General features: G+C 38.8%; 4 protein-coding genes across 13 annotated transcripts; all 4 read left to right on the forward strand.

Moving 5' to 3' along the window:
• Window positions 1-25,669: 25,669 nt before the first annotated feature.
• Window positions 25,670-60,267, forward strand: igfn1.1 (immunoglobulin like and fibronectin type III domain containing 1, tandem duplicate 1). 5 transcript variants are annotated; one of them, XM_062546375.1, is made up of 27 exons: window positions 25,670-25,825; window positions 32,940-33,029; window positions 34,961-34,999; window positions 37,285-37,404; window positions 38,457-38,596; window positions 39,145-39,244; window positions 39,376-39,417; window positions 39,559-39,610; window positions 40,285-40,465; window positions 40,635-40,748; window positions 40,887-41,055; window positions 41,262-41,534; window positions 41,655-42,242; window positions 44,968-45,072; window positions 47,039-47,260; window positions 49,783-49,907; window positions 50,530-50,674; window positions 50,926-51,222; window positions 52,228-52,524; window positions 53,376-53,555; window positions 53,694-53,822; window positions 54,215-54,523; window positions 54,647-54,732; window positions 54,831-55,023; window positions 56,056-56,352; window positions 59,145-59,471; window positions 59,663-60,267. In XM_062546375.1, exons 2-27 carry the CDS (start codon window positions 32,978-32,980, stop codon window positions 59,665-59,667), a joined length of 4,587 nt encoding a protein of 1,528 aa, XP_062402359.1. In that variant the 5' UTR covers window positions 25,670-25,825; window positions 32,940-32,977; the 3' UTR covers window positions 59,668-60,267. The 5 variants fall into 5 exon arrangements, with proteins under 5 accessions (XP_062402359.1, XP_062402360.1, XP_062402362.1 ...); XM_062546376.1 differs by having other exon boundaries at window positions 34,964-34,999; XM_062546378.1 differs by lacking the exon at window positions 47,039-47,260.
• Window positions 60,268-66,275: 6,008 nt separating this feature from the next.
• On the forward strand, window positions 66,276-76,384 carry LOC134092204 (immunoglobulin-like and fibronectin type III domain-containing protein 1). The gene is made up of 21 exons (XM_062544994.1): window positions 66,276-66,324; window positions 66,638-66,760; window positions 66,881-67,020; window positions 67,343-67,442; window positions 67,558-67,599; window positions 68,475-68,514; window positions 68,599-68,782; window positions 68,957-69,070; window positions 69,192-69,354; window positions 69,766-70,038; window positions 70,680-71,216; window positions 71,603-71,727; window positions 71,905-72,049; window positions 72,254-72,547; window positions 72,646-72,942; window positions 73,704-73,883; window positions 74,063-74,191; window positions 74,708-74,793; window positions 75,047-75,239; window positions 75,567-75,863; window positions 76,044-76,384. Exons 1-21 carry the CDS (start codon window positions 66,276-66,278, stop codon window positions 76,382-76,384), a joined length of 3,852 nt encoding a protein of 1,283 aa, XP_062400978.1.
• Window positions 76,385-80,505: 4,121 nt separating this feature from the next.
• LOC134093082 (immunoglobulin-like and fibronectin type III domain-containing protein 1) lies at window positions 80,506-111,430 on the forward strand. 6 transcript variants are annotated; one of them, XM_062546381.1, is made up of 27 exons: window positions 80,506-80,556; window positions 83,498-83,583; window positions 86,988-87,020; window positions 88,146-88,274; window positions 88,472-88,611; window positions 88,702-88,801; window positions 88,962-89,012; window positions 89,136-89,166; window positions 91,225-91,414; window positions 91,519-91,632; window positions 92,598-92,766; window positions 93,280-93,552; window positions 93,660-93,941; window positions 94,167-94,220; window positions 96,820-96,867; window positions 101,426-101,509; window positions 103,095-103,222; window positions 103,887-104,028; window positions 104,419-104,712; window positions 104,826-105,125; window positions 105,429-105,608; window positions 106,275-106,403; window positions 106,533-106,612; window positions 109,033-109,225; window positions 109,332-109,625; window positions 109,990-110,310; window positions 111,271-111,430. In XM_062546381.1, exons 2-27 carry the CDS (start codon window positions 83,535-83,537, stop codon window positions 111,273-111,275), a joined length of 3,813 nt encoding a protein of 1,270 aa, XP_062402365.1. In that variant the 5' UTR covers window positions 80,506-80,556; window positions 83,498-83,534; the 3' UTR covers window positions 111,276-111,430. The 6 variants fall into 6 exon arrangements, with proteins under 6 accessions (XP_062402365.1, XP_062402367.1, XP_062402366.1 ...); XM_062546382.1 differs by lacking the exon at window positions 101,426-101,509 and adding an exon at window positions 97,661-97,714 and having other exon boundaries at window positions 80,518-80,556; XM_062546383.1 differs by lacking the exon at window positions 86,988-87,020 and having other exon boundaries at window positions 80,511-80,556.
• Window positions 111,431-126,725: 15,295 nt separating this feature from the next.
• On the forward strand, window positions 126,726-134,758 carry LOC134092205 (immunoglobulin-like and fibronectin type III domain-containing protein 1). Its single transcript, XM_062544995.1, has 16 exons — window positions 126,726-126,794; window positions 126,993-127,106; window positions 127,835-127,997; window positions 128,112-128,384; window positions 128,708-128,947; window positions 129,464-129,585; window positions 129,702-129,843; window positions 130,000-130,293; window positions 130,400-130,699; window positions 131,005-131,184; window positions 132,241-132,369; window positions 132,755-132,834; window positions 133,136-133,328; window positions 133,486-133,779; window positions 134,103-134,423; window positions 134,697-134,758. Exons 1-16 carry the CDS (start codon window positions 126,741-126,743, stop codon window positions 134,699-134,701), a joined length of 2,904 nt encoding a protein of 967 aa, XP_062400979.1. The 5' UTR covers window positions 126,726-126,740; the 3' UTR covers window positions 134,702-134,758.
• The last annotated feature ends 9,421 nt before the right edge of the window (window positions 134,759-144,179 follow it).

Below are 144,179 nucleotides of genomic sequence, written 5' to 3' on the forward strand. Positions count from 1 at the left end.
AATTACTGTGGAATGGATAAGTGGTTTCCTATTGAAAATGAAGGCAATTACTATGACTTTCTCTTCTGATATCCTGTTTATTTGAACATTATACATATCAAATCTCTTTTAATTTCACTCTTTACTGAGCACACATAATTACTCCATTAAATATGCAATGTAACTGTAGGTCCTCCTTGGCAGGTGTAATGAAATGCCTTGTCCCAGTGAATCATCAAACCCCTATAGAACTTCAATGTGACACAATATATCCTACTTTTGTTTATGTAAAGCACATTTAATGACCCCATGTGTTTGAAATATGCTATATAAATCAAGTTGGCTTGATTTGCCAAGAAAGTGACACTCTGTTCAGATTTATTCATTTGAGATTGAATCTGAACATACATTTTAATATGGGTAAGAGTGCACACAGAATGGAATGACGTGAGTTGTTTTTCGAGAGAGAAAAAAAAGCATGAACCATGCCAGCATGTGGTCTCTCTACTTCTCAGTGCTTAAAACTGTGGGGCCATAAAACATTCTTCCTGCTGTAAAAAGATGACTCCTTGATAACGCTCACCTCTTTTAATAATACACCACTTGCACACATTCTGTTTTTCCACTTTGACCAGTTCTACTGTGGAGGCCAATTCATTTCCAGAAGGTTCAAGCAAGCAGTCAGTTCACAGCATTTTCGATATGGCCCATCCCCCAGGTCTCCAGGGGATTCAAGTCACCCCTCTCTCTTATTCCCTCTCTTCACAGCTTCACATCAATTATCTATGGCATTTGTAATATGGTAATTGTAATATGGTATGATATTTTTACATTTCTGGGAATTCATAGATCGATACTAGTACCTGCCTGAATCCATGGTAATCACTTGTTATAACCTACAAATGTGTGACAAATTAATGTTTTCCTAATTGTATTTAAATAATGATCAATTATCTATTATCAGAGTTCACAACATAACAATAATCGAAGTAGTACTCATTTACGTGATTGTTTATTATCAAGGAATATATCCACAATTGCTGAAGCATTATGGGGGTTATAAAAGAGAATAAAACAGTAACACAGTCACTGGAGGAGCACAGTGCTGTTAATAATGAAATGCATTAATCATCACAACTCAAGAAAAAAAAACTACTCCAAGGAAATTACATGGTAGAAGGGCTATAAATGCAAAACTGACTTTCTCACTGCTATGGCTATATGAACAACAACACATTACATTTATATAGCCTTTTCTAGACACTCAAAGTGCTTCACAGTGAAGGGGGAACCTCACTACTAGTCAGCGTTATGACTAGCCTACAGTATGTGAAATAGGATGGAAGACCAAGAAGACTATACCTTGGGACATTGTTGTTATGGTTTGAGGCGATATCTACGCCTACTTACTACTAGTCAGTAAAATTATACAAAATCATTACCGCATCGTCTCTAGAAAACGGGCATTTCACCTTTCGCTGGGTACGGTGGCCTTTCTAGCCCAATAGACCTTACTTACACCTACAATTACTTTAGTCTTTTCCTACCCCACTGTCTCAGTGTAATACCCTGCTATTAGAACACAACAGAAAGCTAACACCTGCAGCACATAATAACTACCCTAATCTTTCCAGTGAGCAGGAGGCAAACAGAGTGTACATATTTCTTATGTTGCTAGGAAACACTTGCTGCTCAAAAAAGCATTCCACTGTGATTATATAAAACAAGGCTGTGAACATCCTGACAGTTAAATGCCTGGTTAAAAGCAAATGTGTGGGGAGTTAATGTAAGCCTGACAGAGGCACCATGCCCCGCTCAAATGACATGAACGGCATACCAAACATCGAAATTGCTAAATGTGTAAAATGCAAGATAATTTCCAAGCACTCAATGACCCACACCCCACCCCCCTTCCCCTGCAAATTTTGTCTCCAAATTACAAAAATGGGGAAGCAAACTAATGTTCATAAAAGCGAACACTGGCTAAATGTATGATGAATAACATAAACAAATCACACTTTTTGTGGATTGCCAGGGAGAACCGAGAATGAGAAGCACATCAAAGCAACACAGAGAGGAGAAATCAGTCGCTACTGTACGTCGTGGAGCGCAAATATGTGAATGTGCTGAAATGAAATCAAAGATTATGCTACACCTGCTTTTTCCTGCTGGATGCAGCCAGCTGTAATTGAGCCCCATGGAGTTTGGAGTGGAGTCGGGCATGTGCTTAGAGAGGCATAGGTTAAAGGCAACGGCTGCTAGAGAACTTTCCCTTGGGGCAAAATATGAAAAGAGGAACTGAAGGGTGGGTGAAGGGTTTAGCACAAAAGTAGGCCAACATTGCACACACTCTGGCTGAAGCCCACCGAACATCACACACAGTTAAAGCGAATCCTCTTAGTTCTGAACTGCTGGAGGTAGGGTACATTGTTGCTCCAGCTTGCAAATGGAGCGGCTAATTTGTGTATGTCTACTCTCTGGTGCTAACTAGGGCTTACTGAGCAGCAGCCTATTAGCACCCTGCTCCTCAAGACACCTCATAACAACAGTAACCTCTTATCTTGCTTGGCTATCAACAATTGTCCACTGATGCCCCACACAGGGGTATTATTTAGCCAATTGCAAAATATACAGCATAAATAGAATTGCATGCAACAGATATCATGTGTGTGGATACAGATCAATATACTGTCATGTTGTACAGACATAACACATTCCAAATAATAATAATAAAAAAAAATCCCAATCTCAAGACAATAATAAAAAGTTACTTTCACAATGTATGTCGCGCCGGCGCAGTGAGAACGGAGGCCTAGAGCGTTTGGTTGGGAAACGAGTTGTCTTTGGACCAGGGCATTGAAGGACGCACCCCAGCCTGATGGATCACATGCAGGATTCAGACGAGCCAACAGCTATTAGACAATTTGCTTGAACAAACATCAATTTGAATAACGTGTCTCCAGTCTCCAGGGGCGCTGTCAGATGAAGGAGCACAGGAGATGCAGAGCCGCTGGCCTCAAGCGCTGCTCCAACTAGGTGGGGCGCTGCAGCGAAACAATGACAGGCAAAGAGGAGGATCTGATCGCTGCTATACTGTAGAAATGAAACTCTACGGGATATCTACTGGAGTGTATGAGGTGAATATATACATATATTACACACACACACACACACACACACACACATACATATACAGGATATGTGTATCATATATATATATATACACACACACACACTGTATACACACACTCAAGAGTACACACACACACACACACACACACACACACACTGCTACTGAAGCAGCTACCTGATCATTTTTGAAGTTGCTTGTTTAACTAGACAAACTGCAGTTGCAGCATCCTTATACAGCCCCATGCTATTGAATTCATTTCATTTCTCATCTCAACCAAAGATTTTGTAGATTTCAGGAGCATTCAGTACGCTGGGTCGGTGGTTGGAGAATTATTGAGCGAAGAAATAATAATAATAATCACAGAGAAAGACTTGTTTCCATTTCCTGCATCCCAAGTCCATCCCAAGGCTTACAACTGTAATGGAATTCACATGCAGCAACATTTTTTGTCATGGCTAATGTCGACAAATCCTGTGAGATACTCTGTATATCTCAGTATGCCCTGGGTCTCATTTCCAAACAGAGCATTTCTGCTCTGAAGCATTTGCCAACTATTTCTCTGCATTGCATGTTAACAGTGGAGGACTCGTTAAAGAGCTCGGAGGTTGAGCTCCATCCCCTCTCTGTGGTAGTGGGTGGGAACTACTACATTTAGCGCCTGCACATGATGAAATCAAAAGGAAAAGCAAGAGCAACTGACTTCCTTGATGCATTTGGTTAAGTGCATGTCATATCGTGAAAAATAAAACATATTTGGAAATATTTGGAAAGTATAGATTCAGATATGGCAGGGTGGTTACAATATTACCATTTCTTGACTATCTGTGGTGTCATTACAAGAGGCAGACTACAATGGATGCAAATCATGACTTTAACATCCAGAAATACAGAATATTTGTAAATATTACAAATTATACAACATTTATTGTATAGACATAATATAAGTGGATAAGTGGGTATGAAAGGTGCAATTGCACTGTATGTGGCCCCCACCTTTATTTCCACCCATGTACGCTAATGGGAGCTTGTAAGCGTAAGAAACACATACTGTAACATTACCTCTGTGTGGGGTTAATTGCTAGTTTCTGCCTGTGCCACTAACAGATGGTTCCCCACCGTTTGGTGAGCGCTGTTGCTGTTCAGCTCTTTCCTAATCTCCTCACCCCGGCGCTGGCATCCGTCACAAGAGTCAGGATTCAAGATCTCTTTTGGCAACAACAGACACATCCACCCCAACTGGCCCGTGGTTGGCCTGCACGCACATAGATGTGGTCTGCAAATGATATCCAAATTTCATGTGAAACCGGCATCGAGAGGTTTCTAAATGAAGCCTCCCAGGCAAACTGCCAGCCATCCCAGAATATCAGCGAGGCTTGTGTGATATTCTGTGTGTGTAATTGGGTGATATTAATGGCGATCAGATCTCCACATCGATGTAAACCCTTTTGCTCTGTGTTTCAGAGTATTTTGTGTGCATTCTTGCTGTAGATTCCACATACTCACACATATGTTCAGCACATTTAATATTTAGACAGTTTTGTAAGGGATTCAGATAAAGCAATGCACGTGTACACAGTACAGTACAGTATACATAGACTAATAACTTTTAACTATGGTCTTATTTTTGTTTAATCTATGTTTAAATTTGATCCAAGTCGCTCTAATCACCAACTTTAACAGATAGCACTTCCTATATGAATAAAGTTTAATATCCAGTTGTTCTGAATGGTAGACTGAATAATAATGCAAAGAGAAATATTTTGAGCATCTAAAGCTGCCATTTTTAGATTTTAGAGGTTCACACAGAAGAAAACATTCGCCATCTTATTTATCATGCTGCACCCAGCCTGTCTGTGTACAACAGTCACTGTTGACATTGTGACTGCTGCTGGGATCTGCAACTTCTGTAATTAAGACTGGGTTCCCTGGCAGTAAATATGTAATTTAAGTCTCAGTGAAGTTCATTAAATCACATCTTTTTCTATTCCTGGCCGCCCCTATCCGCCTTGATGCCATAAACATACGTCAACATTCTCCACTGGGGGTTGAAAGTTCGCTGCTCTTTCCTCAGGTATCTGAAATATTTGCATGGCTGTGACAGAAAATGTATTTATGAAGAACCAGTGCCCATTCACCTAAGAAATTACAGCTACACACAATATCAATGCACATTTAGTTGAAAATATGGGCCATTGATGCAATCATTCATGACTAAAATACTGAATCTTGTCATATACTATAGATTCATTATTTTGTATTGGTGACAAGAGGCACTGCATACTTTTACCAACAACAACAATGATGGAAATTGGTGTACCGAATAAGATATTCTTTAGAGCATGCCTTGTGCTAGGATTACAATATTTTCATACGGTAAAATGTACATTAGCTGTGTGATTATTACATATGTGCTCAAACATCATATATGTAAATTCCAAGGTAGCCTACCAAACAAGAAAATGTGCCAAAAACAGGCTGCTAGTGGTTAAAAGTATGCTCCCCGGTAATATAATTAAAGTTGATTAAACATTGATTTTCCCTCCCCAGTAATATGTATGTCACATAAGAGCAATTTATGTGTTGGAGCAGAACCACATCGATTATAATCAGATTTTCCATCTGCACCCATCCCCCGCCCCCACCTCCCCACATTCAATTGTATCAATATGTCGACAATGCACGGCTCACCTTTCAGGAGCGCATAGATGTTAAAGCTTCCTAGGCATTACATCACCCTCTGTCTTAGTTTAAGTATAAGGGGGCTCTGGCCTGAACTTCAGTGGAGGCTAATCAGGGTGGACACATAACTGACAAGTTGTGATATCCACAGTGGCATTATGAACAGAGACCTCATGACCCTCTTCATGACACTTCAACACTGCCAAATTGGCACAAACTCACATGAATATGTATTATGTATTGTAATAAGAATATCTTAATACTATTTCCCCATTGCAAATTGATCAAAGATCTACAAATTTGTCACCATCTGATGAAAACAAGGGGCACCACAAATGAAACTTTTACTTTGACACACATTATTAGCTGAGTGAGCTAATTAGCAGTTATTTTATATTATAATTAATAATATTAGTAGTTGCCCTGCTTCATGGATTGGATAAAAATACACCAGTGTAAAAGGGAGTGAATGCACTTTTGCTAGAGGGGGTTTAAAATGAGTCTGATATAAAAGCTCACTCACTGTGACAGGAAAAAGGGTCCTGAAAGATTACTTTTTCATTTGTGTCAGTATAGTAACCTAATACTCCATAGCCCTCCTAGATCCTACTCCTGACTCCTTGTGCCTGTCTGTACTACACGTCTTTTATATAGAAAACCTGGGGCAACAAATATTCCCTGCCCTGTACATTGTTTGCTGGCCATTAACGGAACAGTCAAGCTAAACTCTAAATGTTTTTAAAGCTCTAATATATCTATACTGTATTCTAAATATAACCACTCCTTCAAAAACAACTCACTCTGAGCATCTATTATTTATAATATTGGCACAAATATAAGCATGCGTGACATCTGCTGACTGCAGCGGCTACAAAAATATTGCGCAGATCTATAACTGCACTTACAATATTGGATGTTAGTACTTGCTGTATTTTGTTATCTGCCTATTTAACAGCCCATAAGGATGAATAGCCACACCTCAATCAATGTTTTATGTTTACATGGCATGAAAATCAGAGCTATACAATCAATACACAGCCACTTAGTCTTGAAAACATGACGACGAACATTTATCATGGCAAGCTATGCAGTTTCAATAATCAAAAGGAGACAACAACAAAACAACTTTTCTCCCACAACTTTCAACTGAAGTTGGTACTAAAAATAAATGGAATCCCTTGAGCTCTCTCCAGCACTCGAGCATCCCTGGCCTCACCAGGAACGGGTCATGAGACAGACGCTCTTTGAGTCTGTCCTCCGCCCTCCCTCCTCTGATTGCCACTGCCCTTTAGCCATGCTGACTGACAGCCGCTCGACCGGGGAGGCGCTGTCTAGAAAGACCATTTACATGGGGCTTGCCACCAGGCTTATCAGCCCACAGGGATTTATAACCTTCGACGAGGTTCGAGTCAAGCCAAGGATGGCACTCTCACACATTACTCAGAATGATGACTGTCATTATCTTCTGTCAAGGGGATATGGTCTTAAAGTGGGAAAGGCCCTGATGTATGGCCCTATAATAGACTGTGACAAACAAGGTATTATCGATATGCAGACGCTGCTTCTTTGCCTCACCAAAAAGTAATATTGAAGAGATATGACTCGGTAACCAGACAATTCTACTGGTGAAAGATGTACCTGAAGGAATAGTTCAGTTAATGATACGGTGTGTTTTTGAATTGATTGATGTGAAAGTGCAGAATGAATGTCAATAATATCAAGAAACATTCATATGCAAATCCATACGTGCCAATCTGGTGGTGTGTCAGTAGAGTGAGTGGCCAAGCCAACTTCAGTATCCTCACAGCACCTTGGCGTGGTGGTGAGAAAATCTGTCAGAGCTAATGGAGAAATTCCTATTAAAGAAGTGTGATTTGTTGGGAATATATTTTCACAAGAGGGGCTCGTCCGTCATAAGTGCATTGCATAGTGCCATTATTATCACAGAGTTATGGGGCCGCCTTCACTGGTAACAGTGCGGTGCCCAGACAGGTACTATAAAGAAGACCTATGGCGCCCCGACAGTATGATGTATAACGAGCCTGCCTCACATGACAAATTACGGCCCAGACTGTGCTTATTCGCCTAATATATAACACGCAGCGGCAGGCCGATTTAAGTGTGTTTGAGTCACTCAATCAAAGAGTCTGACAGTCGGAAGAAGGAAATGGGGTCCAGCTAAGGCGGAGAGAATGGCGGTGTGGATTGGGGAATTTGGCAAAATTAACTTGAATGATACGACAGTTGTGAGAAAGTAATTTCTCGGTATGAAATTGTTTTGACTTACAGGAAGCAATAAAACCTTTCATTCAGCTTCTGGATTACCTGAATAGTTAGCCCTTTCAACTTCACTGGGCAGTCAAGATGTATTCAAAGTTAAACATATATTGTCTTATCAGGACAAAATGCAAAAGATTCAAATGTATAAATGGATATATCATATGATATATGCTTTGGACAAAGGCGTCTGCTAAATAACAATAACCATAACCATAACCATAACCATAACCATAAGATGAGATGCAAAATCAATGATTTCATCAAGATTTCATTTGCCATGTAAGTTAGTATGACTTCAAAATGAATGCATTTTACATGTAAGGTAAAATAACTGAATTGTGTTCATGCAACTCTTCATTCTATGAGTTAGTATCTACTCACTGGCATCAATTTTTGAAGTTTTTGTTGACATTTATGGTAAATGAAGGATCACACTCCTGCATGGTCAAATTAGACAATGCCTGGTATTACAGCATGCCGTGGCAACAAAGATCCTTGATTACTAACCTCCACTTTAACCCTCTCTGATGGCAATATCAGAAGCTCCATTCTCCCCATTTTAAGTAAGTGTAACATTAAAAAAAAAAAAAAAAAAAAGTTTGAAGCCATTATAATAAACAACATAGTGTTTCTTTGGTCACACTTCACTTATTCAGCCCACGGACTCTCTAAGGAAGCTCAGATTATCAGCAAACTACATCTGTTGTTAACTGCAGTTAAGGTTATCTTTAAGGTTTGGATTTGGCTAAGGTGATGATGTTCATCGATTGTTCAACGGTCTAATATGCCATACAATGGCTCTGAATAACCCTGACCCTGGCTACATTTTTGAATGCAAAGAACCACTGCATTCACATCTCTCTCTCTCTCTCTCAGGAAGTGTGAGTCAAAGTGATCATTTTCCATAACTTGATCGTCAGACCTTTAAATGTCCCATGCCTAATATCTCAAATATAACTTTGCAATGTGACCATGGGTTTAGCTGCTACAAATTACCCTGTCAAATCTGTATGTGGATCTGCAAACGAATACATCATCGACCAAATGCTTATGCAGGGACATCAGAGTAGTCCAGCAGCCGACTGTCACGGCAGCCCACAGCAGGGGGTGGAACAGCTGCACTGCACGTGGCATTTGGCACTCTTCACACACAGAGATGGTTGTGGTGCATCAAGTACCACAACACGGGCTTCAGAATTCTCTCTAATAACTAATAACGGAAGACAAGTACAAAACCTTATAGGCTATGCTTACTGGAACTCGGACTCGACTTTACCAAAAAGGACTCGACTTGAATAGTGATTCGGACTCGGACTTGACTCGGATGACTTGTGGACTCGACTTGGAATTTTTTTTCAATGACTTGAACTTGACTCGGACTAGGACACTGGAGACTCGAACCTGGACTCGGACTCGAGGCATAGTGACTTGACTACAACACTGCTCTTCACACACAGAGATGGTTGTGGTGCATCAAGTACCACAACACGGGCTTCAGCATTCTCTCTAATAACTAATAACGGAAGACAAGTAACTGCAGAGAGCAATTCAATAGCGAATCACAGATGTATTCTCTGTGACACCAACACAACAGTTCACGTTGGTCACCCCTTACATTCATTAATTTACAGAAGTCCTGTCAGTTCACTTCTTCTCGTCTTTCATTTCAACTCTTGCTTTAACATCACCTTAAGCTCACCCAAAACAGTACAGGCCATTTTTTTTACAATAGGTGCTCTCAACTAAATCCCTTCAACCTCCACCATAGGCATGCAAAGATCTTAATAAATATGTTTTATGGGGCCACAGTCCCATGTGAAATTGAGTAAAATATTCTTACATTTACCACTGGTATCAAGTACACTTCACATTCTCACAGCACAATAGAGGGAGACACAGCGTGCATTGCCTGCAAATGTCATGAGATAATCATATCTCGTACATTTGGTGAAATACTGTCAAGGCAGTGTTTTGCAATAGGCTATAAAATAATAACTTGAGGAATTGAATTTCCAGCATTGTGATGGATTAGTAGGTGTAGGGGTCTTTTGATAAGCAACGGCATATAAAACATAAAGCATATACTGTAAGGCTGTTGACAGTTACTCAAATAATCCAATCCAAACACATGCCTGAACTTTCTAGTATACATGATTTATTTATTATCTAGCAGAAGTAGCATTACATTTAGTCTGCAGTAGTAGTGTAACATTTTTTGTAAATTACTTTTTGGCACAATTCTTTATGTAGCATCCACTTTCTTTTGTCTCTGTGTGTGTGTGTGTGTGTGTGTGTGTGAGACCTGATATTGTTGTCATTGATGAGAGAAATAAGAGAGTATTCATACTGGAAGTAGGCTGTTGTTTTGTCTTATGTCTAGAGGAAGCCTATTTAACAAAGCTAGTGAAATACCAATGTCAATCTGTAGTCTTGGTTATAAATGCCAATTTGTGCTCATATCTGGAAGTTTGGGCCGCGTACATAGGCACTAGAGGACTCAGGATTGCTGGATTTACAAAAATGAAAGCAAAACAACTGGCTAAATACTGTTCAATCTCATCCATTATTGGAAGTCACCATATTTGGAGAAGGAGGTGTTGTGTATATCCTTAACACTGTTGTACTGAGCTTGGTTGTTGTCAGCAGAAGCACATGACTGAATCTTGTCTGAGTAATTATTGTACCTGTCTAATTTGTGTCCTTCTGTAATATTTTTATTCTTTATTCTTGTGGATACAAATAAAGAAGTAAACTGTGTGAGTGTGTGTGTGTGTGTGTGTGTGTGTGTGTGTGTGTGTTGGTGTTTATGTGTAACCATAACCACAAATGCAAAAATGCAATACTGACCACAATACATAATATTCAAAGCCCAAATTTGTCATATACCTCACAGGCAAAGAATGTCTATGAAAGCACTCGATGCAATCTACACACTCTGAATGCATATCACTGCATGCATGACCCTCTGCAATGCCCAGGGCATGAATGACTCACTTCACACAGTGCCTTCATACCACATCAGCGATACACAGGCAAAGGCCTTAGACACTTTTCCACGTTCTCATGCCAAATGTTCCCTCTCTGCTCTTTGACACAACATTATATTGCCACCTTGTGGTTAAAGATGTAAAGGTCCAGAAACTCTCAGCATGATAGCGTAATAATTCCCTTCTATCATCAAAATGAATGCAAAGTCGAAATAGAAATTTTGATGACCAGAGCATTATCTAAAGTATTATTTTTCTTTATGTCAAATGATATACCACATGTTTCCAGTGCAACTTGACCAGGGCTTGTTCCAGTGAGGTTAGGGATTGATGATCAATTTTTTTACAGTATCTATTTTAAAAGTGACCCCACAGTGACTCTGAAGCAGATGTCTCCAGCGGGGCATATTGTACCCAAGGGCACACACTGGCAACATGGCATGTGCACCCTCCTTGTGTTGGAAGGAGAGGTGCAAACGCACACCAAAGTCGAGGTGCAGGCAACTACAGTAGAGTTAAAGTTTAGTTAGAGAGAGAGAGAGAGAGAGAGAGAGAGAGAGAGAGAGAGAGAGAGAGAAGAGAGAGAGAGAGAGAGATGCCGCACACTCCAAGTTATAAGTCAGGTTTTTTTGTTTTTTTAAATAAAGCGATAACGTTTTAGCCTTTATGGCCTTCTTCAGATCGCATACAAAACCAGATTCAACTCTTAGTCTAATAGAAACCAGTCAGGCCTACTTTATACACCTGATATCAATCCAATCAGCTCCCAATCAAGCAGATATGGGGACGTTAACAGACATCAAGCGTCGAGGTGCAATCTTCATCTAAAAACATCTTATTGTCCTAAAGGTCTCTTGTTTTCCCTAAACATTCCAAAATACAAGTCACACATGACAAACATTCATAGATCAAACTTATATCTAATCATACTGTATACTGTACATTGGCAAACAACATTAAAACATCAGTTTAACTGACTTATAACTCGGAGTGTGCGGTATCTCTCTCTCTCTAACCACCCTCCTTGGGTTGTCAATGTCTCCTGCATCATGACATAAACATTGTAAAAGTGCAGATCCGTTCTCACCTTGCAAATGTATTTCACTTAGTGGCTGTCTTGCCACTTTTTCTAGCAGTCAACATGGCTGTGTTTGCAATTTTGCAGTCTAGACTCTACTCAAACTAAATGCAAATAGCTTAGAGAGTAACCTAACCCTGTTATGGTAATGCATTGGCATCACATAGATTGCGAGAATTCCACACAAAAATCCTGATTGCCTTGCCAGCATACTTTTAATGCAGGAAAGTCAGCAAAACTTTGTATTGCAAATACTCCCTTATACTTTGAACATTAATCTTGTCCTACAGGCAAGACTGCATTTTCCCAAAAGCAGCAGTGAGGCTGTCAGTCATGTGGTAAAACAAGTTTTATTAAGACATCTCTGTTGTAAATACAGCAAATAATAGCAAAGTAAATCAACTTTGCCTCTAAAACTTCCCCTTGTACCGTTTGTTATAAACACATGACAGTTGATGTTAACTACTCTCTATTCATACATCTCATCTATTTACCTATTAGATAAGTTATTCATACAGTAAAAAAAGACAAACTAATGTTCTTGGTTAATATACTTTTAACAAGTTTAAGTATGAGTATGTTTTTTTGAGTGTGACTATATGGACGGAAATGAGAGAAAGTTCAAGGCAAGTAATGAAGCATTTTATTTAAATTAATAACACCACAATGATGAAATTTGATCATATACCATTTGAACATCAAAGCATATAAAACTACTCTAGTGCACAAAAGTAGCATTTCCACAGACACTTTTCAGGAAGTAAAAAACATTGATTCAAATGTTATTGTTATTATTATTATTATTATACGAGTTTCTGAAGCTTTAGTCTCAAGACTAAAGGGGACAGTGCAGTTGTTGTCAGGGCTCCAAGGCTTTGGAATGATCTACTTGAGGAAATCAGGTTAGTCAAGTCAGTGTCATCTTTTAAGCCCCTTCTTCACATGAGTGTAGCACACTCTGCTTTCGATATTTAATTAGACAACATTAGTTTCCAACACAACTCTGCATACCACCGCCGGACCCTTTTGCCACTGCCTTGTAGATTACGATTAGATTATGATAATTACATGGCACCCCATTAACTCCATTCGTTGTCAAATGAACATTTTGGCGCTGGTATACGATGGGCAAGGGACAGAAAGTGCCGTTGCCTATGTGCAGCAGCTTTAAGACTGGGTGGGGTGTGGGGATGCTGGCAAAGGCCCTGCGCTGTGAAAAAACATTCTCAGCATTCTGTTTTCACAGAATATTAAAAGATCTTAGGCTGCTTCCTTAACCTGCACAAACAACCTGATGAGGCCCATCATCAGTCAGGGCTCATGACGTGATGAAGAGACACAAGAAACTTCCAGTCCTTGCTATTTTTAACGCTCCTACCCACCCACTTGCAGACAGAGGGCCAAGGACACAAAATGGCTAACAGAATACGGAGTCGACGTCATCATCACAGTCACTCCAGTCCTGCGCCTGACTGCCGTGACACGATGAACAGGATCTTGTGCACCAGTACAGGGGGTCAGGTTCCTGATGGGTCAAGCAGCTTGCCCTCGACTGACATCTATCACCATGGCAGCTCCGGTGCGAGACCCTGCTGACAAGGAGCTTCTAGCAACCCTGAGAAATGAAGTGTCCCGACTCCTGGTGCTGCGTTCTGTTGTTGTTTTGCCTGGCCCGAGTCGTGGCTTGAGTCATTATAGTTTATGACAGGGTCATGTAGTGCCTGTAAGCGAGTACTTTGGGGAGCGGCACGCAGATATTCATGTTTCATTTCTCAGCAGGGCCTTCCCGAAAACTATTTTTTCATTTATTTTAGTTTGTAGTGAAATTACAAAGAATATCAAATCAGCTTCAGGTGCCAAGAACGGCTGTAACTTACTTTATTGATCCTGTGAGAATTTTGTGTTGGGTTCACACATTTTTTTGTCGAGTGACTAAATCTAAAGGTTGAGCTTTACAATGAATCAAAACAAAATACTCAGCTCGTGGAGTGTATGTTGGAGTCGCAGTATGCCATGTTCATGGGTGCTATCCAGGGAATGCCGCCCCACTGCAAGCCTTCTCCAAAGAGCTTAGTTAATTTTACGACCCAATACTATGAGCCAAAGTTAAAGTGTTGGATCATGCCACTGTAATGACACAAACAAGAACGTGAATAGTTTTCCTGATATATTGCAGATATATTTTCTCACAATGTGTCAACAAGCACCCAGTGAGTCTGCCAAAAGTCTAGCCAATGTCGGAGTTTTCCCATCGAGACACATTTGTATTTGTAGTATCTGCTATGCCTGGCTTTCAATTACAGTAACATGGCAGCGATCTACACACAGTAATACATGTAATCACTGGAGTGTGCCCAAAGGAAACAGTGACCATTACTCAAAATAACACTACCACCACATCACTATCAAGCTGGCACAACTACAGTATGTACTATAGCTAGCACTAGTATTCAAAAAACACAAATTGAAAATTACAGGTACTTTATTATTTTTTTAGTTATGTAAAAATGAGCTGTCTTTTTATTCTCATTGCCTGTAAAGGGACAGCAACCCATCATTAGTCGGGGGCTTAATATACAATAGTATATATATATTGTCCTATTCTGATTTAACATATTAAATCATTAAACTGTTATGAAGCATGCTGAATAATAATTTACATGTCTCTCTTTTTTTAATCCAATAGCCCACCAACTTGAGTTATTCATCTTAATGATTTTCAATCATTCAATCAGTGATGATTATATAGTCCTATAATAGGATTTGGAATCATTAATTGTGTTTGCCCTTTGAGTTTTCCATGGTCACTGCAGTGCCAGCAAACCAGTGGGGTTCCCTATGCTCTATGCTACTGCAAACTGCATTCACAGCTGTGTGATGGATTGCCTGTATGCTGGAACAGGATGATTCACAGTAGCCTGCCTGGTTGTCTGGTTTAATTTCTTGTTTTTATTTGTCAGCAGATTCCACAGGGTGTCTGCAGGTTTTAACAAGTGCAATTTTAGACTTTTTTAGACCTTTTTTTAGACCATCATGGGTTAAATTTAAGACCTTCACGAAGTATTAAAAAAAAAAAATAACAAGCCAGATTGCGGTCAATTGACATCCTGTCATCATCCTGCATCCTGTGACGACAGTACATTTCCGTTTCAAATCTGTAGTTTTATTTTTACGTTCCACTAACAGCAACATGTCATGTAGAACTACACGGACCATAACTGCCACCATAACAGAAAAAGAAAAAAACAGAACTGCGTGGAAAAGGACGTAAAACAAAACAAAAAAACAATCCTTTGTCGATATTTTGCATTGAAACGTAGGTCTTAAATTACTCAAACTCAATTTTAGACTTACAGTGCAAAATATCTCTATATTTTAGACTTTTTTAGGCCTAAAATTGAAAATGTGTAATTTTAGACTTTTTAAGACCCCGCGGACACCCTGATTCCACCTGTGTAATGTTGACCTCTGGAGCACATTACTGTATGTAGCAGTTTTGGCTGTTACTCCCAAAACATAGGAGTTTGTGGTAAATGGTTTAATGCTTTCATTAGAGCTAAAAACAAGTTTGTTTGTTTTTCTCACTGACAGTTATAAGCAATACCTGTTTATGAAAGCATACATCACTATACTCTTACAGAGTTTATGCTTTTTTGTTAAAACTTTTTTCATTTTTTATATTTTAAACTTTATTTGATACTTTTATTTCCAAATGTAGTGTTCATACTGTATATGTGATGTCTTTTGCCCACAAAGGTTATTTTTTGTGATCTTGTTTTTGACGGTAAATAGGCTTAGCTGCTGACTCGCATCACCAGCTGAATCAATAGCTGAAAAAATAAAATAACTCTTTTGAGCAATAGAGTCAGCCAAATAACACCACCGTAACCATAATCGTGTGAACATACATACACAATGTCACCTATTCGAAGCTGTGAGCTAATCTGGTTTGTGAAATCACTTTGCTCTTGTGTTGTGTCTTACTCAAACAGGCAGCCAGATCGCATCACCAGCTGAATCAATGGCTTTAGGAATTATTCAGACCATGCCAGTCGACTGAGTTACTCCCGACTGAGTATCTCCCGATGACATATCCCAAAGTCCCAAAACGCGCTTGGAGTCTCGTACTGTTCACACCTGCTGAAAATAACACAACACTGGAGCCCGCTAATTGAGAGTCGAGACAAGAAGGTTTCATGTAGTTCTTTATTTCCTACCTCACGATTTCGCACTGTCCTCCTCACATTCTTCCCTGTCACCAGTCACCACCCAATGGGTGGCCTCCCCTGGTGTTTGTTGACAATGGGCCAGAGTTATAGTGACTGCTGACCTGATTTTTGTGTTTCTTGTAGATGTGTTTTGGTCGTTGTTTTTAAGGAAACACAAAAACAATATTAGGTCAAACTAAGATACACAACAAACACAAAGGAAAAAAGATCTGCTCTGCAATGCGTACAAGCCAGTTACTGTATTTGGTTACTTTAGTCTTCTGGAGGATAACTTGAAAAAAAAATGAAGGAACTAGATACACAATTGAAAGTGTATAACTGTTGAAATGTGATAATGGTCACGGTGCAAAAGAAAGGCTTATTTACCAGTGTCAGGGCAAGCATCGTATTAAGTGTCTGAGATATCCCTGGTGTCTCTTCCATCGCAAGATAGTGTTGATCCCCTCCTGTCAGGCGGCCAAGTCATGTCCAAAAGATGTTTCACCTTTTCCAATCTAATTATTCCCATATTAGCGAGGGATTGAGTGGCCTCAAGTTGGACACGTAACTGGTAGGGGTGCACCTCAAAGGTCAAGTCAACATGGGGGTGCCATGTTTGCAGGATTCCGGCTAAAGAGCTGAGGGATTTACAGGCGACAGGTGGTTACTTTATGGGCACCCCCCGGGCTATGGTGGCAGCAAACTTTGTCACTCTGGTCAAGGAGAGAGAGGAAGAGTGAGAGAGGAAGGGAAAAACAGGAGAGAAAAAAAAGGGGGGGGGGGGGTGAAGGAGAGAGAGCAAGGGAGGGGGGGGGGGGGGTAGCATAGAGATTAAATTTCAGACAAGCAGACACCAAGTTGTGAACACAGAACTGCAAGGAAGGGTGCAATCCAGAGGGGGCAGGGCTCTTGCATTTTTTTTAAAAAAACAAAAAATATTAACACTTGAGATCTAAACGAAGAGCAAGTCAACTGGGTGTAAGCCTCACCTTGCTGTATCCATGAGGGAGGGTGTAATGAATCGACCCTAGCTGTAAATAGAGACATCTCACCTATCCTGGCTCCTGCCTGCCAGCCCCACACCACATGATGCACAGAAAATACCACCGAGGCCATCCCCCACAACACCCTCCTCCTCCCTGCCCTGCCCGCAGGCACCTCCTCTGATGGCTCCTCCATCTGGAGCCAAAAGAATCCAGACTCCGTCACGACTAGAGTACACGAGACTTAACATGAGCCACGGGGAACTAAACCAGGAAAGCCACCCCCTATGAGGCTGCAGAGTAAAAATGTGTTGCCACATGTCTGCACGACATTACCACACGGAAAGTGAAGCATTATCCCCAAAGCACATTAAGGGGTGTCACATACTATAGCCCACCATCTAAATTCTGAGTTCTAAATTCTAAATTCTGAGTTCGATGACTCTCACCAGTGCTGACCTGACTGGCACTTTATCTGTATTTTGAGGAACAGAGAGGTTATCATGTTGGTGAGACAAAGTGCTAATACTATTTTTAATGGTTGATTTCAAATTGAAAATGATTTGTTCAAGTGGAATCACTGTGTGTTTATTGTTTTCACATTCAATGACCACTAGTTGGTATTAATAGTACCAGTCAAGGAATAAGTTGCACACTTAAGGTTAAAACTTTGTGTACTGTATGTTGACAGAAAGCTCAGTGGACATTATAACATGCATTACAAAAAAGAAAATCAAGGAATAAGACTTGACAGTAGATACTGTATAACAACATATCCAATTAAAAATATTGGAATAGAAATCATTTCAATAGCTGTATACTGTGTTTATAATTAACATGGCAGGGAATGTGACCCCTAAACTAATTAAGCCTGACTCATCAGTCCATTTTTAGGTTCGATTTGATTGTACTTATGGCCGAATTATAGTCGTGGCGATATCCTTTACCATCCCCACTCCAACTCGTGTCAAATTGCTTAAGTATTTGACGAACAACTGTTTCAAGACAACATAGCAAAGTATTGACATGATATTCATTATGTTAACGTTCTCAGGGAAAATACTGTGAATAAAATCTACATTAAAACTGGTCATGAATCATGTTAAGATTTATTTTCAACATGCCATGCTATGACTATTTTTTTTTATTATTATTATTATTTTATTTAAAGGAAGGGGTACGACAGCAGTCAATAAGGAATGTGACGGCCAAAATCAATTCAATGCTCAGCATCAAAGCGACAAGCAGATGCTGGAGGAAGTGGCGGGCACCATCTGTAATGGCAAACACTCAGATCATTGTTCTAGCTTCAGACACATCAAAGAAAGCGGTCATGACAGACCAGACTATTCTTGGCCACGAGCTCATGGAAGAGGGCCCAATGAAATGGCTTACTTCCCCATACTTTTCACCACAATGTTGAGTGTGATCTGAGTCCTCAGATGCTCAGAGACGGCCTACTATGTTCCCTGTAGGACAATTACACTTAAGCCATTAATATAATTAGATTACTTTTTGTGGTTGAGGATATGATAAACCTTTATCACCTCTCAGTAATGTCTCCACAGCCGGCCTCTCTGGCAAAAATAACCTCTGATTTATGCCCCGTCCTGGGTTGGGTTCTATGCGAGCTCTTTCTGCATAGCTGCTCTGACACGCCTATAAATCAGAGAATTGGTAACGGTGGAAGGGGAAGACTAGGGGTGACAGTCAGTCAATAAAACTGGCTATGCCACTTGCCAATGCCCCCCCTGCCCAATCCCTCAATGCCATCTTACTATTAAACTACAGTGGTCCTCAAGAGCATATGAAAAGCTGGGCATCAAAAGCATTAACACACTCCTCAATCTTGCTTTATGGCATGGTCCTGCTTTATAATATGAAAACAATATGGAGGACATAAAATGGATTGGGCACTGGACAGCTACCCTTCCCTATCCTGAGTAAAATCTGTTTATAATCGACTGCCCATCAAAATGTTTGGTGTCCATTTCGTTTGTGTGTTGTTTGTACCCCTATCCTGAATTATGATATATCACATGGTTATCAGATGCGTAGAGGTGTAAAGTTCTATAATCTTAACAGAATTCCCAATGTTGCCACCTTTAATTCGGAAAATTATTTTTTCTATTTCTGAATGGTGAACAGATGTGGGCTTATATTACACTTCATTATATACAAAGGGTTTCTAACACACACACACACACACACCTGATGGCATAGCGTCGGTTTAAGGGGCAAAGTGAATCATTAAAGAATGGAGTGTTGAAGGAAAATGAAGACAGAGGGTGTCAACTCCCTGCCAGAAGAGGAGGAGTGTAAATTATTAGGTCAAGTCAGTGAAACGGATGGAACATGTTATAAGGCAAACAGTTGTGGCCCTTGAGGAAAACAGACATGCCTTCATGGAGATGTCACACTGAATACAATTCAGGAGATTCGACCTTGCTGATGACTTTAAGTGGCATGCTTAAATAGATCAAAATGGAAACTAGAGGGAAAGAAACGGTAGAAGATACTGTAGCTGTGTGGACCCACAGAAGAGACAGGGATATGGAATAACATGTCATGATGTCTGGTTTGGGAAGGGACTTCAAAGGGTGTGAAAGAGGAATTTAGATTGGATGTGAAACTTGACTCTTACTCCAGCAGCCACACGAGAGCATCCCATCTATTGAAATAGGTGAGACCTGGCAGAAGAATTTCTGATGACTAACATCTAAAAACAAAAATCTTGATTAAAAAAGAGCTTAGGTGAGCCAATTGTTGGATGAATTGGATAAAAGGCCTTAAACAAAAATTAATTTGAACAAAAAAATAATGAAGATGGATAATATCACAATGTTCAGCTGGCTGAATAGTTGAGTTGGATGTACAGAATGTTATATTTCAATTAAGACATTGAGACATACAATACAATTACAGTATCAGCAACGAGGATTGAGTCTGATTAACATTTGGTATTAGTGCACGTGTCATTCAAGGATTTCTTAGAGCTATGGGCTCTGTGCATTAGCTTACTTGAAGCCGGCAAACCAGTTTCCAGTTCACTGACATGGCTGTCACCAAGCAGATAAAGATGAGTGTTTTAGTGGTACCAAAACATAAGAAATACAATGTTAAAGGGATAGTTCGGGTTTTAAGACACGAAGTTATATGGGTTCCCCGTCAGCAACGTTGTGCATCAGCACTGACTTACCCCGCAACAGCGTCCTGTGAGCCGAGATCCAGCCGGTTTTTGATGCTGAAGAAAGTAGTCCGGCAAGTTTCTGGGGTCACGAAAGTAAAGTGTTTTTCTTCTCAAAACCATATGCGTTCAAAAGAGTGATATATTTGCACCACAAAAACGTTGTCCAGGAAAAATTCAAACCTCGTTATCACTTACTTATTTTTCGCGATTCCTATCACTGCGCGCTACTGACAGCTGGACAACGTTTTTGTGGTGCAAATATATCACTCTGTTGAACGCATATGGTTTTGAGAAGAAAAACACTTTACTTTCGTGACCCCAGAAACTTGCTGAAGAAAATAGTCCGGCATCAAAAACGATCAAAAACCGGCTGGATCTCGGCTCACAGGACGCTGTCGGGGGGTAAGTCAGTGCTTATGCACAACGTTGCTGACAGGGAACCCATATAACTTCGTGTCTTAAAATCCGAACTATCCCTTTAAGGAGTCTTAATGTCTGCGGGCGGCTCTAAGGAGCACTACTCTGTGCCACTCTGCTTGGTTTCAAGTTGTTATAAAGCAATTTTCCTTCTTACCTTTTTCCTAAAATTGCCAGCATACAGTACGTGCAGTGACTGCACAAAATAAGGAGGGAAGGATTTTGGGTGAGCACACGTTTTGGTACAACTGAAGCACTCCTTTTAGGAAACTGGTTTGCCGACTTTACCAGAGTCCATAGATAAACTGTATATATACTGTATTTTAAGTTAGTACACTGAAACCAAAATTGAGAGAAGCAAAATTGCTTACAATATATGCATTTATATATATCAACATGTCAGAGCTTAAGTGATAAGTCAACCTGAATGCTCTAATATTCCAACTCATCACAATAAATCAAATTAAAATCGATGACAACTTATATTATACTATTGTATTATTAGTGACAAGAGCATCACTAATAACATGTTATCACCACATTACTGTAGGTACAGTATGTATATGTTTTTCTCTTTTCCATTAAAATTAAATTAAAATCATTTCATTATGTTTTGATACTTTACATACCTGTTGGTCTATTAATATTAAAATCACTTTTCTAAATGCCACAGAATGAATACGTACATGTGTTTATATCCTGAAGGTCTGGAGGTTAAATTACACTATATGTTGTGTCTGACGCATTTTGCCTCCCTATCGTCTGCCTCGGGGTGCATTAATGCCAGCCCGAATATATACTCCACCCATACAATTTGAGAAATTCAGTCTGGAGCCGCTCCATTGAGAAGTCTGCCTGAGAAGGGAGGTGTTCGGCCAGTCAAAATGTTTGGGCAAGTTTTACAATGGACAGATGAGCAACAGTTCCTAGTCATCTATGTCATTTAAGCTTATGTTGATTTTGTTTACAAGAAAAAGGTTTCCGCTGGAAGATCAATATGTTTAAAAAAAAAAAAAAAAAAATGATGAAGACATTTGTCGAGAAGAAGGATGATTTTGGCTGTTCTCCTTAGGATTCACATTATCTATAGCTCTGATTGGTTAGGTTTATCTAATTGCGTGCAGTTCCCTGCATTCATTGAAGTTTTTAACAACACAGTGAGTCAAGAGATGACAACTCCTTTCATTCAGGAGATTTCACAGAAGATGGATAGCATTCATGTTAAGAACAAAAATAAGAATTGTCTTGCATTAATTGGCAATGTGCAAGGTATACCCTGTGATGAGGTACAAGGGGTATGTTCCTCATGGGATACATGACACCAGAACCAGAATCATACAGTGCAGGGTTACCGTGAATGTCAAATTGGCCAGGACTGAAAGGAGTACAAAATTACAAGGGACATGAACATGATATTAGTTGAGTATGCAAGTATTCATATGCAGCCCTGTACAGCTAAATCATTAGCAAGCATTTGCATTTGTGCCTTGCTATAGCTATCCACACCAAACTAGCATAGTCTTGCTAAATTTAATAATCAAAGTGTTTTATATTTGATTGGTCTGCAAGTCCTGCATTATCTGACTATGCCACTAATAGTGGCGGAAAAAAAAAAAAAAAAAAAAGAAGCTGTTGGCAGTTCGTAGCTCAGCTGATGTTCAGCTTACATTTGAGATGTGTAAATGTGCCACATGTCCTGTATGTGAATGTACAGATAATTCAGAATAATAAATGTTAATTTTGCTACAACTGTCCATGACTCAAATAAAATATTTGGACATTTCATGACGTTTATGAACGTTTATCAGTTTCAGAATATTTTAGAATCAAATGAGTTGTCTGCATAATGTACGGCCTAATTAACTTGACCCTAATGCTATGCAAAGTAAAAGTTTGATTATGCATGTGTTTATGTAGGCCTGTGTTCATCTATGATTTCATACACAAATCAGTATCCCATCCTGACTTTCATAGTGTGAGACCTTTTGGTCACAGTTTGCCCTATTCTTCCCCTACTTTAAAAATATCTCTTGTACCCCATGCTTTGTCATGTCAGAGGTCTTTTTTCCAGCACATACAGTACTTTAAAGGAATTTTGTAACAAATTAACAATTTCGACAGCATGACATGTAAATATAGGTTATTTCAGTCTGTTGCTTTGTTTTGGGGTTCTTTAAAAAGTCAAACAATAAAATTATATGAATTATATATAAACTATGGTATAATATTATAATATAATAATATAAACTATAGCATCAACTACTTTTGATTCTGAATACTTAATACATGTACAGTATGTCAGAATTTTTTTTACCTTTACCCTTTCCTCCATTTCACAATATATTAATTTAAAATACCTCCACTTCACCAGGTCACACACGATAACTTCTACTTTTTGAAATCGCCTTACAAAAATAGAGAAAACATGTAAAGCTATGGTCAGTATGTTCAACATTTATTTACAGACTGAATTTACCTTGCAGCACTCTGATCCCCGCTCTAAGATCCTACCGTGTCCTAACCTTTTGTATCCTTGTGTGCTCTAATCAATCTTACATAGTTTCTTGACAAGACTATAAATCTGCCTGCATATCTCATTTACTACAGTACTTTATTTGCCCGCATGCTCTCTACCAATATAGGCCCATTGTATCGCCCTCCCCATCCCTATCCTCTGCCTTACTCCCCTTATTGCTCAACTTGTCTCCTGAGATGAACTCATTTTTGCTCACACACACACACACACACACACACACATACACACGCACACACACACACACACACACACACACACACATTACTGTAAATTGATATAAAGTCAAAGTTGAACTAGGTTTTGCATGTGTGTGTCCACTACTCTAGTAAAGCGTTTGTCTACAACCATGACATAGATCACTGTTTACTGTTCTACAGTATAAAGCCTTTTGCATCTTGATCCTGGCCATTTTATTTTCGTAGCAACAGAATTTCTTTCTATCCTATCCTGTCCTCCTATGATATAACCTCTTTGGCAATATTATGCACTGAACTTGAGAAGGTAGTAGTCATGAGCATGGCCACTCCATGTCAGTGTAAGAATACTCCTGGCCTAGTGACATGTTGTCATACATGACCCTGGAAGGATTAGTTATTTTTTCACGCCATCTTTACCATGACACCAGGTCAGTGGTCACATGGTGAGCACAGATTTTTGTCATACCCCCAAAATATCTCCCAGCTGAGCTCAGTCTTACAGACACAACTTACATCACCACGGCAAACTAAAAGCCATGACGACAGAAGCAAGTCCATCAAGCCACTAAGCAATACAAACTAAAAACCTAAAACTTGATTGGCCATTGCAAATGGCACAGTTCCACATAAAGCCTTACACATGTTTAGTTGTTCAGCAATTTCTCTTATTTTTCATTACCAAAACACAAATGATAACTGTGTATCTACACATCTACACACTGCATATATTGATAAATAGTATTACAATATCTAATGAAAGATAAGTAAGCTTGATTAGACTTCACTTGACCATGGAATACTTAAACACTGCTTCTTTTTATACAGGTGGATAGATGATCTGACATTGGAATCCCAGTGAATTCACACTTCTTTATGTCAAACTGTGTGTTTATGTATGTTCAGCTATATGACACCGGTGAGAGTGAGAGTGCCTAAGGCTGAATCACGGCTGTGGCGATGTCATTATCAACCTCACAAACACTCGTGTCATACTGCTTTAATACAACAGTTCTACACCCAACTAGTTGAGTTTGAAGACACCTGGTTGTGTTTTCTTTAATTCACTTCATTAGTATGAATAATGAGTTTTCTCAAGATGCCTCAACTCTGCAGTCAAATTTACTGTAGATAGTTGGGGGGCACTTTGTGCACAATGATTTGCACACACAACTTTGCATTTCACATTGCCCAGCCAGATCCCATTTGATTCCTTTCCTCACTTGGAAACACAAATGGAACCTTTTTGGAATTGTTGTCATTCTGCTCCCGTGTGTTGAATGAATGGAATGCTGATGTCATACAATTTATTAAATGTGCATGTTAAAGTGGAGTGATTACTGGAAGTAACTTTTTTTTTTGCAGACACTTTTTTTTTCGGATATACTGAATTGAATCTCTCTTGTACAGTCAGAAATGAATGACTTGTACAAAATTAAACATTTTTATTGTGTGTTTTTGTGTTTGTTTTTAATACTTTTTGCTAAAACTACAGGACAAAAGCAATAGAACACTTCGGAAATGCCCATGTTCAGTACCACAGCACTCCCTCTCTTGAGATTAGGCTTAATTATGCCACAACCAGGGCCGATTATTATTTCAACTGGCTGGTAGGTATTTTTTTGTGTGGTGATCAGTTAAAACAATTCTAGTGATGTTTAAAAAAATAATGTATGTCAAAAAAAAAAAACATTCAAACTAAAGAACATTTAGACACAGGCAAAAAGACAGATGTATTCAGTTTTTCAGTGTGAACACTGCAAACATTCAGGGAATCTTTGCCATGTCCTTTTGTTGTGCTAAGGTGGGCCAGACAGGGTCAAGTGTCATTTCGTATAATAAGGTGGCAATGCAAAAGAGGTGCAGAAGAACCCCTCTGACCTACTCCTGCTAGACATCACCACTCAACACTCAAGGTCCCCTCCATACATATTCAACTGCCTCTTCCTGAGGCTCCTCCATCCAAAGACTAACAGAGGAGAACTCCTTTTGGCATCAGCAGAGTAGAGGGTGCTGAGGGAACTTGCCACAGAAGCATATGTTGCTCTAGCTCCAAAGGATTTATTACCTTGCAGAACTTAGAGGCAGCACTCAAATATCAGGGTGGCAAGAGAGCTGCTTGCGAGGAGTTGATATTGTGAGCACTGAGGACTGTGAACAGGTAGGTTGTTCTTACCTCCTCTCTGGGCGAACAGTACACAAAAGTAGAGAAAAAAAATGGAGTATACATCTTTAAAATGCCAGCATTCGGTCCAGTAGTCGAAGGAACCGTAAGAACCGTGTGTATTCATTGTGACGGAGCTGGACTGTACGAGAAGGGAGTACAGTGTTGTCTGTAGTGTGCTAAAGGCTGCTAACGTAAATGCATGAGGATGTAAAGTCATTAATATATTTTTTTGTCTCTCCTTACCAAGAATTTCTGTGGCGTTATTACTTTTGGCATCGTAACAAGTGTGGTCAGTTTAAGTTGCCCTTTCAGAGCACAATGAAAACACTGAGTTATAAAACGTTATGATGTAGTTTGTGTAGTGGCCCATAATGGTTTTTATGTGTTCTAATCTAATTTTAGCTTTCCATCATTAAGTACCCTATAAAGTTGTTCTGGCCATGCATGGTATATACTCTATGACAGGATTCTATTACAGTTGTGCACTGCGAGTTTGGCGTCCATGCATAAAATCATTTAGTTGGACATGCAGGTCTACAGTATTAGTTTCAGGGATTGGAATCTGCGGAGCTGGATGGTTGCTTGTGGTCAGGTGGTGTGAAGTCATTGCAGTGAGGTTGCAGGGTGATAGCTAACTATAGATGAGGGTGTGAGATCAAAATGTGCCCTGAGATTCCTGTATGGGTGGGGACACAACCATAAAGAGGAAACAGAGCTCTAACTGTATATATTTTTCTAACTGTATATGTTTTTTTTAGAAAGAAATGGCTGCTCAAGGGTATCGCATTTTCTTTGAAGTACAACTGAACGAATTACAAAATAACTTTGCGCAGCAAAATTACTTTTGGGTTTTTAGCATGTTTTAGCACTTATTTCTTTCAGATTCGAAAGTTATCAAAGAACTTACTAAACAATTTCACTATTTGTCCTTACTCCTAAACAGAAGTATAGCTGCTACAATGTTAATGTATTAAATAATGCAACTATTTTATTGCCAGCATGAAACATGACCTGCTGAACTGTTTCAGCGTTCTATAATCTATCTGTTTGTCCGGGTATGAGGCCCATTACATCATTTGCCAACTAAAGTTGAAAGCTTAGCAGTCATTTAACACCCAGGGGTATTTGTCGTCAATGACTGTTTTGCCTGAGTTATACCTCAGTCTGGATGAGACACTTTGCATCCTGGTGAGTGTACCGAACGTGTTAAGCATCGGCTGAGTTGATATACGAGAAGTCTTGAGAAGTTGGCCATGGATGCCGCCTCAGCTGTGAAGGAATCTTGGTGGACTGTAATCCTTCAAGTAGCACGTTCTAAGCGTGTCCCGACAGAAAGTGTGTACTTGACTGCGGCTTTTGGTAAAATGGATTGCACTCGACTGGGTGCCCCTAAGAACGGCGTCAATGTTGCATAAATTAAGCACTGACAGGCTATCTGATTCATATGGCAGCCATCTCTCCACCTAGAACAAATGGCTATGCTAGTGTGCTATGCTAACTGAACACCAGAGGTAACTGCCAGCATTTCAGGATTGGCAATAAAGGAATCTTAGAAACAATTAGTCACTTGGTTGCATTAAAATGCAAACACCATTACTTGTTTCAATTTACAACCTTACATTAAACTAGAAATTATGTTTAACAGTGCTAATTAAACTGTTATATGCAAAAGAGGACATAGGAAATGTTTTGGAGAGACTCTCTGCCAATAAATTGTGTAAATATATTGCACAGAGGGCAGTATGCATCTTTAATCACATATATTTAACTTTTTCAGTTAAGAAAACCCTATTCAGTGAGAGCAAAATATGGCAATAACATCAAATATTGTGGTAACTCATATATTCTGTTCTGTGCTCAACAAGGTCTCATTTAATAGGTGAATTACTCATCCAAGCTGCTAGTGCTGATTCTTGTAGGGCCCTTGTTTTGAAGTGGAATTTTGCTCAAGAGCAATGAGTGCATTCCAATCAGTAATACCTATAACATCTGATTACAGATTCAACAAGTTTCCTGTTCTAAATTAAATGATTACTTTCCATACAATTAGACTGAAATTGTCATGGTCTTTGGTATTATTTGCCCTCAATGGTGCCTTCCAGGCAGTGCTGCCTTCCAGGCACTACTCCCCTCAGTTTAGGGGTAGGATGAGGGTTGAGGGGGTTAGGGTTAGGAATAGGGTAAAGGTAGTGCCTTTTAGGCTGTGCTGCCTGGAAGGTGCCGTTGGGGGCAAAAAACACCATTGACCAAATTGTCATCGTCCTCATCGCCATCCTCATCGTCAATGACCAGATTCCCTGAACTACAAGGGAAATTCTATGCAAATACATGCATTCAAAGTGCTCTCCCACCCCTCTCCTATGAAACCATCTCCACAACAAAACTCCGGCCATTTTCTCGAATAGGCTATTGTCAGTATTGAAAAACAGAGATCTGTATGATCTGTATGAAAAGAGTTCTCCTTTAAGCCTCTATCAGACTCTGACAGATGTCTCTGTGCTGTGAGATGGACATCTAAGCACAGTTAGCAGGTGGGAATACCTAGTTTACAACTTTTACAACTATTCCGCCACTATAAGTAACATATTAAAACAGTAATATTATATTACATGGCTATACACTTTCTATTTTGATATGTACTCTATCACCTTAGGTTAAGGCCAAGTAAAAAATACTTTGGCAAGTAAGGAATTACCAAGAATACATGACCTATCCAATGGCAAAGTGGTAATTGATTAATGATTCTCAATGTAGACCTTTTTGGGCACACACACACACACACACACAGACACAGAGAGAGAGAGAGAGTTAAGTTTGTGTTAATAGTCAACAAACTGTATGTTCCATAAAATAAAGCATTACTAGTTATTCATGGTCGGTTATATTCTCTTACAGATATATTGTTTGCGTCTCGCTTCTTTAATCAGTATCGATGTGACAAGGCTCAGTTCAATGAAGTGAAAAATATTATGGCAACCCCACAACTTAGAACCCAGCTTCGTTACCTCACTCTATGCTATAGCATGAGTATTAAGTATTTTGACACCCATCCCTTTTAATGCTTAATTAAGAGATGGGCACAAGGCCATGTGCTCGTGCAGGCTTCGCACACAACATTCTAATCGGAGCACTGATATGCCTATCATTACAATACATCAGAATGTCTCTGCATTCAATGTTCACAAACAACACCGTCATACAATGACAGCCGAACTCATCACATGTGATATATGAGGCCACAGGGGGGTTGTACTTTTTGTCCAACATGTCAAGCTGCTAGACTGTGCTCTTGCTCAGTATGTAGTGTCAAACTCACAAGCTACTCCTATCACCCGTTGCGGCTGCTGCCCTGCATACTGCTGATTTGTAATTAGGTTATGGAACTTGTCTCCAGTTTCTCACTGCGCAGAAAAAAAAAAAAGAAGCTTCCTTTAAAAGCAGCCGCCTCTCTTATGAGAGAAACATGTGAAGGCAGAAGGTGTGTGGAGCAGAGCTGTGTGTCCCTGTCCAAAACCATTGACAGCTAATGTGTTGATCACAACATCAGGGGGGCCGATGTCAATCACGCTGCAGAGACACACAGGACTTTTTTTTTTCTCCTTTCCAAACTCTTAGGGTCGTGAGTGAAGGGTTTCATGTGACCATGACCATTTCTCCACCCCCCCCCCCCCCCCCCCACCACCACCATACTCCCGCGGACATCTCCAATGTCAATCTGTTTGGCTCCTTACTGTTGTGGGAGCACAGCTTGTTTCCAAGCACCAGCCAAGACCGTAGAAAATACAAGGGGGGAGCCACTCAGGGCAAGCGTGCTGATTTAATGTGGACAATGGCTAAAATGAGGCCCATCAAAATAGCTGCAGGACACTATTTACAGTACAAAGAGAGGACAATTAGAGGTCCTTGATAACATGTACCTCACTACACTTTCTGATTTCTTAAACTGATTTCCTGATTCACTTTCTTCTTTTGCTGGCAAATACATGTTTATTTGTTGTAACTGGGACATTTCATGTACAATCAAAACAATAACAACCAATGAAGATACACATTAAATATACAATGCTAATTAATTCCCCTACTGAATGTAATCCCTGAACAAAATTGCAAGCTATACTCACATCTGAATTTACACATACAAGCTCATACAGTCTACCTTGCATATTTGTAGTTCTGAAGTTATGTATTGTACACATATCAGAGCAATGCCTTGTGCACACGCACATGGTAATATCATCATATGCAAGATATTCTCTAAATATTTTTCCAGGCAGAATGTTGAAGTGCTCTCTGATCTACACACAGGTAAATACATTGCCATGGACCTCCAACCAGTTAAGGCGTGCCGACAACATTTGCAACCTGATCAGTGAAATTACATTATATTATATTTAGCAGACCTTTTTTTTTCATCCAAAGTGACTAGCATATGTCAACTATATTACAAGGGATTACATTGTCATTACATTGTTCCCAGAGCAACTTGGGGTTCAGTGCCTTGCTCAAGGGCACAATGGCGGAAGCCGGGAATTGAACCGACGACTTTCAGACTACTGCACGTTAGCCCAGCTCCTTAACCACTACACTACCACCGCCCCGAAAACCACCACCGAAATGTATGGATAGTCCAAAATAATGTCAATCAGAATGATCAAAACTACTACAGTGTGCAGTGACAGAGTGAGCTGTGAATTGTTATGTTATTGTTAATTGTTAATAAAGCAAGTCAGAGAGTGGTTTTTACTTACAGTATATTCCAACACATTTAAGTCATATCCACTGAAACCCCCCCGATTTCATGTTCAAATCTCTTTAAAATAATGTACCTCTATAGGAAGCAAAATAAAACAGAAACAAACCAAATTGTCGTTTCTCACAATACTGTCCATTATTCAACACAACACATACGGATATAGCAACAGCAGCAAAGCTGTGCAGAATGGTATGTATACCATAGGGTAGGTATTCAACATGTCATTAAAATTATTATTTTTTAAAATATAGGCAGCAACAAATTTGCTCACAGGTAACAAAGCACTCACCTCGGAGTTACATCATATGGCGCATCATAGCTACTACAAACTCCAGGTTGCAGATAAGGTACAAAATAACCCCACCTCTTTTACCTATACCCAATGAACAGTCTGCTAACTGAATAAAAACATTATGAGGTCAGACTTTACCGTAAAATTTACTAACTAGTCTTTTATGGGGCATGTGATACCAGCCACAGAGAGTGGATTACATAGCCCACAGACGTGCTTCCACTCGACCATTATGGTCATATGAGTTCCTGTATTTACAATCTGTTTAAAATTAACCCCCCAGGGTAAAGGTCTGTGCACAATATTTCATGATCTCTCAGTAGTCAAGTGTATGTGCCAACATTGAAAGGATGACTAGGACTATGAGAACCGTTTGTTTTTTTGATTGATGGATGGATGGATACATGGATGGATGGATGAATGGATGACTAAGAGAGTGGGAATATGTGGCGTCAAAATTTATTGCCCTGTGTATGCTGGGAAGGCACTGTTTTATTATAGCATGACGACAGTTGAGGAAAAAAATGCCAGTGGCATTCATAGCACTGAAAAGTACATTTCAAGCATTATGTCTTCTACAGACAACTGTCTGAGTATTACAACAATGACTATTAGTACATATATGAAAGGATGTGCTGAAATATTCAGAATCTAAACCAAATGCTTACAACTTTTAAGTTACCTTAATGAACCTCATACAAGCAATTACATTTATGACAACCAAATTGCACAAAATGAACAATATGTAAGGGATAATGTATAGAACACCGGCCATTATTGGAAAATAAGTACCGACAGGGCGAACAGGTCTGGTTTTGCCCTGAAGGTACTTATTTTCCGATAATGACATTCTATTATTGCGCTTATTATACGGCTACTTGCCAATAGAAGAAAAGGGAGACAAAAGTTTATATAAAAACTCAATAAATAACGATTTATTGCAGTTTCATACTTGCGGAGTGAACCCGTTGCCATTGGCAGCAGTCATTACACTTTACAGGAGCGGTCATTATACAAAAATAACTGACCTCAGAACGTTGGGGAGGCCCATTCAAAGTGAATGGGAGCTCCCTCAGCATTCCAGAGAGCCGTATAATAACTCAAAAATAATTTCAAATGACCTGCTAAACATCTAATTTATGGACACCAATCTGCTACGATAGCAACATACAATCAAATACACATCTTGTTATTGCCATGGCATTACAAACCATTGCTATATTCATAAACTAATAGCACAGACATATTAAGGAGGTCAACTACAAACTCAAATGCACAATAACAACAAAAGCTATGCATACTACACTTTAAAGGAACCCGGCAACATTGTGGGGAATTAGCTCCATTCGCTGTCTCCCTCAGAGTATCATAAGATGATACATATCCTGCTCGTCTCTGAGCATGCAGTAATTTTGTACTTTGGTATAGAAATGACTTTTTTTTATGTCTGTTTATAGTCAGGTGAATTATTCTACAAATGATTCAGAATATCTAAATATCAAAGACGATACTGATCCTTGTGTTTGTTTCACCTCAATATCTCATCTCCACCTCATCGCCTCACTGAAAACCACTGCAACTGCAACAGTGATAACAGTTTAAACTTGGTACATCTCATTCACTCAGATGTGCAAATAAATGCATTATCATCAAGGGGTTCTAGGTTTACCTGCAATTGAAAGTTGCCAGTTGGAGGAGCTGTGGTGCAAGCAACATCCCCTACTACTGTACATATGGGCTCAGTGCTCACAAGGACATTTCTCAATCAAACAGTATCTCTCCCACTCATTTCCTGTATATTCTCCACTGTCCTAAAAACCGTCAGTTGAGGGCTTGAAGAAGTGGAAAATAAATCTTGAAAAAAGGGAAGAATTGTAGCAAGTCATCATATTGCGATCTCTATATTGAGTGTAGCCCTGTGTGTCTCCTATTTTTCTTGTTGCAAGACAATGCTTTTCAACACAATAGTAACTTCTAATAGCTCTAGTAGTTGTAAGACTGGTAGAGATTGTCTGACAATGCACTCACATTTATGCTTTGCTGTTTATGCTCTCTCCACACAGATCCCTCTGTAGCTGTAAAGCTCTAAGCTAAAGCCAAGATGAAGTTACCAAAGTCGAAAGTGACGGATAGCTCTGCCGAGGGGCAGAAAGGTAAGAAAAAAACAGGAAATCAAACAATGAAATTAAACAAATCTCTATCATCAGGTATACAAATGTATGGAAGAAAGAAATAATGAGCTATTTTCATCATATGTCAGATGAGCCAATTATTATCTATCAAACATCACTCCTAATGATGCTTGATAGATGATAATTCCATCACTCCACATCACTTCTAATTGCATATGCTACATTGAAAAGATTATGGACGGTCTCCGTTATCAAGGACTCCTGAATGACAGTAGGACACACTCTGACCAGCAAAGCATTGGATCATGCCACATCATAATCCATGTGAAGATTTGCCCCAGTTGTTGTGATGGAGTCAAATAATACACCATCACCTCCAACACTGAGACTGAGAAGTGAACCTCTTGATACAACACAAACCACCATCAACATCTGAGGAATTCATTGGAGTGAGCTACAGTATGTTTTTCTTCCTCTTCTTCTTCTTGCTTCTAATTACAGTTAAACATTTTACTTGACTGGGTGATAAATCCATCCCATGCTCATGTTAGATACATGCCTATTACTTTGGTGGTAGGCCTGACCAATTATGCAGGTACAAAGTAGACAATACTTTAATCGGCAAATAAGTAAGAAATAAACCTAAGCCATAATTAAGTAGGCAAGGCATTTTACTTAATCTTACCTGCAACTATTGCTTACTGTTTTTTTTTTTCACCCTTGACTCACACCCGTTTACTGCTCTGGATTTCTCAAAATCGGGCCCACACTTTTGGAACCACGGACTTAACTTTTTCAGAGAAGCTTTACACCAATTATGTAAGGGATAATGTATAGAGCGCCGGTCATTATCGGAAAATAATTCCCGACAGGACGGACAGAACCCCGACGCGCAGCGGAGGGGTTTTGCTTCGTACTGAAGGGAATTATTTTCAGATAATGACCGGCGTTCTATACATTATCGCGCTTATTATATGGCTACTTGCCAAAACGAGAAAATCAACTTATCTCAATGTGTCTTTAGCAATGACTTGGCTACCGTTTTGTGGCTTCCGCAACAACTAGCGGAGTGAACCCGTTGCCATTGGCAGCGGTCATTATACCTTCGTAGCGGTCAATATGCAGATATAACGGACCGGTAGAACGTTGAGAGGCCCATTCAAAGTGAATGGGAGCTCCCTCAACATTCTAGAGAGCCATATAATAATTGCATATACAGTATCTTTGCATCGCTTAAGTATCTCAAAAGCAGCTAATATTATGATATCATATACTGCATATGAATATGATATCAGTGATATTTCTACTGATGTCGGAGGAAAATATTGGACAAGGATCAAACAAGGATGAGCATGACAATGGTTGGATTTCTCTAGGGAATGGGAAATCAGAGAAAATTCTTCAACATTAAACACATTCAAAATGTGAACAATGAAAATATGGATTGTTCCATTGGAAGTCCCAAGGGAACAAAATGCTGCACCGTTCTGAAAATGCTATGAACATATACATCTGAGAATGGAAGCTACGGATGATCGGTATAAAAGCACTAGAAGCTGATGATTCATCAGATCTATTCATGGACTCCAATATCCAGAGCTCTAACTGTGATGGTTACAAACTAACCATCAACTGCATACAGAGAAGAGGACGAGAAGAAATCAGAGGTTCACACTTATATATCTCAAAAAGATGTGCAATGCATTTCATGCTAATTTCCAGCAACTTTGCATCCCGCATTTATAAAGAAGTCCTAAGGGATAATTTGTCACCGTCACTGTTTAGAGTCTTCTACAAAGGAAAGCCCATTTCTTGACTGTTTTGTTGATCCTCTTCCATTTGTCTTTGTCTGTGTGTCGACAATCTCTTGTCAATATTCCCAAGTCACATGTTTGACAATCTTTTGTGCTGTTTCCCTCCACCATATTGTCCCTTTATGTTAAAACACCGAGAAGGTGCTGGTGCTGAAGGAGGGGCCACCAAGAAGCCAGGTACTGTATGCCTCAAAGGATCATAGTCTGAACATTTTAGCAATTCTTCAATACAAATGTTCAGACTGTTTTCTTTGACTGCACATATTCACTGAATATGCATATGACCGTGTATATGATTACGCAATGCTTTTAGTTGTCTCATGACTCATATCCATTGATGTTTTTAAACAGACTCATGTCTAGATGCTAACACAGCTATTAAAACACAACAATATACTAGCCTGATTACCATCGACTTTCAAAGGCTCTGCGAGACTTTAGTCTGACCAACAGCCTGTGCTAACACGGTTTCTTGCCAGCGCTGGTTGACCCGCCTCCTTTAAGTGCCTCGATTTGCTACTGGTAGATGTCAGAAAGCGGATTGCCGAGTTTAAACCAATAACAACACTCTTTCCTCTGCCTTGAACACGCCTCTACCCAGAGCCGTTGGAGCTGCTCAAAGTTAATTGGTTCTCGACCAAAGGGGGCAGTTCCGCAGATTTCGGGAACTCAGAAATCCTTCTCAATGAGCAGTTGACCAGACCAGCAGCAAAGCCTGAAGGCGTTGCGTCACTGGGAGGGCGTGCCAGGCTAACAATATACATAAACAATTATAAGGTCACTGCAGTTACTACATGGCTTGGAGGAAAACTTGATTGCGATTGGAAAATTGAGAGGTGCTGTAAGGAGGTCTAATATTTGACAGACAACACTGTGCATCAGACCCTTACAATTCTCAAATCAAAGTCTTAACAGTCCCACCAGGATCTCGAGAGGGTTTGCTGTTATTATTGCGGCCAAAAGAGACTGAATTTGCTCTCTGAATCATTGTGATTATTATTATTGGGGAATTACTGACTTGGGTAACAATCCAAATCATCCAAATTTTTAAATCATATAATTTCTTGCATTTTTGTGGAATTATTAAGGTAATACAAGACAATTACAAGCCTGGAAAATCCTTCAATTTTACTGGATTTCCAAATTCACAAGCCTACATCTTGGAGAGACTTTCTAAAGACACAGGTAGCAAGAATAATTGTGACTTTATTCAACGTTTTGTTAAGGAAAGCAGCCATTTACTAACAAAGTGAACATTCTTACTGGGACTCTCATGAACAAGACTAAATGTTAAGATATGCCATCACTGTCCTTATTCTCTCAACACCCCTACAATCTCACAAGGGGCAAAGGTTGATGTGATATTGCACCTTTTCTAATGGCCTGGTCAGATTATACAATTTCAGCCCGATTTTGGCCCGATTTTGTCGTGACCGACAAGTTTACAGCCTCATATCCGATTTCAAATGGTCGGGCACGACATCGAACGCGGAGTGAATCTTACAATGTGACATGCTTCACGACTTGCGATTTGTCGTTCACGACGTTCTAAAACAGCCCGACAAAAAGTCTGGCTTGACTTTCGACCAAGACGCGGAGAGGTTTTCATGGTTCTAAAATCGTATAATGTGACATGGTAGATCGTAGACGACCATCGTGAGCGACAAAAAAATCGTAGTCTGACCAGGCCATTATACACACCATTTTTAATAGGTGACAAGGACATTAAAAGATCTTAGAGCAGAGTAGTCTAGTCTGTTTAGATTCTGTATAGTAGTTTCACTAGTGAGCTGGATGACATGTTAGAGGCAAGCCAATAATAACTGATCATTTAAATCTAGACTTACAGGTTGCATTAAGTCTATCTACTGTACTCCTCTCCCCGAGCATCTGGATAATGGAAAAAAAGAAAATGAAAATCCATGATTGTATCACTAATAAACTCATTGCTTGTTTTAGGAAAAGCCATCAATCAGACAACAACAATACCTGTAATGCAGTGGCTTAGTTTACTGTGTTGCAGACTCAAGAACTTATAGGTTCTTCCTCTAAAATTCTGTATCCTGTACTTAATCAATCACATCTAAGACTTGAATCACAAATTCCCAATAATGAGAAGAAACAGGAGGATTTTTATCAAATTACTACACTTTATGCCACATACTCTATGCCACTGTTTAGACTACAAATTCTGCCTATTTTTTTGTGTGCTATGCTTTTTAATACATAAATAAACATGTCCCAGAATTTATGTCCAGACAAGTAGCTTGTGCATATATCCAGTGTCCAGATGCTTGAGAGTAGTTGATCTAATCATCATCATCATTATTAAATCATTAAAATCTTTTAAAAGCCTAATTCATTTAAACAACATGTCACTCTACATTACTGTAACGGGGTAACTGCTTGATTACACTGTTCTAAAACATGTTCCTGACTAATTGCATTACCTTTCTTTTCAGGCATCAAATTTAGGTCTAAGGTGCCTGGGGTCATGATCACACAATATGCTGAAACTCTCCCGGAAGGAAAAACAACTCCAGACTTCACTCGCAAACCAATTGCATTGACAATTCAAGAGGGTAAGGCTTATGCTAAATTATTTTTTCCTTATTGATGGCAAATATTTGCACTTCCAAAAACTCACTGGAAGATTTCACAACACAACTTTCTGCCTTTAAGCACCATTCCACTTCCAAAAATGAAATGCAAAGTTAGCACACTGGAAGTCATGCAAAGTTATTGCACTGTAATGCGTGGTGGACACCGCATGTCTCACATGTTTTAAAGACACTACTGTACATTGACAACAAGCCTGACTTTTGGCAACAAGGCATTTCTAAAAAAGAGCTGGAAGTAAATAAAACATCTGAGCTCCATGCCAGACTGCACCCATATTCATTAGACCACCACTGAAACAGGTGGGATGGCCAGAATGAAACTCCGTGACCTTGGTCACATGTCAGTCAGTGACTCAGGTTTATGTTATGGGAAATATTAGGAGCACGCGGCAAGAGTCATGGGTGGGAGTAACTAAATGTAGGCGTATATAATACTGGAAATGATTTACTGGATTTGCTGCTTCTTCTCTAGGTGCTTGTCCAAGGCACGTGACAAGCATCAAGCGAGCAATGTGGCAGGAAAGAAACCAAATAGCTCCTATTGCATATCGCTCTCCTAGTCTCGGCCCAAATGAGGTGTGCAATATACTGTACAGTACGTGGTGATGATATACAGATTACACAGATGGCATATCAAAATGTTGTGCCAAAATATAAATTAGCATTGTTTTCATTTGGATATAAAGAAAAGAATGTGGGTCATATTATACCCTGAAGGAATGTGGGTTCCTTCAGGGTATAATAAATCCATATACCATTTGTATAATAACATATGTGAATTCAGAAGCTAAGAGAATATAAGCAACAAAATAAGCATATTTCTAGACTCCACCTTACCAATAACTCCCACTACATTAACACCTCATTGTTGACAGCTGACAGCATTTAACTCCTCTTTAACATCTGAAAGCTAAATGTCAGGCTTGGGAATTGTTTACTCCATATTTTTTTTTACTGTGGAATTACTTGTGTAATATGAATAACTGTGCTAACCATGATGTTTCAAAATGCAGGGAAGCTTGCCATATTTAAAGCCAAAGTGATTGGAGAGCCACAGCCTGAAGTCCAGTGGAAAAGAGCCAATGGGGAAATGGACGACCCGAAAAAGTTCCAATGCAAATACGATGCCAATTCAAATGAACACACCTTAGAGGTACATCACTAGCTTTATCATGAATATGTAGAACAGGATGCAGACACATGGTCGTCTCTCTCTCTCTCTCTCTCTTTCTTTCTTTCTTTCTTTCTTTCTTTCTTTCTTTCTTTCTTTCTCTCTCTCTCTCTCTCTCTCTCACACACACTCACACACACACATACACACACACACACACACACACACAACACGGTGGGTGACGTCATGGCAAGGAATCTAGCCCTACTGCATAACACAATTAGTATCGTCATATGCTCACAACAAACTAGCCTATCTCTCTCAGGTCAAAACAATAAGCAATGTCCAATGGATTGCCAATGCAATGTCTTGTGTCTTCTTGACTTTAATCTGCACTCATTTTACAGTATGTTTCCTATATTGTCTGAGTCAACTCTGAGAAAATAGAAAGAATACATTGTTAATTGTTAATCAAGCACACACAAGCACACGCACACGCACACGCACACACACACACACACACACAGTAATCACGTGTTGCTCATTAATCAATTATGCACTACTGATTAACATTGCCAGTCATCTTACAGATACCTGCTGTAAGTTCGGATGAAGCTGACACCTACAAGTGCTATGCCAGAAATGAGTTTGGAAAGGCTGTGTGCACGGTCATGCTGAATATCATTGAAGGTATAATATTACAACATTACAAATGCTTCAATAATATAATTCAACCGAATTGAATGGGATTATGATTTAATCAACACCACCATAATAGCTGTGTATTCCTGTTTGTTTCATGGACATCGCTGTATAAACAGTTGGTTTCAAGAAGAAGAAGGAGCTGGCTAAGTCTAAAGAAGGTATGTGACACAAACAAAGTAAAAAACAAAATAAAAATACCTATTGTGTAGCTTCATAACTTGTCATAAGTCCTTGATACACTTCATGATCTCACCTCTCTTAATCATATTGTACTTTTCTTCTTTTGAACTTCTGGTTAGAGGCAAAACCTAAACAAGATCCTACAGAGTTCAGAAAGATGTTAAGGAAAGGGTGAGTCACTTACTGATCTATTTGACATTATAGGGCTATGGACTGGAGTGGTAAATTGTTGAAGAGGAGATTTGTTCAGACAATTATCCAATGTACCCCCTTCTATATAAATGTTGCTAGTGTAATGCACTTCAAAATGAACTATGAAATTGAAATACACAAATATACTCATGGAAACCACAGTTGTCTAGCCTGGGTGTTCCCATGCTGCCTTGCGCGTGATTTCATTCACGCTGCTAAGGCAGTCTGGAAACTACCGCCCTAATTTTTGCCTGAGATAGGAGACCAATCACAGAACAGGGGGGAAAGCAAGACGATGATGAGCTATGCACAGACGCATTTGATAGACATCTGTGGCACCCAATGAACGGATCTGGGCATTTTTTCAAATACATCTGGTTGCCAGACCACGTCTCATTTGAGAAGTGGTAGGCGTTAGCCAGGCTAACAGTTGTCAGAACACTGGCTAAAAAATCAGGCACAGCAAAGTAATGGCACTAATTGTAATCTTCCAACTTCAATATGACATCAACGATGCTCCAACTATAGCAAGTTTCAAATCCAGATTTGTTACTTGACAATTTCTGCTAAATTATCAAATGATGTTCTTCCTCACATTGACTTGGCTCTGGTCATGAAATGCTATACAAATAAACTTGCCTTGCCTTGCCTAGTAAAAAGCAAAAGAAGGAAAAGAAGGAAGGCGAGATTGATGAGGATGTCTGGGACATTTTGATGAGCGCTGACAAGAAGGACTATGAACGTATATGTTTTGAGCATGGCATAACTGACTTCCGTGGAATGCTTAAGAAGCTGCAGGAGATGAAGAGAGTGAGAGAAGAGGAGCAGGCTCAGGTATGCTTTGAGATTAACCAAAACAAAAAGTACAAAAAGGGTTCATGTTTCGTTGTCACTCCTCAACAAATAATTATATTCCAAATATAAAACTGTTCTTGTGGAAAATGACAACAACCAATGAATTCAAGGTTCTGATCAAATCTAATTCCTGTGCTTGACTTTACAGTTCATAGAACATCTAAGCAATCTCAAGCAGATTAAAATGAAATCAGAGGATTGCGCTGAATTTGAACTTGATATGGACCTGAAGGACCCCAACAGTCAGGTTTTCATCTACAAGGTTAGTGGAGGCTTTCTTGTCAGAAATATTGTGGCTAGATACTATCGTTTCAGCAAAACTATTGAATTTCCTTTGAGAAAACAACTTTAATGGGTATTTGATGTCAATACGTTTTTGCATTTCTTTCATGACTACTAGGATGGAGTTATGGTTGCTTTCAGTAAAGAAATGGAAGGGGATATGAAGCATTGTCTGAAGCAAGTTGGAAAGAAATTCATTTTCTCTGTCAAAAATCTGAGTCCAGAGGATGCTGGACTTTACCAACTGGACGTTGAGGGCGTTAACGTCTTCTCTACTGATTTCAAGCGTATGTATTGCACAACAACATTTTGGGTGGTTACTGCATGATAACAGAATGACAAAATAGCATGTGTCAGTAACAAACACCGTATTGTAACGAGGAACCAAAAAAAATAAAAATAAATAAGAAGAAATAATGCGATTGCAATGAAACTTCACCATATCATATCACATCTGATTAATGAAAATCTACATTCCTTTCCCCATCATCAGTTCCTCCTGTTGAGTTTGTCGTCAAAATCCAGGAAGTGAAGGCCGAGGAGAGGCAAGATGCTCAATTTGAATGTGTCATCAGCCTGCCAATGCCTGAGATTACATGGACCCTGAAGAACAATCCTATAGAGGCCGGCGAAAAGTATGAGATGATTGTGTCTGAAGACAAGCTTATCCATAAGCTTCTTATCAAAGATTGTATGCCTGTTGATAGTGGAATCTATGCAGCTATTGCAGGCCTCAAATCTTGCAGTGCTTGGCTGATAGTTGAGGGTAAGTATTAATTAGTATTAAATATTAATTTCACACGAAAACAAGCAATGCATTTTTCTTATCCAAACTAAATTGTGTATTAATATCTCATTCATCTTTCATCCAAAATTTGGAATTTAGCTGACAAATCATCAAAGGGTAAGAAAAAGGAGAGAAAGGCTGGCGTGGCTGGTGGAGGCCAAGACCTGGCCAAGATTGCAGCCGAGCAGGCGGAGAAGATGAAGAGAGACATGGAGGCAGCCATGGAGGCAGCGAAGAAAGCCAAAGCAGATAGAGAAGCCGCTGACGCCGCAGCCGTAGACGACGCAGAAGCTGCGGCACAGAGGAGAGCAGCGGAGAGGGCAGCAGCGGCTGAGAAGGCTGCAAGAGAGGCGGCCGAGAGAGCAGCAGCTGAGGAGGCAGCCAGGGCAGCAGCAGCAGCAGCCGCAGCAGCCGCCGCTGCGGCCGCGGCCAAAGCGGCAGCAGAGGCAGCCCTGGCTGCTGCCAACAAGCCAGGGGCCACCAAAGAAGAGATAGAGGCGGCAGAGGCTGCTGCAAGGGCGGCCGCAGAGGCTGCTGCAAAGGCGAAGGCCGATGCTGACGCAGCAGCAGCGGCAGGACAAGCGAGTGCAGACGCATTAGTAAAAGTGGAAGAGCCAAAAGAAGAGGAAGAAGGGGCAAAAAAGAAACGTGTCAGAGACGGACCACTTGTTCCAGATACCATCATAGGTAGGGTGTGCTCAGTAAAAGCTTTTTTTGAATGTCTTGCAGAATTGTTTATATATATCCTGCTTAAATATCTGCCTGACTCTTGAGTGGCTGTTGGACCAAATACTGGAAGAACGGTGTAGGGTCATGCCATGTCAAATCAAGTATAGTATAAGTATACAGTATATATTCTTTTGATCCCATTAGGTCAAATTTGGCCCAAATTAGGCCCAATTTGGTCTCTGAATTTCTCCCAATCTGTGAATTAGTGAACGCACACAGCACACAGTGAAGTGAAGCATACACACTAAACTGGAGCTATGAGTTGCCTGCCAAAGCGGCACTCGGGGACCAGGTATTAAGTGCCTTGCTCAAGGGCACTTCAGCTGTGGATGTGGGTATGGGAGAACAGTGCTCAACCACTTTCCCCGCCCACATTTTTCCTACTGGTTGGGGATCGATCAGGCAAGCAAACCTTCGGTTACAAGCCTGAAGCTCTAACCAGTAGGCCATGGCTGGCTGCCGCGCCGATCAAATAAGGTTGCTTCTGCACCTTCTCCAATTTTGTTCAAGCCTTGTCTATATCAAGAATGGGTCCCAATACCAAGTATGACTTGTACGTCTTCATAATTATTTTCAGCCCTTGAAATTATGTCAGATTTACAGCCTGAAAACGGTCATTGTCTGGTTAGCAATGTTTGGGTATTAATACAATTATTATTTATAGGCAGCCCAAACTTTGTAGGGTAGAAGACAAACATGTTCTCAGTATGACTTCAAATCAAACGCGAGTACAGCACTCCTAGTCATGTAACTTTTTATTGCCTGAGAACAGACGTTTCGGTTCTCCCTTCTTCACTGTACTTTTATATCTAAAATTAATGGGCATGCAGTACTATCTTTTAACAGTCCAATCATACAGAGAACATGCCTGTCTCCAACCCTTCAAAGTTTGGGCAGGATATGAATGATATAATTCAAGATAGGGCATTTCTGTGTAAAATCAAGGGTGAAAATGTATGCAAACATTGCATTGCAAAACAAGTCTTCATTTTGGGACCTAAATATTTGGTAAACAAACTTTGAGCAAAATCAGAGACAGTGCAGCAGTATTTTCCTGGATTTTGTCAGATTTGACATGGAATTACCCTATAACTGGAATGACCCTATAACTAGGTCTGACAGGGAAACTACTTCAGGTGCATTCCGCTCGCAATCTTAGAAGACTGGTCTATTTTTTTAGAACTTACACACAGCTATCATGTCTGGCGTAGCTACTTCCACTTATTATAGTGGACGCTTCAGTTACGCGCCTGGGCCCATATTCACAAAGAATTCTAAGGCTAAAAGTAGCTCCTAACTGGCGAATTTAGGAGAAACTCCTAAAAGTAATGGGCGTGTCACTCCTTACTTTAGGACTCCTAATTTTTTTCACTAAAAGTTATTCACAAAGTATTTTAAGCCTAAAAGGAGCTCCTAAATCTAGGACAGCTAAAAAGAACTCGAGAAGACTTTTAACTCACAAAGACCTATTCAAAACCCGCTTTTATTGCCATTTCACGTTGCGATGTTTTGAAATGAACGTGCGGTTACAAGAGCTGTCATGCAAGGGAATAATTGTGCATTGCAACTAAGGATGCAAAATGCAATAATGCCACCGACAACCAAAACCGTATAGTTTTTACATATCACTAAATTGATATTCAGTGTATGATACCAGCAGCCAGTTCTACAGCGGGTCTCTTAGTCGGATGGTTTTGCCAGCGTCTCACCCTGGTTATATTAACAATGTCTGGACCAACAGCCACTGCGTTCCAAGCGTGTACATACTGTATAGCTGACTTGGACCCATTGACCTATCTGCTACAACATACCAAATTATTAGAAGCTTTTAGTTGCTCAACATGCACATTAGCATTGTGCTTACAATGATTGATGTAATTAGCACAGTAATTACTACAGAAAACCAATGTGGTGTTTGCTGTGCTATGATAAATTATGTGAATTTCTTAGAAAATATGAAGCGCTCTTTTCCAAAACGCTATAAATACATTTTCAGTCATGTTATTTAATTGTGTATTTTAGGTAATGTCAACAAAAGTGCAGTTGTGTTGTTTTGATTGGGTAAAGATAAATCAAATAACAACACAATTACAGTTCCACTGAAATTACTTGAAAAACAATATATATATATATATATATATATATATATATATATTGTTTTTTAATGAAAAAGCATTAAGTGGATATAGCGTTTTGGAAAAGAGCTCTTCATGTGTATGACCAAACTTTTTCGAAATTACGATTTTACATGCCATTTAACATACTTTTTATATCAAGATTTTATGTCATATGATTTTACACTTTTTAATGTGCACTGAATTTACGGGAGGAACTGTTTTGCTACCTTTCATGTCTGTCAGTCTATGTCCATTGTTACCTGCATAAGTAAGTGTTATTCTGTATTACAGCAGAGTTTTGTTTTGCTATTTGTGGTTATTGTTGTTATCGTAATGCTCCATTGCAAGTCCATTCCAGGATGCTTATTTAATGATTATAAATCATAAATGCAACTCATCAAGGTGAATTTAATAGGACACAAAACTGATATGACGCATCAATTACTTATCAATTCTTCAACAAAAAGTCACACTTCACATTATACGAACACTACCAGAGACAATACATACTGTACACAGCCTTGTTTAACACATAACATCTGTTTTACATTCATAATCAACAATAGGACAGTCACAAAGCGACATGGCAAATAGTCAAAGTGGTGCAGGAGGCAAAGCCAAGGGTCGCTCTCGTGCCAAGCAAGGCTCACTGGTCCCAGACACGGTTGTGGGTAAGACAGTCTGCATGTGCAGGCCGAGGATGCATGTAGGAATTCAAAGCCAGGTGGTAACGTGTTTAATGTGACTGTGTGATAACCTAAAATTGTGTTGTGTAATTTTTTCTTAGTGTGAATGTAATATCACACTTAATTAATATAGATATAGCTATATATAAAGCTATTAATGCAACAGAGGCAAACCAATAATCTGAATTCAATTTAGAAGTTCATCAGACAGGGTTCCCACTCTAAAATGTAAAAGTAAAAGGCCATGACTTTCCCTGACAAATGAATAAATAAATAAAAAATAATGACCTACTATATAATGAATATATATACTGACCAGAACAGTTGCGTAGCGTTCAAGAATCTTTAATAAATGGGCATTGAATAAACAAAGTTGGACTAACCACAACTACTCAAGCGAGCAGTAAAGTTAACCAGATACACCCCAATTGTTAGTGGCAGTACATTATAAATTGCAACAACAAAATTCCCTGATATTCCATGACTTCACTGCTAGTTTTGTGCTAGCGCATTACTATAGAACGAAATGCGGTCAAGGTGTGAGTTTATCATGATATTTACAACGGCATCGAACGCGATTCAGCCAATCACAATCAAGGACCGGAACTATCCGTTTTAGAAGAGGGATGTTACGACCTTCTCAGGCTTAAAATGCTTTTGGGAAACTGGGCCCATGCCTGGAATAGACACAATCCTTTGAAATTCCAGAAATTCTATGACCCCTGGGAACCCTGATTCTTTAGATACTGGTGATACTACTGTACATCTTAATCAGTCTTTTTTTTTTTTAGCTAACAACACAGTTAATGTACAAATAATAAGACATACGCATATGAATATTTTTCCACTTCTCCAGCACAATCTCTGATCCTATAGTTATGAATTATTTAGTTAACTTTCACAAATACAAAAAAGTATGATGCAACATGCATCATAACACGTGACCTCTACCAGAGGTTCCACAGATTTTCACCACAAGTTTCTTGTAGCAGTTTTTCTTATGCCAGTCACATAATTCTCAAACAATTAATTGTGTTATACAATGACTCCACTCAATCACTGTACCTGAGTTCATATAATAGACTTTGGGTACCTAATAGTTTTGGTTGAAGAATAATTTAGACTAGCACTATGTACTGCTGACTACATTTCCTTTGGAAATATATAATATCTTCAAAGTAGTTGTAAACTACTTTGCGTTTGCTTGCCATACGTAGAATTATATTCATAACCACTCCTTAATTCTACGATTGAATGTGTCATACATCAGCTTGCTTATCAGATTGCTTTTTGTCAGCAATTTCTTCAGTGTGTGCATCTGTATGTTCATTCTTGTTCAAATAAGGTTTTTTAAAGTGACTGTCAATCAATTTCTAAATGACTGGATTTGGATTGAGACATGAAGAAGAATTCATTAAGACTTAGGAAAAGAAAACCGCGATGTCAAGAGAATCCAACTCTACAATTGCACAATATGGGAAGCCCAGTGATATTGACAAGTATTTTGTTACCAAATGCAAGGAATTGTGGGGCATCATTATCTCCTCTCCTTTCGTAAAGGTTGCTTTTTGCACCCTATGCTAAAGGAGATTCAAAAAGAAGCATTGAAGAACCTTCTCTAAGCCTTTATCACAGAATGTTTCCAGTTTATTTCACTCCATTAGTAACCTTCCCAAGCAAATAATAACAAAATCCAAATTCAGCCATTATCTTGACAACTGCTTTGAGAAGCCAAGTTATCTGTCATTGTTGCTCTGTTACTGTCACGATTATTGCAAATTTGTGTTACTGCATCCATTGTTGCAGCTACTTTTGCTACTGCTGTTACTGTTGTCTTTGTTCTTGTGTCCACCCTAAATGTCATTCATGTTCTATGTCGCTTTCTGAAACAACTCCTCGCGATACCACGTTTGTGGTAACGACGGATGCGGTGCTCACCTAAATACTGAAGGTGGGACCCCAGGGCATCATGGGAACCCTGGCAACTCTGGATATCATGGCTACCCTGATGGCGAATCGGCTGTTGCAGCTGCAGGGTCAGTAGCAGGCGATGCAGCCGGCGATGCAGCCGGCGACGCAGCCGGTTATGCAGCCAGCACTGACGGGTCTGCTGCGACCGGCAGGCGTTCTGGCCGTGTCAAGCAAGGCCCGCTGCTAGAGGAGACCGTCATTGGTAAGGGACGGCCAAGGGTTCGACCGACGGTTGCATGGAGACAAATCAAAGTCATTTGGAACTAAATGACTTTGCGACTGGTTTGGAATTCTATGAGATTAGAAAAGGTGTGACCTTTCAAAATGGTAGCAGATTTAAAGCCTTCTCTATTATTACCTGGCCTGTTTAATTACATAGAATGCAGTGCATATAATGACAATTTAAGGAGACACCTAAGGTAGTGAGTAGAACACAAGATGTCCATAAGAGAGTCAGAGATTATTTTCCAACACTGCCCTAGTTCCACCCCCTTGTTCCTTGTCAACCAGGATGACATTTTTCAGTCCCATGGCCCACCCGCTCCCGCAATATTCTGTTCCACTTCAGCAGAAATGTCTAATGTCTTAGTCCCGCTCCCGCCTGCATTTGTAACATAATGTCCCGCTCCCACCTCCTGCTAAAGATATGCAGGAAGGATATTCAATTTTGCCTTCTGTTTCATGAAAGGAACATTTGATACACACAACTAAGAAAGGCTACCAGATGTCTGTTGAGTTTAAGCTTCTTGGTTCTGAATGCAGGCTACCATTCTTTAGAAAGGCACTAACAGCTGAAGCAGCCTTCTTCCTGTCATACTTTCATTTTTGAACCATCTCTCTCCTGCACCTCTATCATCCCGTCTGCATCCGTAAAAAGCTTTCAAAGCGTGTCCCCCACCGCACTATTTGGCGTCGCAACCCGTGAGTCTCGCGGGACTCTTGCGGATGTGCAGACCTCTAAATTCTAAATCCTCTAAATTCTTCAAATCTGATTTTTACAGATTCAGTGTGTGGATGGTCTTATTGCTTAGACAGGATTTCTGTACGTCTTAGTCACAAAGTAACACACATCAGAGCATGACAGATCTCTGGAGCACAGAGTCTAGATAAACAGAAAATCATCTATATTTTGTCTAGAGCTCTGCATCGTGTGTAGAAAGGATTTCGAGATATTGATGTCTATGTCGTTATTGCAGCAACCGATGCATATCCAATACAATCACTTGTAAATAACAGTGTGGACTGACGTTGAAAAAAGCTGATTTGAGGAACAATTTTGTATATGGCGCATATACAATAGAAATAAATTACTGAAAAGACAACGGAATGGTAAATTCAATGGAAATGGAATATTTTTTTTAAATGTATAACAGTTTATTTTTGTCTATCAATATCATTTTCAACCATGGGGGTGGAACTAGGGAGTGCTGGTTCCATTTTGTAGAAGCAATTTCACAGCAGCTTAGCCTAAAGTATAGCAGTTATACTTCATAGCTCTAAATTGTAAGTACTTGTAACTGCATACATGGCCAGATACCAACAGTATTCTAGTTTTCCAGTACTTACACATAGACCAATACATTCTATGATGTAAAGAAGTGCTCAGTTATTTAAAGTTATATGGCTCATATTCATGGTAATCAATGTCAGAAACCCTCATAAAGCAAGAATTACTGTGTGCTCAGTGTGCAGTGTATTTTGTCTTCCCACGCAGTGTTGCTAATGAGTTTATGTTATGTTCTGTCTACCACTGCACTTGCCAGTGTGTGTGTGTGCGTGTTTTTGTGTGTGTTTTTTATTCTAACAAAAAAAAAGGAAATCCATTTGATTGAAACCTACACCTGGAAGACATTAGAAATACACCGAAGACACAAGATCTCTGCCTATAATTTTCTACTTTCTCATATGAAGACTTAATAAAAGAAGAATGAAGACTAGAAAACAAAGAAGAAAAAAGAAAATGACGGATATGCTATACTGCAGGAGTGATGGAGGGCTGGTTACCGCACGACAATTGCCTGGGCTGTTTCCGATTTCCAGATCTGTGATTGCGACAAAATAGCTAAATATCAGTGAACTTCGAAAATTATTTCTAAATTTATGTCAACGTGTGAGATCTACCCTGCATGCCAAGATATGTGCATGGTTAACCAGCCATGCACTGAAAGAAGAACAATAACAAACCATATACCTATCTGAATGTATGCAAACAAGAGTCAGAACAAGACAAGAATTGTCTAAAAATGAAAAGCAAAAACACAAAAAGAAAAATGTGTTCTATGAAGACAGAAGAGACACAGAAGAGAATTTCATCCAAAAATCTGCCATATTTATATATATAAAAAAAGACAGATGGAAGACATCAGAAAAGAAAAATATTTTTGATACTTGCCGATGTCTGAAGATATTTGTTGGAGACCCAATTTTTTTGGCTAAGGTTCAAGTATGAAAATCACCATTTAACATCTGAACATGTATTTTACACATGTTCATACATGAAGTAAAATACATGAAAAGGCATTCATGTTTTCTTATAGTTTGTCTAGATATTAGATAGACAATGCCTAGGGTAAGTATTACCTTTTCAATATAGAACTGACTGAACATATATGTTGTACACATATATGTCATTCATCTGTAGTGAAAAATGCAGATGCAAGAGAGTGCAAACTCAATGGCTATATTTTCTTTCACTTACTATGCTATTTGAATCAAACCTTGCAGACCCTGGGGTTCACTTTTCCGCTGGACTTGAGGATTGCAAAGTCATTGTTGGGGAGCCAGCAGAGTTGGTTTGCAAGCTGAGCAGTGAGGAGGCCAAGGGAAAATGGTACCACGAAGGGGAAGAGGTGAGAATGTGAGATGCATAACATACAGAAGATGAGTTACACCAACAGGGCGTAGGGTAAGAATGTAGAGAATTACACCAAACCAAAAAAAAACCTGTCCTGTTCTTCTTCCCTCCTTTAATACAAAGTAATATCCAGTTAACATGATGTTTTCTGACATGTACCGGTATTCACATCCTGAGAATGGACTGTTCAAAACACCAAGGTCAGGCAGACGTTTGTTCCCATAGGACTAAAACAGAAAGACTGAGGAGGAGTTTCTTTCCACAAGCCATCGGCATCCTTAACACTTAAAACATCACATCCTTAAGACATAATTCTTTAAACTACATTACATGGACTTGCCATACTGCCGTTACGAACACTGCACTTCACCCCCTTCTCTATTTATTCAATTCTTCTAAATCTCTTTCTTTATCCTTATAATAGACACCTATATGCACATGAAAAGTGAGCAGCTAAATGCCATTTCACTACATTTACAACAGTATCTCTATACATGTGACAAATTAAAATCCTTGAATCATTGTATTGCCCACAGTGCCTGATATTTAACAGTACACACCGATTAAGTCACATGAAAAGCTTGGAGCAATTCATTGAATCACACTTCATTATCTAGATCATAGAACCTGCTGAGGGGTTAACAATCACCAAGGATGGTGCTTTCCATAAGCTGAAAATCCACAATGTCAGTGCGGAATTTGCTGGGAAATATAAATTTGAGGCAGATGGACGCAAAACAGAAGCCATGATTGCTGTTGAAGGTTAGTTGAAGCACTATTTTGTTTCGATTTAGCTAGACTCTTAGACTAACGCCCAATGCTCTCTTTAAAAGCATTGCAAATGTACTGCACCACTTCACAGTTCCCTTTGGAATGTAAGACATTTGACCTTCTGTCACTTTGATAGAATACTCATGTCCTGTTTGTTTTCTGACTCACTTTTCATCTTCATCAAATGCTGAATAACATAACACAATTCTTATTACTAAATGACTTTTGCTATTCCTGAATAGATCCTCCAAGATTTGATAAAGAGGAGTTGGAAAAATTTACAGCTCCAATAGTTATAAAAGCTGGTCAACGAGCTCAGTTCAAAATGCCATATATCGGACAAGAACCTGCAAAAGTCCAATGGTACCATGAGGGTGAAGAACTAGTGCCTGATACCAACATCAAGATTATGACTGACGAGGGATACAGCTGTTTAATGTTCAACTCCAAGTTGACTCGCAAGGACACAGGAGAGATCAAAATCAAAATAAAGAATGAGTTTGGAACTGTTGAAGCTTGCACACAGCTTATTGTTCTTGGTGAGTTCTACCAGAGAGCAGCATGTGATAACATTACTCACCAGGGCACGTATTCACAAAGATTTTTATCTTAGCACTAAGAGTACTCCTAAATCGCACTAAAAGATATTAGCTAGGAGTTTTCTCTTAAAAGTTATTCACAAAGCCTTTCAGACCTACTTTTAGTAAGGAGAAACGACAACTCCTAAACTAATAGTGAGTCTTCGTTGCTATGGTTGACGTCATTACTCAAGCACGAGCTTGATTAAAGTGACCACCTTGATTGGCTGATGATTATTACGCAGGAATGATAGCAAAAACCTCCCCTACGATGACGAGTTGAGTGACAGGTGTTAGGTCTTAGCTGGTGAGAATGCGTGCGCTATGTCGGGCTGTGAAGGATGGAAGATGATGAATAAATAGGCATAGCCTAAATAAATAAAGAGTAAAGCAAATAACCAAGGCATAATGAAACACTACGGACTGGAGCAGTAGGCTATCTTTGCAACATGTTTTAAATTAATCTGTATGAAAACACGCAGCCTACATTTGCAAAGAGGAGAAACTATTTAATTTAATTAGGCACAATGAGACGTTACATTTAGTTTACATGCAATGGTGGTTTTGGTTGTCGGTGGCTTGCATTTGCATCCTTAGTTGCAATGCACAATTATTCACTTGCATGACAGCTCCTGCACCGCACGTTCATTTCAAAACATTGCGACGTGAAATGCCACTAAAAGCGGGTTGTGAATAGGTCTTAGTGAGTTAGAAGTCCTCTCGAGTTCTTTTTAGCTGTCCTAGACTTGGGAGCTCCTTTTATGCTTCAAATGCTTTGTGAATCCTAAAGTCCTAAAGTTAGGAGTGACACACCCATTATTTTTTAGGAGTTTCTCCTAAATTCACCAGTTAGGAGCTACTTTTAGCCTTAAAATTCTTTGTGAATACGGGCCCTGAACTACACAATAAAATAAAGTTTGGGAGCTAGAAAATATCTGACATTAATTTTCTCTTGTCTCCATCCAGACAGGCCCACCCCCCCTCTTGGCCCCCTGGAAATCATTGAGGCCTCTTCAGATCGTATTGAGATCAAGTGGAGATCTCCAAAGGATGATGGTGGATCCCCTATAACTAATTACATTATAGATCGCAATCAGATAGGACGTAACACTTGGAAAAAACTTGGGCAAATCCCAGGGGACGCTTACTACAATGACACTGATGTGGACCATGGCAGAAGATACTGTTACCGTCTACGGGCTGTGACAGCAGAAGGTATCAGTGAGCTGATGGAGACAGAAGATGTCCAGGCTGGGACAAAAGGTAATTCCAAATTTTCAGGCAATGGTCAACATGGAGATTTCCATAAAAAGGGAAATGTACATTGTTTAGTCACAAATCTTCAGAAAGACTTCTCCGTTGCGCCAAAGCTCTCCATATTATTAGTGTTCCTTAGCTTTTGATCAACCACTTTAAATTTGACTTTATCAAATGAGGGGTTGTTTCATATTTAAAAAACCTTAATTTTGTCACTTTTTATCCCTAAATGTCTGTCCTATGCCTACCACCTGACATGTATAGGCTATCTATTTCATTCAAAATTCTTCCCTACAAGACTTTGGACACTTTGGTACACTATGACAATCCGTCATTAGACTATAAATTTGGTGGTCTGTGAATTTCTTCGCGTTTTGTTGGCCAGACTCTCAAATGCAACAAAGAAATGGGGGGAAATGCATCCACTGCTTATTTAACTTGATTAACAGCGACGTGGTAGGTAAATTTTAAATTCGACTTCAGTATAGTCTAATTTGTATGCTATGCTATGCAATACTACTGTGGTAGCACAACCTCCCTGACCCTGTGAGTTTTTAGAATAAACCAATAAAGATATCAATTTGTGAATAGTGTATCACTGCTCCCCGAGCGCCGCTGGTTGGGCAGGCAGCTCACTGCTCTGGGTTACAAGTGATTCACCTCACTGTGTGTTCACTGTCTGCTGTGTGTTCACTAATTCGGTTAAATTGGGTTAAATGCAGAGAACAAGTATGATGGTGTGAACGCAATGTGGTCGTAGTGAATACACTTCAAACAATTCATGAAGCGATTTTTTTTTTTTTCACATGCCCACCTCTTAAGAATTACACATAGGTTTTGAATTAATTTCTTTGCAGCATACCCTGGAGCCCCATCTGTTCCTAAAGTGGAATCTGCATTTAAGGACTGCATCAATCTGACCTGGACCCCTCCCGCCAACACTGGTGGAACTAATATCAATGGCTACATGCTGGAGAAGAGAAAGAAAGGAAGCAATCTTTGGGGTCAGGTTAACAAAGCAGATAAACTTATCAAAGGTTGGTTTAAACTAGAGAGCTTGATGACACTTAACACTTACATCTATGCATACCGATATGTGATAAGGAGCTGTGGAGAAGCTGACAGGTTGTTTCGGTACATCAGTATTCATTTTTGTGCATGATATTTGTCCACAGGCAAGACATTTGCAGTGAAAGACGTCATTGAAGGCATGGAGTATGAATTCCGTATCTGCGCAATAAATATCTCGGGAGCTGGAGAATTCAGTACCCCATCTGATTTTGTGTTTGCTAGAGATCCCAAAAGTAAGCTTAGTTACATTCATTTTCATAAACCACAGCAGATTTCAATGGAATTATTGGCCAATGTGGGTTTTTTTTATTCTCAAGAATGGATATCATTTAACTGTTTGTGTTCTGTTTTCATAAAAATCTGCCATCTGACTTAAGCTAAATATGATTCTCAAATAAATCTTTGATATGCATATCATATCAGTGCCTTTTTCACTGGTATGCAACTCCATGAGCAATCTTAAATTGTACTACCCTGTACCCATGTTTTTGCCATTGTATGATAAGGCGATTCAAACTGTTAATGATATATAATTCAAATTGATGAATGAAATTAGATACCAGAACCTTTTTAAAATGTCATGCTATAACCAAAATATACAATAGTATTACTATGTATTCCACAGAGCCACCTGGAAAGGTTATTGACCTAAAGGTAACAGATTCAACCTACAATACATTGTCCCTTTCTTGGACTAAACCAAAGGAAGAGAAAGGGGTGCAAGATGAGGCCAAAGGATATTTTGTGGAGGTTCGGCCAGCGGAGAGCACTGAGTGGGAGCGCTGTAACACTAACTATATCATAATGGGCTCATACACGGTGAAGGGCCTGAAGTCTATGGCCATGTATTGGGTGAGAGTCATAGCTGAAAATGACGGTGGACAAGGAGAGCCCCAAGAACTGGATAATTACATTCTTGCTATGCCTCCACCAGGTAAAATTAAGCACATCAAAAATGCTCATCACTGTTTACAATTACATTTCAGGAACACCTTGTTTTCCCCACACCTCAGTGAGTATCCCAGTAACATTGGGTAAACTGTGTTTCCCTTCTTAGTCCGACCTAGGTTCACAGATCAGAAAATCAAAAGCATCATGGTGGTCCAAGCAGGGAACTCTGCCCGTTTCAATATCAACTTTGAGGTGAAATTCAATTGAAAATGTTATTATATTTTACGGTTGACAATGTCTGTATTTTTTCTTAATGTTTTCTGAATAAAACTGAATGTTTTTTTTTTTAGGCTTCACCATGGCCAGATGTGACCTGGTTGAAAGACGGTGTCCCTGCATCCAAGCGTGTTACCATTAGCAATGCTCCTGGCGCATCCCAGATATTGATCCCTTCTTCTGAGCGCTCGGACACTGGAATATACACCATTGTGGTTAAAAACATTGTTGGCCAAGAGACCTTCAGCATTGAGATCAGAGTCACAGGTGTGATGGTTTCGTAGTAATGATAAGTAATGATAAGCTACTGACACGGACACAGGGACTGAAAACAGAATGATTTTAATTTCGGTTCAGTCTGAGCAAAAATATTATTTTCAGTGTATTGTATTGTAGTGTTGCAAAGCCATTCCGCTAAATGGTAATCTGTTAGAACATTATAGAAGTAAGGGATAATCAACGACGCGCCATGCGTTTCTAGGAAAATAATGCATGTTCGAAGTGGTAATAAGGACTTTACACTTCGATAATATAATATAATATTATACTATATTATATATAATATATATAATAGAATATAATATTCGACAATACTAATTATTGCCGGTGGCACAATACTATTTTTTTTTTTCAATAACAATACGTAATTTCCTGACTATTAGCCGCGGCTTATACACTGATTTTGCAGGGGGGCAGTTATTATGGTGTTAATATGGTTTTGTTTCTTTCAACTTGCATAAAACACTGTCCTGCGGCTTATACACAATGCTGCTTATATGCGGTAAATTACTGTATAATTTTTTCCCCCTTTCTGTCCAACAGCCTTTTCCAAGCCTATGGAATGCAACAGATATCATCAAATACATTAGTAAAAGAAGCACATGTTTTTTTCCACTAGCCACTGGCCTCTTCCCCTCTCACGCAGAACAGCGCAGGACCAGGGAAGATAAAAGTAGAGCGTAGGTGGCACTGAATCTGAATCAGTGCACAGCACGGCTAGAAAGTCCAGATACAAGATGTTTGGATGACTATCATGTCTGACCTCAACAACATAGAATTCCTCTGTATGCGGTTTGCTTACTGTACATAAAATCATTCCAGAATTCCAATGGATTATTCCATTCCATGATTTCGCTGCAACACACCAACCTACACAGTAGGTAGCCTATGCGGTGGCTCAAAACGACTTAAAAAATGATGTGCACTAAAGAGATACTTTAAATAGGCTAACCCAAGCTACTTTGCAGTGCCTTTAGACTTTGAATAAACACATTTTGAAAGTCAATCTGTTTTGCCTAGATGAGCCCAAACCTCCTGGTCCAGTGGAAGTTGATGAAAATGTGCCAGGGACAGTGACTGTATCCTGGACCCCATCGCCAGATGAGAAGCGTGATGACCGGCTCCACTACATGGTGACTAAGCGGGACTCCAGCAAGAGAACGTGGCACACTGTGGGAGATCACATCTTCAACAATAAGTACACTGCTTGTAATATCATGCCTGGGCGTGAGTACAATTTCAGAGTCTACGCAAAGAACGACATGGGACTCTCTGCACCATCAGAGTCACCAAAGTGGTTCATCAGTGCCAAGAAAGGTTTGTGTCCTACTATTCATAATCATGGCTAAGTGTTGTTTATCTGTGTTTTTGTCTGGAGTTACTCGGGGTGGTACTTGGGAACTATCTTTCTGAAATATGGAGTTAAGAATCAAGTTGATCATTCCGCATAAACTAATTAAATCAGTACAAAGGGTGAGAGATACTGGCATCCCTACACAGAAGCAGGGTCAAGAGTCCAGCTTGCTGTCCCACTCCCTCCCCATCTCCCTGTCACTTTCTGTCTGTCCTATTTTCTGTCCTGGTTAAGTATGACCATACACTAGAGTCATGGTCAAATCCACCCTCCCCCACCCCCCCTCCCACCTTGATTGCTCCCGTGCACAGTCCTCCTTCTGTCAACAACAAGATATTTGTGTTCATCGATAGACTTACATGGATTAAAGTGAAAAAAATTCATCTGACTGAAATTTTTTTGTCAAAAAAATAAATAAAAAATTGACACACGCAAGTGATGCAAATCAAAGGGCCTTAGCGTAGACCTACGTAAAATAGGGCCATTCAGACTAATTGTACCCTCCGTTTACAAGTAACACATTTTAAAGTAGGCCTAGCTATTCAATACTGCATACTGTTGCTTATTAAGAGTGCTCCGAGGGTCGGCCATAGCCCGTTGCCCCCCCCCCCAAAAAAAAATAGGGGGTTGGGGGGTGTCACTGTCACCCCTGAGAAAATTTATTAAATACTGTTATGTAAATGCATAAATTCTGTGCACTTTCAGTCAGAGATTAGGGCCAGCATTATGCCTAAAATACATGTATGTCTCCAAAACATTCCTCACCTGTTATCAGACATGCATGAAAACAATTAAAACTCACAGCCATAGGTTAACCGTCAGATAGGCCTCTGTTATTGAAGATTTGGAATAATTGATTTGAAATGTAATATGCTAAAGAATTCTGATGTTTTCTGATGTCAGGATATCATTTGGTGTAACTTTACTATTAGTGTGATTAGGTGACATGTTGTTTAATTAGGTGCATGTCACTTTAAGACGTTTTAGTTTTTGGGTAAGAACGTGATGCACGGCATGAATGTTAGGAGTTCCATGGTTTTTCTGACCGTGTTGGTCGTGTCAATTGTATGAGAACTGTGCTGTTTGTTACAATAAACATTCAAGAATATTAACTGGAAGACAAGACGTTTTTATAAGTCAGTCATAGGACTCCTATAATATAAGTTTCGTTTATTGGAAACGGACCTACGACTTTCTCTTTGAGGAAGACAAATTAGGCAAACTGTATAGACATAGCCTAAGCTACTGGATCCTTTTGTATAAATTAACGTTGTTGGCTTATAATAATAATTATTTTTAGAGAAATTAGCAGTTAAACTAAACGGTAGGATAGCTAGTGGCGTGGCGCAGACACACTTTTCCGTTGTCTGTCTCTGCGTTTCGGGCGCACCCGACTCTATTAATATTAATAATGACCTAAAGTAGGCTATATCCATGTTCTTTTTGACTATTCATCTTTAAGCTCCCCAACACTGCCGACCTCTAAGTAGCCTAATTTGATGAGGTCGGGGAACTACACAGCAAGTGCAGACAAGAAGTCATCGCAAACAACGCAGAACTTTGCGCAGCTATAGTGCGTGGATGTCTGTCCTGATGCTATTCTATAGCTTACTATAACAACTGGCGAAACAACTGTTTATTTTCATTTTACTTTTATGAAGAATAATTAGCCCAAATCATAGACTAATTAAACTGAAAAAACGACAGCTTTCCTGAACTTCTGCAAAGCTTGTTTAACCTACAAAATACGCTAAGCATGCGGCTCCAAGTAGGCTATAAATCAAGACTGTTCTTTCATCTGTTTCAGTTGGCCTTTCTTTCGTTTATTATTGTATCATTATGATGATGATGATGATGATTATTAGTAGTAGCAGCCTACAAGTAATAGTGGTAGTAGCCTAATGTTCATCAACGCAGTTGCACGAACGCACATTTATTTATTTATTTCATCTTGCGCACAACGAAGTTTTAACATAGGCTAAAACACAGGCCTATCACAAAACAGGGTTCAACAAGAGGTGTAACCATCACTGCAGCTTGCAAGGGAGATCGCGCGGCGCGCCCCCCCCCCCCCCCCCCCGAAATATTTTCTCCCCGGATCTGCATCAATCTCATGATTGACCTCTAGCGCCTCCGGTTGACGGAAATCCGTCGTAGCGACGGAAAACTTTAATCCATGAGACTTATCGAGTCTTAAATTCAAAATGCCGTAGCTCGGAAAACAAGTGGAAAAATTACTCCTGGTACTGTGTGTATAAACCAATGGCCAATGTCTCGTTTAAATGTTAAGAACCTAATTACACTGTTGAAAAAGTCTGGAGCTCTTGTTAGCCCTGTAGATGTGCAGTATGAGACAAGCCCGATTGCTAGCGCTAATAGCGCTATGGAAGAATCGGTAAAAACTGGCTAAGTTCGGAATGCTTCGGGTTTGGATAAGGTCACCCCTCGTCCATGACTCTAGCTTATTGTCATACTTAACATATCAAAAACCCACTTAACACTGGATTCTCCCTTTAAAAATAATTATCTTCTTGTGCAAATTGATTAGCTTCTCAGGGTCAATGAACTTGATAAATTCATACATCATAAATAACTTTCATCATCAGTTTAAGCCATTTTCTGAGTAACTTAAAAATATTGTACCTTTACTGAAATATTTTATCATCTATAGGCTGCATAGACATAATGTGTAAATGTTTGAATGAAATGTACTGTCTTTTTATCTATTCATCCCCCCCTTTTCATGTAACTTTAGAAAAGTTTACGCTGAGCATGCCTGAATCTAAGACATGCAACCTGGAGAGGCCTCCCAAGTTCCTGGTTCCTCTGAAGATGCACACAGCTCCCCAGGGCTATGAGTGCTACATGAGTTGTGCTATAAGGGGGGATCCATCACCCCATGTCACCTGGTACCGCAATAACGTCAGCCTCAATACAAACACCAACTACTACATCTCCAACACCTGTGGTGTCTGCTCCATGCTCATCTTAAGAGTTGGTCCCAAGGACACAGGAGAGTACAAGATTGTTGCAGAGAACCCCCTGGGGAGGGCAGAGTGCACTACTAAACTTACTGTCCGAGGTAATACAACAATGATGAATAATGAAACAATGATGCCAGAAGCTAAATAAATATGTACATATCTGAGTAAATTAGTACACAGGTAAGTGATACATTCATAAGTCACAAAGTTACTGTTAACTAACCTCAAGTTAAGAAACTGGCAAAATTCATGGCTTCTTCTGACAAATGTGTCTTTGGTTGCTTTCCAGATTAAAACAAGACTGCATCAATGGCCTGGATGCTTCATTCACATCATTTTTTGTGATTTTTGTGATTTTGAGATTTTTCTTGGACTCAGTGAGACTTATTTTGTGATTTGGTGAATTGTTATTTTTATGTAGAATAAGATATGTGTATCTTTTTGTGAAGATATAATGTGTTTATCACATGTAATGTGATGTTACTCAACATTCTAAGTGTTGCATACACTACAGAATGGTACTGTATGCATCACTCAAATAATTAGATTTTGGGGGATGAACAGGAATAGTTGGAGTGACCTTTACCATGCATCATGCTTTGCCCTTGACAGAATGTTCTAGACAACTATGGACAAATAATCATAGACATTACTATGCAATATCTGAAAAAGCAGTAGATAAGTGACCATATGCATGTGACGAAAGATATGTCTTGCATTGTCATCTGAATAAGTCTGCTTCTTAATTACAGTAACTAAGATACTATACTCTACACCATGTTGAAATGACTATTGTGGAAATGTAGAAGATAGGACACAAGATCTGTGTTTAAGTACATGAAAACATGTACTTGATGAATAAACAATGTATGTCAATATTGAATTTAATCAAAATCTCACCAATGTGTATTTCCATTTTAGATAATAATTCATCGACTAAACAGAATAAGTAAATGTTCCACCACATGATCTATTTGCTCTCCCTCAGGCATTTACCATGCATCTGTGATGGATGACATTTTTATAGTGCAGGAGTTACTGCAGACTGGTATGTGTGGATGACAAGTGCATCCTGACTAGCTAACAAGCATCACAGATGCTCTGCCCACTCACGCACCAGGGATTAATACAGTACATGCCTCAGAAATAATTGAATACTTCAAAGTTAAACACTTGAAATCTAATGACACTAGATTGTAAGATCCTTGTAGTGTATTTCAACGCTAACTACACTGGTAGTAGGCAGTGCAAGGCCAAGGCCCAGGGCTGCAACATGGCTGCAATAGCTGCATATAAGTCAACCCTATCTTGACATTGTATTGAAGAACATAGTCAGAACTGGACTAGTAACTGGGTTCAACTGTGATGTGAGAATACAGAATAAATTATTCCCTCCATGTGACCATAGCATATAAGGACTCTACCATCACCAAGTCAACCATCTTAGGGAATCAGTGGGTGATGTATAATTTCTTCATGTACACAATAATGAGAAATAGTGGAGAAGATAGATTGAATGGTACAGTATAGGAGCAGGCTTCACTCAATCTCTTGTGTTTCTTTTCAGAGTGCTTGGCGAAACTTAGAAAAGAAAAAAGGCCGCACTTTGCATATTGCACAATAAAACACGTTTCTAAACAGTGGAGAAGACCACAAGACTGTTTGGCCTAGGCAAACTCTAACTACTACATGGATGGTAAATACCTGGATTCCTAAGAGCTTCCGTATTAAGGACAAGACCATCCTTCAGTATCGTAACAATACATCACACTCAAGACTTCATGGCAATCTTGGGGTTTCCCTCCCTTATACAAGTCTAACTAAGGAAAACACAGCACTAACACAAAGTAATTTGCAGAAGCACAACAATCAAAGTGTCACTAGTATGAATCTGGTTGATGAATCATTTTCTTTTACTTTTTCAACAATCTAATGTGAAAAAAAAAAAGCTCTTGCCCAATGCACGCCTGGCTTATTTTGGAATCTTGACAAATATACTGTGTGATCTCTGACCCCCTGCCGTAGCACGAGATCATATGATGTGTGTGACTAGTGACTAGGTCAAACATTTGACATGGCCATCTGGCTGATTTACAAGTTGTGTGCCCTGTCCATTCCGAACACATGTATACTAAACCTTCCCTTATTTGGTCCAATTCCACTGTGTTGCATAATAATCTCCTTGCAGAGAATAGTGCAAGTCTCCCTCGGTTGGCTCTACATTCCTGTAACACTCACACTGCTTGCAGTATTTCTCTAAGGGTACATGAGAATACTCTAGGTTATAAACAAGGGCGCAAACGACACCAGTTTGTCATTCCAAGGCTTAAGTTTCCCACAAATGCTTTTCACACAGCCCTATAGATGCCCTATAGCCATACATGACCTAGAATACAAAAAAAGTCTTGACAACAAAAAAAGGGATATTCTCTATACACACCTGTGTTACAATTTACAATTTGAGTCTGACACTCAATCAAGGAACTGATTACAATACATCACACAGTGAATTCTGTAGCTCTGTAACTCTGATAATGACACACACTTGAAAATTGTCATTATGTACAAAGACAGCACATAACATACAACTTCCAATGGTGCTTCAAATGTGTAAAGCCTTGATGGGTAAATTATTCATTCATTTACCTGATTTGAAATTAACTAATTATCCAATGTCATAGTGTTAGCAAATATTCCAATGGAGGGAGATAGCACCAGATATGCCATTATGCTTAAATAAAATAAAAATTACATATTTTAAAATGAAGTTCAAAAAGGACAAATCATGACAAAATGTGTCCATTTAGATTATTTCGTAAATGTGTTCCGATTGACTGAAGAAAATGTCAACAGGTAATGAAAACATCAATTTGGCAAAAAGCCATAAGTACTGTATCTATCTCTTTCCAAGGAGATGCATTTTCATTAAATATGCATTACAGTTTTCTCAATAACATGCAGTTAGGCCTGTCCTTCAAACACGTCTTACAATATTCTGCCTTGTCAGTAAATTAGTGGCCTTACCTCAGTCATGAATGTTCTTATGTCCATTTGGTGCAAAGGCTGAGTTCTTTACCTACCACTGGCCATTCAGTGTGTGTCTGGCATTTTACACACAATTCTAACAAGCAGAATCTGTGGCATTATCTGGCAGAGAAAGTTAGTGAGGGAGGAGTTTAAGATCCTATAGTTCTCACCTCTTGAGCCACAAACAGACAGTAAGTGAAACCCTCACCAATGCGGGGGTGGCCCACAAAAAAAAAGGCCTGCTCAGAGAAATTTCTAAGAGCTGTACTAGTGTTGCAAAGGGGAGAGAACACTAAAATATCTGGGAGAGTGTGGCAAGCACAAGAGGCTGTGACCACAGAGCATAATCAACATTCAAAGTAAGTCCCTCTGTCTTCTGTCCAATTATCCCTTTTTTAATCTTATTCTATAACTTTGCTATTACAACATGTGTCCTTTCTTTCAGTGTCGTTACACAACGTGTGCTATTACAAAATGTATGGTGCTGGAAACTTTAGAAAACACTCACATTTAGCATATAATTAAACCTGGGCCACTGAGTGTACACTTATACCATCTTCTGTGTGTTTGCCTCTGTACTTCATGTTCAGTGCATCATAGTCGTTTCATGTTCTATAAGCCTTCACAGTAACTCTGTGTATGTTGTAGATTATGATAAACTATTACATTAAAACATGAATAAATAGTAAGTCTACAAGATAACTAACTTAACTAATGTATACTATGTTATGGTCAGCTGTATGGTGACATTGCCAATTGAAGCTTGTAAATTTTGAGCAAGTAGAGGCGTAAAAAAAAGCTACCTGATATGTGATACGTGAAACTGTGAATGAAATATCTCCATCTATCTTCTGTTCGGTATACAGCCTGAATTAAAGACATAACTGACATGCCATATTCATTTACTTCTGTGAAACGGAATGTCAACAGTGCCTCTCTTCATGGCATACTGTTTTTCTGATTAGCTGATACATTTAGCTTTTGGAATTTTTGATCATTATAAGCCCATAACCCATAACAGCTAATTCCACAAAATATGTTAACTTGCTCCAAAGGACAGCAATTGAATATACAATAACAGGTCATTTATACGCTTAATTCAATTCAACTAATCAAGTCAAATGGGTAATTGGGATTAATCAAGATTCTAGAACTGAAGTATACAAAATAGTGACTCAACAGAATAAAATAATTGTAAGAGGCTGAGGTCTCTCTTCGCATGACTGCGCATTCCCTGAACCCTGAATGTCAACAGTGATTCTCTTCATGGCTTAGTATTGTTTAGCTGTTAAAAAAAGGTAATTCCAGTAGAACAATTAATTACACAATAAATAGATACATTACAAATATATAATTCAAATCAACACTGCAGGGAGACTAGTTCTCTCTTTTTTAATGGCCTTTGGTAGTTAGATTGTTTATGCAGAAGGCAACACTAGTTTGACTATATAGTTAAAGCTGTGTAACAAATTTCACCAAAAATGTGAACTGCAAAAAAAATATATTATTATCATTAATAATAATAATAATAATAATAAATGGACAATGGAGTTGACCATGGCTTCACAGTACAAGTAGGTGATTAATATTACCAATTACATAATTAATATTTAGTGCAGGGAGACTAGCTTTCAGACTTTTAAAATGCCCTTTGGTAGTTAAATTGTTAATATGGAAGGAAACTGAAATTGATCTTTGGCAACACATTGATATAGGTCAATGCACTCTAATAATACTTTGTGCTGCTTCAGCACTTTAACTATGACTCCCCTCTTTAGCACAGGGCAGGGAAACTTAAGATAGTGGTTGAATGTGAAGTAACTGCAAAGACATAGCCTGCGAGTCATAAAAATCGGCATAAAAATGTAAGAAGAGCCTGGAGTCATACCGCTAGACGGAGCTAAGGATCTGAGAACCAAGTCCTCCTAGGCCACAGTATTTATAAATCAATCACAAGTTGCTGTTGCCATGCTGGGCTATTTTTCACCTGATACAAATATGGACACAGAGAGGAGGGCATGCATGCTGTGTACTTATGCATAATTCCTGATGCAAATCCCCTGATCCAAACCTGATTCCCTATGTTTATCTTATATCTTAGACAATGAATTAATATTCTATGTCGCTATGTAAACAAGTGACAATAATGTCACAGCATGACATTCCAACAGCATGAGGTACAAAATATTATTGAAACTAATTTTTAATATTTTAAAATTAAACATTAAATATAAGATACAATTATAAAATATAACTAAAAAACAAACAGGGAAATGTAAAGTCCTGTCTTTATGGTCCACTTCGATCCATTCACTTTTCAAGGGAAAATAAATTACACATCAGCATCATCATATAAAGAATTTATATATTCCTTTCAGATGTTTGCAATTTTCGCTCAATTTGTTTGCAAAAAAGGACATTTGCTGGCATAAATACAATCACACATCTCTTGACAAGACGGTCTGCCCGAGCAGAGGGTAGCCTGCGTCACGGGTTGCCCTGTGACTGATGGCTTTATGAGGTATGTGACCTATTGCTGGCAGAGGAGGCAGCAAGTGGCCTCAGTCTACTTCAGCTCGGATCACAAGAATTCCTTAATTTACTATCCGTTTTGAGTTTCCGCATGCAGAACAGATCACATCAAATCCTCCTCCAAGGCACACACGGGTGAAAGGGAGCTGTGTAGACCTTTCAAGTTTGTCAGGAAAAAAAAAAAGCAAAAATATAGCAGGTTGTTATCATCCTATATCCGATTTCAGTCATGTTGCAGAGAAAAGTTCTGGCATCACCATACCATGGGTATTTCACAGGCTGTTAACGCGATCAGAGTTACATGGTAGACAACGTAACAGCTAGAGAAAAGCAATATGCAACATATCTATGCCTATCTAACCTATCTATGCTTATTTGAATACAATCAGAAACATGCTCATTTAAACGACATGATATTCAAAAACTAAACAAGAAATACGTTCACAAAGCAATCCGGTCTTGCTAAATGTATCTATTGTAAACACGTGTGCTGAGCAGAAAACTAAGATTTTACTCCCCAGCTTTCAATCATTCTATTTAATAGAGACTTCAACATGAGTAGGGTTTGCTTAAAATATGTCAGCGTCGGATTCTTACTGTAGACAGATTACCTAAATCGTGTTGTTAGAGTTTGGAAACTGACACCAATGCTGACTCTAGCCACCTGGAATGATAAATCCTGTCTAGGACAGATGGAGTTTTGGACTGTTGCTAAAATCTGATACAGCTTCTTACAGCATGTGATGTCTGAGATCTACACTTCAGCTGTAAGACTGAAGACTCTAAACTCTCTAATACAATTTGTTTATACATGTTGTTTGTTGAGATATACAGAAGGACATCTGAACATAGATAGCGTGTCTATTACAAAAACAATATGAGCCCCAAAAAAACAAAAACAAAATGTCGAAGTGGTGAAATTCCACATGGTCATCTGTCAAATGCTTGCCACTTTACAGTTTCACACATGCAATACCATAAAGATCCGTTTACTGTCTAGGCACCTTGCTAAGTCCCTTCCTTTCCCTGTTTTAAAAATAAGTTGATCCTGACTCCCAGAGACCTTCATTCAACATATAGTAAATCTACTGTACTCAGAAATAAACTATTCTATGAAATGATATGCCAGTATCTGGTGGGTTTTTCACTGCTGTATAGGGACACATTTGCCAAATGAAAACAGGGATAGAGGCACAAAGAATGTATTCCTGTATGTTGTATCCGTATAATGATCAAAAATTAAAAAGCTAAAAGTATCATCGTATCGATTTATTTTACAAGAAGTGAGTACTGATTTTGCAACTGATTTCTTTACAGATCTTAGAACATAAAGGAACGCCAGGATGAAATTCAGGAAAACAAAAGATGAAGAACCCACTGCTCCTGGGCAAGGTGAGCAAAGGCCAAAATGCTGTAGAAAAGCTGCACCAAGATGACACATGCTTAAATGCTAATCTTCTGCCAAGGAATTTAACGAGTTAAGCAAACTGTCATGACCAATATTATCATGTTATTACTAATACAAAATATTTCACTGACTTGAGTAAGCCTTAGAAAATCAGGTGAATAACTACATTTATTTTATAATGGAGAATGGCCTATTAGTTGGAATGATCACAAGCTAGTTCACTCACATCAGTCCAATATATACAATTTTTAAAATTAGACAAAAAAAAACCTTTCACAACTCTTTTCCCCTTTGTAGTAAAAATCAAGAGAAGGTCCAGAGTGCCAGGAGTAATGATCACACAATATGTTGAGGAGCTTCCAGAAGGAAAGACCACACCTGACTTCACCCGCAAGCCAATTGCTCTTACTATCCAAGAGGGTAGGAAATGATAGCTATGATTGTCAGATACATAATGATTTTCAGATTACAAGTCACAGAGTCATTAAAAAACTGTCCCAAAGCTTACACCAATGTAATTTAATATTGTTTTTTTTTCAGGTAAACTAGCCATTTTCAAGGCCATAATTACAGGCGATCCAACACCAACTGTGACCTGGAAAAGAAATAATGGCAAACTCGACGACCCTGAAAAGTATCAAGTCATTTATGACCCGAATGCCAATGAGCACCAACTTCAGGTGCCAGCACTACTGTGTGTGTGTGTGTGTGTGTGTGTGTGTGTGTATGCAAGGACAACACAATTTGCTTCAAAACTTGACCAAAGGACATGACCAAATTAACACACCCAAATGATAAAATTAATTCCAAACACAAGATTCTTTTCAAAATCATGGTGCAATGTGCACACACGCAAATGTTCTTCTCTTTTTAAAGTAATTTTCATAGATGAAGGATAAATACTAATGGGGCATAATGAGGTCCCCATTGGAGATATCCTTCCCCCATTGGAATCCTTCAAAAGATTTTTCTCTGACATGGCTTGAAATTGCATTCAAACAGATGCCAAATATAGATCCAGACCAAGCTGATACATATAAGTGCTTTGCAGTCAATGAATTTGGAAAAGCTGTTGTAACGGCAGCACTCAATGTCATTGAAGGTGAGTATATCTTTGTGAATATGTAGATACAGTATATCTCCTTATTTACAATGTCATTGCCCTTTACATTTTTGTATATTCATATTTTTGGATGTTACTATTTTGCAAACTCCAGTTGGATTCAAGAGGAGCAAAGCACTGCAACAATCCAGAACAGGTAAACAACACACTAATAGAATTAGGGCCTGTGTCCACCAACTGCATTGTTTTGCAGTCCTATCCTATGTCCTATGAAGTTCATCGTTCACAGCCTGATCTGCCAGCGATTTGAATTTTGCCCTGACATTTCAGTTAGCTAGTTAATTAGTATTAAGCAACGTTCCAAAAAGGATGTGCTGACAACTGTTTTTGGTAACATAAACATTTGACCGAAGCGCTTTGAAAATTAAGTTGAGGACGATGTTGATGAAAAATGTAGTTGGTGGACATAAGCCCTTAATCTGTTTATGTTCAACATAGGGATGGCGAAATTTAAAAAAAATCTTTACCGGTTACCGAGCCTCCTTAACCGGTGGTTAACCGGTGATCGAAAATTCGAAAAAGCCTTATTTATTTATTTTTTCACGTAAGCCTTTATTTTTTTTAACTGCGCAGACAGGACCTGTCATGTCCAGTGGCGTCACTATAGCAACCGGTAAACTGTTCGTTTTCCGAATGACTGTGAGCTCTCCCACAGCAGAGCCATGGTCTGTGCTGTGGTTGTTGTGCTTAATAAATTCCACCACGGGACGGCTCATGCTGACAGTTATATTTTTTAGAAAGGCTATTGAGTGATCATATCGGCCCATATAATAGCGTACAACACCAATAACGTGTGTGTGTGTAGGGCGGGGGGGGGGGGGGGGGGGCGCGGTTAACCGGTAAAAAAAAAATTAACCGGTTACCGTACATCCAGTCGACTACCGGTTAACCGGTTACCGGTTAACATCCCTAGTTCAACACTGTATGTCTCACACTTTTGGAGAAAAATAGAATGAATACATAAGGCCAACCAATATACTGTATGTACTAATTGTAAATCAACTTTTCTAGCACAACGAGAAATCCCAACACCACGCCTTCTGAAGACAAGGTAAGTGAGACTTCCACAAAAACACACTTTTAAACCACATATCAGAATATGGAGTATGTGAAATGTATTTCATTCCCCTTGAAGGGCTGAGCGGCCTAAAGAAGAGAAAAAGGATGGAGAGCCAGACGAGAAGTTTTGGGAGCTTTTACTTAGTGCTAACAAAAATGACTATGAGCGCATTTGTGCGGAGTATGGAGTCACAGATTTCCGAGGGATGCTGAAGAAACTTAAAGAGAAAAAGCAGGAAAGGGAAGACGAACAAGCACAGGTGATATACTGTAGCCTACATACATCGTTTCGGAGATAAACTAATGCAGTTCAGACCCGATATAGTCGAGGTCAGCTTTGACAACCTTACAGACAATATGCAGAATCCAATTATCGTTATTGTTATCCCAATAACATACACTGTTATTGGGATTTTTTTAAATGCTCCTTACAGGTTGTAAGTTATGTGGCCAACCTGAAACCAATTGAAGTCAAATCAGAGGGAAGCGCTGAATTTGAATTTGAAATGGACCTCAAGGACCCTGCTTCAAAAATCTTCCTTTACAAAGTATGTTCGAATGCGATTTCAAGAGTTAGGCTATGAATACAATCTATACGCCCAAAACACAATTGTGTTTACTAATCAGACTTTTAATAGCTAACTATTTTATTTATTCGTTTCCTAACAGAACGGGGAAATGGTTCCTTTTACCATTGAAGACGAGGAGAAACATTCTTTAAAACAGATAGGAAAGAAATTTGTGTTTTCAGTTAAAGACCTTTCGCCAGAGGATGCTGGGTTATACCAGGTGGATGTGGATGGTGTCAACATCTTCTCAACAGATTTTAAAAGTAAGACGGCCATTTAAATAGGCTCTGTTTGCATTATATGCTATACTGCACATGTCATGTTCATCGAGGGCTGAGAACCAAAGGGGCGTAAGTGACATTTCACCAAATTTACAGGAGAGCCAAAACAAATCTAACTGCTTCTATATGTTCACAGTTAAAGACCTTTGTTTTTTGTTCAAAAACTATATATTTATACATATTTTACTTCTATAATTTTGTCAGCTAAGAGAGCCCACCAAGAGCTTTCAGGTGATACTGTATATATAACTCAATTTTGACCAAAATGTCACTTACGCCCCTTTGGTTCTCAGCCCTCGACATGATCATATCACTAAAATTGGAAGTACATGAAGTGAAGATCTATTCATCTGTACAGTATGTGCAAAACAATGCTTTCTCTCCTATCTGTAGTTCCGCCAGTGGAGTTCTTAGTGAAGATTCAAGAAGTGAAGGCCACAGAGAGAGAGGATGCTGTCTTTGAATGTGTTTTATCTCAACCGTTGGACAAGATCACCTGGTTTGGGAAGAATGTGCCCCTGGCACAGGGCGAGAAGTATGACATTGAAGTATCTGAGGACAAGCTCATCCACAGACTGGTGATAAAAGACTGCCTGCAACTAGACAAGGGCATCTATGCAGCTGTTGCTGGAATCAAGTCCTGCAATGCATGGCTTGTAGTAGAAGGTAACCTTAACCTAAGGGCACAAATACTCTATACTTAAAGTTGGGATAACTGATGCTTTGAATCTGAGAGCTACCTGTAGTAGGATTTACATTACACTATCTACAGTATGGGAACAAAGAGATGTACAGAGGGAAACAACAACTGGATCTCTGCAGAGCTCTAAATCTATTAACTATTCAATTAATTAACTAACTAACAAGGACACTTTCAATAAATCAGTGCTTAACAGTGTAAATTGCATACTGACATCAAAGGTTAGGTATTTACTAGTGCTATTATGTGTAATGATGATTATGAAATGATGAACTGAATATTTAATTCAAGACTACAGTTGGCCAACTTAGGCTGGGTAAATCCTGCCTGATCTGCTGGCGATTTGCACTTCGCCCTGCAGCTCAGGCTGCAAACCTGCACATCTATCTTTCCTGCTTCCTGTCCACATCTTCTGGGTCCAATCTCAAACTAGCTTACCCAAAAGGTGCTCCTGGATAGTTGGTCTGATTGGTTGAAGGACTATTCAAAAGCATACAGAGTCATTTTAACTATGACCATTGATCACAACTCATCATTGTGGTCCTTAATATCATAGACTGTGCTCCTAGCATTTACATGTATTAACATATTCCTTTTATTGACATAGCTGACAAAGACCCAGGCGGAAAGAAGAAAGCTCGTAAAACCACCACTGCTGGTGGTAGTGGAGTTGACCTGGCAAAAATCGCAGCAGAGCAAAATGCCAAGATCCAGACTGAGAGAGCAGAGATAGTGGAGAAGGTGAAACAAGTACAAGCAGAGAAAGCCGCAGCTGCAGCTATAGAAGAACCGACTCCACAACCAACCGAGGAACCAACTCCTATAGCAGTTGAAAAACCTGCTGTGGAAGCACCTCCTGCTCCAGCAGAACCTAAACCAGTCGTCAAGGCTCCAAAAACTACCAAAAAGATTGTGAAAAAACCTGCAGCCCCTAAACCAAAGCCTGTTACTGATGGATGTGAAGTGGTGGAAGAGACCACTGAAGTAGAAGCTGAAGGAGAATTAGTTGAAGAAGAGTTAGTTGAAGAAGAAATTGAAGTCGTAGAAGAGCCGGTCATCGCGGAGGAGGAACCCTCAACTGAGGATGACGGCGAGAAAAAGAAGAGGGTCAGGACAGGACCACTGGTCCCTGATACTGTCATTGGTAAGCTAATATGAATATCCATCAACTCTGGTTAAAATCACACTGGTTAAAACCATCCATTAGTTTGGAACCAATCTTCAGGAACATTAACATTTTTAGGAATAGCTATTTTGAGGTACAAAGAAGAGTTTCAGGAGTATAATAAACTACAGTCTGAAGTTGAGTCTGAAGTTTCATTAATGCTAATAAAAGTTGTTAAAGTTGTTATAAGACTTATTCAGCAGCAGATGAGGAAACACTTGAAAAGTCAAGCCAATCTGACTTTATGATTCGTGGTTTTACCAGGATGTAGATGTAAATGTAGCCTACTTTTTTCTGAAAACAAAGTCTCTCCTCTCTGTCTGTAAGCTGTCAGAAATCTCATTATACCGAACATAATATTCCAGATCCTGGCGTCTACTTCACCTCTGGACTATCAGACGTCAATGCTATTATGGGACAGTCAGCTGAGTTGGTCTGTAAGCTGAGCAGTGAAAACTGTGATGGAGTGTGGTACAAAGATGGGACAGAGGTAATATAATATAAGTCATGCAAAGACATTGAACATGAAATGAAATAGTCATGAGCTAATCATTACTGTATATGATCACTTCACATACTGATGAAATGGATGAATTTACATTTATACTGAAATTTTATTGTATGATTTCTTTCTAAAATACACTCACAGTACCAAATTGTTTTTTAGTTAACGTCAGAGGAGGATGGATTGGCTCTAATTAAAGATGGAGCTTATCACAAACTGGTCATTACTAAGTGCAGAGAGGAAGATGCGGGAAAATACCGCTTTGAGGCAGATGGACGTAAAACTGAGGCTATGGTGATTGTTGAAGGTAAGAAACTAATACATTTACTAGATAGACAAACATTTGGGAAGGGTCATCTTAAATGTTCCAGCATCTACAGTATATATACTATACCTTTGCCTTTTTTGCCTTACTTCTTACTCTTCTTACTTGTTTTGCCTTAGGCTCTGTTCTGTGGCACTGTAGTGGTCTTTGATGATTAAACTTGCAATAATCTGTGAAACTTTGTAGATCCTCCTAGGATTGATCCAGATGACCTGGCTAAGTTCTCAGAGCCAGTGATCATAAAAGCAGGTCAGAGTGCCACCTTCAAACTGGACTTTGTGGGCCGAGAGCCAATGAAGATCCAATGGTACAGTGAAGATGAGGAACTACTCAACGACAAATTCATAAAAATAGAGAGATCATCCTCTGACAGTTGTCTGCTTCTCAACAAGTGCCAGCGGAAACAAACAGGAGAGATTAAAATCAAGTTAAAGAATGAGTTTGGAACAATTGAAGCCCTAACCAAGCTTATTGTCATAGGTCAGTAAAACCACGTTGACCAATATCATGACTATACAATGAGCTTCTCTTTTTGGCGTTCTTTCTTTGAATGTTGCAAACTGTGTCTAATATTTCAGATAAGCCTACACCTCCTCAAAGTCCTGTTGAGGTAGTTGAAGCTTCAGCTCATTGTGTGGAGATAAAGTGGCGCGCACCAAAGGATGACGGCGGCTCCCCTGTGATAAACTACAACCTGGAGCGTCAACAGTTGGGGCGCAACACCTGGATGAAGATTGGTATGATTCCTGGTGTTCCTCACTACAAGGACACTGACGTGGACCACGGGAGGAAGTACTGCTACCGCATCAGGGCCATAACTGCAGATGGCACAAGTGAGACTATGGAAACGGATGATATCCAAGCTGGCACCAAAGGTGTGTGTGTGAGAGAGATTTCATTAATATGATTACTACCGTTATGTTTCAAGTGCACTTCTTTCCATACCATTTAATTCTAATTCTAATATAATATTTTCTTCTCACTTCAATATAACTATTATGCCTGAGATAATGAATGGCACAGCAATAGAAGGTCATGTCTTGAAGTGCATAAAACATCTGCCACCTGAACAGTGTCCATTATCCCACTTCTACCATTTAATTAGATCATATAATTTTCATGTTTGACTGCTAAAGCTGTTTTCACTGCTAAAGCTGTTTGGGTTATAAAACTACTTATTTCTGATACACATCTCGTCTTACAAGACAGACAGTCACTACTAGTTCTAAATGGACAGCTGCTGTGGCAAAATACCATTAATTAGTTCCATCTCGCTTGTTGTCAAGATAGTATCCCAGGATTATGTTGAGCCTTAGCTTGGCTAAACTACTGCCTGTCTTACTCCAAATACAGTGAAACGACAGAGCGAAAAGCCATCTCAGTCATATGTTACAATGCCGTTATGCTCTGAACATCTGTCATATCACTAATTTGGAACAAGGAAATTCAACCAATATTGGTTTAATACTATGGTAATGTGACCACAAATCATGCAATAACAAAGCACTCTGTTATGAAATTTTTTTTTTCCAGTTTATTTTTTTCTGTCGAGAATTATCAAGATTAGCTGCAGGGTGACATAATGCTATAATTTCAGTAAGTAATGAACATATTTGCTTTCTATTTTACGTCACAGCTTACCCTGGCCCACCCTCCACACCCAAGGTGGTTAGCGCATTCAAGGACTGCATCAATCTTTCCTGGTCTCCACCAAGCAACACTGGTGGAACCAATATTGTGGGCTACAATTTAGAAAAACGCAAGAGAGGCAGCAATTTATGGGGCCCAGTAAATCCACTAGATCAACCCATCAAAGGTGTCAAGAATGCATCCTACATAAAATCACATGTTTTCTTTCAATTTCATAAGCTGTGGGATATGTCATGTACTCATGATATGATATTTAAATGTGCAAACCATACTGCTGATGTTATGCTGCTAATTTTGTAATCATTACATATACTGTATCTAAAAGTCTCTTTTAAACACTTCCAGCAAAAGAATATGGAGTGAAAGACGTTGTAGAGGGAATAGAATATGAATTCAGAGTGTCAGCCATTAATTTCTCTGGCGCTGGAGAACCAAGCACCCCTTCTGAGTTTGTGTTTGCCAGAGATCCAAAGAGTAAGGCTTGAACTGTAGATTTTATCATAATTCTCTATACTGTACATGTGTGCAGTTTTATTTACATTACATTGCTAATTCACTTTTTACATTACAGAACCCCCTGGAAAAGTCATTGACTTCAAGGCGACAGATTCAACTTACACGTCTTTGTCCTTGGGTTGGACTAAGCCCAAAGACGAAGAAGGGGTACAGGACGAGGCCAAAGGTTACTATGTGGAGATCAGGCCTGCTGAAAATACAGAGTGGAATCGCTGTAACTCAAATGCAATCACCACAACATCCTATACCATCATTGGTTTAAAGTCCATGGCCATGTATTGGGTCAGAGTGATTGCAACAAATGAGGGAGGAGATGGAGAACCTCAAGATTTAGACAACTACATTATTGCAATGCCACCTCCAGGTAGAAATACAGGATATACTGTACTTACTACCGATATAATCACTACCGAAGATGAGTGAGTGTCACTAATGGTCTTAATATGACTCCTTTTTTATTTTATTTTTTTCTAGTGAGGCCAACTTTTACTGATCGTAAAATGACAAGTTTCATGGTTGTGAGAGCTGGGAATTCAACTCGGGTCAACATCAATTTTCAGGTACTCTCTATTGAGGAAATAATGTATTTTTTACATTAATAACAAAATTTGTATTGTTAATTATGTGAAGCACGTCAGTGATATTAGGTACTCTTAGATAACAGGTACTCTCCATTGAGGAATCAATTCATTTCTTACATTAATAACAACATTTTTATCGTTAATTACGTGAAACACGTAAGTGATACTATGGCAGATTTCTGAAAGTAAATTTGTATCTCAAAGTTTTTAGCAATTTTCCATAATGTTGCAGGCATCACCCATGCCAAAAATAACTTGGTTAAAGGATGGAACACCCGTATCCAAAAAAGTTACTGTAAGTAATGCTGAAGGTACATCACAGCTCCTAATTCCTTCATCGAAACGTTCAGATACAGGAATTTATACCATCATCATGAAAAACATTGTTGGACAAGAAACCTTCAGCACTGAGATTAGAGTAACAGGTAATTCTACAATCACTGAATAATCTGAGAAATGGCAAAATAAAAATGTTGATACATTATAGTATAACATGTGCTTGAACTATATGAAAACTCATGTACAGTCTTAGTTATTACTATGCATCAACTTTCACTAAAAATGTTTTTTGACAATTCCTAAGATTTTATTTCAATGTAACTGACTATATATCCTTGTGATATCTAAGTGCTTAACTCGTTTGTCCTCTTTATGTTTCAGCTGATGTTAACACCCTTTAAAACATTTTTATTGTAATTTGAGTCATAGAAGATGAAATATTTTAGTATTCACACTCATCACTTAATGTTCAGATGACCCCAAGCCCCCTGGCCCGGTGGAGCTAGAGCAGAATGTCCCAGGTACTGTTACTGTGTCCTGGACGGCATCCCCAGATGAGAAGCGCGATGACAGGCTACACTATATGGTGACAAAGAGAGACTCAGTCAAGCGCTCTTGGCAAACGGTGGCTGATCGCCTCTTCAATAACAACTTCACTGCTGTGAATATCTTGCCTGGGCGAGAGTACCGCTTCCGGGTGTACGCAAAAAATGATATGGGAGAGTCTAACCCTTCAGAGTCTTGTAAATGGGAGGTGGTCAAAAAGAAAGGTATCATCCGTTTTGAAGTCAACACTTGTGTACATTTGATCTAAAATATCAGCAATTGCCATATGATTACTTGTTATGAACAAAATGAAAACTCAGCGGCAGAATGACTTGCATATATGTGATTAATCTGGAGTGAGCTGGTATCTGAGTGGGACATTTTTTATATTTTCTATCAAACAGAGAAGTTTACTCTGAACATGCCCGAATCCAAGACCTGCACCTTTGATGCGCCGCCATCTTTTCTGGTCCCGCTGAAGACACGGAGCAGCCCTGAGAGCTACGAGTGCTACATGAGCTGTGCTGTCAGCGGAAACCCTGCACCTTATGTTACATGGTATCGCAACAACATCAGTGTCAACACGGACACCAATTACTTAATCTCCAACACGTGTGGGGTCTGTTCAATGCTCATCCTGAGAGTGGGTGCCAAGGACAACAGCGAGTACAAAGTGATTGCGGAAAACCAATATGGCAGGGCAGAGTGCGCTACCAAGCTCACAGTTAAAGGTATGAGTTTTTGATGCTGAAACTACAATGTTTTACTTGATCTTAGCTTAGTACTGTAGGTGGATGACACAACTAAGGTTGATTCAATTAGGTGTACTTGTGATTTCAAAGTATATTTTGTTCATTGATGTTTTTTTTGTTTTTGTTTTTTTTTGTCTTTCAGAATAACTGATCCGGTACTGGAAAGAATGAAGTTTAACAAGAAAACAGAAAGTGAAGAAAACAGAAAGTGAAGGAAACAAGAAAGTGAAGGAAAGCTGAGAGATGATGTGCTCTTTAATATTGCTTTGGTTATGTTTTTTGTGTCATGTGATTAGTTTTGTAAGAACCCTATACATTCTACGTAGACCTTAATAAACACCTGAAGGGATATGTATGAAATGTGCTCCTTAAACCCATTTAAATTAAAATAATACATATATATTGCATCATATTTTTCTTGGTGTTCAAATACATAGCAAAATGCTTGATGAAGTATGTTAATTTTATGGAGAAATTAGGTGGCATGCACATAATCTACAATGTGCTGACATATGTTAAATATGTGTTACTGTATATGCCCAATAAAATAAATAAAAAGACTATGAAAACAGTTGTATTGGAAAAAAAAAAACTCATATGCCATATTATCTTTAAAAATGAATTGCTGTACACCTCAAAGCACTTCAGCAAAGCAATATTGCTGTGAAAAGGGTTGGGGTGATTGTCGTGAGAGGGATTGGGGTGATTTATGGGGCTAAAGGATGGTTAAAGGACGCTTAGTTCTGCTTGCCCACGGACTAGCTCATAAATGTCATTACAGCAAGTTAGCATATCTTGTAAAATATTTACTGGAATATAAATAGACAGAAACAAAAATGTTATAGTCTTTTTTTCTGCTCTTTTTTTAATCAGTGGCTGGTTACACGTCAGATATGTGCCATGGGTTAATGAGTCGAGCTTTAGTTGGCACAGTCATTTCTTCCATCACTGTTACCTTGACCTTGGTTTATCACCTTCCATTATTACCTAAAATAAACACTGAAGGAACTCTTGTACATACTGGCAGTAAAAAAGAAATGTGTGAGGCCTTGTGACAGATGGTAAAACTAGCTCACAGGATGACTATGCTGAGGGGTGAACATCAGGTGGGAAGCAACACAGCAGAGTGTAAAACACTGTGACACTCACTGGCTCCATGTTGACTGCACTACAGTCCAAAACAAAGATTACCCGACATAGTTTACATTCTTTCATTCAAGCAGATGCTTAAATGCTTTCCTGGTCAAAAAGGAAATACCCTGAAACCTATCTGACTGGTGTCTCAAAAAATATATGAATTAAATGATGAATAATAAATCTATAATTCTGTCCCATAGTTTACACATAAACATAATCTGGACATCAGTGTCCAGACTTCAGATTTCTGTTCTTAATAAGAAAATTACAACGTTACACTTAAAAACTGACACAAACCGCCTCATGACTTTGTACTGTGTCAGTGACGGCCTGATAAAAGTCTGACACACGTTGAACACAACATTTCCAATTAACGTTTCCAAGGTGGCATTCTGGTCTCCATGTATTGACCATGCAAAAGTGGCCACACACAGCTAACAGCAACAGATGTGAAATAGCGTGAGTCAAGAGACTCAGTGACAGGAAGCCTGCATTGTTTACTGTGGGAATATGAAAGGCGTTTGACCTCTGGTCCGTCTTAAAGGATATCAAGCTTCTCAGATCACGTCCTCCCATGCCAAAGTTGAGTCAAAGCATGGAGTCAAGCACTAAAACTATCCTGAAGTATTTGGCCTACTTGTAGGACCGTGCTCACACAGTTCTGTGAAGTCTTAACTATGCATAGAATACATATTTCCTCTGTGTGTTGTCAGTTATTTACATTGTGCCCAGATTGATGAATCCTATTTCTCACTGCATGCATTTAAGTGTTAAAATGTCTGAATTCACACTTGTCAGTACAACCGTTAGGTATGCTGAAAATTCATCCATCCATTTTGGAAATCCACGCCTAAAAATGCTTTGGCACTTCTAGTGAGAATACTACACCACTGTCAGTAATGTAAAACCCAAACTGGCTGCAAACTAATTTGAGCAACAGGATCATCACACCAGTCGAAACCTCATAGCACTATGCAGTAGTTTTTTTTTTTTTTTTTTTTCTTGGGAATTGCTTAAAATTAAACTCATCAATGAAACATGGACATTTTAATGTGGCATAACCAATATAACAGTTTTTTTTTTTTTTTTTATCTAGGTGAACAAGGTGGAGGTTGACTAATAATTGCTCCACGTCTGTTACACTCTGGACTAAACATTTACTTGTAGATGTCAACATTCACTTCATACTTAAAGACACAGTATACAACATTGCCAGTTTACTATATATTGAAATGTCAAAAAAGCTTTCAGAGAAGAACATGGCCAACTATAAGCAAAAAACTAAGTTAGCGTGCCTTTACCAAGCGTTAGCTGTTTGGTTGTTAGCATCTGTTAACATTTTGCAAGGGATTAAATGCACTAAGCAGGTGAGTAATAGACTGGTGAGTTCAAATGAATGAACTTGAGAAGGACAATATCTACTGCTTGGCAATGCTTAACAACAAAATGACAGGTTGGAACTATTTTTGGGGATGATAAAACCAAAATAAAGAAAAGAAACTCAATTAGCGTTAGCAGATATAGATTCGATGAACTATATGACACTGCTGTTTGTGGGGTTAACAAAGGATATCATGCTTGTGATTCGGCCATACTCTGGAGGCAGAGTTCCGCAGGTAATCACACCCTCTCACTCGTGTCATATTTCTTAAGTATAAAACTGGTACCAGACATGTGCACCTGTCCAGTCAGAGAGACTATTTTATTGCACCTTGAATTATGATTGGCACCAGCCTGCAAACATGATCTCTGGTTACTCGTAAAATAAACAAACACTAGCACCAACAACTGTCAGTCTATCAATAACAATCTCAGTTGTGGAGTTCAGAAGGACAATTAGCAGCAATGCATATTATCTTTGATGTGCAATCATAAAATGTGATATACGTATATGAACAAAGTTGTTGCTTTATTTGAATTATCAGTACTGTGATACATTGTTTTACTAAGATAACCAGTAAGTACCAGGTGAGTATAGGCTGCAAATTTCCCCCTACTTTCCCTATTAGCTCAAATGGGGATATTCACAGAAATGGCAGTGGCAGCACAACAAACAGGTTAGTTTAAGAAGATATACTGCACCTGTAATAATTGATTGATAACACATGGAATCAAACCCTTTTAGTTTTACGAGCCTCATGTTTGTTTTGTATGCTTGCCAAGTATGACAAGAAGGTAACAATTTTAGCAAGGGCATGTGGCAACTAAATAACTGTTGGCCATTGCTTATCACATGCACAAGCCTCACCAGCACCAACAACAGGACTTCTAAACATTAGGCAAACAGATCATAATCACTTATTTTAATTACCTGCCTCTCTGATACGTTTGGTGACTAAGAATAGTATTTGAATGTATATCAATTTATCATATTTATCACATTTTATAAATGAAAGTGTTTCTGAACTGAACTGAATTATCTGCTGTGGCCACAAGTCCTGCCATACCATGGATTAGCATAAGAAATATTGTGTTGCTCAGAGTCATTACATCATACCCTAAACAGAGCAAACAGGCCTTCTGTCAAGTACCAACCTCCTGTCCGCTCCATGGTTGCATGCCAACACAGACATCTGAGACCATGTCGACACTTTTCCCCGTAGATTTGAACCCTCCTTTTAAATTCGGATGTTCAGTCAGCAATCATCAAGAGTCAGTTTGTCATCCAGGAAACAAAAAACAAAAAAAAAATAAACAAAAAAATTAAAAATAAATATTGTATGTCCATCAAAAACATCCTTCACGCCTCACCACTACAATAATATGATGTATCTGCAATCTGCCATCTCTAATCTCCAAAAGCTGTGCCTCTGCTTCCCTCCCCACCCTTACTCTCTACCTCCTCAGTAAAAGATGCGGGGGCAGGCCACCCCTTTGGCAGTCACTCCGTCTGAGAACGAGGAATCTGGCTGTTGAATCATGAACATTCCTAGAAGGATTTATTAGCTTGTACAACGGAGGAGGCAACATTCAAATATCAGACTCGGCAGCAGTGCGACAGGAGCTCAAGCTGATCTGACCGCAGAAGGTAAGTTTATCATCTGTCTGTAGCGGTACGGAGGTCAACCAAGATGTTTATGAAAGATTAATCTTCTCTAAACAAAGGATGCTGTTCTGTTTTAATTGTGTTCATACCTGAGGGCAAACAAAAAATGGAAGTTTATAAAGTTTATGCAGAGTGCTAAGTTTATGTAAAGAGCTATTTTTTCCATTTGTAAGGTAGGTCGTCCAGGGTTAAACACACATATAGCAATTATTATTATGGTAGTTATAGTTTTATATAGGAATATTTTTTCATGCTTGGCTTAAATCAAAATATGTTCAGATAAAATTATTAAGTTAAAAAATGCATCATCTCAAAAGTATCTTAGAAAGCTCATTGCTTTAATTTTAAGTCAAGTCAGTCATTCAGATAAAACACTAGATTGAAATGTTGAACATTATTTTCTTTAAAAGCAAACGCTGATGACTTTAATAGGGTCCCTTTAATGGCAGAGAGATTCTTCTGGTCCCAAGTATTGGCATCACACCCCCTGAAGACTTATTTTAGGTATATGATCCAAAGGCTTGAGGAACCACATGGCTGACTGCTGTACACACATCAATATTTTGTTGCCTGTAGGATTGAAAATTTAATGGAGCAGACTGGTGAATATTTAATTGTTCATTATGTTTTAATTACTTGTATTATTATTTATATTACATGACTTAACTATTTACTATAACAATATATAAAAACTGAACGCTAAAATAAAATGTATGACATAACTTGCAACATATCTTACTACTGCAAGATTACTCAATAATAACAATATTACTGCATTGCAATGTGCAATGGTTTTATACAAATGCAGCAATTTGTAAAACAATAAACTCAAGAAAATGGTGATAGCTTAAATATATCATCTTGTCAGCTGAGGTTTAACAAACCACAGTTTGCCAACAAAAAACTTGCACCCAGTAATGTCTCAAGTCTAATGAGGGTCCACCAAGCTTTCCTGTAGCTCTCCTTTCATACACAGTCTAGCATTTTATTTCTCAGACACTCAGGCATCCTATACCTCATCATTAGATCACAGTTTGAAATCAGCCAATCCAATGTCCATAATATAAAATATAACAACATAAACAATTTTCACACCCCTACCTGTAACTATTTTCTATTAGCTACAAGACTGGCTGACCATTCAGACTGTCTGTCACCCCTTTGGTCATAAAGCGTCCTTGACAGTTTCGCATAATTTCAGTGATGGCCACAGTGCACATTCTGAACGTCCCGTGCCTCAAACGCAGCGTTCTTTGCCTGGACAGGGTAGCAGGTGGATGCATTAAACATGAGCGTGTAGAGGGAACCACGTTCCCATAAAACATTACCCCCAGAGTTTGGTATCTCCCTGCACTAAGTGTCCTGTCATTTGCTCACTGGCTCACTTTCAACCATTAAGCAAAGCCAAGTAAGGAGTTCAGGCTCCCTGGTGGTAGAGATGGAGGAGGTGTTCCAAATTTACACTCCACCAAGTTTGATCAACTAAAGATTAACACTAGCTTTACGAGACAACGGATATCTACCCAACAACCCTTGCGGTTGTTTGGATTAATGTCTCTAGTTCCTACCACATTTAAACAGATAATGAAAATAAGTGATTAAAAATCTAAATCACCCAGCATCTTGTTAATCATGGTGTTCTAGTTGTTAGTTCCGATTTCGTATATTTCCAATTGATAAATAACTTTGCTTGGGTACACACATAGAGTTGCATATTGCGTCAAAAACGGTAGCTTTCAGTTTTTCAGTTTTCAGGCGTGCTTGAAAAATTCTCTCTATCTCTCTCTCAAAAACAAAAAAAAACTTTTCCAGCCGTTTCAGGACAGCTCGACAATCATGTCACCAGTGACTTACCACCACACCATGACATTTGTGATAGGTTGATCAGAGTTTTATGCAGCATGTGACATATCAGGTGTCAAAATAACTTGCTAGAGCATTCAAACACCCTGCACAGGAATCAAGAGCATGACACATATGGCATACGTTTTGGATTACCTTAAATGCACGTGATATTAAATCAGAATCTTTATATATCTTTATAGGTTTGTGGCTGACAGGGCACATGACTGAAGTGCAGCCATATACATGTTGTTTAGTCCTTTAAATGTACACTTTTTACAGTACCGACATCTTACATACATTTTTTACATATTTTTTTTATTATTATTATTTACTTATTTCATCATTATTATATTTTGTTGGAATAGGAATTTACTTACTCCAGTAATATAACAACATACATTTATACCTTGTGTTGAAAACATTTTTTCCACTGGAAATACATATGTTGGCAAAATGGCACCAAAAGTATGATTCTTAATGAAAGAAAGTGTTTACATACTCATTTATTAAGTCACAGGAGTATGTCGGTTGCAAATTCAGAGTTGTCAGTGACAGCCCTTTCTGTTATCTATATCATGATTCACAGCCGCGAGCCAAAAGTGCAAGCGCTGGCTTGTGTGCTTCCTCTTTTCTCACCAAAGATTTAGTGTACTCCTCAACAAGTGCAGGGATTACTCAAACCATGTCAACATGGCATTCCTCTAGCAGATGGATCGCTCGTGATTCAACTGTTGCAGCCAAAAGACGGATGACGTGCACAGTGTACTTGCACGAGCTACTGTAGGGCAGATTGATTGGTAGAGCAGATGGAGACACCTGCAGGTATTTAAGGAGATTGTATACCATCAGTACATTTGTGCAACCCAACTGGTCACACATACTGTAAAGCTGGCAGGATTTATTTTATCTTTTCGAATTAAAAAAACAACAAACAGTAGTCCTGTTGAAACAGAACACGATAAGAGCCATTACATCCTTTTTTTTGCAATGCCTTTTTCCATTCCTCCATACCTTGGACATATAACAATATTGGTGTTTTTAATTAATTAATCATGTGAATATTTCATTTATTCTGCAGAAAATACACTGAATTTGAAGCCTTAAGGTACCTCAAGATGTGGAAAAGAAAAGCAAAAGTGACCGACCAGACGGCTGCTGGTCAGGGTAAGTCGACAAGCCAAAGCAGTACAAAACTGGGTCAAAAATACAGCCCCAAGCACTGAGGTGGACAAGATGTATAGTTACATGTTGTCATGATGTCACAGTGTTTCCCAAACTATATGCCGTGAGGGCTGAGATATCTGTATTGAGCTTTAATTGTCATTAATAACAATTAGCAATTGGCTGAACTTTTTTCTTTTTTGACATTTACTGTAAATCACATTTCATATTGGAATGCAAAAAAATACATATACTTCTGCGCATATTTCATTTGCCATCATTTTCAATCTTATTTTGTCTGACTGCAAATGCCGATACCAATGCATACAATTTTTTTTTTATTTACTTGAAGGGTCTTTCCTGTACTAGATTTGTGACCCTGCAAGGCAAAATCAGTCACTTTGAGCACAATGCTATTTTGGGAAAATCCACAATAAACAAACTTCCGGGGTAAAATGTTGAATTTCACGTTGTCGCATAATTCGACAGTATACAGTCTACAGTTTCATATCGTGAACACATTTCACGAAAAAACATACATTTTGACTGTTAAACCCGGTGTAGATTCAACCCATTAGCAGTCATTCCCATTGTCCATGCCGCTTCAAAACGTCATTTTCTCCTCTTTTGGCATATCGTGATGGGAGAACCATGTCAACTTTGGATAGTTATCTAAGCGATAGTTTTTAGTTTAGCTTAGTTTATGGCCGCTCATGTGAGCACCATAACTTAATTTTGTAAAATTGACCAAAGCGACTGGTTTCGCCTTTTAGGGTCACATTACTCGAATTACTCTCACTCTAATTACTCTAATCTATTGCTCTTATTGTGATGCCTATCGTTTAAAATACAGACATACAATATTTCCTTCCATTGTACCCTAAATGGACAAATACAAACAAATATATAGCTGAACTCACATAAAATAGCACATTGCAACATGGTGTAGATGCAACATATGCAATTTCACATATCAATTTTTTTTTTAAATATAGCCCAATTTTCCTAGATTTCAGACACTTTCTCTGAAATCCAAATGTACGGATTACAGTCTAGACAATATAATTGCCACAATCGGCAGAAATATTCATTCTTCTGATGGCAAAATAACTGTTAACATGCCGATACCAATGCACTGATGATATACCAATGCACTGATTTAAAGATACAAGCCTGTACAAATATTTAGTAAGAATGAGTGACTCTGAAACACACCCACCCCATTTTGTCGCACTAACCAGAGGAAAAAAAGGATATTCTAGCAGATTCTTTTCCGCGGTGGGTGGGGTTAAGGGCAATTATATGGAGTAAGAGAAAAAAAAGTTTGGGAAACACTGGTCTAGAACATCAAAGAAGGTTATGTTAGTTGAACAAAGATTATGAGCTCAGCTCACTTGCTGTTTGCCACTGATTTTGACGTAATGGTTGAATGGTTTGAGTGGTTGAATGGAAAATTGGATTTGAAAACAAATAATCTCTCTGATACCTTTTTAGAAGCTTTGTTTGAAGATCAACTGTAGCCTGGTTATCACCAGATCAAGCTCAGTCTTTTGAGACTGAACATTAGTCTGGGGAGTCTGCGCTGTATTTCTACTGCACAAGAGGCGCGATCAATGGGCATAGGTCAAATGACTATATTTTTGGATAGTCCTTCAACCAATCAGACCAACGATCTGGGTGCACCAGGTGGATAAGCCAGTTTGTGATTGGTCCCTGAAGATTTGTTAACAGAAGCAGGAGAGATAAATGTGCAGGTTTCCAGACTGAGCTGCGGGGCAAAATCCAGCAGACCGGACTGGGTTTACCCAGTCTAAATCAACTACTAAATTTGATGAAGATTTGGTGAAGATTCACATCATTTGATCATCATAATAGCTTGTCATGTCCCAGCCTTGGGATCTACAATCATATCACCAGACATAACACCCACCTGTATAAGGCCAACACATCCAAAGCTTGTTGTGGTACCAAGTGGTCAAATACAGAATTTTTGCATGACTGCAAGAATGTTCACACAACCCCTGGAAGTTTGGTGTCAAGACATCAAACAGGTGCTGAGGTGATTTCACTTCTTGTCTGGCGGCTTTGATGCCAATTTCTATAGGCTGTCATGGACAAATGAGATGAATAAAGCTGGATCCGCACAATGAGCTCCACGTTTTAACAGTTTTTAATCTAGTAACGTTTCTGGGCAGTCTGAAGAAGGGCATTTGCCCCGAAACGTTACGAGTTTAAAAACTGTTAAAACGTGGAGCTCAGTGTGCAGATCCAGCTTTATTCATCTCATGTTTTAACCTTTTGGAATCCGGCACCTGCTAGCACTCGGATGTGCGCGCCTACTCTTCAAAATGTCATGGACAAATGGTCTTAAAAAACACATTAATACGACCATCTTTTTAAGGCTTGGTCTGAAGATAATCAGTGTCAATTTTGACGAAGAATTTAACACCCCCAATCCCAATCAGTGCATCAAAATGTTACTTTTTATCTTGATGTTCTCTGGGCTACCATAAACTCCCATGGTGACATTGATGAAGACAATGATGAATGATGAGAAAGTAATAATGGATGCCATTGCATTCGCGTGCATGACATGACATCCAATAAAAACAAGATGTGCGCTAAAGCAGCTCCCGATGATGCTGCATTGGAAAATTATTCGGATATTTATACTCCTGCTATTACATTACATTACATTACATTACATTTGGCTGACGCTTTTTAACAAAATCGACTTGCACTTGTTCTACGTGTTCCCATGTACAGTATGTACTAACCAAATAGAGGTCATTTCTATGTTATTCATTCTCGAATTTGGTAAATGTTACTGTTCAATGAGAAAGAAGTGTACTGCCTTGTCATCAAGCTGAAGATAGACCACATCTATGAGAAAGTCTCAAGTGAACTCAAGACGGACAACTAAACAGATCACTCCTGAATGATGTCTGATGTTCAAGAATATTGCAATTGCTTGAAGAAGAAAAAAAAGACGCCCTCAATGAATGATGCATAAGGCACAAGAGGACACCCTTTCCAAAGTCACAATACTGAAGTATGCAATGTGGTCACCTGGAGGACAAACATGCCCACGTCAGCTCCCCAAAATTTAAAAACGAGACCTTCAAGCACAGCAAACAAAAGGTGCTGCACACCTTTAAGTACCGTAAAGCTGAAGAAGAATCCACATCAAACAAAAAAAAACATGAATATGAAGGCTTCACTGTAATCAATCTATTGACCTTCAGGAAGGAACTGATTAGCATTATTTCAATGGTTCACAAGCTAATGTGCCATCACTACTCTGATTACCACATGTTTGCTTGGTGACAACCTCCCTGGCTTCTGTGTCCTCTATGTTTTTCCTGTGTCATTTAACTGTCATGTGCTCACACAATTTTACAAAGCAGGTCCCGAACCAGAGAAAAAATATAAAAAGAAAGGTAGGAAAGGAGTCCAGAAATGCCATGAGCATCTGTACCAGCACCCAAGCATGCACAATTTGATCTCTCTAATCTATTTGTGAATATGATCATGTTCCTCCTGTACATGATTGAATACGTGTTTAGTGACCACTACTTGTATGTTGTACATGTACTGTATTGGCTGTGCATATACAGCAAAAATGTGGACAAAAGCCAACAAAAAACAACACTGAACTCAAATTTGTTGCCAAATTAGCAACAAATTTGAATTTCTTAACATAAGGCTGCAAGGAACACAAGCATAAAACCTGGCCTATTATTTTAGTCATCTAAATTTACATTTGATTCAACTCATTATTATACAGTAAATCCACAGACCTCTATCAATTGACCAGATAGATCCCAAGAAGTCTCCACAGAGTGGGACCGAGGACAATTCAATCAATAATCAATTAAACCACATTCATTTCACTTCCCAAATACTCTGCCAGAGTTCCATTTGCAGTGACTGCACCATCATGGCAGCACACATGCTGTAACATGTTGACATGTTGTGTTACGTTTTGACATTCAGTCTAAACTTGGATTTTAGCTCAAATGTCATTATCCTATGATCCTATGATGACATTTCTGTTTGTTTCTGTGATGTGCTTAAATGGCAGATATACGTTCCTTGATAGGCTGATTTTAATGGATCAGCCAAGCTAAGTTTAGTAACTTGGGGGGCATGGGGTTGCACTGTAAGTCTGATTTATGTGCATGCATATTTTTAAACCTGTATTTATGACTCATAGTTTGATCTTATAGGCCTGAGCTTAAGAACCACACTCATTACAATTACATGGTGGTGAACCACTATGTAGGGTATGCTTGGACGTGTAACAAAATCATCCCCTTAATAATTTGATAGTAGATTTCATAATGGACAACTTATTGTATTTTGAAAGGAAAAAATAACTAAAAAAGGTACATTTGTAGAGGTAAATTTGCCTTCTTCTTGCCTTGTAGTAGCACATTTTATATGTTTTATAACTTGTACGTAGTCTATTATGAACATTCAGACGTATCAATGTTAGCATTGAGAAAACATCTGAAATGATAATAATATGCTACAAGTGACTCATGTAATATATCTGTCATTAGTGGGCATCAAAAAGAAGTCCAAAGTGCCAGGTGTTATGATCACACAGTATGTGGAGGATTCAAAAATTCCTGAAGGCAAGAGCCACCCTGACTTCACACGCAAACCAATCGCCTTAACCATTCAAGAAGGTAAGGTGATAAAACAATGAGACCCATAGCAATGGGACCCTTAGCAAATGTTTAAATGTTTTCCTTCAAGCTGTAAAGTAGTCTTAGCACCTCTGCTCACGCTATAACTAAATGTTTTGTGCATCCATAGTCATTAGTGGGTCAGCATCTGTTCTAATATTTATAACAAATTCATTGTTACCTCTGCTTTTCTTTAGGTAAACTGGCCATTTTCAAAGCTATTGTCACCGGAGATCCACAACCAACAGTCACATGGGCTCGTAATAATGGAGAAGTTACTGATCCAGAAAAATATCAATGCAAATTTGATCCAAATTCTCATGAGAACACCCTTGAGGCAAGTATTACGTAAAAACTCAACACAGGCAACAAACTAAAGGTTTAAGTGTTTTTTATGCAAACATACAGTATTCTATTCTATTTGCAGATGCCAAATATTTCATCAGAACAAGCAGACACATATAAATGCTTTGCCGTAAATGAATATGGGAAAGCTGTTGTTACCGTTATGCTCAATGTTATAGAAGGTGAGAGAAAGGCCATGATATACTGTAATTATCAGAGAAATGCTGTGTAAAGCTGTGCATGTGCAATCTGTACAAACTTGATATAAAAAAAGGGTGAGAGTTTTTAAACGAAAACAACAGGGGCAGCCAAATTCAGCATCATTTTTCTGTCATTTTTCAGTTGGCTTCAAGAAAAAAAAGGCTGTACAAGAGGCTCAGGCTGCACCTGAACGTAAGTGTCAACACATTGGTATTTATTAATAACAGACATTAAAAATGTTCCCTTAGCATACACATTATTTACCAACATTGATTTGTGTCTGCATCCTAACCTGTATCTCATTTGTTCATTTAGTTGCAAGTGGGATGCCTGTGCTGAGAAAAAGGTAAGGAATAGTATGGTAAAGTATGGTATGCCGTATGGTGTTAAAGGGACACTTCACCGATTAGCATTAAGCTTTATATCTTTAGAAAACCAGTCATGTTTTTGAATGGTCATGCATCATTCCCTCAGTTTGCCTTGAGATGGGAGAAATACGGATTTCAATGTTGGACTTCCTGCTTTCAATGATGTAAAATTCATCATTTTACATCATTGAAAGCAGGAAGTCCTATTCATGGGTTTCATTGAAATCCGTATTCCTCCCATCTCAAATCGGTGAAGTGTCCCTTTAATAAGGAGTTTACTGGAATTTTCATGTTTTCTGTCTTTATTGGGGAGTTTTGTTAGCCTGGGTGTTCCCATCCTGCCGTGCACAGTGATTTCATTCACGTTGTTAAGGCAGTCTCGAAACTAGCGCCCTAATTTTTGCCAGAGACAGGGGACCTATCACAGAACATTGGAGAAAGCAAGACCATGATGAGCTATGCACAGACGCATTTGATAGACATCCGTGGTGCCAATGAACGGATCTGGGGCTTGTTCACACAAATATTGAAACGTGCACGCATTTGAAAATATTAAAAAGCGTTATCCTCTTATTTCTTGCTTCCCCCCACCGTCCTACAATATTTAATGAGGGGGCTTGCTTTCATGTTTAATGTTAACCAAAGGCACACAATACTGAATTAAATGAGGATGTAGTCCTCATTGTGTAGTCTACATACTATTATTTCAACTAGAAAAGCACTCAGAGAGCGCAAACCTCCTCCAAGGGAACACGTACATGTAACCGCCTCCTGCATCCAGACGTTGATACGAATCACTCCCAAAATCAAATAGTTTCTTCCTTGGGTCATTTCAGACCTTCCTTGGAAATTTAATTGAAATCCATCCTTAACCTTTAAGGCCTGAACACACAAATCCGACCGGCCGACCGTCGGCAGAATAGCTGTCGGACTATCAGTCAGGCTCTCGTCTCCCCTGGTCGGTCAAAAAAGTGCCATAGAACACACCGAAGCGACGCCGACGCAGTTTGTACGTTCTGTGCGTGCGTGAAGTTTGATACATTACCCATAACTGCAGGCTTCAGTCAGCCGAGTAGATGAGTAGATATCATGCAGGATTCGCGGAACTAATTGCCACTAGTTTTCGGACTTCTCTGATTAAGCAAGAAGAAAATATAAATATAATTATATAGTGTGTATTATTTTATTGCCATTGCTTGTGTGTGATGCCAACGAAACACTCTCTTGGGCACGGAATAAATTACTTTTCGCCTGTTAACCTAGCTAGCTAGCTTGATAGCTAACATTAGCACAGTAAACGAAAAGTGAATGGGAAATATCAACCAATCAGATTGGTAATTGATGCCGACGGCCACTGGCTGACTCTACATGTCAAGTCGGCCAAAACTGGCCAAAATTAGCCCCGACGCCGACGACGACTGGCGACGGCACGGGACACACCAAACAGACTCGAGTCCCCGACCGCCCCCGACTGCCCGACGGCCGATTATCGGGTTGGTGTGTTCAGGCCTTAAGAGTTAGCCTATTTTGCGAACAAACAGACAGACAGACAAACAAACAAACAAACTAGAAAAGCACTCAGAGAGTGCAGCTCTGCTTTCTATCAAACCTGAAGCGTTCAAATCTTTTTATCCATGTGGGAAACAAACTAACAAACCAACAAACAAACCCCGATGAAAACATAACCTCCTTGGCGGATGGTATAAAGGGTAGATAATTTAATTTCTACTTTTTATCATTGTATGCTAATAAGTTCATCCACGTTGAAGTTGTAAGGCTTGCCGACGGCAGCTTTAATATGAAAGCTTACAGGCCTACATTAACATTGATAATTTAAATGCAAAAATCACATGTTTAGGAGGATTACCCTTGCTTGCATAGAGGGGTGAGGGTCTGTTTGTTTCAAATGAGTGAACCTCCATTTGATTCCGGGTCCTTCAGGTAGGCCCCATTCTCAAAAAGGCTGGAGACTTTAAATGATGAAACAACAATAGCTAAAATGCATTTGCAAACACCATTGTCTTTCCACTATTCAGTAAAGTGAAGCCTAAAGTGGTCGAGGAGAAGAAAGAAGGAGAAATTGACCCAAAGTTCTGGGAACTCTTGATGAGTGCCGACAAGAAAGACTATGAAAGCATCTGTGCAGAGTTTGGAGTTAAAGATTTCCGCTGGATGTTAAAAACACTGAATGAAATGAAACGTGAAAGAGAAGAAGAGCAGGCACAGGTGAGGCTTCGACATGTTCTGTAATCATCACAGATTATGATACAGAAAATGCTATAGTGTTATTGTGTGTTTAAAAAATTACCCATCTTTGTCATTTTCCACAGTTCATTAAAAACATAGACAAGCTTAAACCAATTAAAGTAAATGCCAATGGAAGTGCATCATTTGAGCTTGAAATGGACCTACTGGAAGTTTCTAGCAGGATATTCATCTACAAGGTAAGACAAAGCAGCAGGTGCTTACTTGACTTCAACACTCACAAATTCTGCACATCCAACTGGGAATAGAGTTGAGAAGTTCTCTTTCATGGGAATTTCACAAGTCTTACAGCAAAATAGAGAGATGATTATGATGATGACTAATTATCTCTGTACATTCTTTATAACCATTCAATACCAATACTACCCAGATTGAAATATATATATATATAATATATCAAATGCTGAAATTACTACTCAAGAATTATAGTATAACAGGTTTATTTAATATTATATTTAAAGGAATCGTATGTAGGATTTTGGCCAAAATGTAAAAGCGGTGTATCCCCTCCCCCTCACTTGAGTCGAAGTTGGCAACCTGGATACCGAAACACTACTGACTTCATGATTAGTAGATAGGTGGAGCGTGGCGCATATCACACAATATGTAAACATCAACATCAGTTGAGGGCTGCAATTTCACTTTTTTAAATGACAAAATCCTGGCTGGACTACTGTTGTCAGTGATATAAGTATTTGAAATGAACATAATTTCTTAATGTCTAGTGACAAATCAGGGCCATTTTATAATTAATTGAAATACATATCTTACATACAGTTCCTTTAATATTACAAAGCACAATAAAACCAGACTCATTTCTAGGTATTAACCTAATATCAGAGACAGTAAATGTGAATGGGTTTGCACACCCATTTTACAGTACTGCAAAAAATAATGTAGTAAAGCTTCATGCACATACTGTATAACACGTAATATACTGTATTTAGTGAGACATTCCTGCATGCAGCCTATATTTCCATCAGCGATTTTGCAACAGTCTTGGTATGTGGTACATGGACGCATATGTGAACAGATTTCCAAACACTGAATATTTCCCACTAACCAAACCCTGTCCATGTCTGTCTAAAAATAGTAAGCATTATTAGTGTTGCTCTTGAAATGTGTAATTCATATTTCTAAACAGGATGGTGAGATGGTTCCATTCAGTTTGAAGCAAGACGATGAAGTCAAGCATGAATTGAAGCAAGTTGGGAAAAAATATGTGTTCACTATACGAGACCTTCTACCTGATGATGCTGGTCTTTATCAGATGGATGTTGAAGGTGTCACAGTTTTTTCCACAGACTTCAAAAGTAAGTCTATGACTCTCTGACTAACTGCCAAGTTCAGCCTCTCCCTGCAGCAAGGTTTCCTAACCATTAAACACTTGAAAACACAGTGTAAAATATTCAACATATGAAAATGTTTTAATGAATTTATTCGTCTTCAAATAACAATTATTTTCCTCTCCAAAAAGCCACTCCACTCCAAAGAGCCACAGCTCTCTCACCTCCCATACAAAAATATAATCAATTTGACCTCACTCTTCAGATTCTACAAAATCTTGAGAAGTGCTCTGAAAAACTCAATGGATGTTCTACCAGAAAGACTCAGGAGACTGATTGGCTAGGAATGAACAGATGACATAGCGAGAAACTTTCTAGTAGTACTTCTCCTGAGCTGTGATTGGTTAGCGATTTACTGTATGAATGAAATAGTGACTATGAGTCTCTCCTGTAGAACTTCGCTAAGGCTACCATTTCTGTTTACTGGTTGACTGCACTTTCCTTTAATTTCATCTCTCTACCCTTTTTCCTCTACTTTAGTTCCCATGGTGGACTTTTTGGTGAAAATACAAGAGGTTAAAGCAATGGAGAGAGAGGATGCTGTATTTGAGTGCGTCTTATCAAATCCGTTCTCAAGGATCAACTGGTTTGGAAAGAATGCCGCACTGGAAGCAGGAGAAAAGTTTGACATTGAAGTGTCTGAGGACAAGCTCGTCCACAGATTAGTGGTTAAAGACTGCGCGATGGTGGACAAAGGAATCTATGCAGCTGTCGCTGGAATCAAGTCCTGTAATGCATTTCTGATAGTGGAGGGTAAGTATCGGTTTCTGGTAGTTTGTTTGTTTGTTTCTAACCACATTATCTGGAAGAGAGTGCTCAGTAAATTCTTATCACCGTGCCCTGTGTGTTCCTTTTAACAGCCGACAATGACCCAAATATGCGTGGTAAAAAGAAGACACGGAAGACCACTAAGGCTGGTGGCTCAGGTCTTGACCTGGAAAAGATTGCAAAGGAGCAGCAAGACAAACTCCAGAAAGACAGAGCAGAGAGAATAGAGGCAGTGCAAGCTGCAAAGGAGGCCGCAGCAACTGATGATTCAGGATCAGGAACAGGGCAAGCAGCACCGGAGTCAAAGCCAGAGCCAAAGCCAGAGCCAAAGCCGGTTGAGCCAGTTGCAGTTGAAGTTGCAGTTGAAGAACCAGGTAAGACCTTTTTCAGTCATGAGACTAGAATTGCCATAATTGCTGTTAGTCATATTAATAATAATTCAATGAAACTACCTATTTGTAGTTTGACTATTTACAGCATAATTCATTTGTGTTCAGTGCATACCTTTTTGTAACCTTTATCTGATTCATCTAAATTCCAAACGTATTGCAATCATGCAAGCAGTTGTCAACATGTCTATGTATGGCAATTACTGATAGGACACTCACAGACTGTCAAAGGGTCTGAGTCACAACATGAGGCTCCAGCTATGGGTAAGATGATTGAGACTGTGTTTATGGCTGCATGGATGCCATCACTCAATCATGAAAGCCATTTGAGAAATAATGGCTTTTCTGGCTGTGGACAGTGTTTCTTGACTCTACATCTCTTCATGACTTCATGAAGAATAAGAGTAACAATAGCAGCAGTATCAGCGGTGTTAGTTCAACGCCACCTAATAAATAAGCTTGCACACAATTTTACTTGAACTTTTTGATATTTGCACAAAGAACGGACAATGTTGATTCCACATTGATTTTAGTGCTCATTTCAGACAAATGCAATATGCCAAAGCACACCAAGTACAATGACACATAACTTTATACTACTGCTTGGTCAAAATTCCTATTGTGATGCGTTATTTGGAGGGTGCATTAACTTTCGATATACACACGGCTATGTAATAGTTCCATTTGTTTTTGACCCGTATGACACAATTCCCTTAATTCATATCAATGCACGGGCATAAATGGAATGTGAATGTAACGGTACAAACGAAACTAAGTAATTACAGTAGGCCAATATAAACGAAAATGATAGTAGCAGTGGTATAAGCGGGATGCGAAAACCGAAACTTTTGGATTGTTTGATTATAGTGCTAAATGCCGACGTTCCTAACCCTGCTCACAAGTGTCACCTGGTGGTTGTTTGGGTCATGGAACGGTATTCGGCCTATTAAAAAACATTTCAGACACCATGTTAATTTTATTGATAGTCTATATCACGTATATAAACCTTGAAGTATTACATTTCTGCAAACACTAACTTGACCTCTCATCCTCATTATTAAAAGCAGTAAACAGAACAAATGTTTCCTAGGACACACACAGTGGTAGGAACTGAAGTTCAGAAGTTCAGAAGCTAGATACCGCATGGCTCTAGAGCAGGGGTGTCAAACTCATTTTCACCGAGGGCCACATCAGCCCAATGGTTGCCCTCAAAGGGCCAGATGTAACTTCTAAGATTTGTAGCACCAGCCACCAAATCTTTAGCATCGGTAAAACTTCTCAAATCGAGAAGAGCAAAAGGTATCAGCATGACATGTTCTTTTTTATTATTGTTATGTTTTGTAAAAACAAAACACCACTGTCAGTTCCATACAGTTTGACTTTTTCAATGAGGGTCACTGGTCAGTCAGGAAGAGATCATGCCATGGATTCTTTTTTTTCCATATTTCTGAGTTTTTAGATTCGAGTATATTCAACTTTATTGTCATTGCACGAGTGAAATATCAGTAACGAAATGCAGTTTTACATCTAGCAAGTGATGCAAACGAGTAGGCTAACTGTCATGTCAAAAAGTGCTTACATATGAAATGCGTCACCGTCACATACAGTAGAAGCGAACGGTCCCGGTGGACTTTTTCTTTGAAGTTTTAAAGTTGAAAGGTGTTGTGTGGATTCTATGTTGTTCGTTTTCAACTGAAATGAAAATGCAAAGCAACAGGGCGATTACTACAAACTTCTAGCATACCTCTGCTTGCCTGATATGAATGCACTTCTTCTCGGTCAGAATAGGCTTATTTTCGCTTTTGGCCAAACAATCACTTGCTCGATTAGCAAGGATTTGGAGCTGGATTTTTTGGATAATAGGACTACACACAATTATACATGCCTTTTAAATGTAGACGTAAACGTATCACGTAGTTTACAACTTACATCGATTCCCCTCTCAAAGAAGCACACGCACTTCAAACAATCATGCGTTTGACAGGCAGGCTAAACCGAGCGCGTAATTTAGGCGCTCCGTTCGCTAAAATAGTTTAGAATACTGGTCTATTTTGTTTTCTCACGTAGGCCTACTATCACATCTGATGTAGCCAGTTGCACTGATCATAGAGGAAGGTGGTTGATGTTGCCTCCCTGTCAGTCTCACATGCGTGCATTGTATTGCAGTGTATTGCCTATACGCAAAAACGGTATCAGACCTTTTAAGCTCTCGCGGGCCACATACTGTATCAGACCCTTAAAGCTCTCGCGGGCCATATGAAATGACGTGGCGGGCCGCATCTGGCCCGCGGGCCTTGAGTTTGACACCTGTGCTCTAGAGCATACATAAAAAGTGTTGCTCATAGACAGTAAAGTTGTTTCCCCCAACAATATGGCAGCCGTGAAACTTAAGACATTTGCTGAAATATGATTCATATTTCCATAATTCAGATAAAAAGAACAATGCCTCTTATCTGAAAAATGAGCACTAAAATAATGTGTTGTCTCCCTACAGTGTTTTTATTATTATTATTATGCTATGCCTTTTGCATGTTGCTATTGCTTGTTGTATTTGTTTAGTACTTTGTCACATTCCGCTTGCCTTTATCCTCTCTTCTTTTGTTTGTGTTTTAAAACATTTGTTGATAAACAAACATCAGGGCCAATCATCAGACTAGAATTGCTATAATTGTTGTTAATTAATCATACCGTATTAGTCATTCAGTGAAACTATGTATTTGCAGTTTGACTGTTTACTGTGTATAATTAATTTGTGTGCAGTGCATTATCCTTTTGTGAACTTGATCTGATTAATCTAAAGTCCAAACGTATTGCAATCATGCAAGCAGTTGTCAACATGTCTATGTATGACAATTACTGATAGGACACTCAGAGACTGTCAAAGGGCCACAACATGAGGCTCCAGCTATGGGTAAGATGATTGAGACTGTGTTTATGGCTGCATGGATGCCATCACTCAATCATGAAAGCCATTTGAAAAATAATGGCTTTTCTTGTTGTGGACAGTGTTTCAGGACTCTACATCTCTTCATGACTTCATGAAGAATAAGAGTCACAATAGCAACCGTATCAGCAATGATAGCACAATGCTACCTACTAAATAAGCTTGCACATAATCTTTAGTGAACTTTCTGATAGTTGATCAAATAAATTGAAATATTGAGTATTAATTTTAGTGCTCATTTCAACAATAACAAGAAAATAGTGAGTATAGATACATTTTGGGCATGATAAATGGAGACATTACAAACCCTGAAATGCTAATAACCATGTTGGATAAGACCAGATAATCTCAGAGCATGATGCAAGCAAGTCATTCACTCTGCCAAAGCAGACCAAGTACAGTGATGTATAACTATAGTGACCACTACATTAGCATATCTACAACGCAAGACATGGCGAGATTTGTATGGGTTAGGTTACAGTGCATGAACTGGGAGTACAAATGCCGTACACATCTAAGGAGTGGGCACTAAAAGTAATGTGTTGTCTCCCCACATTTTGTTCCCGTTAAATTATGCCTTTTGCAGTTTGGTGTTGCTTGTTGCAATTGCTTTGTATTTTGTCACTTTGGTTTTTAACCTCTCGTCATTTGTTTGCATTTGAAAACATTTGTTCAGAAATACATATCAGGGCCAATCATGAGACTAGAATTGCTATAATTGTTGTTAGTCAACATGTCTATGTATGGCAATTACTGATAGGACACTCAGAGACTGTCAAAGGGTCTGAGTCCCAACTTGGGGCTCCAGCTATGGGTAAGATGATTGAGACTGTGTTTATGGCTGCATGGATGCCATTATTCAATCATGAAAGCCATTTGAAAAATAATGGCTTTTCTTGTTGTGGACAGTGTTTCAGGACTCTACATCTCTTCATGACTATGAAGAATAAGAGTCACAGTTTCAACCGTATCAGCAATGTTATCCCAATGCTACCTACTAAATAAGCTTGCACACTCTTTCTACAGTGACGTTTAACTATAATGACTGGTACATTAACATATACATACAAGGCAAGACATGGCGAGATTTGTATGGGTTAGGTTACGGCGCATGAACTGGGAGTACAATTACCGTATAGATCTAAGGAATGGGCACTAAAAGTAATTAATTGTTTCTCTACAGTGTTTATTATTATTATTATTATTATTATTATTATTATTATTATTATTATTATTATTATTATCATTATTATTATTATTATTAAGCTATGCCATTTGCATGTTGCTTGCTATTGCTTGTTATATTTGTTCAATATTGTGTCACATTGTGCTTGCTTTTATCCTCTCCTCATTTGTTTGTGTTTTAAAACATTTGTTCAGAAATACACATCAGGGCCAATCATGAGGCTAGAATTGCTATAATTATTGTTAGCCATATTAGTCATAATGCAATGGAACTGTATCTTGTAACCTTCTATCTATCTACCTATCTGATCCATCATTAATTCCAAACTTATTGACACAATCATGTAAGCTGCTGTCAACATGTCTATGTATGGCAATTATTGATAGGACACTCATACACCGGCTCAGCTGTCGGTTTAGGGTCTGAGTCCCAACTTGGGGCTCCAGCTATGGGTAAGATGATTGAGACTGTGTTTATGGCTGCATGGATGCCATCACTCAATCATGAAAGCCATTTGAGAAATAATGGCTTTTCTTGTTGTGGACAGTGTTTCATGACTCTACATCTCTTCATGACTATGAAGAATAAGAGTAACAATAGCAGTATCAGCGGTGTTAGCACAATGCTACCTAATAAATAAGCTTGCACAGCTTTTTTTTAAACCTTCTGATAGATGCTCAAAGAGATACTATGTTGATTGCACATTGATTTTAGTGATCATTCCGGGGGGTTAAAACCTAACCAAGCATTATCAATTTTACAAGATCAAAAAATCTATTTGGTATTGTTTTTAGTATGAAAAGCCTTGCCTAGTGCTCTCTCGAAAGAGTATTTTGACTTAATTTAAGAAGACTTTGACTTATTTTAAGGAGTCTTATCAAGAGAAATTTATTCAACGCACTGGCAAAATTGCTTGTTTTTAGGACTAATTTATTTAATGCACTGGCAGACAAATTTGTTCATTTTCAAGATGAGACATCTTAAAAGAAGTCAAACTCTTCTTATATTAAGTGAAATGATTTTACGAGAAAGTGCTAGGTAAGTGTCTTTATACTGAAAACAATGGCAACTAGACTTTTTGGTCTTTATATAAGATTAATGAGACTCGTTTGGATTTCATTAGATAAGTACATGTAGTTCTTGCAGTGCGTGCGCGCACACACACACACACACACACACACACACACACACACACACACACACACACACACACACGTTACCTGAAGAATGGACACTAAAATGATGTGCATTTTGCAGTTTGTTGTTCCTTGTTGGATTTATTTTGTGTTTTGTCACTGTGGGCTTGATTGTAGTTTTTCTTCATTTGTTTGTATTTTAAAACCTTTGTTCAAAACATATCAGGGCCTGGTTCCCCAAAACCTTCACAAACACATTGTTTGTGAGTTATATCTTACAGTAAGCTTTACCTTAAAGCAGCACCATGCACGTTTTTACCTTCATATAACAGCTTTGAAGTAATTTTGATGGTAAACGTCATAGAGATGTAGCATAGTTTGCAGTTAACTATAGGCAGAAAACCAGCCTTGCAATTTGGCTGTCGGACGAGCTCCAGTGAAATCTCACAAGAATCACAAAACATTATCTGATCAGCAGATATGGCTGTTTGGAGCTTGTCTTCAGCTATTAGTATACTCACTTATGCATTTATGTGGCTGAAAGCACAACAGTTGCAATCAGGACTTTTCTCCATACCCACTACGCTACCAACACCTACACAACTAGTGCCTTCAGCTTCAAAACAAATGCACATATACCATGTCTAGAGGAAAACATTTACAATAAGGGAAAATGGAAATGCTGTACGACTCTAGGGGAAGTCCATTAAAAAATAAAACCTGAAATAACATTCCCGGATACCTCTAAGGTTTTGACGTGTTCCCCAAAATGTTCATAGCTACATATACCCTCTAAAAATGTGTAAGGTTAGTCTGGCCAACAACTGCTATACAGTTTTAGAGTCTAAATATCTGATGTTAATGGCAATATATGCACTTACTGCCAAGGAAGACCTACAGATGTGTTGCATTCATCAACATTTTCTTCTTCATTTAATAAAGAGGAGCCAAACAGCAGAATGCAATACACAGCGGAATTAATACATTTGCTGTATTTTACTTAATCTCTATAAAATGTGAATCTATAGAGGGTGTCTGCAGGTTTTAACAAGTGCAATTTTAGACTTTTTTAGACCATTTTTAGACATCATGACTTTCACGAAGTATTTAAAAAAAGAAACAACAAGCCAGATTGCGGTCAATTGACATCCTGTCATCATCCTGCATCCTGTGACGACAGTACATTTCTGTTTCACATCTGTAGTTTTATTATTACGTTCCACTAACAGCAACATGTCATGTAGAACTACACGGACCATAACTGCCACCATAACAGAAAAAGAAAAAAACAGAACGGCGTGGAAAAGGATGTAAAACAAAACAAAAAAACATTAATCCTTTGTCGATATTTTGCATTGAAACGTAGGTCTTAAATTACTCAAACTCAATTTTAGACTTACAGTGCAAAATATCTCTATATTTTAGACTTTTTTAAGCCTAAAATTGAAAATGTGTAATTTTAGACTTTTTAAGACCCCGCGGACACCCTGTCTATAAGTAACTTGCACGTCGCGGTCAAAGTTAAACATATTGCAACTTCCGCACAAAAAGTGGCAAAGCGGCAAAATGCCGCTGGCGCTGCGCTATACTAAGCGCAGCGGCAGACCAGTTCTTGTGCACTCAAACCATTGAAAGTAAAGTAGGGTTTCAGAGCGCATGTCGTGTGCAATGTGATGGGGCCTTGAGAGATAGCTCAGGAAACAGGCCAGGGAAGTAAATAACTTTCATAAGGTATATCTTTAACGCCTTTGTAACATGTTTATTAGAAATGCTATTGGGAAACCTGACCCAAGTCATTATTACCATGCCATACCCATCCTCAAAACAATCCAAAGAAAATTGTACACATTCTATTGCCTAATGTCTGACGTGTCTCTTGTCTTGAAATAGGGTGCCAGCACTGAATGTAATTACATTTGTGCAATAGCTCCCAACCCATGAAGTAGTTCACCAGAAATACATCATTTTAGACAATACTTTGACAAAGTTTGAATTAAAATAAGATTAGTAGCAGAAAAAGAATAATTATGTATGTTCACCTTTATTCAGGAACATTTGCTGTAGCTATTGAACTCAGTGCTAGAGAGCACCTACATGTACTGTAGCTCAACAGCCACAATAAGGCATATCAGAGCAAATCTCTATAAAATGATTACATTTGAAAATAACAAGCCATGGCTTTGTCAATTTGATGACATTGAAGGGGGTAAGGGAGACGGATCAGACGCTGATGGAGCTCAGCTTGGCTCAGGCACCGATGGATCTGGGTCCAAAATCAAAGGTTCTGGTAAGAGATCACCAAAGCAACCTGTGCACGGGTGCAACTACAACTACCAGTGAATTATAAAACCATGTTCTTAACCATTACTATTAACTTATATAAGCAATACAATAAGTACTGTATGCAATGATCAAAAACTGCTCATTAGGTAATATTTCACTAATATCTGTCACTGAATAATAGAAGTTTAAAAGTAACTAATAACGATTAACGCAATTACAGTGTTGAGACAGTGTCGCCACACCTCAACCATTCCATCAGTCGGTCTGTTTGTTTTCTTTTTTAGGATATCCGCATGGTTAGTGGTCACCTTATTCAGTAAGACTTTCAGCATTAACATGTTTTGTTTTTAATTACTCCACAAAACTAAGAGTTCTAAAGTTAAGGCGGCCACGTCCATTGCTTTTAGAAGTATCTAAATCCACCAGTAGGAGCATCTGTTAGCAGTTGCGAGTACAGGATCAGTATCAGCATCAGATAGGATCAGTATCTAACTGAGGTGTTTAAACAATTATATTATCAAAACATTGCTGTAGAGTGTTTCATTTGGTGACCACTGACCATTGTAAGTGATACTACATACATTGTGTCTCACCTAGGGCTATATTGTCTTGGCCAACCCTGTAACAAACACATTATTATACACATTAATCAACTCAACCAAATTAAATAATAATAATAATAATAATAATAATAACAATAATAATAACAATAACTACAGACATACAGAAGTCAAAAGTTTGGACTCGCCTACTCATTAATGGGTCTTTCATTTTCCTTTTCATTTTTTTGACATTTAGAACAAAATTGAAAACTGGAGACTATGACAGAACATGGGGTTATGTAGTAACAAAAGAAGTGTAAAGGGAAATGACTTATATGTTAATCCCTTACGAGAAGCCAACCTTTGTTGTAATGAAAAGTTATACCCCGGGAATGATTTCCCAAAAGGCTTGAAGGAGTTCCAAACATACATGTTGAACACCTGTTCAACAAGTGTCTAGTTAGCTCCTTTTCGTCATGTCAATTGTCTTGTTTTTGATGTGTCCAAACTCATGACTAGAAGTGCAACTTTCAAGTCCACTCTTTCCTCACTAATACCACAGGTATGTGGTAATATGCAAATCATTTGACGTGTATCTATGATGCTATTTGGATGAACTTCCTCTATGTGCTTGTATGCTACCTAATAACTGTCATTGTATGTCCATTTTGCCAGACTAACACAAAATATTTGCTACATATGTTGTTTGCTACATGCCACTGCTTTTTCTTGCAAACTGTGTATAGCCGAGGATTTAACTCTCTCAATGCAACCTAACTCTATAGCTTTTTTGTAGGATGTAGGCTGACAGGAAGCCACATTTCGTCAGTGAAAAGATGTTTCATTTTATTGTAACTACCAGACAAACTCTGTTCACGGCACATAGAAGAAGAGGCTCATTTTACTCAAGTCAACTTTACATGCTCTCAAACATAAAGCATTTTCCACGTACAATTAGTATAACATAATGGTTAAACAATTGATGTGAGGCTGACATATATCCACTGCAGAAAAAAATTAACCTATTTACTTTTGTACTACCTACAGTAGAGGAAGATGTAAGCCTCACTCAGGGGTTGTCAGATACATATGCAATCCGTGGCCAACCAGTGGAAATGACTTTGACCCTTAGCAGTGACAAAGCTGAAGGAACCTGGTATAAAGACGGGGAGAAGGTGAGCTCACCATTACATAACTGCTATGAGTTAATTTTAAACCAGAGATGAGTGTTCAACATAATAATCAGCAGCCTATCCAGTTGTCAAAGAATCCAACTTTCTTTCAAAATACAGCAAATGTAACTGTCCGGGCGCTATTTAGGCCATCAGAAATGGACGGTCAGAGGTGTAAAGTTTACACAGTTAATTACTTTCACTATTGACTGACAAGGGGTTACCACCGAAAACACTGCCTGAAAGAAGCCCAATAATGTTCGAATAACGGACGAAGGATATTTAACCTGCAGAGAAGTTGCTGCTTACATCTCAGGACAGTGCACCATCAGCTGTGCTTTATATGTGCCTTACGCTATAGACTATGTTTTCTTGGTGAGTGGCTTCTGATGATATTTAGAGGGTTTAAGATAGCGATTTTTGGATCATGCGCACAATCTGCCACTGACGGTGTAAGATAAGAATAAGCTTTGCACTACTTTGCACCCTGTTTCTGATCTCCAAAATAGAGCCTTCATGTTAAATACTAAATGTATTTTAAGTGTTAAATGCAACTGCCAAATACATGTACCCTTGCTTAACTCTAAGCAATAACCAAAAAAGTGCACATTACTGCAAACACATTGTTTATGCCTTATATTAAAGTCAGCTTGCATATTCTTTTTAGCTGACCAGTGAAGCTGGAATGGAACTTAAAAAGGATGGTGCCACTCATAAACTGGTGATCCAAAGTGCTAAGGATGATCATACTGGACAATACACATTTGAAGCTAGAGGGTGTAAAACAGAAGCATCTCTGACTGTTGGAGGTAAGGATACATATATCCTGAAAATAACTATCTATTATCACTACAGAGGGGAAAAAAACCAAACAATAGCTGAATCTCTGGCAATGATAAACAGTGATGCCAACTTGACTACCGTAATTTCCCGACTATTAGCCGCGGCTTATACATTGATTTTGAAAAAATTCTTCAGCTATGAGGTTAATACAGCGGGGCAGTTAATATGGTGTTAATATGGTTTTGTTTCTTTTAACTTGCATAAAACACTGTCCTGCGGCTTATACACAATGTGGCTTACATGCGGGAAATTACTGTATCTGCCTTCATCTACAGATGCAGCCACCTTCACCCTCCATTTACAGTATGTTTCGACACTCTAAACTTAATTTCATACCTTTCATTTTGGATTCACAGATGCGCCTGAATTTGACCCCGATGACCTACACAAGTTCTCAAAGCCAGTGATTGTGAAGGTGGGCCAGACTGGCTCATTCAAGATGCCATTCGAACCTCAAGAGAACCTTGAAATCAAATGGTTCAAAGAGGGTGTTCTACTGAACGATGGAGGGGGAGTCAAGATCCAGAGAGAGCCCAATCACAGCCGTCTTATCATAAAAGACTGTATTCGCACTGACGCTGGAGAAGTCAAGATTCAACTCAAAACCCCATTTGGTGAAATTGAGGCCACTTCAAGACTCATTGTGCTAGGTGAGATTTAAGTAATAAATGGATTTCAGGAAAAAATAAAGCATATTTTTCTATGGTGTTTTCCATGATATAAGTATCACATCAGTATCGCATTTCTCATCTACATCCAAAAGACAAGCCAGGGCCACCAGAGGGTCCAGTGGAGGTTCTTGAAAGCACATCCACTGTTATTGAGCTGCAATGGAAACCCCCGAAAGACGACGGTGGCTCAGCAGTGACAAACTACATCATAGAGCGACAGCAAGTGGGTCAGCCCATGTGGAGAAAACTTGGAGATGTTTCAGCAGACCGAGTGACGTTCAGAGACCGCAACGTCATACACGGAAAGAACTACATTTACCGCATTTATGCGGAGAACCCCGAGGGAGTCAGTGAACCGCTGGTGACAGAGAGCACCATGGCAGGAGTCCTGGGTATGCATGAGCTAATCAAATTCATAAACTGAAAACTCACTCAAAGGTTTTAGAGTATTAATGCAAGCCACATTGCAGGTATGTATCGGTTTTAATTTATATATAAATAGTGACTATGACGACTATAATCTCGGAAAATCCACAATCTGTGGATGGCACACTTACTTGAAAATGCTAAAAGTCAGATGGATAATTACATGCTAATTGTAATGCTTTGAATAAGTACCGAAGACCTGATGAAAGCATCTGAAATATCTGATCCGGTATTACACTCTCAAACACTACTCTCTTCTTTTTTTTTAGTGTTCCCGGGTCCACCATGTGCACCAAAGGTGGAAAGTGCTTTCAAAAACTGCATCAATTTGAAGTGGGAACCTCCACTCAATGACAACGGAACAATAATCATTGGATACCAACTGGAAAAACGCAAGAAAGACACACAACAGTGGATTGCTCTGAACCCTGTGAATGAGCCAATTGAAGGTATCTATGAACAAGAACCCAGACAGTTCAGACTTCAGTTATTTACACATTAAGTTACTTGCCACTAATAGCCCAACCAATTTATGATTGAAAAAAAAACAATATTGATTTATATATAGAGAGAGATATTGTATATTTATATATATATATATATATATATATATATATATATGTAAAAATCCATCTTATTGGTGATTGGCTGGAACAGATTGTTATGTTTTTATTGTCCAGGTTGAATCAAGTTGTTTTTATTGCAGTTCTTGGAGCCTGGGAGAAAATGCTTTAGCTTAGAAACTGCCAAATATTGCTTAGAGCACCATTCATTATTTGAGCTGCAAGCATTTGCCCATGCAAATTGCAGCCTCAGGTTCCTGTTATTAGCTAACGCTTTCAGTTTGAACTTAAGCAGATCATCTTGACCATCTTTACATGCCTAAATGTTTGTTGCAATGTGATTTACTGATAAGTTGAACAGCTATACCTAATAAAGTGGCCATAAACAATTTTGGACTATGCAATTTTGGATTATTTTGAACACTTTTTCTGAGGTGATTTGCCAGATGTCTTGTTACTAGTAAAATTGAAGACAGCAAATAGGGGCAAACAACTTTTCACAGCACTATAATTCAAGAAGAGATCACCCTGCACCTTAACGTCATGTTACAGCCCTGAAGTATGCTGTCAAAGACGTATCGGAGGGAGCAGAATATGAATTCAGAGTTTCAGCCATCAATGAGTCAGGGGCTGGAGAGCCAAGTCCTCCATCTGTGGTGGTAGCCGCAAGAAATCCAAAGAGTAAGTAATACACTGCAGTAATTTGATTATTTGCATTCGTACATGGCAACTGATTGAGCATAGTTTTTCTTATTTCTTTTTTTTTTAAGAAAAAAAATCATATTGTTTTTTTTTGTTTTTTTTCTTCAGTGAGACCACAATTCCATAGCCCAGAAGATTTCATGGTTATAAGAGCTGGAAATTCTGTGAGAATCAAGATGACCTATGAGGTAATGATGCTTTTTACACTTTTTTTAGGTGACTTACATACCAGTACTGTGAAAAAGTATTTGCCCCCTTGCTGAAGCTGACTGAAAAGAGGAGTATAAAATCATCTTTTGGAAACTGAAATGTAATGCCTTAATTTAAAAGACGAGTAAAAATCCAACCTTTAAGGACAATATAATAAATAAATAAGAAATAAGAAATAAATGTTCTTCCTTAAAATATATAATAAGCATTTGCACCCCTATAGAGATTGGCATGGGGCTTTTATTTTTATTTTTATTTTTCAGTTAGCCTATTAGCTGGTTTGATTTGCATTGAGCTCAATGAGCATTAAACAGGCTAATACGCTAACTGAAAAAAATGAAAAATGAAACACCATGCCAATCTGTAGGTATGGTGAAGAGTATGTGAGGATGTGGGGTTATTTCAATTCCAAAGGCCAAGGGAACTTTATCAGGATGCATAGTATCCTGGATCCATGAAATAGCTGGCCTTTAAAAATAAAAATCCACCTGCCTCAATGGGAATTTAACAAGGGGTGCAAATACTTATGTCCCCTGTAGTTTAAGGAAGAACATTTATTTATGATACATCCTTCATTCACAAAGAAAATGAATGCCCTTAAAGGTTAGATTTTTACCTTTTTTTTTTAAATTAAGGCATTAAGATCAATGTCCAAAAGTTTATTTTATATTCCTCTTTTCAGTCAACTTTAGCAAGGGGGAAATACTTTCTCACAGCACTGTACCGGTATATCAATCAAGTTTTAAATGTCTTGCTCAAGGGCACAATGGTGGAAGCAGAGAATTGAACCCACAACTGTTTTGGCTACTGCATGCTAACTCAGCTACTCAACCACTATGTTACCACCACCCTGGAATATATCTTTACACTGTTTAAAGTGGTAATATTTCCCTCTTAGAATGAACATTATAACCATCACAAGAAATAACTAAAAAGACGCATAACCATCCATTGCTCTTGTGGTCATAGCATTTCAGTGCATAAAGACACTGGACCACTTTAGCTTCTTGAAGAAAAAGGTACACATATACAATTTCAGATTTGTTGTATCATGTAGGAATTTTGAGAAACAATGAAAGTGCTTTTATTGAATTGAACAGGCTTAAGGGCCGTTCACACCAAGAATGATAACTAAAACTAATTATATAAACTACAAACAAATATCGTTCTCATTTAATATGACTGTTCAAGCATTAACTATAACGATAGCGACATGAAGAACGATATTGTTAGAGATCACTTTCAGACCGATTTTGAGAACAATAAAAAGATAATTGCTAATCAGAACCCATCACATTCATTAATACGAGGAGAGACTTATCATTATCGTTGGTCAGTGTGGATGCTTTTATCGTTACGGTTATGGTTATGGTTGTAGTTATCGTTCCTTTAGTCATATAACAATGCTAGCATTGATGGTTCAAAGTTTAAAATGTTTAGAAGCAGATTTAATTTCATTATTAGCTCTCTGATTCCTCACCGGTTGTGCGACATATATGAGGAGCTCGATGTTAGTCTTGGTGACAAAATTTACATCGAAAGTACAGTTAATTACCTTACTTAGTGAGGCAGCAGATTAGCAACAGCTTTTGAAAAATTTGGTGATTTTCCTTTCTGATCTACAGCTAAAAATCTACTAAATACACCTATTGAGCACAGCACTGAGGGACTGAGCAAAACTGCTTGCTGTGTGGCCAATGTGTCGCTTAAAAATGAAGGGAACTCACATAAAGTAAAAAAATGTGCATTAACAATTAAATCATGAAAGAAAATGTCACAAAAGAGATCATTTCTATTCCAAAAAAGGTGTCTGAAATTCATACAATACACTAGCCTGGGTGTTCCCATGCTGCCTTGCACGCAATTTGATTCACGCTGCTAAGGCAGCCTGGAAACTACCGCCCCAATTTTTTGCCTCAGATAGGGGACCAATCACAGAAGAGGGGGGAAAGCAAGACAATGATGAGCTATGCACAGACACATTTGATAGACATTGGTCGCGTCCAATGAACGGATCTGGGCATTTTTTCAAATACGAGAAAATGAACGTTTGGTTGCCAGACCACGTCTCATTGAGAAGTGTTAGGCGCTAGCCAGGCTAACAACGCACCTAAATGTGATGCCAAAGTGTACTCGTACAGATCAAAACAGATTGCATTGAGGGAAATATACTATTATACTTAGAACATGATGGTAAAATATAACAATAGGCTATTTCTACAAGTTGGTACTTGATACAACAATTTGATGATTAGCAATCCATACACCACATTCAAAGGTGTTCATGAAGTAAAATCATTGTGGTCCAGTGAATTTGTCAAGCAAATAATTTATTCTCACTTACACCATTTTCTGAGCCAGTAGTATACACACAGTGCCTCTTCCCTTCCTGTTACAGGCTGAGCCTCAGCCTGATATCACCTGGTTAAAAGATGATGAACCCATCTCTCCATGGGTTAACATCATAAATGTTGAGGGGTCATCAACCCTGGTGATTCCTACATCACAACGCCCAGATTCTGGAATCTACACCATTACTGCCAAGAACTCCAGTGGCTCTGCCACATTTGATATTGAGGTCAGAGTTACAGGTAAGCATGTTAAAAAAAAATACTTTACAGGCACAGGACAGAACTAGACAAGCCCCTACCCTACAATACCCTAATTCTATTAAAAAATACTTCCCCTGCAACCTAGATGAACCTAAACCACCAGGTCCAGTGGCATTAGAACAACTCGTCCATGGGAGAGTAATCATCACATGGGACCCCTCTCCTGACCAGGAGCTGGATGACCGCCTGCACTACATGGTGACTGAGCACGAGTCCAACAACCGCATGTGGCACACCATTGCTGATCGCCTCTTCTGCAACACTTTCACCGCAACCGTACATTCTGGGAGAGAGTACCATTTCCGCGTCTACGCCAAGAATGACATGGGTCTATCAGATCCATCTAATTCACCCACCTGGGGTTTCAACTGTAACAAAGGTGAGTATATATCACAAATTTGGGTAAGAGGAAAGCTTCTTCTATTGAAATGTTGTCCACACAACAATTTGACACTTTATTTGGATAGTCCACCTACAGAGACTTTTTAGTCCATTTGATTCAAGTTAAGCATGTACTGTAAATTGCTGTGGAACAATAACGGATCACCGCAACATTCCACTAGTTATAACTTTAAAGGGCATTAGATAGCAGTGCTTGCTGATAATCTGAGCACCTGTAGATCTATCAAAGTAAACTTCAACATAGACAGCTTTTTGCCATGGTGATCTTACTGTAACTTATAGAAAATATTTAGAGAATAGCCTAACTAGCTTTTCTTCCTCTTCTGCTTTCCATCATTCAGTTGCAGCAACAACAAATGTCCCGGTGGCAGTGTCCTTAGACAGGCCCCCATCCATCATGGTTCCTCTGAAAGTCCACACTCCTCCAAAAGGCTACCAGTGCTTCATGACATGCGCTGTCCGTGGCTTTCCCACACCATATGTCTTCTGGTACCTGAATGACACCTGCATCAATGACAACAAAAACTACTACATCACCAATGCCCATGGCATCTGCTCCATGTATATCCTCAGAGTGGGCACCACTGACGGTGGAGAGTATAAGGTGGTGGCAATCAACTCATTTGGCACTGCCGAGTGTTCCACAAAAGTCAACGTCAAAGGTACAGTAGGGTCTAATAACATCATCCAACATAAAATTGATTTCAAGGGGTTATGAAAATAGCAGGGTAGGGTAATCTGATACTCAAGAAAGTCCAAGACAAATCAGAAATTACAGTTTTTCTCAGTCGCCTTGGTGCTTTTCTCAGATCAGAATGAAATTCTCATAACTATTATGATAACATAACATTTAGTCATTTGTGCACATCGTAGTACCAATTTCTCCTTCCTCTGAACAAATTGCAAATGCTTTTCGACATGTATCAGTCACATTCATACAGTTCTCTGCTGTTTTATAACATTATCATTTCCTTACGTCATGTTAGTCAAAATTAACTATACTTACGAATGCTGAGTAGTGGTTCCCAATAAAACTAACAGTCTTCATCTCATTGTTTGAATCATTACACACAAAATTGTTGAACTAGTTATCAAATTTGTCACAATACTGTAGCATTTCAAAGAGCATATACGGCAAAAAATGTCTTGTACTCACTTACTACCATAACTACACCAATGGTTAACTTTACTGTAGTTTTCAAATGGCTGTATAAGTCTTGAACATTTTCAGGTAGAGTTCTGACCTGTTTTCATAGGAAAACACTGAGAGAATAAACTGTCATGAAAACATGACAAAGCCATTTGAATATCTTGGTGTCAAGACTTCTCATTTTGATGACACTGGCACGGACTATCCATGCTGAGCAAGTGACGTGTTTTGGAAGGATATCCACTAGGTTCTGCAGTTTGCCCTAATTGTTTTGAGAAATGCACTAACTGCTGTGCAAATGTTAATAGTGATGTGAGAAAAGCACCCAAGTGACTGAGAAAAACTGTATAATACAATCGTATGATAAAATCATAGCAGAACAATTAGTATATGAAGTCCAGTACACAGGAAGAATGTAAAACAAAGAATATGAGAATTTCTGAAATCTAATGCATTTTTTCTCTAATTTTAGAATGAACCACCAGTGCTGCCAAGTCAAGTGTGTGCCCTGGCCTTAATGGTGGAAATCCTCTCAAAGAAAAATTACAAGAAATAATATTTGTGTTTGTGTTTGCAATGTTCAATGGAATGCTCTGTGTTAGTCTTTAATTTAATAAAATTATTTCTGTTCTCTAATTTGCACAGAAAATTATGTATTTAAATTAATTCAAATAAATAATATTTTTTCTGTCAAGACATTATTGGTGTGGCATGTACCTGCATACTTAAATAAAACCCGCAAAATTACCACAAGATCTAGTCTAGCATATTGTTATAAAACCCACAATGCTATTATTCACACATAAATGCTACAGGCGACGCATACACTGCAGAGGAAGTTCCCAGGAATTAAAGCCAATTTGCCAATGCCTTTTCTATACTAATTTACAAAAAGTCTGCCTATTTGCTTCACCTTTTGTCGATTTGAATGGTTCAAACTGCACCTATTACTTCATCAAATTAATTTGTTGTCCATAGTTCTGTCTAATATTGTTAGTTTCAACAAAGAAGAAGAAGCAGCCTATGCTACATTGTTACACTAATCTCAACACATTTTTTCAAGTTTTAACTAGCCCATCTGTGACATTCCTAAGCATCTTTCCTCGCCGAGCTCCTATCACTACCCCAGTTGACATTTCAGAGGTATCAGAGGTGATGGTGGCATGTACTTTCAAACAAAAACAATGCACTCTCTGAGAGAGTAAATGACATGATAACCTTGAAACTCAGTTTCAAAGTAAAAGTCAAAGTTCACATCACATTTGCCAGAAAAGACACATATTTTGGGATGTACTATATGGCTGTACGGAAACAATTGACGGAAATCCATCAAAGTGACCTAGAAATTCAATACCTATGCTCCACCATACAACATACAAACAAATCCTACATTCAAAATTTGAATGAGATCCTGAATTTTTGAGGCTCATTTCAATTTTTGAGGCTCATTTCATTTCATAACACAATTCTTAACCTATCTACAATTACAAATATTTTGAAAATAAAAAGAAACAGCTACAGAACTCACCATTTTGGAGACATTAAAGAGTCTATTCAAAGAAATATATCCACTTGTCTAATACTAGCCCTGCATTCCTTCATCAAATGGTGTGTGCTTTCAGTGGTGTCCCAAGGAACAGGCACTCTTCTGGCATGTAAGAAGTGGCACGTTATTTTTTTATATTGCTCTGCTAATAGCCCCCTACGCAGCATGGGCCCTCTATTCCACTGCTCCAGTAACGTCACACACCCTGAGACCATGAAAGTCTGTCTGCTCAGCTAGACAGTTTGCCGATAAATGTCAAGTGTACATTTTCATTGCTGAGCCCAAAATATCACCCCTAAGCCCATCAATAAATTGTAACTGAGGAGACCATAATTTAGCAAATATAGCAATAGGCAATATTAAACACAACGGCATTGCATATCCATGATAGGTTTGACTGAGAGATGGTGCCGGGAAGATTGTATTTTAGACATAATCAGATTGGAGACTAAAAAAGTTTAGGATAAAAAAGATTCCAGTTAATAATTGGGATATTAGAATTCAAAGTTTGTGTGAAAGGGATAGACTACTAGACACCAGGCATGTAAAAATAGCATTGGCCAGTGGGGTAAAATGCAAGATTGGAGATCACTAGCAGACGTACAGTAGGGGGCTTTTTCTCAGCTTGAGAACATTGTTTGCTTTATTGCATTAAGGATTACCTTAGACTCTTGAGAAAGCAGTAGCCGAAATTTGTAACATGCGCAAGGAAACAAGGTTGGGTGGTTAAGTGTCCTTTTCAATGAGTAATCTAAAGGAGTTGCTTGAGGCTCCTGATAAAGCTAGCAAATGTTTCTGGCTGAGGTACGTCATGATTATAAATGTGAAATAGCGCCTGAATTATGTGAAGAAGCTTGATGTCAACAGATGTGTGACATCAAAGTGACCAGGGGTCGCAGCCACGTTTCTGATTGAAGAGCTACATTTAGCCAGGACAAAAAAGCTTAATTACATAGCATACACTAATATAATACATTTTCCATATCAAAAGCACTGTAACTGTTACTTTCATGCTTCACGTCAAACATTCACTTGTCCTCCAGAGTTCAGTTTAATTAGCATCCTGTTTTATGGAGATTCCTGCCAGTCACAAGTGACAAATGTAGATTTACCGCCCAAAGAGGATGTAAGTCCACCTCTAGAACCTTGGGTCAGAGGTTATATTTTTGTTTATCCAGTTCTCAGGACACTCTACATTGCAATGGATCTCAAAAGCCACACTGACAGTGCACACAATTACCCCACATACTGCATGAAAATCATATGGGTACCTTCTGCCTCATGTTAAAATGAATGCAGCTGGATTTGAGCAAGCCTACAGTAGGAGGTGCACATCATACCAAACTGTATTTGCAATAAGGACATGAAAGGAACATACAGAAACTACTGATTCTCGCCACGGTCAACATACAGAAACACTAATGATTCATCCACCCACTACCCAAAGGCATCGGCATCATAGGACTGATAATAAATGCCACATCAGAGGCCTTCTTCAGGTTAACTGTCCAATAAACTTAACGTTGGAGTGATCATATTTCTAGAGTTCCTCAACGTATGTGGTCTTTCTGAAAGCCAACACAGCAGTAACCTCTGCTCCCGACATTTACTGGAAGAAAACAAGAAAACAATCATAGCCACTTATGACAATAGCAAACAAAAGCTGTTTTCTCTCAGATACTATGATAAAGTTTGGTGTTAGTGAAAACATATGCAAAAATACAAATGCTTGCCGAAACAACCAACCGCAAACAACACATAAGAAGCGCACACACCTAATAGACAAAACACCATAGGTCACGTTTAGATTTATTCATTTAATTCATTAGGTCAACAACATGGTTGATGACTTTCCTGCAGATTGCAACAATAAAAACCCACTGATTTTCTTCAGATCACTCATCTAAAAGCCTAAAACCTTTAGGGTCAGAGCCCCCACCCCCCCGCCCTTCAGTACCACGCTTTCATAAAAGTAACGATGTGGCAGCTGATGGAGCCCAACTGCACGAAGGTAGGGTTTCCTTTCACAGCAAAAAAGGTTTTATTGCCTAACAAAAGGTGACAGGGTGTATCGCAATCCTGGAGATAGCATTGAAGCATTGAAGAAGAAAGAACTGAAGAAGCAAGACCCCATTGACCCATAGGTAAGTGGCTTGTACTTGCTCAGTATTTCTGTATGAAAGACATCTGCAACTGCACATCTGGATGTGGGATGTCAGTCATATACATGGTGATACATTTTGTTGAGGAGCATGTGACAAGCTAAACTACACCAGCTTTACTAAAATGTGTTCCTACAGTAATAGTATTTTTTACAAACTACAGGAGGGGAAATTGGAAATGAATAAATATATAATCTAACGCTAATATCATTTTAACCAATACAACATTCTCTGGTGTATTAGACTCATTTACAGTCTGATTCAAAACATATGAACTGACTTGCAATATGTGGCCATGAAGAAGATATATGTATCAGTTAAATCTCAAGTATGAAACGTGTAGTTGTTATTTGTGAATATGTGGTCCTTTCACATTATTATGCTTATTGTTATTATTACTGTTATTATATTATTATTATTATTATTATTATTATTATTATCACTTACTATTGTTATGTATAATATGTTATGCAACAGGATTCTGTAGAGGCAATTTTAGGAATATCTGCAGTGTCTTCTTTAGCAATCCAGAGCAGTTTTAAATGAACAGATGTTACAAGATCCCTGGGGTATTATACTAAACTGTTTAACTGTAATAAACTTGCATAAAGTAGTAGTTTTTCAGTGGAGCTCCAGGTGCTTGGATACTGTCAGAACTACATAAATGCCATGATCTAAACAAAATATTTCAAACGGTATTTCAGACAGGGCCTTTACTAACAGATGCAGTCCTTACCTCCGTTGTTGCCAGGTTGAGGTCACATGTTTTGCAGTTGTCAGATAAGGCAGATATCTACAGTATTGCATGAGTTTCTTAGACAGTACTCACTCATTCTGAAGTCAATGTTCTTGCATATCCACTGATTGATTGTAGAAGTGAATGTCTATTTAGAAAAAAAAGTTAAATTAGCAAATCATTTCTGAAATACTTTATCATCACATTACTTAACATAGTGTCCATGGTTACCCTTCCATGCCGTTCCACACATACATTTCAGTGTTCATATTTTCCTTATTTCTTTTATTATTTTTCATAAATACACACACACACAAATATTTTTTGTAACCATACTAGTCCCAATAATATCACAGTCAGTCAACTGAGACAAATGCTGGGAAGCAACAGTGTCCTACCTGTGTACGTCATCCTGGTGACAATAGCAGCTATGTTAAGGTAGGCTTAGCACTTCTTCATCCCTTCTCGTTAGAATATGCAGTCACCCTCCTTACAAGTCTGTAAATAAGATAATGTGTTGAATCATTCCCATCAGAATAGCAGTGAGGTAACACTGATTGACAGGGAGATATGTGGTCAATTGGATGTCTATAGTTTAATGACATAAGTGACCTATCAAACACTTCATGAGGGAGATGCCCATCCCCCTACAGCTTGGAAAAGCATGGCTAAGGAGCCTGTGAAGCCTCAAACACCATAAATGTGTTTACTATCGGTTTTGCATTACCCCAGATGCTATGGGGATCAGAGGGACCTCTTAATATATCTTTTATTGGTTAAAGCATGAGGTTTTGAAGGTCAAGCACGTTCAAAACACTACTGTAGAAGGTTTCATGTTTTGGAATTTCAACCACAAGTGAAATGTGCGGCACTATCACTATGATTGGCTATGACCTTAGATCTTACATCCACGGACACTACAACATCTATTCAGACATCATTTCAGTTGGGAGATTCACTCCACTGCCAGAAGAACCTGTCCCAAGAGCAGTACTGATAACAAATTCCACCAGCCGGGCTGTGTGGTCATTAAAATCAAAATCAAATCAAATATCAAATCATTCCTGCATCATAGCAAGCCTAAGTGATTCTTCAATAGGAAAAAGTGTCTGTGATCTTGTTTTATAATGAAATGTCTGGTGTTTACGATTCTTATAGTACAAAACATACATTAGAAAAGTCTGAATGAATTTTTACTTAAATAATGACTTTTCCTTGGCCTACACACATAACCTTATATGAGGAATTTATCATACTTGCCAATTGCAGTACCGCTAGACATACTGTAGGCTATGTGACATGGTCAGATGAAACCAGGCAAATGTGATCCTGATTCTTATTCTGAGGCTGGACTAGGTAATTGTGTCTCATGTTACTAGCATTTGACTTCAATATATGTATCTAATACATCTTTAATGTTTCAGAGGACATATTTCCATTCATATTTGGAGAGGTAAATACAGAAGATGTTAGGCCAACCAGACCCAACTCCAGCAGGGCCGCGTAAGTAACACAGTACTGTGTGTCAAGCATTTACACCATCATTAGGCATACAATAGTAGCCTTAATGAATCTTAATGAAAGACTTTGCTTAAAAGAATAAAGTCACATTATGCTGTAAGCATTAAAATGCTTGTACTGTACTTGGCATGTCTGATTTGATTTGGTGCAAATAGTGTCTTTGTGAAAAAAAATAGTGCTGTTAAGCTATGGAAAATTGAATCAAATACATAACATACCGTATTGTTCTTTTACTATACAGCTCTTTTTGTGATTAATCATGATTAATCACCTTTCTCTTCACATGACAGAAGCTTGTACACAATATATTAACATGTAGAAAATCACACAACACTAGAAGTAAACAAACATTATAATGTTTAGCAGCATATTTCAAACTCTGAACACAGATCATCTCTTATGAACTACACATTTCCAGCGTAAACCACCAAGGTCATCAATATGGATTGTCAACTTGAAAAGCACATTTTTGATGTATTGCACTCAAAGTGGCAACTTTCATTTTGAACTGTGAACGACAACCATCAATAAGTGAAAAGAATAAGAAGACGCATGGAAGAAGAAAAGACCTGTATGGAAATACTTTGGAGAAAAGCTGCAAATCAACCATTTGTTTTTCTTGCGCACAAAAACAAGATTTTTGTGCAGACACTTTACATCTACTGCAACCTGCACTGTAACACACATCAAATTGATCCACTGACAGAAATAATAGCAAAACATATGTATTATTTTATAGCATTTTACTTTGAGGAAGCTATGTGGCCAGCTCTGAGTTGTCGTGAACGAAGCCAAACTACTCTTCCATTTACCTGCATTGTACTTTTAAAAAGTGGCCACACATTTTACAGTGGGGGGTATAACAACAGGGCCAGACCAGCCTTGTGTGTTTTGCATGCTGACTGGTGGATATATGGACAACACAAATCATGGGCATCTTTGACATTGACTATCACAATTTTAAGTAAAACAGCAGAAATGATCCTCCTGTGAAGATTTCCTTCGAGATTCAAAAGCAAGACTCAAAGAAGGAAATTGTTCATTGTTTGGTAGAGGTGAATCATCAGTTTTGGATGCTTACCTTCAGACTTCAAATTAAGGTAATTTTTAAACTAACAGGGCTAAAGGCTTAAGATGACTAAAAAGATTCATATTTTGGAAATTGATCTTAATGCCTTAATTAATAAGGAATTCTTGAGGAAAAATCCAACCTTTAAGGAGACCGATTTTCTTTGTGAATGAATCATACAAATAAATGTCCTTCCTAAAAATACAGGTGCCATAAGTATACTATTTTAAATTCTCATAGAGGTAGGCAGATATTAGCATGGTTTTATTTCAGTGAGCCTAATAGCTGGTTTGATTTGCATTGAGAGATGATCTTATGGAAAGTACTCCATGCCAGGTGTGAGATATAGTGAAGGGTGTGTGATGATTTGGGACTATTTTAATTCCAAAGGCCAAGGGAACTTTATCAGGATGTATAGTATCCTGGATCCATGAAATAACGGCCTGCTTCTATGAAAATTGAACATGGGGATATGGCCCCTGTATTCTGAGGAAGAACATGTATTTATTTATGATACATTATTCATTCACAAAGAAAAGTGATGTCTTTAAACATTGGACATTCTAATTTTTAAATCAAGGCATTGGGATAAATTTTCCTCATTTTAGTCAACTTTAGCATGTGTGTGTACAGGGTACGTAAACGTATGAGCACAATACATCACTAAACAACATGTACTGTAACCATCACAACTGTCCTCATATCAGGACCATGTGGGACTGTGCTACAGTATAGTCAATCAATGTTTATGACCACCAGTCAACAAAATGGATGATAACATAACATGCTAATCCTCCAATGGATATAAATAAATACAAATACAAGTGGAACTACAGTATGAACAGCACAGTCAGTGGCCATAAACTGAACAACTCATCACAGTCAACACCTACAAAGAAGCCACAAAGACATCCACCAGAATTGCTCCTGTGTGTGTCACCTAATGAGTTTGAAGACTGAGTTCTCTATCGTATCGAGACCACTCCGTTACATATTCCATATGTACAGGGAATCGACCTACCGGATCGAATAACGTGGATACTCTTTAAGACACACCAGTTGTACCGGCCACGCCCTTGATTAGTGTTGTTTAAAACACCTGTGCTGGCGTGGGACTGGTGCTCCATATTGATCAACACACACACCTCCTGTGCTGGCGTGGGATTAGTGCTCCATATTGATCAACACACACACCTCCTGTGCTGGCGTGGGACTAGTGCTCCATATTGATCGACACACACACCTCCGAGCGGCCCTCTGGTGGAGAGATAGTCTCTTCACTCAAATTGGTTACAACGTAACCGAACGATCTTGGCCAGAAGACCACCAAGAACAAGTTCTTGCTGACTAAATAATCAGAAGACGGATTTGATTTTCAAGAAAGTCTATTCTCGGAATACACAAGGATACTACGGTGCCTTTCCTATGTCACGGCTGTCTTGCTTGCTTTGCTTTGTGTATATATCGTAAAAAGGCCTTTGTTGATGTCTGTTAGGTCCCTCTTGGCTAGTAAATGTTCAGCCCTTCTGTCCATGGTCTTGTTCCGGATATACTCATAATTCCCTTGTGCAGTCGGGGCTACAGTTTGTCTCAGCTTGATGTCATAACTTTGCTTGTCTCGCCTCCCTTTATGCGTCTCCATGTGCGTTATCAGATGAGGACGAGCTGCCTCCTGGTGCAGGTAGGTTGTGGAATGTGCAAGCATCCATGTGATGTGTCCGTTTTAACAGTACATGTGTCCACAGCTAATTTCACTGTTAAAAATGTCAATGTCGGGTTTAAAAACCATGCAATCATTTACCATGTGATAATTTAAACAAAGTATGACCATGCAATAATAATAAGATTAACATCAACAACGATAACAACACTTTTCTCTCTACTTGACCAGTGGAAATCAAAAGCCGATCCAGGGTCCCTGGTGTTATGATCACACAGTTTGTGGAGGAGGTTCCAAAAGGTTTCACAACTCCAGATTTCAAACGCAAGCCATTTGGAGTAACCGTGCCACTGGGTAAGTCAAAGGATTCCAATGGTATACGTTTTATCAAAATCGGCCATACGGATCAAAAGTTTCGGGCATGAACACGTTTTCCAACTTTGACCAGTTGGTGGCGCTAGAGCGTGAGAACGTGAAAGTTACAAACCAAGTTACAAACCAACTTGCATTTTTGCTAACTGCAGGTATCCTAGAGGTCAAAGGTCACCAAATGTCTTGGGCGTCCTCAGGATTAGGTCATGAGTCCATACACTAAGTTTGCTCAAAGATCCTTAAGGCGGAGCAAGATACTTCGTCGTAGTTCAAGTCTATGGGCGCAAAACGGGGATCACTTCCTCTGCATAAAGGGGTGTGTCATGCCCATAGACTTCAATGGAACAGCTCTGCATAAAGGGGGATTTTGCCCCCCCTCCCTCTTGCGATTTGCCCTTAATGATCTTTGGTTTGCTTTTGATAGATGCACAGGTTGCTGAGATATGAGCTCACTTCCTGTTTAGCGGCTTCACACCCCAGAGGTCAAAGGTCACCAAATTTCTTGGGCATCGTCCCAATTGGGTCACGAGTCCATATACCAAGTTTGGTTTTGATAGATGCAAAGGCCGCTAAGATATGTGCTCACGTCCTGTTCCTTCGACTGGGTTGTTTTAGACAGGGAAAAATCCAGAACGATCTAATAAAGGTCACTACCAAACTTTTCTCAATTGATTCTATAGTACTTTTCCGCGTAGAATCCATTTCTGCTTGGGACATTTTTATATCACGCATAGTTAATGAGATTGCATATTTGCATATTAGAATTTGCATATTTGAATACATTAGGGCAATTCCATATCAGTTGGAACAGGTCCGACACCAAGGTCCTCAGTTTTTCCTGATTTTTGGTCCAAATGTTCCTCCATGTCTCTTTAGAAGAAAACCAAAATTTTAGCTGGGTATCTTGTTTAGTTTCTGAGATATGGCTCTTCAAATGTGGTTAGACGTGTCCTAAAAAAAAGGCTGAAAATTCCTGTATTTAATGAGCACCACTTTTTTTTTAAACCCCTCTCCTCTCTTAAGGCTACCATATTATTTTCTAAAACTTTGAACACTGGGGCAGTACCCTGTGTTGTTGTCCAAAATCACAAAGGAATTACAGTCCTTCTCACCATTGGAGACTTATTCATCGAAACAAACCCATGTTTTTTTTTTTTGAAAGCAATGAAAAAAAGCCTGTTTTTGTTCTCTTATGGTCATGAATGCCTAGCACTCACATTTTTAAAACTCTGCATATATATAGTCCATGAGTAAGAGAACATGTTGACAAAAAAATTGAGATGTTTTTTTTTCTTATTTCGAGGCTATGAGCCTTCAAAGTTGGCCAAAATGGCGTTTTTCCTAAAAATGCCACTTTTATTGCCTTTTTCCAAGGACAAGATGAAATGCAAATCCAACATTTCTTTTTTTCTGCAATAGTGTGGCACTTTGTAGATCATGTGAATGTGGTAGATCCGACCTGTCCATTTTAATATCCCCACAGCACATGTCTGAAGCTAGAAAAAATGAAAAAATGTCTTGGCTGAAGGAGGTGTTGGTTTGATTTGTATGAACCTCTTAGAAGGACAATATGGGATGTAAACCCATTTTATCTTTTTGAGGGATCAGAATGCCATCCTGTAAACAGGATAAAAATGTTATATCCCATTTTTACTCTTTAGTGATCCCTTAAAATATGTCCAAAAGTTGTCATAAATGGGGAAAAAAAGGCGACTAAATTGAGGGGCTTAAATGGCCAAGTGGATCAAGTCACAAGGCTAAAAATGAAATATAAGACAGAAGAGATACTGAGGGAGAACACTGTTAAATGTATAATCCCTGCTATGATGGCCTTTGAACCCACTGTGTCCCTAACTGAGGTTCATTCTCATTAAACAAATTTCTTCTGCATGAAGCATATTGTCTCCTGGTTGCTGTTGGAGTTACCGTTGGATGCAGCATGCATTGTGATTTGTTCTAATGGTATCCCTGGACAGTTAACCTGAGATCCACTTAGGGCGCTTTCACACCACTAATTCGATTATTTGGTCCGCTTCAGGCAGTGAAATTGTTATTATGTAGCATATAGATTCCAGTGAGGTCCGCTTTCACACCAGAAAACGAACCAAAATTAGTCTGATTGATTTGTTTCTCAATGTTTATCTTCCGGTAGAAATCGGCGCCAATTTTGACTCACTATTTTGACCTACAGTCTATGGTTTGGACCCCAGTTCGCGTTCTCACCAGAGGGACCGCACCAGAGGTCTACTTTTGGTGCGGAGTCAAGCGGACCGAGACCTCCTCTTTTTGGAGGTCTCGGTCCGCTTGTTTTGGTGCGCACCCGAGTGCGATTAATGCTTTCACACCAACGAAAACGAACCAAACTAAGACGTTTTGGTACGAATGGACCGTTTGGTGCGCACCAAACGATGTTGGTGTGAAAGCACCCTTAGATAAACATAACCCTAGGACCAGTGAAAATCCTACACTTTTTGGTCATCCATATCCATCCATAAGTTAAATTAATAATATTTTTTTATGTCACACAAAGTGGGTACTGATCAACTCCAAATGGTCTGAAACATACTCCTACACAATATCTCAAACCATGATTTTGGCCTCAACACTTACAGTTTTTTGGTTTTTTTCCCCATTCATTTCAATGGGAAATAGTTTTTTGCGAATAACTATTGAACGGAAGGTCGTAGACTCAATCTGATTTGCTCCATCAGACATAATTCGCCCATGAGGATCAAGCAAGAAGTGAATGTTTATTTCTATGACCTTCCGTTCTCTAGATATAGCCTTTTTAAAGTTTATTTCCTGTTTTAAACCAACTTCCGGTTATCACAGGATATTAGGGACACAGTGGGTTCAAAGGCCATCGTAACAGGGTTAAACATTTCACAGTGTTCTCCCTCAGTTTCTTATCTGTCTTATATTACATTTTTAACCTTGTGTGACTTGATCCACTTGGCCATTTAAGCCCCTCAATTTAGTTGCCTTTTTCATTTTTGACAACTTTTGGACATATTTTAAGGGATCACTAAAGAGTAGAAATGGGATACAACATTTTTATCCTATTTACAAGATGGGATTCTGATCCCTCAAACAGAAAAAATGGGTTAACACCCCATGTTGTCCTTCTAAGAGGTTCATACAAATCAAACCAACACCTCCTTCAGCCAAGACTATTTTTCATTTTTTCTAACTTCAGACATGTGCTGTGGGGATATTAAAATGGACAGGTCGGATCTACCACATTCACATGATCTACAAAGTGCCACACTATTGCAGAAAAAAAGAAATGTTGGATTTGCATTTCATCTTGTCCTTGGAAAAAGGCAATAAAAGTGGCATTTGTAGGAAAAAACGCCATTTTGGCCAACTTTGAAGGCTCATAGCCTCGAAATAAGAAAAAAAAACATCTCAATTTTTTATCAACATGTTCTCTTACTCATGGACTATAAATATGTAGAGTTTTAAAAATGTGAGTGCTAGGCATTCATGACCATAAGAGAACAAAAACAGGGTTTTTTTTCATTGCTTTCAAAAAAAATATGGGTTTGTTTCGATGGATAAGTCTCCAATGGTGGGAAGGACTGTAATTCCTTTGTGATTTTGGACAACAACACAGGGTACTGCCCCAGTGTTCAAATTTTTAGAAAATAATATGGTAGCCTTAAGAGAGGAGAGGGGTTTAAAAAAAAGTGGTGCTCATTAAATACAGGAATTTTCAGCCTTTTTTCAGGACACGTCTAACCACATTTGAAGAGCCATATCTCAGAAACTAAACAAGATACCCAGCTAAAATTTTGGTTTTCTTCCAATGAGACATGGAGGAACATTTGGACCAAAAATCAGGAAAAACTGAGGACCATGGTGTCAGACCTGTTCCAACTGATATGGAATTGCCCTAATGTATTCAAATATGCAAATTATCTCATTAACTATGCGTGATATAAAAATGTCCCAAGCAGAAATGGATTCTACGCGGAAAAGTACTATAGAATCAACTGAGAAAAGTTTGGTAGTGACCTTTATTAGATCGTTCTGGATTTTTCCCTGTCTATTTTTAGATGTTTTACACAAGCCTACACTTCCGCTTCATGTTTTTAGTTTTTCATTAGACATCTAGTCAAAATCCTATTACCTTTAATTTGCTTGCCAAAATGTCATGACCTTTCATCTGCTTGCCAATTTTGTTTAACTACTGTAATAAATTAAAGTGAGTAAGTGGAGATTTCACAGAAACACAGAAACACTTGGGCCACAATAGCCATACTATCACAACATAACAATTCTGAAAATAATTCATCAAAATATGTGTAAGTAAAAAAAATACCCATGTAGCCAAAAATATAGGAAATATAGGGTATATTTCATGTGTGTATATATATATATATATATATATATATATATATATAATGCAAAGCAAGGTACACAAATGTTATGGCTTATGCAATAAGGACAGTTTCCATGTTTCATTTACCAAGAAACATAATTACAACTTACATAGTGTCCTTGTGTTCCATCATTGAGTCTTACGAGCAATTGTTGTCTTCCAGGCAAATCTGCCCACTTTAGAGCAATTGTGATAGGTGAACCAGCTCCAAACGTGACATGGTCTCGGAATAAAGGAGATACTGCTGACCCGGAAATATTCAAGGCCCGATATGATGACAAGATGGGAGAGTACGTTTTTGAGGTAAAACAGCTTGAAAATAACATTTCGAAGCTCTGACTCTGAAGAGTTGGTTAATGAATGTGTACCGTCCATTCCAAGAAGTTCCATCATTTACACAGACATTCTTCTATGGTGTTAATGTGTAAACCATAGACTGTACAGTCTGTGGAGTAGTCCACCAACTTGTCAAGATTTCGTTATTGTGGTTATTACGACTAAGGAAATTGCAAATGTGCTTTCACTTTTTGATCATGCCATCATTGTTCAACACCTAGTTTTCATTATATCTGCTTAGGCATTGGCCATAATGTCATTATGTAGACATTACCCTTAATTATGCAACTACAGTATGCATCAAGACGTTTTCTGCCAGTAAGTAACAGGACAGGTTTGGGTTCAAGGTTTGTCTTGTTTGGATTTTTTGACTGACAGATAGTAAGCGTTGCAGCTGATCATGCAGACACCTATCGGTTCTTTGCTGCAAATCCCTATGGAAGAGCGGTGTGTACTACAACTTTGAATGTCACTGATGGTGAGCATGCATACATACTGTCACTTTTTCCTGTTCATTTACCTAATGAAGTTTACTCTACTACTTTATTATATCATATTGTATTAATTTCACAAAAAATTATGCTTTATAATTGATTTATATTAATTTTCACTCTTTTAGTTGGATTTAAGAAGGGACAAGCTGGTATGTTTGGACTGATGCAACTTAATCATCAGTGATTGTTAGATTTTAGTGTTTTTTTCTGTGCTTTTCTGTATGTCATATTTTCTCTTGTCTCAGTCACAGAAATAGCTGAGACAGAATGATGTGCCTAACTAATTGCTTACCCCAGAGAGGACAGCTTAACTGAATCTTCCCAAATGGGCCACTCCACCACCCATTTGCCCCCTTTTGCTTGATCCTGGACTAATTGCTCCATATCACTTCCCCCCTTTGTTTAATAGGGCATCATAACTAGCCACCAATAGCACTGTTCTGTGCTTCGGTTGTTACCTTGGCTTCACTTGTAACACTGTGCCGTGCTGCGCTTTGGAACTCTGAGTGCTTTTCTAGTTCTGGATGTTACAGCAGAGTGCAGCTACCTCCGCCTGCATTGTTCTTCCTAGGTTGTCATACATTTGAAACTTAACTATCCAGATCGCCACCATGTGGCCATACCATGCCATTACACCACTAATTTAAATACATAAATGCCTCCAGAATCCCGACGGAATTACGGATCACTCCCAAAATGTAATCGATTCTTCCTTGGGTCATGTCCGACCTTCCCTGAAATTTCAGCGAAATCCATCCATAACTTTTTTAGTTATCTTGCTAACAGACAGACAAACAAACAAACAGACAAACAAACGCCTGTCCCCGATGAAAACATATACCTCCTTGGCGGAGGTAAATAAGGAACTATTCTCGAAAGCCAGCTTCAAGTTTTACCTGCTCTACACATTGGATCAACTTGGTCAATGGTGTCTCCATTTGAAATTAGGAGATCATTTTAAAGGGAAACCATGCCGGTTTGGCGATTTCATCGCCGGTTTCACTTTCGCTTTTTGCTTTCGCTTTTCGCTTTCGCTCGTTTTATGCTTGCAGATTTCTCTGCAGAGTTTCCCCTACAGCTTTAGCGTGTATATTTTACATTTTATATTTGACCCGGTGGCCCAAAACTTGCATGCATGTTTTTTCCGCTCAGAGATGCTAGGGGGAAGCGAGACAGCCGTCATTCCACCCGAAATAAGTAAAATAACCATTCCAATGACTCCGAAGCTGATGCAAATTAAGCTAAAAAAAGCTTGCATAGTTCACCTTTAATAGAATTCTTTCAGTGGCTACTAATTGAATTTTGCTAAATTAATATCAATATAAAGATTAGTACCTATGATAAAATAAACATTAAGGTACTGCCTTCTTTTCATTTTCAGCTGCTCCAAAAGGTCAACCAGAAGATTTTAGAAAACTTCTAAAAAAAACAAAGTAACTATACTGTCATGCATCCATATAAATATCCTTACTGCAAGGAAAATTCAGTAATGCAAATCATTACCATTTCTTTCATTCCATCAGGATAGTGAAAAGAAAGCCCAAGAAAGTAGTACAAACAGAGGGGAAAATTGACCCAGCTTTCTGGGAAATTCTATTATCTTCTCCCAAGAAAGACCATGAACGTATTTGTGCTGAGTATGGAGTGACAGACTTCCGTTGGATGCTGAGAAAATTGAAGACCATGAAAGCAGAGAGAGAAAAGGAACTGGCAAAGGTAAACCCATAACGCCTTTTGACTGTAATTTTGCAAACCTTTTGGCTACCACTTTCTATCTTGACATAATCTACTGTAGAGAAGGTATCTACAGTAAAAGGTGATTTTGAAGTATCGCATTCAGCTTTTACTTAAGTCCTTCATTTGCATTTGAAATTGAATATGACTAATTATTCTGTTGTGTCTCTTGTTACTTAGGTTGTTGAGAAAGTGGACAATGTGAAACAGATTGAAGTGAGAACCGATGGAAAGGCTGAGTTTGAGGTTAACATGCAGCTGAAGGACCCTAATAGTCAAGTGCTCCTCTTTAAGGTGAGATACTTTGAGGCTTCACACAAATGCATTGGTCGGATATTGTTGCAGAGGGATGGAAAAATATGAAAAGTCTAGACATGACAGTTGGTCAATCTTTGTCCACTGTTGCTCTTGTTGATGTTGTTGTTGTTGTTGTTGTTGTTGTTGTTTTAAATGGTGGCGATATTCATTTGTTGTAGTTGCAGTTGTAGTTAAGAGTTCTGCTATAGATCTTTGAGAAGATTGTAACCCATCAAGCTGTCATTGTTGGATCTACGAATCATCTGTGAGAGAAGGCATACTTGCGCTCATTAACTGTGCATGGACAGAATGTATGCGCTAGTTGATTCATCTTCTCGACAGAAATCCATTTAGCCAACACAAAATCAACATACAGCTTAATCTCACACCTCAGTTTACAATAAACCTGAGTGTCATAACTGACTGTCTCACAGCACCTTTTTGCACTGCACAGCATAAGAAAAACCAGGCCCTACCTGACTCAGAATAACACACAGCCCCTTATCTAGGCTACGGTAATCTCCAGCCTTGACTATTGCAATGCTCTGCCTATGGGTCAGTCAGGAGGAAGTACAGTGAAACTCTCACAGATGGTCCAGAACAGGGACATTCCACTCTGCTAATTTCTGGTGGCCCATGGCCGCATATGTATCAAATTCCAGACTAATGCATCACAAATAATAATGTCAAACATTGTCATTTTTTTGCCGATCTCTAAAATGCAGGATGGTGTCATGATTGATTATGGAACTGGCAATGATAAGAAACATAATCTTGAGCAGAACGGCAATAAGTATCTATTCAGCATCAAGGATCTTGGACCAGATGATGCCGGCCTTTATCAAGTGGATGTAGAGGATGCCAATTTGCTCTCAACTAATTTCAAAGGTAGATATATTTGTGCCCTCAATTTACAAACACAATTCAGGCTGTCTATATTACTATTTCCAAGTCCAGTGGTGTCTTACACAGTTTCTTATATTTCCTGTTTTCTTATTTCAGTTCCTGATGTTGAATTTGCCTCCGCTATTCAAGACTGTAAAGTGAAAGAAGGCGAAACAGCTACATTTGAGTGTGTCCTTTTAACTCCAGTTGATAAGATCATGTGGTATGGAAATGATACTGCTTTGGAAGACGAAGCAAAATATGAGATTACTGTTTCAGAAGACAAGCTAACTCACAAACTTGTGATAAAAGAAGCTGAATTGACAGATGAAGGCACCATTACTGCCATAGCGGGTATTGCCCCATGCAGAGCTTCACTGATTGTTATAGGTGAGATGATTTTTTTTTTTTCAATGTCCATTGAATTGAAAATAGGTGTGGGAAAATATTCAAACAGACCATCCACTGTAATGCAATAAATTGGTTAATGTTAACTTTCACAAGTTAATCAGTTGCATCATCAAATGAGTGAGTTGAGAAAAGGCATGTGAGTATAGAAGTGTTTAAAAATAGTTAGAGGGCTTTCTGCTGACATTTATATATCTTAATAAATCAATACATAGGATAGAGATATCCTGCATTTGTATCTTCATGTGTCAGTGTTATTTCCAAACTTTTTCTGAATGTTTTTTTTTTATCATTCTTTAAATTAGAGGATCCAAACCGACGCAGAGGCAAAGGAAGTGGTGATGAGGATGAGGCAGCGAGACTCGCCAGACTCCAGAAGGAGAAGGATGATCTGGAGGCCAAGAGGAGGGCTCAGGCAGGAGCAGGAGATGGATCAGGAGATGGATCTGGTTTGGGTGATGGATCTGGACTCGGAGATGGATCTGGTACTGGCGGATCTGGTACTGACGGTGACGGTTCAGGGGATGGTAAAAATAAGCGCGGCGGTGAGCTTGTTCAGATGATTACAACAACTATTAGCGTGTAGCCTAAAGCTGCATTCTGTCATTTTCATTGTCAAATTAACATTGGCACAGTGGAAGTTAACTAACCTCTCCATTATCATAGGAATCCCTGTTTTCCTGCGTACTATGCTTTCTGACTCAATATAGGTAGTCTGTGTGTGTGTGTTTTTATTATTATCTCTCTACATGACAGTAACAACATATTCTTACTTTTGACATTATTTTTTTTATTAAAGCGTGACTGCCAAACTCCCTCAAGTGAGGGTCTTTGAACATATTTAACAATTAAATTAGTGCAGGGTTAATGTTCTATTTCAGTTGCACACTACAGTATGTTAACTTACAGTAGTATTGTATTACTTACTTGTATTACTTAATGTATTGTATTTCTATAAATAAGACTAAACATCATCACTTAGATTTACAATTATTGAGGTTAGAGTGAAATGCATCCACTGCTGAAAAAAAATGTAACCTATTTACCAATGTGTTATCCAGATGGCACACTGTGCTTCACTCAGATGTTGACGGACACATACGCAATTCGTGGCAAACCAGCTGAAATGGCTTGTACTCTTAGCATTGAAGCTGACGGAGCCTGGAGCAAAGGTGGGGAGAAGGTGAGCTTAATTCACATTCAACAATTGCATATGGTCACATTAAACCAGAGATGCACGCTCAACAACATCTGTCCCAAATGTTCTACAGCTTAAGACATCTTGTATGTTGTGTTTAGCTTATCAGCACAGATGGAGTGACCATTAAAAATGCCGGTGCCAGTCATAAACTATTAATTAAAAGTGCCGAAGATGGACACGCTGGGCCATACGCTTTTGAAGTCGAAGACATGAAAACAGAGGGATCTTTGTTTGTTGGAGGTAAGGGTGCATATTTTATCAACACAGCCATATTTTATCAGCTATTTTGTGTTTTGTGAAACTGTAATAAACCTAACTTCTGGTCCTTGGATAGGCCAATTTAATAACATCTTTCCATCAATTTGTAAAACTTTACTTCTCATTTTTATCTCACAGATTTGCCTGCATTTGATGCTGATAGCCTAAATAAGTTCTCAAAGCCAGTCATTGTAAAGGCGGGCCAGACTGCATCATTCAAAATGCAGTTTACGCCACAAGAAAACCTTGAAGTCAGATGGTTCAAAGGTGGTGCTGCACTCAATGACGGAGGGGGGATCAAGATCCAGAAAGAGCCCAATCACAGCCGTCTTGTAATTAAAGACTGCATTCGCAGTGACACAGCAAAAGTCAAGATTCAACTCAAAACCCCTTTCGGTGTAGTTGAGGCCAATTCTGAACTCATTGTTTTAGGTACGAAGCGTAACAAGTGGATTTCACAGAAAAAAATTGTTTCCATGGTGTTATCAATCATACAAGTATCACACACAGAATTGTATTTGTTTCCTTTATCCAAAAGACAAGCCAGGGCCACCAGAAGGTCCAGCGGAAAATATTGACAGCAAATCTTCCAATATTGAGCTGCAGTGGAAACCCCCAAAAGACGACGGTGGCTCAGCATTGACAAACTACATCATAGAGCGACAGCAAATGGGTCAGCCCATGTGGAAGAAAGTGGCAGATGTCTCAGCAGACCGACTGACATTCAGAGACCGTGGCGTCACACATGGAAGGAAATATATGTATCGCATTTATGCTGAGAACCCTGAGGGAATTGGGGAACCGCTGGTGTCAGAAAACATCATAGCTGGAACCCTGGGTATGTATGGCCAATCATTCAGAATTAAGTTTCAACGTCTATACATTCGATGTGAATCATTAGTTCAGATTTTTAAAACAAATGGGGTTATCGTTGTAAACTATGAACAAATCCAAAATCTCAATGTTATTCTTGCTTCTTGCGATGATTCTATGCTTGCTTATTTAAGTTTGGCAATGCTTCAATGAAGAATTTAGTTTCTTTGATAGTAACTGTACAACAGTTTACGAAAGACACCATGTGAAATGTCTAGGCCTTGTTAAGGATTGTGGTCTTAATTGCCATCCTCTTTTACTTTTTCATAGTGTTCCCAGGTCCACCATCTGCACCAAAGGTGGAAAGTGCTTTCAAAAACTGCATCAATTTAACATGGGAACCCCCAGCCAATGATGGAGGAACTAAAATCATTGGATACCAAGTGGAAAAACGCAAGAAAGACACAAACCAGTGGATTGCTCTGAACTCAGCAAAAGAGCCAATCGAAGGTATCCATGAACAAGAGCCTTGGCACACTTCAGACTGCAGACTCTAATTTGTATGACAATGTTAAAACTGTTCTGCACAAACTGCTAATTTAACATTGTGAGGTAGACGCCTCAAAATGATAAATGAGGGGAAAATCCTGCCTATGTGTACATATTTGAGCAAGACATTCAAGTCAATCTAGAAAGCCAAAAATCTATCAGTGAGTCAGAATCTGATGAAGACTTATACCAGACCATTAGATCTTTCCATGTCACTTGTAATCTGAAATGTCAGTGTACTGGCAGATCTAAATTAATCTTTGTTTTATTGATGATTATTTCTGATGTCATTCCTTTCTCAAAAAGATTTCTAATGAAAAACCAATCCCCAGTCTGAAAGCTTCTCATCACTTTTTCAGCAATGTTGCAAATACTGTCATCAAAACTCATTCTTATATTTCTCCATATTGTTTATAAAAACTCATATCACTCTGAGACAGCTACATAACAACTAAGATGGCAATTTGCAAACTAATCTTGATGCTATAATTATTAATTTGGAGTGCCCTCCAAAAGTATTGGAACACATGCTTAAAGTTAAATATAAAATCATCTTTCGGAAATTGATCTTAAAGCCTTAAATGAAACGATGAGGAAATATTCAGCCTTTAAGGACATCAATTTTCTTTGTGAATGGATAATGTATCATAAATAAATAAATGTTTTCCTTAAAATACAGGGGTCAAAAGTATTGGAACGCCCATGTTAATTCCCATAGAGGATTTTTATTTCTATTTTTATTTCTATTTTTAAAGGCCAGTTATGGATCAAGGACACTATGCACCCTGATAAACCCTTGGCCTTTGGAATTAAAATAACCCCACATCAACAATTCCTCTTTTTTTTTTTTTATTTAAGGCATTAAGATCCATTTCCAAAAGATGATTTTATATTTAACTTTAAGCATGTGCTCCAATACTTTTGGAGGGCACTGTGCATACATTCAAATTTCATAAAATACAGTATCACCCTGCATCTTGTCATATAACCAGTCAGAATTATTACATTATCTTGCAGGCCTGAAATATGCTGCTAAAGATATATCTGCGGGATCAGAATATGAGTTCAGAGTGTCAGCTATCAATGATTCAGGGGTCGGAGATCCAAGTCCTCCCTCTGCAATGGTGTGTGCAAGAAACCCCAAGGGTAAGTGATGCCCCACTTGTTCGATACTGTGCAGTTGTGCATTGTGACTGACTGACCAAACGTTCCTACTGTTGCTACTGCCGTAATTTCCCGCTTGAGATTTAAATGTTGGTTTAGCTCTGAGGTTAACACATTCTTCTTTCTGATTCATGATATTATTTGAATTCATTAGACTACTGGGCAATTGGGTACTGTGGTTAAAACACGGGTGTGGTTAATACATGATTTTGTTTTGTTTTTAACTGGCATGAAACACTGCTATGCAATCTATACACAATGCAGCTAATTCAGACAAAATGAAAAAAATGAAGAAAAAAAAAATGATAACTGTAAAGTCACATGATCCTTTAATAGGGAGCAACTAACTTGCTGTTATTTTTTTCAGCGAAACCACAGTTCAAACATGTAGAGGGTTTTATGGTCATAAGATCAGGAAATTCCCTGAGAATCAAGATCAATTATGAGGTGAGGATGTCATTCAGCATAAGATATCCTACTGGGCAGACAGTTTACCTACAGTACCTTACCCATTACAAAATGAAATGTATGGTTTTGGAATGCCTTTGCACTCAAGGTGGATATAGTAACCGTCACAAGCCACAACTAGTGGATATCAAACACAATGTGTGCACAGTTTTTAGTGTGCCACTTGCCAAAATACATGAAAGCAGTGCACAACTTCCTAATAATTTGTCCAACAAAAATACCTTCAAATGTTACTTTGTACCAGTATTATACACAGGTGCCTCTCCCCTTCCTATTACAGGCTGAGCCTGAGCCTGATATCACCTGGCTAAAAGACGAGGAACCTGTCTCTCCATGGGTTAAGATCATAAATGTTGAGGGGTCATCAACGCTGGTGATTCCTTCATCGAAACGATCAGATACTGGATTCTACACTATTGTGGCTAAGAACTCCAGTGGCACTACCACATTTGACATTGAGGTTAGAGTTACAGGTAAGAGTGTAAAAAAAAACCCCAGATACATTCTTGAATTTCCCCTAGGGGATCAATAAAGTATCTATCTATCTATCTACGTATCTACATTCCAAATGTAGAACCATCTAGTAAACTCTAAACAATACTAACTGATCGTGTCTGTTTCTCCTGCTAGATGAACCTAAACCACCAGGCCCAGTGGCATTAGAACAACTCGTCCATGGGAGAGTAATCATCACATGGGACCCCTCTCCTGACCAGGAGCTGGATGACCGCCTGCACTACATGGTGACTGAGCACGAGTCCGACACCCGTGTTTGGCGCCCCATTGCTGATCGCCTCTTCTGCAACACTTTCACCGCAACCGTACGCTCTGGGAGAGAGTACCATTTCCGCGTCTACGCCAAGAACGACATGGGTCTGTCAGATGCATCCCCTTCACCCACCTGGGGTGTCAATAGCAACAAAGGTGACAACACATCACATCTTTTTTGTTTGTTTGCTTGTTTGTTCTGTTTTGTGCAATACGTTTGCAAACAGTTATATAAATTACTAAACCAAACTACTTATTCTTGCTATTGTTATTATTAATAATATAATATATTATATATCTTGAGTCAGAGAATTATCACCATATGCACTGAAAAACTAATGTGAAACATTTCACACAGACTTTGCTATAGAGACACTGAAAACACAGTTTCAGTAAAAAAAATAATCAATTCATTAATTAATTAATTAAAACAAAATACACAATAACTAAGCTTTCTCCTATTGCTTTCCACTATTCAGTTGCAGCAACAACGCATGTCCCAATGTCAGTGTCCTTTGAGAGGCCTCCATCCATCATGGTTCCTCTGAAAGTCCATACTCCTCCAAAAGGCTACCAGTGCTTCATGACATGCGCTGTCCGTGGCTGCCCAAAGCCATACATCTTTTGGTACTTGGATGGCGTCTGCATCAACCGCAACAAACACTTCTACATCACCAATGCCCATGGCATCTGCTCCATGTACATCCTCAGGGTGAGCCGCGATGACAGCGGAGAGTATAAGGTGGTGGCAATCAACTCATATGGCACTGCCGAGTGTTCCACTAAAGTCAGCGTTACAGGTAGGCTCTACACCTAATAATATTATCATACATAAAACTGACTACAAGCACTAATAAAAAGGGCAGGGCTAAATAGGTAGCAGCTAGATAGTGATGAAATATAATGATAACAATGCATAGCAGTTGCAGTATATAGTGTATGACGACTAGAAAATAAAAAAACACCCATTCCATGAGAAAACTAAACATATTAAGCACAATAACTATATTTCAAGATGTCATTCACATGAACTTGTAAGTAAAATTGTTGTTTTTCTTTTCTTTCCATTTTAGATTGAAACACACCACTAATGCAGCAGTAGCAGGGATGTGTCAAGATCTTCATTATAGTAATCCACACTACAGTAAATATGCATGACAGATAAAACATTTTGCGTTTGCAATACGTGTGCAACAAATCACAGAAGTTTGGATAGTATCATGGTGTTTGAGTCACAGATCAGATATGTTTTTGGATCATAAAAACAGAGTCAAATATCCAACTTTGCTTTCCATGTATTATCTATACATAATGGCAAGGCCTATTTTCAGACAGCTCACATATTTAATACAAATATCCCTGTACTCTAATCTCCACAGAAAATAATGTATAAGACCCCAACAGTGACATTTTTATCTTTCTATGCTTATATGGTGTTTCAATATGACATGACGCAAAAATAGTCCAGGTCATGAGTATTTCCATCCTGGGCATGCAGTAAGCTGATGACTCAAATGTCTCAAAAAGACAACATTTGCTAGCCTACATTTCCTTAATCTTATAAACAGTTATCTACAAGATATAAATGATTAATTTAATAGGTTTATTATACCATTTTCAGCAACACCAAACAACTTTCCTGGCATGTAATATGTTTCATATTGGCCTGGCAATATGAATTCAGGCGTTACTTTTTTTATATCGCTCTTCTGCTCAGCATGGGCCGTCTATTCCACGGCTCCAGTAACGTCACATATCTCAAGTTTGACTCAGCTCAACAGTTTGCAGACAAATGTCAAGTGTACATTTTCATTGCATTGCCCAAAATATCGTCGTAAGCCAATAATAAATCATGGCTGAAGGTACCATAATTTAACACTTAATATAGCAATAGGCAATACAGAAACACCACCACAGCATAGCATACATATCCATAGAACTGTTTTGACTGTTATGACTTTGACTTGCTTTTCAATAAATACATATTTATCAAATGCTCACTAAATGTTTTGTATCTTTCTATCTAAGAAATTATATACAGTCAGGTGCTCAGGAAAGGACAAAAAGCTATCTAGATATTTCCAGGGAAGATTACATAAACTGAAACTCCATACAAATGCTTCATAGAAAGGACTGACACTGAGAAGAATCTACAGTATCTGAATTGCATTAAATATAATGTCCACAAGTATTTATTTTTTTCAGTATAACATCTGACCACAAGGGGATGCTAGTGATATTGGAAAGTGTAACTCGCACTACAGTATACAGTAACAAGCAGCAACACCACTGCATACTATTAAGCAGTGCACATTAGCTGTCAACATCAGAAAGTCAATACAGCTGTTGACTCAGCTACATTTTGTCAACATTCATATGCATTCCCACAAGTGGGCCTGAAATAAATGATCTAAAAAGGTACCTGGGAATAACATTTAGCCAGGATAAAAACAGGTGGTCCTCATTAGTGAACATAATAATACAAACTAAATATTGGCTAAAATATAGACTAATACACTGTCCATATTCAAAGCATAAGTGTTCAGTTTAGTTGCCATTTTATGGAGGTCCCTGACATTCACAAGTGACAAATTGCAGATTTACTGTCCAACAGGGAGAGCCTTGCGCTTCCCAGAGGTCAGAGGTCATATTTTTGTTTGCCCAGTTCTCATGCCGCTCTCCTTAGCAATGGATCTCAAGACCCACATTGACAGTCTCCAAAAATGGGTGAGCTGGCACTGGCCTCTCAACCACATACTGCCCGGTTGGTATGTTGAGCTCACGTGGGCAGCTCCTGCCCCATGTTAAAATTAATCCAGGGTGGATTTGACGAGTACACATCGGCATACCAGGACATAAGCATCTTTTAAGTAAGACCAAAAGAGAAATAGACACAAACCATTGATTTTCACCAGGCAAAACAGAGGAACAAGAAAAAACGTAGCTGAGTATTAGTTATCTGGCTGAGAGGAACCTGCCAGTGAAAGGCATCATAGTTAACCAATGTCAGCGTCGCCCGGCAGTCGCAATAAATGCCACCCTGAAGACCTCCTACAGTTTAACTGTCAAATAAACGTTACGTTGGTGAGATCATGTTCCCAGTTCCTCAACTTATGTTGAACAGCCTCTCATAGCCAACACAGTAGCAACCTCTGCTGTATTTACTGCAAGAAAAGACGAAAAAGACATAGCTTTTCATGGCAACCATAAGCAAAAATGATGTACTTATCCTCTATTGCTAATTAACGTTGATGCTCACAAGTTTGATGCTAAAGTGCAAAAACATACACCCAAATGCTAATGGCAAAAAAAAAAAGAAAACCACATAAGATGTAGGCATCAAATGACTGGCCAACAACACGTGAGATTGATTTTCTACACATCGCAACATCATGACGCACTGATTTTCAACAGATTGCAACGATACAACGCATTGAGACTGTGGGCAGGATCTCCTCCGCCCCTCTACTAATGTGTGCCACACTTAAATAAAAGTCACGATGTGACAGCTGATGGATCCCAACTGCACGAAGGTAGGGTTTCCTTTCGTTGCAAAAATGTTTTATTGCCTAACAAAAGGGGGCAGGCTATATCACAATCCTTGAGATCGCAACCCCAACATCGAAGAAGAAAGAACTGAAGAAGAAAGATCCCAGCGACACACAGGTGAGTGCCCTGCACTGGCTTTGTATCTCTGCATGAACGGATAGTTACTTCCTACTGCACATCTGGATGTCGAGTGTGAGTCATATCTAGCGTGACAATTTAATTAACTGGCATCAGACGTACTAAAATGTGCTACTGCCAGTATTTTTACAGGCCTTAAGTAAATTAGAAAATAGATTATATATCTTGCATTGACCACATTACAATGACTGGGACTTTCAAAACCACTCCTAATTACATGTACTGTATGTACTGTCACCCATCTATATCAGAAAATATTACATACATGATTATATTTTGATTAATTTAATTTACTTCACTACCTACTATATAACATAGAATTTCAGTCTTGCATTCTGTATGTATATTATCATTTTTCATGAGTACACATCTCAACTAAATGTATAACCTGTAGTTATTTGTGAAGATGTGATGACTTCACATCAAATCTAGTTGTGATTATGCACATATAATGCTACATCTTATCCAAATTTTGCTTCTGTAATTGCACTTTTGGGAATCTTTGTGGAAGTGCTTTTCTTTCTAAAAATGAAATTATTAAATTAAGACATGTTATTCAAGGTATCCCTGGCACATCATGCTAAAACTATTCACTTACCCTGTTAGTCAGGGTTCCAGTGTTTGGCCATTGTCTTTATCATTTCTTTGGTAAACTAGATAGATGCCACACCCCCAACAATATATGTTACAGCCCACCTCAGAAGAGAGAGTTCTTCTTACTTCTGCTGCTGATAGACAGATGTCACTTTTTGCTGTTGTCAGAAACTTCAGATGGATATTGTATGTGCTGCATAATGTATTGGCGATTCAGCACTACATTGTTTCACTCTTGTACATATTCCATACATCAACAGTTGCTTAGACATTACTCACTAATTTTGAAGTTGATGGTCTTGCATATCCACGAACACTGATTGTAGATGTGAAGATCTGTCAAGAACAAAACAGTAATTCAAATAATTCTGAATTAAAACTTTATTGCCATATTGCTCAAAGTTGTTAAGTCTATAATTGCCCTCCCACATTATCCCACACATGAATTTCACAGTTACTTCTTGGACATGGAGTCACACACAAAGTCAATCATGGCCATACTTGTCCCAACAACACCTCTACAAAATGAGTGACAGACATATCAGTGGAAGTCACAAGTTAGACATTAGCCTTCCACAGGCTGTCATAGCTGTGCATAGCATTCTCCCAGCCGGCTGTCATTCCAACAATAGCAGCTAGGTTAATTTATGAGACTTAGCACTTCTTCATCTCTGCTCATTAGACTCTGTAATCACTATGCCCACGAGTCTATAAATAAGAGCATTTGCTGAATGAATCAATTCCATAAGCATTTTGTTGAGGTAACATCCAAAAGTGAACCCTGATTGACAGGATGATATGTGGTTGATAGAAGGTCTATAGTTTCATGAGGTATGTGACCTATCAAACACAGCATGAGGGAGATGGCCCCCCACATCTTGGAAGAGCACTGCTAAGGATCTTGTGAAGCCTCAAACACCGTAAATGTGTTTACTATCGGTTTTGCATTACCCCAGATGCTATGGGGGATCAGATTAACCTCTTAATATATCTTTTATTGGTTAAAGAATGAGGTTTTGAAGGTCAAGCACATACAAAGCACTAGAGAAGAAAGTTTTGTGTTTTGGTAGAGAATGAGCATACTATTTAGAGCACAGAAGAAATGCACTGTGCTATGATTATCATTGTCTTTGGTCTGATATCCAAGAACATTATTGGTATTATTCTGTTTAGAACCTATTTGCTTTTGTAAAACCTTTGAAACACATTATAAAATACATGAGACAAATAATATAAGACAGAATACCCAAATTCAAAGGATAATACCAAATTTTAAAGGATGTTCTCCTCTGAGACCTTTCAAGGAAAGGGATAGAAGCAACACCATGTGATTTACTTAAAGCATGTCAACATAAGATTCTTTGGAAGATGTACTGCCTCAGTCTTACGACCGGAACGGGAGCCAGACTGTGTGTTACTGGCACACCCAGTTGACTCCAGTAGAGTAGTTGGGAAAATATGACTACAAGATTGAGTTTCACATTCCTTGTTTGCACCCGCAAGGCCCAAATAGAGGATGATGCACTTGCCGCTCCATGGTATCAACCTTGTTCACCTGAATATTATCCATTTTGTGAGTGTGAATGTGTAAAGCTACAATCCCCCAAAGGTTCTCTTACTTGCAAATATAGATGTGGAACCTACATACATTTTGGATTTAATATGCTAACATTTCATAATTTATGATATGCTACAATAGTGATCATAATAGCATAGTCATCAATGTGATTCAGCATTTTTGGGTGTAACTACAAGATCTGTTAGAATGGACTGTTTAGAATAGACTGTGTGACAAGTACAAGCCAAAGACACCAAAGAGACTGCAATTCATTTTGCAGCCTGTCAACAGACTGATCTAGAAATGGTGACAAATCCTTGAGATCTGATATAGCAGCAGCTAAGACACACAGAAACATGTCCTGCATGGAAGATAACTACCTCCTCAACCTTTACATCTCCCTTGCTGTCAGTGATCTGTGACAGTCATGTCTAGGCCACGAAGACTCCAGTATAAATAACATCACCACCCCCAGCCATGTCACGTACTGTAGGCTATGATCACAGCAGATGATGGCAATCTTGCTCAAACCACAGTCAAGCTGACTGGTGTTGCCTTGCAGAGTCTACACCATGGGCAATTTGTGAACCCCAGTAAATGTTATTAATTTAAAGCTGCTGAGTGATGTTACAATGTTCTGATACCCTCTACAACACTGTAGCCTAGGCCTAGACATGAGAATCCAATCCCTTAAATGGGTGTGTACAAACATAAGTATTAGTGGGAAGGGACAGCTGTCTCTCTGTATATTTCATAATGATTTAGAGGCGCAAGCAGCGTCTTGGTGAAACCTAGCCAAAGGAAAAAAGCAGTCTGACATTAACCTAGGGTCTAATTTTGAATAACCAGTGTAGACTGTCATTGTTATGTCATTGCCATGTTAATGTTAATCAGTAGTTTTGAGTAGGAGTAGGAATATGCATTAGCAACAAATTAGCAATATAGTGATAGTCTTAGCCTTGGGAGCAAATTAGCCATGTCCAAGTACTATACATTGCTGTTTTTTATGGTTTGGCTGGTCCTGCGACTTATAGTCAGGTGCGACTTATGTGTGTGTGTGTGTGTGTGTGTGTGCGTGTGTATATATATATACATATATACATATATATATATATATATATATATATATATATATTAGGGCTGTCAAAATAACTGATTAATTTAGATGAATTAATTTGAGATTTTATGCCGGTCAAATGCACTCACACGTTTTTGTAACAACATCACACTGAGTTTGCAAAGTTTGATGAAGCTAGCAAAGGCCAACAGTCAGGGCTGGATAAAGCGCTAATAGGCTACTGAGTTTTTCTATGCAGCGAACGCTGCTTTGCCATATTGCGTGGAATTTACAAAGCTGTCACTTCAGGATACAGCGCTCATCAAAGCCCGTCCTTGCCGCTAATTGCGTGCCCACAGCTGAACCACCAGCGCTATCAATAAGCAGTGACATAGCCTTTATACTCCAGGCGAGACACGGCAGGAATAAACATAGTTTTGCTTCGGTTTGCCAACTTATCATGTATTCTTTCACACTACTACAACAACTAAGTCCGATTTACACATTTAGAGGTTTAGGCTATTTCATTACCTTTTGTCTGATCACGCCTGTATATTTCTTCTAAATTCACCAAAAGTTAGCATTCTAACGTGTAACAAACTACCGCGACCGTGATTTCAAGGTCAAAGGTAGCAGTTTCCAATGTATTTTGCCAATGGGATTATGGGTCTCATTTGCATATCTAAACATCACATTTCAGAAAATTAGCAATACAAAAAATCTTTGCCTTAATGTGAGTAAACAACTGTGAAAGTTTCATATCTATAGTTATCTATAGTTTACAATTTTACCCATTTCACCTTTCGTAAATCTCAATGGCAAAATGCATTGGAAATTGCTACCTTTAACCTTGAAAAAAAAGTATGTTCCACTAAATATAAATCGGTAGATTTTTAATATCTTCATTAGATATACCTAGGGATCACAAAAAACTTGGAATGATTACTATTGCAATTTGTTATATGTCAAACGCTAGATTGACTGGCATAATACTGTCTACACTCTCCGAACATTCGCCTTTACCCCAGGCATCCGGGGAAACCAATCACAATCTGAGGATAAAGCTAAACTGATGACGACAGTGCTGCAACGTTCAAAGTCAGTAAACATTGGTAGTAATTGCAAAGTCCAGAATCAGTCAGAGTACACATTGATCATAGTGTGACCAATTGTGTGCTGTGCAGTGAGATTTTCAATTGCATGCTTGGTGGTGCGCCCCTTGAGTTGGGCCATTACCGGGTACATTATTCGTGGCCAAACCCTTAATCTGAAAGATTACCAAGGTCTGGATTTTCCAGGCTAGTAGGACTCAAACATGAGTAGCCTAAGTCAAAAAGTGACACCGCATTAAAAAAAAATCTGTGTGTTATGCAGGCATCAAAGTTGGCTTGTCACACTTTGTGTTAAGCACAAATCAGTGGTAAATAGATTTTTCAAATGTATCAAAATCGAATATCTAATCCAATGTCCAATGTAGAACCAACTTTACCACGTTTGCAGTTTTTAACCTGCAGCTGTGTGCTGTAGCCAACAACTAGTAGACTATATGTTTCATTGATCTGCTGACTTGCATCTCTCAAGTTTGTGTTGCTGCTAACCTACCTAAGATAGGACATTTAGTTAATGTAAGCCTACTGTTGGGTTTAATGACCTCCGAAACAAGCTACACAACTGATTGGCAAACTTTACTTTAGTGTTCGTGTAACTATCCTGTTAGATCAGGCGTCAGTCATGTCTATTAATGTAGTGCTCACCAAAATCATAGTGCAAGACACTTATCTCTTCTATGATCCCAGAAAGATTTTATTTGACTTTCTTTGAAAACTGATTCTCTGAATAGTTCACGTTGTTGCCCTTGACAAGGGCAGCAAGTCTGCTACGGGAGGGTCGGAGGGAATCACTGCTAATAGTAACCTTAGCTGCTAGCTGCATTTTAGCGAAACAAAACAAACTTAAAAACATTTAGGATACCCGTTTATCAACCGCAGGAATACTTACTTACTTAAATAGATGACAAAGATACCTCAACAACATTAATAAGCTACAGCAGTTCAAACGGAAGTCCCTGTCTAGCATTTGCTGCTAACATCAAGGTAAGATAAAGCAGGTTAGCTAGAATCGCACACGAAGCTTGACTAGCATAATCACATACTGTACCTTGTTGTCCTGGGGCTAGGAAGGTTGGCGTCCCAGAGATACAAACGGAACAAGGTGTTTAGATCTATTTCATAGACATAGACTGTGAAAAAATATGTTTGTTCCACGACTGAAAGTGGATTCTGAAGAGACATAACAAAATCTAACGTTAGCCATTCTTCGCTGACTCAAAAACATCAGGCTACTTGAAAATGTTGAGCAGCTAGGCTACAGCTAATTTTTCTCTATGCTGATGCCAGATGCCAAAAGTCAACCTTGTTTTGAGTTTCAATCGCGATTGGCTTGCCAGGCTAACTGAACAGTACAACCCTACCCAACATATTAAAGCGCGAAAGATGGTAAACTTTGCTTACTGCGCCTGTCTGACGTCTCCTCCTCACTTCCTGGAATGACCATACAGTAAAAGAAAGATCAAGACCGATGGCCGTCTGATAAAGACCCCTTTTCTCATCTTGAAAGTTGAATTTACTCAATGGAAACGGTAAAAAGTGAACCATCTTCTGTCAGATTTAAATAGAAGCATGTTAAAATTACATCATGTGTAATAGGCTATTGTTAAGATTTGCCTAAAATTGCACAGCGCCTGCTTCTACCCTCTGGCCTGCTTTAGAGGCCACTGTTTCCAGTTTGACCCATCAAATGCTTGACATCTCTGGAAAGCTAAGACACAGAGCAAAGCCATCGATATCATTAGAGACAGTCAGAATAACTCTGTGATGTGGCCTACTGACAGGGCCACAGAGACTCTATTGCCAAAAGTATTGGGTCACTTGACCCCTAATGACTTAAGTGACATCCTATTCTTAATCCATACTGTTTAATATGACATTAGTCCACCCTTTCAAGCTATGACGGCTATGAATTTTCTGGGAAGGCTTTCCATAAGGTTTAGGAGTGTGCTTATGGGAAAATTTGGCCACTCTGTGCTGGCCCCTTCCTGTTCCAACATGTCTGTGCACCAGTGCACAAAGCAAGGGCCATAAAGACATGGATCTCAGAGTTTGGTGTGGATGAACTTGACTGGCCAGTACAGAGTGCTGACCTGACCTCAACCCAATAGAACACCTTTTAGATTAATTAGAGCAGAAACTGAGAGCCAGTCTCTTCATCCAACATCAGTGTGTGACCTGACCTCACAAATGCGCTTCTTGAAGAATGGCCAAAAATTCCCATTTAAAACACTCCTAAACCTTATAGAAAACCTTTCCAGAAGAGTTGAAGCTGTTATAGCTGGAAAAGTCGTCATATTAAACCCTATGGATTAAGAATGGGATGTCACTTAAGTCTTTAGGGGGTCTAGGCAGGTGACCCAATACTTTTGGCAATACAGTGTAGTTTTTTCTTCCTGGCGGATTGCAAGCATGACCACAAAAGTCATATTTGTGACAACTGAGCCCTAGCACCAGGTCTTGTGAAGCTGGGTGCAAAAGTAGATCAATATAGCATGAAATATGAGTGCTGTAGACCATTATTTGCCAAGGTTTGCTCAGGCGTTTTTAAAAA

Source organism: Sardina pilchardus, chromosome 9, assembly GCF_963854185.1.
Source record: "Sardina pilchardus chromosome 9, fSarPil1.1, whole genome shotgun sequence".
Taxonomy (NCBI): domain Eukaryota; kingdom Metazoa; phylum Chordata; class Actinopteri; order Clupeiformes; family Clupeidae; genus Sardina; species Sardina pilchardus.

Coding starts and splice junctions, on each gene's coding strand:
- igfn1.1 (XM_062546375.1), top strand. CDS start 32,978: ATGAAGTTACCAAAGTCGAAAGTGACGGATAGCTCTGCCGAGGGGCAG. Junction 42,243..44,967: donor TGTTCCAGATACCATCATAG/GTAGGGTGTGCT, acceptor AATCAACAATAG/GACAGTCACAAAGCGACATG. Junction 51,223..52,227: donor CACACAGCTTATTGTTCTTG/GTGAGTTCTACC, acceptor GTCTCCATCCAG/ACAGGCCCACCCCCCCTCTT.
- LOC134092204 (XM_062544994.1), top strand. CDS start 66,276: ATGAAATTCAGGAAAACAAAAGATGAAGAACCCACTGCTCCTGGGCAA. Junction 66,325..66,637: donor ACCCACTGCTCCTGGGCAAG/GTGAGCAAAGGC, acceptor TCCCCTTTGTAG/TAAAAATCAAGAGAAGGTCC. Junction 75,864..76,043: donor GGAGGTGGTCAAAAAGAAAG/GTATCATCCGTT, acceptor TCTATCAAACAG/AGAAGTTTACTCTGAACATG.
- LOC134093082 (XM_062546381.1), top strand. CDS start 83,535: ATGTGGAAAAGAAAAGCAAAAGTGACCGACCAGACGGCTGCTGGTCAG. Junction 91,415..91,518: donor GAGAAGAAGAGCAGGCACAG/GTGAGGCTTCGA, acceptor CATTTTCCACAG/TTCATTAAAAACATAGACAA. Junction 101,510..103,094: donor GTCCAAAATCAAAGGTTCTG/GTAAGAGATCAC, acceptor TACTACCTACAG/TAGAGGAAGATGTAAGCCTC.
- LOC134092205 (XM_062544995.1), top strand. CDS start 126,741: ATGCTGAGAAAATTGAAGACCATGAAAGCAGAGAGAGAAAAGGAACTG. Junction 128,948..129,463: donor TGGTAAAAATAAGCGCGGCG/GTGAGCTTGTTC, acceptor TGTGTTATCCAG/ATGGCACACTGTGCTTCACT. Junction 129,844..129,999: donor GGGATCTTTGTTTGTTGGAG/GTAAGGGTGCAT, acceptor TTTATCTCACAG/ATTTGCCTGCATTTGATGCT.